Here is a 118559-nt window from a genome sequence, read left to right on the forward strand (position 1 = left end):
GGAACAAGTTGTGATAGCTTTATTTACCCTAGCAGGCAGTTACAGTCGGTGCTTTTTTCCTCTTCTGCTTGAGGGCTGTGTAGAGCAGTCAGAAACGTAGAGTGCACTTTCCTTAGTGTGACCCTGTTGGAAGTGTCTGTTTTTAAATCAATATTTAATATTTATATTGGTTGTCTGCAACATTTTTATATAAATCATGCTTCAAAATACTAAACGTATACTTCCACGTGTGTCACCGTCTTTGCTAACGTTATAAAAGCTCAATAGCTGATCGTAATTGTACACCTTTGTACGTTCACACGTAGTTTTTTTGTTTCTGCATTTAATTTAATTTCCAAAAGACGTTAAAGAGATTTCAGTGATGGAAGTGCTTAAATGGTTTTAATTAGGCTTTGATGTGCACAAATCATTAAAGCGAGTAGGATGAGGAGATAAGAGTCCACAGTTCTCTTGGTATAGTTTGGCTGCAGAGCAACTGAGGGAGTATTTTTCCTGTAGGGGAGGGTAAAATCAAACCAAAAAAAGCCACATCAAAACGGGAATTTAGTTTTTGTGTGATGTTATGTATTTTGTGGGCAGAGGAGTAACCAGAATTGCTGGAAAAAAAAATCCAAAATATGCCAATCTCATTTTCCAGTGTTCCATTACTATTAGCATAAGCATTTTCTTATTTAAAGGTAATTGAAAAATTGCTTGGGCAAAGTCCAAATCTGAAAAATGGAGCCATTAAGATGAAAATTTCAGAAAAATTTGGTATGGAGAAATGGGTTAAAAGGACTTAACGGAGGAACACATAAATTTAATTTAGCAAGTTGTACTGTGTTTTGGCATAAATAAGAATAGTAACCTAATGGAAGTTGTTGTGATTGAAAAATGAGGGATTTTACAAAGATGTCTTAATGTTATTTTATTCTTGTAACTTCAAGGGCCTTGAAGCATAAAGATTGGCCAAAATGAGATAAAATGGACTGATATTTTTCCGATCTCCTGTCTGTTTTTGATGTGCTGGGTGGTCCTGTATGGAAAAGAGCTTACCGATAGTTTTGTTGGTGTATTTCGAGTAGGTTTTTGTATATTGGGGGGGGGGGGGGGGGGGGGCGGGGGCTGGTGGTAGTGATGGGATTTCTGTTTGTTTGTTTGAGATTTACCATTAAACCTTCCAGTTCGCGTGAGGTTTGTGTGTTGGTAACTGGTGCTGGTATGTAGCTACTGAGATCCACGCGGGCTGGGGGCGGAAGGCAGTATGGCCACTGTACCTGCTTGAGATGATGTCTTAAATTGACGGTGAAGTTTTGGAACTGCTATATTTAATTTTGTCTTTATGATGCTGGTAGGATAAATTAGCATCAGATTAAAACGTTGATCTAACGTGGTGAAAACTATGGTGTAGATAGCCTTTAAAAGGTTTTTCCTGGAGCAGTGATTGCTTCTGCTGAAATATCTGCGCCAATTATATTTAATGAGGAAAAAAGCAAGAAGTTCGTACTGTGACACGTTCTTAGCCAGTAATTACCAGAAATATGTTTTACTAGGAGAGAGTTGTAACAAGTAGTCTTCAGCTTAAATTTCTTAATCACTAATAACCTAAAAAGGACTTTTCTTTCTTCATTTTTCTCCAACTTCTTCTTTTTTAAGAAAAATATTGTGTTCTTTTATGGCCACATGAATCAAGATCCATGCTGAATTGACATTTAAAGATGTTTTCAGGGTGTCCTCTTCATGTACCTAATTGGCGCAAATAGCTCGTGTTGATTTTTTTTGTTGTTTGTTTGGGGGTTTTTTGGATGAGTCCAACTGCCATTTGCTCTGCGGATGCGGAGAAGTGGGGCGGTGTGCGTGGGGGGCACGGGCACGGAGCGGGGAGCCCGGTGGCTGCGGGGACTGGGTGCACTGCGTGGCACTGCTCCCGCTCTCCATACACAGCACGCGCCAGCATGTATTTCTTCAGAGGAATGTTAAAATACATTCAGTCTGATTTACTGACAGACTCAAAAACTAAAGATGGTAAAAAATGGGTGTGGTTTAATCTTGGTTTCTATTTAAGAGACGGCAAGCACAAAATTTGGCTCTCGTTGGCTGGTGTAATGGGGTGATTTCTTGCTAGCAAGAGTGTACTTTGTATTTATACAATTTATTTTAATCCGTTATACAACTTAATATTTTTAAAATGATTTTGTGTAAGTACACAGTGAATCATACCTAAAAAAAATTAATCTTAGCTTGTACTTATTCAGTTAATTCAGCCAACCATGAGGACTTGCCGTCCGTGCCAGGTGCCTAAGAAAGGCAGCAAAACTGTTTAGTGGAAGCTGGTTTGTCCACCATATCCCTGGAAGCTTTAGCAACGGGAAGCATTTCTTGCCATGTAATTTTTGTAGCACTTGAAAGCAGTTTTATCTGTTAACAGAGTCGTTATCAGGTTTAAGCTTTGTAACAAACTGGGGCGCTGAAATTCTCTGTATGAACTGAACTGGCCTATTGCATGAAGTGTTTTGAAATTCAACTGAATTTTGACAAGGCTTTTGCAAGGTTGCTTGTGTTTTTCTTTAACTTCAAGGGGGAAAAAGCTTAACTTCTTTCTCTAGTGGCAAGATTCATTGAGTCTCACTGACTTTAAATTATGTATGTTGTTATGATTCTATGTTTTGCAGTTTCATGTCTGTCAAGTCTTTTAGCTTATTGTTAAGATACGTCAGGAACAGCAGTTCAAAACCAGCTTGCACAACGCCTTTGCTAGTTTATCAAATGCAGAAGTTAAGTTTTTGGTCAGGGTAGACCAGAAACTGTTTACATTTCTTCTGCGGAAGATACTTCATAATTATTATCATTCCTGATTATCCCATCTCTGGTGTGACTGCGCGGTCCTCGGATGACAGCGGGTTGCACACGAGCGGGGACGACCGCAAAGGCACCGTTTGCTTCCCGGCTGCCCTGCTTGGGACAGGGGATCCCTGCAGATGGGGAGCAGCGCAAGGCATGTTCTGTCCGCGGTCTCTCTGGCGGCTCAGTGTCTTTTTGGTGCTTAAGTCTGATAGACCTGTGAACAGCATGACTTTTGCTTTAAGACTACATCCAGAAAAGTGAGAAAAAGCTCTAAGAACTTTGGGGAAAAAACCCACCAACTTAACGTCATTAGGGGGGAAAAAAGGTAACATCCTTTTATTGAAAGGGTTTATATAGCTAAATTAATGTTTATCAATGGTTTTCTTGATGTAATTGATACTCTACTAAATGTCTTGATGCTCCGTGGCTGCTGAGATTTTAATGTTTTTCGCAGTCTGCTTACAGGGATTATATCATACAGGTGGCATTTCATAGGTGGGATGAAAGGTTAAAACTTTCCAACTTTTTTAACTAGTGTTTGCTTGGAAGCACTGCGCATCAAAGCTGTGGCTTTCCTGCTGAATTTCAGCTTACCTCTGTAGATAGTTCTGGTCCCTTCCTCTCGCTTCAAATTTTTTTTTTGCTTTGCCTGCAAATCTTAAATACTCCTCTAGTGGGTTTTTCCAAGTTTAACTAATTTGTGCTCTCATCATCTTACTGTACTTAAATTTAAAGAGAAAGTTTTAAGTTAATCAGAAAGTATCTCAGGTCTCAGAGCTGTCATGTCACTCACATATTAATTGCAGTTTTTAGACAGGTAGCAAATGGTGATGAATTTGGTAAGTGTTCTGCATACAAGTACGGGTTGAAAACTGGGAATCAGAATTAAAATTCTTACTCTCTCTTCTCTGGTATTCAAAATTGTGGATTTTAAGAAGTCTATGAACCCTTCCAGTTTTCAAAATGCAAAGCAATCCTGGAAATACCATAACTGCTGACGGCGACCATCGGTGCTATATGAGTTCAAGCTGTCACTTTTCAAAAGATATTTACATGCCGACATGCATGAACTCAGTTGGCTTTTTGATGCTTCCCCTCCACCCTCTGTGGTTGTTCTCATAACAGTCTAGAAACATAATTCACTGTTGTGCTACGCAGTCTTTCTGTAGCATACCTCAAGTGTTTTCCCGTGTTTCGGAAGAGAGTTAAATGACAAAATGGTGAAGCTCCTTAACACTGGCTAGTCTGCCAACATGCTCTCCAGCATCCTTCTGCTCTTGTTTCATCAGTCATAACCACACTGCTTGTCGACTGTTGCAAAGTCCACCCATGACACTGCGATGCAAAAAAAAAAAAAAGAGTCTTTTGTGGATTTTGGGGGGTGTGTGTGTTGTTTTTTAGGTTTTTTGTTGTTTTGTTTTAAACAGGTTGCTTATTCCTGCTCTCCAATGCTGATATGACTGTTTTGGGGGCCATGGAGCGTTCAAACTTATCTGTGCTTAAAAATAACCCTGCCCCCAAAATACCTATTTTGAACCTGCACAGATTTCCCTAATTCAGCTTAACCAGCTCCAATAAACGGCTGTGTCAGCACAACCAGGCGAGCAGTGCAGGGCAGGAGCGCGACACGGGGTGGGAGCTGCTTTGGGCGTCTGCCCTGGGCCAGGGACTTGGAACCACACCCGCACTATACGCTCAAATTTTAAAATGGCCTTTTGCTCTAAGTACCAAGTAAAGCTGGGCACAGGATGTATTAGTAGCCCCAAAATATTTTATTACTGACACTTGGGCTGCGAAGATGCATCAAATAAAAGCTGTGTTTAGAAAATAAGCTGTGCTTGGAAGAGCACGAGGAAGAGGGAGGGATGCTGTCAGTATTTATACAGCGTTGTCGTGTGGAAGAGACCTTACTCCTGCGAGCAGTTACAAAAGACCTAAGTGGTTTATACAGTGGCAGAATTTATTATCTCAAACCCTGATGTTCATTTCAGTGTGTTATGCAGCCGAATGCGTGAACCTTGGTTATGATAGGAAGTCCAAGATAAATGTCTTGTGAGACAGTGCAGACAGATGATCTTTCAATAAGGCTGGAGGAAATGGCAGGTAAGCCTGGGTAATGTATGTGATAAACTTCGTCTCTCCTTGCTTTTTCTGTATTTCTGCTAAGATGGGAGAAGGATGTGAACCTTGACATGAATTTTTCCCTTTTGTTTTTTCACTCTTTTAGTTTAGATGGCACCTCGTTAAAACGTTGTCTACTGTTTCAAATCTTATACAGAGCATATTTATCAGAGAATTTCTGTGAAGTGAATCCTTTCTTAATCCTAATGCCATAGAGTTCATAACACTCAAATGTAATGATGCCTTTTATGAAATTAAATTAATGTGAGGAAGTCAGAACTATAACAGCCAGGTTAATGTTGGATGTCTGAATAGCTATTGCTTAATAAAATTTAAACACCAATTGTCTCGGCTTCAAAGTTTAAACAGAAGAACATGTAGGCACAGGAATTCAGTTATTAAGTTTCTGCGCAATTAAACTGCAGAATATTGTTGGGAAACAGTTTTAGTCTATGCTTTGGTTAGCCTGTGTGGACATGAAAAGATTGCATGTAAAAATTTTGTGTTCATGATGCTCCGTCTTTGCACTGTGGAAATTACAGAATCTACCAGCGATGGAGAATTGAAAGGATGAGGAGAGTGTCGTTGTTTGAGTGTGAGATTGAACTGGGTTGAAGTTTGCTGAGTTGAGATTTGCATGAGAAACACATTTGTGTTGCCGGTGGATGGCAGAGCTCTGTTGCGTTCAGTCTGCACTGTAGGGCTTTTGGTTTTGTTATCTTCTGAACTGTAGGACGTCAGGGCTCGAGCTTCAGGTGGTGTTAAAAAGAGTATCGTTGCCTTGGTTAAGAAAGCCTCATATCCCTGCAAGTAGTTTTGGTATTGCAAGATGAAGTAAATAGAAATGCAAAAGCTTGGGAAGGCAACGTTGGAGATCTGCTTGGCTTCGCAGCAGAAATGATGTTTACTTCCCTCTTCTGGCTCATGCTTGGTTATTGACAACAGGAGTATGTTGAGGCTCCTCCGTCTTACCTGATTTGGTGTGGTGGTAGGTGCAGAAAATGACAATTTTAGTAGATTATGGCTTTGTTGTATCACAGCATTCAATCTTAGAGATAGTCTTTTCCTTTGAGAGTCAGTGATGCCACTGCTGGGTCATTCCCCTGTGGGATCTGTGCCATCCGCACATACCTTTGCTTTGTGGCGGATAGAGGGACAGTTGATGGAGGAATGAACCTTCCTCTGCCGTTTGCGTCCACCGAGAGAGGAGGAGAGGATTGTTCTGTTACTTCCTAGACTTCCCTATTTCTCTACCATTTCTGAAGAGACAGGACAAAAAGGAGGGACTGAAGTTGGTGTCCTGTGAGCAGCTCTGCTCTCGATGAAGAAAAAGAGCTGGGAACTTTGTTTCTGAGAGCCAGGCAGCTGTTGCCTCTTCCTGTCCATAAATGGGATAGAAAAAAGAAAAATAGCCTTGGGTCTGTTTATTTTCAGAGGAGATAGGGACTGTTTCTTTGGAACAGCTCTTTGGGTGGGAACTACCAGCCTTGCAGAAGAGTCTGGGTGGTGCAGTGTGGTCCCTTCGTGGGTTCCTGAACCAAGAATGATGTGCAATAGTGGCTGTATCATTAGAACTTGTCCTTGACAGTGACACAAAATAAAACTGACACCTGTGTAAGGTTCATCAGGGAGAAGGGGGGACCAGGCATTTTTCACTACCCTGTAATACTTTTGCGCAAAACTCTGACATTCTAAAGAACAGGTCAGTTTGGATCTCTTAAGATCCCTTGAGTAAATGACTTCAAACCAGTCTTGCAAATTCTTCCTCGTTGTAAACAATTTTAAGCTATTTTAATAGTATATTTTAGAAATGGACTTAAAACTTGGTTTTAAATGAGCTGTATTGCAGCTGAAGTTAGAAGTCTCCTCCTTAATTTGGCTTCTAAAATGCAGTTGCTGGGTGTTAACTTTTACCTTAATCAAAACGCAGTCCTTGCTTCTATGTGCTGAATCTCGCGTATGATGAATAATACAGCCATTTCTCATCTGAGCTTGTTTAATGAGACGTTACACTTACAGAGCCTCTTTAGTTCCAAAGGATCCCCAAGTCCTTTTTCAGTAGTTAGTGTTGAGTTACAAATCGTCACTCTAATTCTTAAATCCATCGTTGCGGTCTGGTGGCTTCTCAAGTAGAAGATGCTGGCTGATACTTGGGTAACCCGATCCAGCTTTGGGGAATGAAGGGGGCAATCTGGCAGATAAAACTGAAGAGCGGGATGCAATTACTTGCATCGTCACTTGACTGAGACACTGGAATTAACTACATGCTCTTACAAAAAGTGCTGTGAAATTTTTCTCAGCTAACGGTGATGAAGGATTTGTGCTCAGTTGTCTGAGGAGCAGCGGCAAGTCCAGGCGTATAGTGCTTTCTCGGGGATTTCTGCCGTGTTTTGGAGCTGAGTAGGAAGAAGTGCCTATAGCAAACTGCGAGCTCTGCCCTCGCTGCCAGTTCTCATCAAACATTAACCTGACCTAGGCCAACTTGGGTTTTTTATTATTTATTTTCTTTAGAGCTCTCCCACCCTCACAATACGTTCAAAGGTGTTCCTGTCCAGCTCATGCAGTACTTGATGATCGCGTTGTTGAACGTACAGGAGGAATTCCTGACACGAAGGGTGGGATAGAAACATTTATGTTTCTGTTACAGAAACGAGAAACATTTATTTTTATGTTAATGGTGAGTCACTGGTTTGTATTTGTAAAGAATTATTTTGTAAAAAATTGGAATACTTTGTCCTTTTGAAATGTTTTTTCCTATTTCTTGACACATACAAATATTATTTGAATTCTCTGTAAACTCTTGTTTTTAGTTTTGTTCCTTATTTCAGTGTTGTAAAACTCTGTGAAAACGATTTTGATGATTGTAGTGCGTCTGTGTTTGCGACATTGCGATTGTCCTTTAAACTGTATGTGGAGAAGCACACTATTTTGTGCAAAACTGTGTCATCTTAGTAGGAAATACTTTGTTTTTTTCCTGCAGGTTTTTTTTCTTTACCGTCACAGAAAGCTAGAAGTTAAGACTACGCACTCACTTTCATGTGATAAGTATTAAATAGTTCTCGGTGACACCGAAGTGGGTTCCCGCTTTGTGTGTTGGTGGGGTTTTGTTCATTTTGTTGTGGCGGGGCAGTTATTTTTTAATTTCTCCCTTTTTTAACACCTCTTATGTGAGTACATTTGTATTAAAAGCTGAGAGAGTAGCATTTTAGGATTGTGTACGTGATTTTAGTGACAGCATTAGTAGCAATGCCGTGCTTGACACACAAGTTGGGAGAAGCATGCCATGGCAGCTCCTTAGATGCTCCCTTCTGTTCATGGTACCAGTAAGGAAAACATTTGAAATAACTAACAGGTATCTTTGGGAAGGAGTGGGATGCAGCATTAAGGCCATTTCTGGTATTTTTAAATGCCTTCTGAAAACTTATCATTCCTTATTACAAGCAGGATTTCCAGCTTTTTTTTCCTCCTTCTTTTTTAAAAAAAAAAAAAAAAAGAAAAAAAGAAAAAAAAGAAAAAAAAAAAGTCTTTTGAGTTGTCTGGGCTTCGCGCAGCTGGGTGTGCCCTGCACGAAGCACTAGATACTGTGTGTTCTCTCTGAAGACAGTTTATCGTTCATGGCCAAATGTTGTCAAACAAAATTTGTGTTTCATCACAGTCAATTAACCAGCACTGGATAAATGAACTGTTTGATTTCTCTTGCTTATGAAACCAATTCAGATAGAAGAAAGCCCCTGAGTTAAATGAGGATGTCTTGAAGGAAGTCAAGGTGTTGTAAACATGCTTTGAAGATCCACTAATGCCTGGTTGAAAAGTGGTGGGTTTGGATCAGTTTTTGACGGCTGCGCGTGGTGGGTTCCTCGGGCGGACCTTCACCTTTGATGGTTTTGCCTTACGGTGTCTGGGAAGATGGAGCGATGCTGCTGCTGGTGAGGGTGCTGGTGACGCTGTGCAGGGACAGGCTCTGGATGCCTGATGCGGTTCAAGAGGAAGGTAGGCTGTTGGTCCTACGCCTGTACCCAGGGACTGGCCAAGGTCCTCTCTCCTTTAACAGCGTTGCCAATAAAACTTTGGCACTGTGGGTGTGTTGGGTTTGTTTTAAACCAAAAATGTACTCCCAAAGTACCGTCCCTGGGGTCTGCCCCGCTGCCCCGGAGCAGAGGGAGCGGGAGGTGGGAAGCGGGAGAAGGCTGCGGCAGGTGGGCAGGGCGGCAGCGGCGCTGCGATTCCGTACCGTGCCTTATAAAGTCCAAGATGGTGATTGCTTGAGTGAACCGTAGCCAAAGCCATGCCCCTTTTTGGATTAAGGATGAACAGAAATACCAAGCAGGATTTAGTAGGATGTTGGAATGAGAAATGAAGACTGTGTTTCTGGTATGGATGACTCAAATGACGCTCGACTAGTCCATGTGCTCGGTACATCTAGATCAGCAGTTAACAGTGGTTAAAGAATACGCGCAAGTGAATTTTGTGTCAGAAGTTTCTGTGAACTTCCTGCTGAATTTCCTTCTTTCTTTCAACTCTTCGTATTGAGCTGGAGGAGAGGCATGAGATATGAACAGTCAGTTGTGTAGTGAAATCAGGTACTAAATGGACTGTGCAGAGTACAGCGTGGCTAACTGTGCACAAATGATGACTCAAACCATATAGAATTAGTCTTTCGAAAAATGGAAATACTGTGCTGTGCTTTAATTTCTTTTAATTTTCAAACTTTTCTTTCCCCAGATGTGGAAATTAAGGTGACTTTGGTCCTTGCTGTGGGGGCATTAGTTTTGTCTCCCTTAGCCTGGCTCTGTTCCTCCTAGGCGTTCACACTTTCGCTCAGGCCTCCCGGGAAGAGGGAAAGGGAAATTATAGCAGGATCCTCTTGATAGCAGCAGGTACAAGTCAACAAGTTCTTCATCTTCCACTTCTAGGCCTGGTGTGCAGGGAGGGAGGAGCAGAGATGCTGTCCCCTTGCCCAGAGGGTAGGGTAGGGGTGCCAGGAGTGGCTGCACCAGCTGCTCCGGGCTCTTTTATCTTGTGGGAAAAGGCTTAAATCTGGGATGTGGGTGTGGATGTGGGAGATGGAGAAGCAGTTCTGCCTCCGTGCAGCTCTGACTCTGTCCGCAGCGGTGGTGGGAGCGGTGACGGGGCAGAGCTCCTTCCCACCAGTCAGCATCGAAACTGGGAGAGAGCGGAGCCTCTCATGCCGGCGTGAGACAGGGCTGGTGTCCGCTCTGACTTGGGGCGGAAAAAAACGAAGACCAGCAAATAGTACATCACTTTGATCACAGTGGTAGACTTTTGGATGGTGGATTTTAAAAGTTTGTTATAATTACAAGTGGTCTGAAAACTTAGTTTTGCAATTTCCGTTATGCTGAAGTTAATTGCTAGCAATGTTGATTTAGTAGGCATGCCTTAGTCTTCTGTCTTTCAAAGTACCTGTACTGCTTGCATTTCCTGAACACAGGCAAATTTATCTTCTGTTACATTTTGTGGCTGTGGAAGATAGGAATTTGACTGGCAAATTGTCTGAAGTACAGAGCTAAGGAAGCCCCACTAACTTAATTTATTTATACATTTATGCTAGTGTGATTTTAATAGCTTAGTACGCATTGTAGGCACTTAAACTGTCTCTGTGTAGACATTTAGAAGATTAGATAGAAACAAGTCTAACTTGGATCACACTCAAACTATCGACTCTAATAAAAAATTTAAAATAATTAAAAAAAACTAAACCCAATCCCCATACAGTCAAAATGACTACCCATGAAGATGTTTATCACTTACTATACCACAAAAGACTGGGGAGGAGTGGTAAAAAGTGTGATTAGCTGGTGTATTTCTGATGACTAATTCTGCATTGACCTGGCAGGTATAGCCAGATCAGCTCGGGTTTTGCTCCAACTCTGATCTCAAGTGGGTCTTTGCTATAATGTTCCTTTCATGTGACAGTGTTGGTACAAATGTTATTTCCTCAGTCCCAAGAGTTACAGTAAATGTTAATAAAATTTTGAAAGATGATGCTTGTCTCTGTAAAAAATAGTAAAGGTCTTTGTTAATATTTAACCCTCTATTTGTAAAATGTAGATGTAAAATTCTTAGTTAAGATTATAAACTTCTAAATATAAAGCTGTATCTAATTCACAATCTTAGTGCGTTGATGGGAATGAACTACTCAAAGATAGGGTACTCTTATTCCTTGCCTCACATTTTGCCTTTAATAGTAAAATGGCATCGATTCGAACTGTCCCAGCTGGCTTTAACCGATCAGTATCTATAATTAAATCTCATATTTGCCTCTGTTTAAATCCTACATGTATAAGAAATTGGGCTGCAGTCTGAAGACTAAGATCCTTAAGCCTCAAACTTCTACATCAAGTTTGCCATTAATGTCGAAATGCTCCAGGTAGTTTGCTTGCCGGGTTCCAGCGTACAGGTCCCTCACTCAGTAGGCAGCCTTGATGTTGGCTTGCAGTTACATGAGCTCAGCTGATGACAGGGTAACTGGAGACAAAAGTGACTTTTCACATACAGTGTAAAAGTTATCGTATTCGTAGGCTTGGTATCAGCATTGAGTTGGATTGTGCTAATGCTTTTACCTTGTTTACAATGCAAGTATTTCAGGGAAATGCAACAAACCCATCGCCTTAAAAAGCGTCAGGCATATTAACTTACACTGGGGGCTTATTCTGGTTTTGGCATCCTCTTAGATTTCACTATATTCAGAGTATCAGACAAAATGAAGCCAAATTAATAAGAAATTGCAGTAAGAGGCTAAAATGTTATTAAGGTGAAAAGACCAATATTTTAAAACCGGTGTGATAGGTTGAAGTCATCTTGTTTAGAATGGAATAGCTGGTTTTGCATAGCTTTCAAGTTAATGCTGTAGCAAATGTATTGTTTTAAACCATCAGGCAGCTGTCTAAAAACATGAAATAATGACTTTTCTAAGCAGACGACATTTTCATTTTAGACTGCAAATTATGTGGAAGAACATCTGTTTCTTTCCTGGGAGCACCTACCATACTCTTTGCAGATCAGTGAGGCACATTTATAAATCTCTTGATAGGAAGTATAGCACATGTTAAAAGAGTTAGTACCACCTTATTTATCATCTTATTTTGTATATTCCTCTAAGTCCCAGTGCTTTATCAAGCTCAAAGGGAATCTTTTCCAACATTTTCTTTTTTTGGTGGTGGTGGTGCAACGATTTGACGTATTGCTGTTAATTCAAGCAGCAAGACCAAACTTCAAATTAACCTTTGTAAGAGGGGGGATTTGCAGTTTTTTAATCTGCATTTTTGCAGTAGGAGAACACTGTATGGTCTAAGGAAGAAGGTGCAATATTGCCAGAACTTCACTGAAATTACTGCTTTGAGCAGAAGTGGCTTTGGGGAGTCAGGGAGGAAGGGAGACCTGGAAACAACATCAAAGCTCGAGGTTAGAGTATGTTGGAGAATGGGTACCAAGAAGGGTATGTCAGGAGCAAAAATAAAACCAAATCGACAGTAGAAGTCAGGCCCTGAACGGGTAGGGGGTAAGAGAGTAAAATTGCAGAACATTTGGAGGATGTTGAGGAGAAAAAGTATTTTAGAAATGAATGGGAGATGTGCAGCGTGGGTTGAAATAGCTAAATGATTCAAGCAGGTGAAATGGTTTAAATAGCTCTTTGCCTGAGGACTTTGTGAATTTTTTTCTTCTTTTTTTTTTATTCTGCATAAACTTTCCCTGTTAGAAGCTAGCTGCAGGGTGTGGGTTCTAGCTCTTCTAAGTGCGAGGTGTCTTAAATTGGACCAACGTCTTTTCAGCTTTGAGGAGTTACAGTCAGCAGCGGGTTCTTAACTGAGATCATTCTTCTGGCAGGACAGGTACAGGGGCTAACTGTGTGCGCCTGCCTCCCTCCTCGTTTCCTTCTGTGATCAGAAATTACTTTTTTATTCGTAGCAACATGAACCGTGAAGACCGGAATGTGCTGCGTATGAAAGAAAGGGAAAGGCGGAATCAAGAAATTCAACAGGGTGAAGAAGCCTTTCCACCTAACTCTCCTCTCTTTGCTGAACCATACAAAGTTGTGAGTTTGTGCATTTCTTACCAATGCAGTTTTTATAGCAGAAGTTGTATCCAAATTTGTAGTTTAGATTTATTTTTATCTGCATTCTTTTTAGATCCACAGCTCTTATGTCAACCAAGTATTTAAGCAGGGCTTGAAAATAAGGATGGACAGTTACTAACCAGCTCTACTGGCATATTTATAATAATGCTTACAAAGGAGGGGCTGCATTGCAGGGAGTGAGAAAAGGGATGATAAAACCATAAAATCTTTTGGCTTTCTTCAGCTTTTGCTACAGTGACTCAAAACAATGAAACTGTCCATTGTGTCATGCCAAATTGCTTTTTTTTGGGTGCTTTAGCCTGTTGCTAAACTTTTTAACCTTCAATCAATGTAATCCAGACCTGGGTAAGTTCAGAAAGAGAATGTTTAAATAGGAGGTTAATTTTAAATCTGAAATGCCATATATGATAGAAGTATCAGTTTTAACTAGTATGCTGATTGATTGTGTCTGATTTTTTAGTTTGTTTTGAAGGAGTTGACTCTGTTTATGATCTCGTACAGCTTTAAACCTGTGCTAGGTTTACTTCCAGGTTTGATTTGCTGAACAGAACTGGAAACATAACCTAATTCTGGGATAGCTAAAAAAGTACCATTTAGGAATTTCATTATGTAGCTCAAAACTTACTTTGAAAGCAAACGCATGCCCTTATCACAATTTCAGCTGGTTTGCAAGAAGTAAAACATTGTGACTGAAAACTGTCTTCCTTCAGGAGGAAAGTTGAGAAGTGGGGTTTTTTTATTCCTGTCCTCCCATCGCTTTACTGTGCTTGATAACCAAACCCCACATGTATGAAGTTAACTAAAGCTGTTTGGGATGCATGGGTAATGATACAAAATACCTGATTTGGAAAACAAACTCATTATATAAGAACGAACCCTTATAACTGTTGGCAACAAGAAATATGCCAGTATAAATACCGATTAAAAATTACATACAATGGTGAGGTTAAGCTGATTTTATTTTAATGTTAATTGAAACTTTTTAGGACTAATGCATTCTGTATTAGAGAAATAGTCTTTAAGGTGACAGTAGGCGTCTACAATTTTTAAACTGGCATCCTGCTCACTAATGCTTTATTTGAAGCACTGATTAGTGCTGTTTCAGCTGTTTCTGCTGCTGAAGTACCTCTTTTCCTTATGCTTTAGGGGGTTAAATTACTGCTTTAAGAACTAAAATTGGGAATTGGAAACAATGGCAGAGAAGACATGGATGCCAGTCATGATCTTAGCCCTGAAATGTAGATTAACTGCAACAGTTGTCAAGTCAATTAACTGAAAGTGAAGTTGTGATTTTTTTAAAGCATTATTTTTTAAAATTATTTTCACAGACCAGCAAAGAAGACAAATTGTCTAGTCGTATTCAGAGCATGCTTGGTAATTATGATGAAATGGAGGATCTTATAGGAGATAGATCGATACAAAAGCTTGTTGGATTTCCCAAACCAACTGTACCATCAACACAGGATGAAAAATCAAACCAAAGTTTCTTTGGTGATCAGAGACATAATACTAGCTCACATCAGAGCAGCAAATGGACTCCTGTAGGACCAGCACCTAGCACTTCCTCGCAATCCCAGAAACGGTCCTCGGGTTTACAGAGTGGACATAGTAGTCAGCGTGGCAGTGGCAATAACACTAGCAGTAGTGGCCAGAGGCATGACCGTGACTCGTACAGTAGCAGCAGCAGCAGCCGCAAAAAAAGCCAGCATGGGTCCGAACACTCCAAACCCCGTTCTTCCAGCCCTGGAAAACCATCTGCTGTTTCTTCATTGAGCTCCAGCCATTCGAGATCTCACGGAAATGATCACCATGGCAAAGAACATCAACGTTCAAAATCTCCCAGGGATCCTGATGCCAACTGGGACTCTCCCTCCCGTGTACCCTCATTTTCAAGTGGACAACACTCTAATCAGTCTTTTCCGCCTTCACTAATGTCCAAGTCCAGTTCAATGTTACAGAAACCCACTGCATACGTAAGGCCAATGGATGGACAGGAATCCATGGAACCAAAGTTATCCTCCGAACACTACAGTAGTCAGACTCACAGCAGCAGCGTGAATGAGCTGAAGCCTAGCAGCAAAGCACATCTAACCAAGCTGAAAATACCTTCTCAACCACTAGATGTAAGTTGCTGTCTGATTCCTGGCTTCTTAAATGTAAGTCCCTTTGGGCTGGGATTTTCCAGCTTCTTTAAAATCCCAATCTACATAACCAAAATTTAGTTTTTACTAAACACTGGGTTTTCTTGTTACACGAAGCATCTTAAACTTCCGCAGTGAAGACCTGTATTGTAAATGGAGAATGTACAAAAGTAATTACTTTTCCCTTCTGCTTCTTCCATGTGGATACTGTGATTTTTATTAAATTAAGGCTATGAGACATTCAGAAAGGCTAACTTAGCCCAGAGAGGCTAATTTTTGTAGAGTATTTCTGTAGTCAGAAGTTAGTGAAATAGTAGGATATTCACAAATATTTTGACAAGCTGGATACGTATATTGTCATTACTGGGAGCTGTGTTGTCTTAGACTAGTGATACTATCTGCGTATATCAGATTTTCTTTTGAAGTGTGTAGCAATTACTAGATGTGATTATTATACCGTCACCTAGGGAAAATAAGCTAACCCTAAAGCACATCAAACTGAACAGGGTTCAGAACTGGTATCAGGTATGCTGGATACAAAATACTGTTAAAAACTTTTAATAGTTTGGTAGTTCCTGAATCGTTAAGGCACAGACTCTGTCTACAGCTCACTTAAAAGGAGAGTGCCTTTCTTAATAATAAAATGTCATTGCATCTCCTACTTAACTGCTTGAACCGTGGTAGCTAGAGAAAAGCATTTGTTCCTGGAATTTCAACAAATAGCAAAATAAGATCCAGGGCACAGGTAAGGAAATTTGGAAATAGGTTATTTTCTTACTTGTGAAGACTTGACATGTCAATGCGGGTGCAGTGAATCGTATTGTAGTTCTGCTTCCTTTCTGCTTGTAGCGGTCAGGGATGCAGAAGATTTATAGTTTCATAATTATTGCTGTTCTAGATTCATGCTGTAATGTATGTTTTACTTTATACTGCAGTTTGTCCTTACTGTATATTCACGGTCATGCATTTGAATTCAGATATTATCCAGTGGCTTCTTCGAGGAAATGATTGAAAGCTACGCTTGTCTTTCCTCTCTCTCTAGAAGTTTTTGATATCACTGACTGCCTAAGATCGCTTTAACTGTCAAGTGAAAAGTAAGAGATTATTGTGGCAGTTTCATAGATGTCATGTATTTGCTTCTCATAACTGGATGTGACTCATACCATAAAAATATGGATCTATCTGATATTAAAATTAATGTTGCTGAAAAGAATTAGCAAGGTCTGTCTGTATCTATATAGAGTCCATATGAATCATGATAAGGATTGAAGTTTATTTTTAACTGTTTCTAGCCCCTGGGATCTTTTAGGGAAAATTTGCTTTAGGAAACATTAATCTTGAGTTTTGATTTGTAGGCATCAGCATCTGGTGATGTGAGCTGCGTGGATGAAATTCTAAAAGTAAGTTCTCTGTGCTTTTGTTCATAACTTATTTGTTGAAAATACAGACATTACTAAGGAGGTGGAAAGTACTCTGCGATTGATTAGTGCCTTTTAAATTGACTTGGCTGCAGGTCGTTACAGGAGGGCTCTTCAATTACTCCTCTAGTGCAGGTAGACGGGTGAAAATTGGAAGCAGAGCTGTGTGCAAGCTGGGCACTGGGCGTTGCTGGGTGTGCACATCATCTGCTGGATATCCTCAGTGCATTCCTGTTCTTCTAGGCCACCTCCCTGTTAACCTAACCAGAATTACCTGTATATTCCACCAAAATGCAGTCTTACATTCTGATATCTTTTTAGATCACAGTAATTTTTTGGCTAGCCCATGGCAGAACTTTCCCTTCTCTTCTACCTGGGTTATTTTCTCAAGTCTTTTTACCCCTCATGTGATCCCCTGGTCGTATGTCTACGGTCACAAAAGAGTCATCAGATTCCCCTTGAGCATTTCCATGGCTTACCGTTTGCTCTGACCGTCAGTACTCCATGGTCCTTGGAGAGATGGTCTGAGAGAATCCAAGGTACTTTCTTTCCAGCTTCAAGCATTTGATTTTCCCCTTTTTCCTCAAACTTGGTAGGCTTCCCTTTCCTAGGATTCTTCTTTCTACCTCTGTATCCTACATGTGCTCTTCACAGTTTGAATTGATCAGACTCTGACTTCTACTGCAGTTTATGTTCAGGCCAAGCAATTTAATTGATTTATGCCTTTCTGCTTGTTATTATGTCTTAACTATCTGTTCTCATGGGTAACAATTTAAGATTTAGGTTTATGTGTAAAATCTTTCTTACACATTTGGGAAATTAAGTTTTTAATATAAAGCTTAATGAAGTGTGGACAATGAACTGAAAATTGAGAGACAGGGTTACCATTTGAATCAAAATTGTAACTTGAAATCTTTGCTTTAATTTTGTTACTAGCTTTTCTTTTTTGTTCTTGTTATAGGAGATGACCCATTCTTGGCCTCCTCCACTGACTGCTATTCATACGCCGTGCAAAACTGAACCGTCAAAATTTCCTTTTCCAACAAAGGTCAGTCCTGTAGTCAAATACTGAATGCTGTTGAAAGAGTAACTCCTGTTAAAGATCAGGATTTTGGAACTCTCTTAAATTCAGTTCTGTATAGTTCTGGGTTTTTTTCAGTGCTTTGTAACTCTTTATCTTGCTTCACACCAACTTTTGTCAGCAGTAGCTTTATGAAGAATATCATCAGTTTTCCTCTGGTTTACACAGGTACAGCAGTCTGCAAAGATGTCTATAATATAGCTTTCCTTTTATTTTTTAATTTTTGTTTCATAAATTCAGACCTTCTTCAGGATACTTCTGAAGCTTGAAAATGCCATTGAGCCTTTTTCCCTATTAGGGAAATGCTTTGCACCATTTTGTGTAGAAGCAAGGGTTGTGTTTACCTCCATCTAGCAAAGCAGTGGAGACTGGCTGGTAAATGCTAAGAAATTTAAATGTAATTTTCTGCATAAACTGAATTTTCCTCATGATTTTGAAGTCCATTAATAGTTCTATTAGATCTTCTATTTTCAATTGCAAAAAAAGGTAAAAGGTTTTAAAATCAGATGTTTTGCTAAAGAAGTTTTGCAGATCACTTGTTCCAAAGATCTCCTCCTAACCTCCCATATACTTAATAACCACTGAAGTGTTTAAGCTATTACTTCTAAAGAGAAATCAGTCGCTCTTCGCTGCTGTTGACAGCACAGGGCACGTTTCCAGGAGACCCACTTGCGCGGACACCTCTGAGGAAGGAGTTCTCTTGCTCCCTCCCCTGGGGCTGGGTCTGGCAGCCCCAGCTGCAGCGTTTCAAGGCAGACCAGCACCGGTGATTGATTGCCTTGAAATACAGCTCTGCAATCTGCAGTATCTTGGAAGCTGATGGGTAGGCAGGGGAGAGATAGGCAGGGGAGATGGCTCTGGGTAGCAACTTTAGCAAGTACAGTTCAGCTTGCGGTAGCTGACTCATTCAAGAATTCATGTTTTGTTTCCTGTATCTACTGATTACCAGTAAAAGATGTAACTCGACAGTATAATTTTTCCCCAGACTCAACGTATCTCTGAAATGGATTGGGGTACTCCACCCCTAATTTGGCATAACTTCAGAGTGAGGAAATTATGCTGTTTGTCTTTTAAAAGTTACCTTCGTAATAATGAAGATGACACTTTTTCTGGCCAGACTGCTGTTCTAGAGCACCACTTACTGCTATCAGTTTCCTGTTTGATCCAAATTGCTCCCCAAAACAGAACAGTGAAGTATTTTAAGAAAATTTCCTCACGGAGGTCTCTGATGTAATCTGTCTAAACAGATTGTCTTGTGTGACTGCTTTGACACCACCTTTTTTGGCCTGAGGTTCCAGGTCCCACGTTGTAAGCACACATCCACAAAACTCTCGCAGACTGGTGCGAAGTTAAACAGTTCAGGTTCTCGTACTGGCTCGGTATCCCCGAGCTGTGGGCAGTTCTGTTGTCATCGCCCTCTGCGTTGCGTGTTCCTGTCTCACCGCGTCTTGCTTGCTTCTCTCCAGTGAGCTGAAAATGTACAACATACTATACAGTTCTCAGCTTTTCTTTTGAAGGCATATCTAGAAACAAATGTCATTGTCTAGTTTCTTAATATTATAATAATGACTTAGATCAATATTAATCTTGCCTATATTACCTTTAGTCAGCATTTATTTCCTATGTTATATAAAACTGTGAACTTGGAAATAATTCTTACCTTTTATAGTAAAGCAAGAAATTCCACACCTTTCCTCATCAACAAGGGTGCTTACTCCACTGCTTTGAATACTTATTCCTGAACCTTTGGGAGGTGTTTTCCCTTCACACACTTTGGAGCACACTTGATTGTGGGGTTGCTAGAACTGCTTGTTTCTGCATTTCTCTGGTATTTGACTCGGTCTGTGAAGAAAGGCGTGCAGAGAAATATGTGTCTTTCTGACACAGAGAGAAACTACATAAGATTGCACAGTCTTGTTGATGTTTGGACAAAAAAGGTAGGTTGTGGTTTTTTGAACCTATTGACCTGGATTGCATTTCTTCACCCAGTTTGCAAAAAAATTCCATTTATGGCTGCTCTGAGTCTTTTGACTTTTTGCCAGCTTTTTTATTTTGTGGCTGCACATCTTAGCCATGGAACTTTGTCAACTTCTCTCTCCACATCCAAAGCCTATAATTTCCTCTGCCTTCTCCCCTCTGTCATTCTTGGCAGCAGGTTCTTCTCAGAATTCCTGTGAGTTAGCGAGCCATAGGCTTGTGCAGTCTGGACCCAGAGCAGAATTCAGGAAAAAAAACAAAACAGTGGTTTACTTTAATCAAGCAGTACTGTTCGAGGAGAGCTTGTCCTCTTTAATACTGTGCTGAATTTGTTTACAAGTAATATGCTGCAGTGTTTCACAACATTCCTCTTGTGTGCAGAAGTTTGGGGTTTTTTTCCTGTGCACATGAAATTAAGCTCCCTTTGGTGGACCAGTCAATTTTATTTGTAAGACTGTTGGGATAAGATGATTTTCCCTCTGTGTAGATAGTGAGTAGCTTGAAGGGACCCAGACTCCTGACCGGGGCCTCTCTGTGTTGCTATAAATATATGTAATAATTATCCGGAAGTCTTTGAATTGAAAGATAAAACTTCATGAAAATAGGTCAGGGAAAGTTTTATGGATGCTATGAAAAAAATGCAGATTCCTGAGCCTTGATAAAAAATGTTATCCAATAGCCTAACACTATAATTTTATCCTATGTAACTCTTTTTAACCCATCGGCTCACAGCCAAAAACTCCAAAAATACTGGCATGTTTCTAAAACGTATTAAAAAACCCAGCTGTCTCTTAGAGGGTGGAAGTTTTTCGTTTCAAAGCAACGTGAGAGCATTGGCAGGTTTTGTACCCACGTACCTGTGCGGTGACCTCGAGGCAGCTCTGAAGAGGTGGATTCTGCCTCCAGGTTTGTTCAGTGTCTGCCCAGTGCCGGAGTTACCAAGAAGGCCAGCGGTCAGGTCCCTGGATCCGCTGTAATACAGAAACTTGCTTCCGAGAAATAAAAATGAGATCTGACCTGAGATTTCAAACATTAAATGGAAATGGGTCCCATTCACCACAACCGGGACTACAGCCAAGCTGGTAACCTACAAATGAGAATTCGGTACCCGACTGCCGTGCTGTCCAGCTGGCGAGTGTTTTTCTCCCCAGCTGTTGTGTTTGAGTACAAGCTGCAATTTGTTTCCTCCTTAAGTGTCTTCACTATCTAACCTCAGCAGTCTATTATACTTTGGTTAAAAGGGTTTCCTTCCTTTAAGTTGTTTTTAATTTCTTCTTTCTGAAGTAGACCTTTAGAAGATACTGTAATAAATAACTTTGGAGTTGACAGTATAGCTTTTTTTTTTTAATCTCTGAGTTTTTTAAAGAAATGTGTATTTAAAGACAAAATAGATGGCAAGAGAGTTGGAAAAAGTTGCACATTTAAACATAACACCTCGTTAAAGTGCACTTAACTGAAAGACTGCACTGTGCCTTAGAAATAGGAAGTTGACTAAAGTGAGCGATTAGGCAGGTGCTTTCTGCAGAATTTGCGATCCCTGCATTGGTAAGAACGAGTACCAGTTCCTCATCTTGTGCTCGCCCCAGCAGAGTTGCTCTGTCGATGTGGTGTTTGATTACTGTGTGGTCTTTACTTCTTTTTTGACTTATAGTTTGTCAACTTGTGTAAGCTGACAGTGGAAAAAGGCAATCAGGGAATCACGCTTGCACTCCTAGTATGTACGTAAAAGATAAAAATCCGTTTTTATTTTGAAGGAAGTGTAACTGTTGCTTTTTGTTGAAGTCACAAGGCTTCTCTCCAACTTCATCTTCACTTTACACTTTCAACATAGGTCAATTTTCCTTTCTTTCAATTACTAACAATTAGAGGCATTTGAAAACACCTTAGAAGGAAAGTTCCCTATCAGTTTCCCTATCAGCAAAATATTTGTTCAGTGCATTATTGCAACTGCTTTCACTTTTGAAATAAAAAATTAAGGGAAATTAGAAATATCTTGTGTGCTTTGCTGTGTAAAGCTTTTGCGTGTTTTAAAAATTAAATTTTATAAATTGCGTGTATAACTGTGGCATGTCACTGATTTGGCTGTTTGGGAAAACTGGTTCACAGGTATACCAAAAAAACTGGAATCCCTTCTTGAATTCTGGTTTGCCATTGCCAGAGCATTTAAGCAAAATGCGTGTATATAACTTTAGGAATTGAGTAAAATATTTCCAATTTTTATTTACGAGGCCAGCATTTGTCCTCATTTTTAAAATGAGGTCAGGAAGGTCCTATTTTAAAATGGCACTCTAGCCTAGAAGTAGGTTTTCAGTAATTCGGTAGCCTCTGCATATTTGTTTGTTAAAACAATATTTTAGGGTTTCAAAAAAAATCATAATCTACTATGTCTCGGGACATACATAAAACAAAGCTTTTTTGTGTATAAGGAAGATAAAGAAAAACGTACTTAACAGTTCCTCTCCATGTTAAACATATATGAAGATGGGATTTGTGGAAGTTACGTAGGGATTTTGGAGTTTCAGCTATCACATAGTACAACTGCACATGGACCTTCTTAAAACCAGCAAGTGGGAGAGCTGAGCTAAGGAAGAGGAGGGTGAAGCACGCCTTCCCGGTGCTGGCTGTGCCGTTGCGGCTGGTGAGAGGGGTTGCGGCCCGGATAAAGAATCACTCTTTCTGTTTTGCTGTTAGGTTTTTCCTTTTTTTAGCGGTTAGGTGCCATCCTTTAAGTGGAAAGAATATCTTGGTGACAGCATGGGTTTTGATATGTTAAAATTCCCAGTGAAAAAAAGACTTGTGATCTTTTATTCCCTTAGGAGTCTCAGCAGTCCAATTTTGGCACTGGAGAACAGAGTAAGTATATTAAACTTCCTGTAATGTGTTTAATGATATTGCTGTGATTCAGTATTCTTAGTATGTCATGCTTTTTAGAGAATGAGATTTTCCAGACTGGTCATACGATGGAGTCAAAGTTAAGATTTTCTGTACTTTCTTAAGTTTTAACCTATAAAACAATTGCCTGACTTTCTTTCACATCTCTTGTTGAGGTCCAGAAAGTTAGGACGGAGTTGCAAGGTTGTAACTGTCCCCTAGAAAAAAAATAATGTATATTTAATTTGTCATGTTTCTGATTCTTGAAAAAATGCCTCCTTTGTTGATCTAATTGAAAATAGCTGAGTACTAAAACAAAACACCCTTTAAAAAATGCAAATCCCTGCTGGGGGAAATACTAGAAACCAAAATAGTGCTTATGTTTATATTTCAATAGAAAAAGCACACTGCAATTTCACTGTTAGTTTTCACTTTGTCATTTTAAAATCAAGAGAGAGAACTGATCAGGAAGTCCTATAGTAATATGCTTAGCAATATCCTTGGATTTCTTGTCCCAGAATGCATTTTCAGATTTTAGACAAAACCAGCTCTTACTTCTCTTTAACTGTATTGTTTTTTTGAATATTACTGAAATTAATGATTTAACACAGGTAACATACCAGGTCGAATTGAATTAGATTTGTGCTGTTACCTTCCAAAAGTCTTTTCACTCCCTCTTGAAGTGATTAAACTGATGAAATAGTAAAAGAAGAATGGTTTATTCTTAGATATTCACAAGCAGCTTAATCGAAACACCGGATAGAAGGGGGAATTAAGGAAACAAATTAAAACTTAATTCCATAATGCTAAACTGTAGACTTACGTTATAGGAGCAACTGATCTTTAGGTGTGTAAATGGAGAGGCAAGGTTAGTCAAAACACAGAACCAGTTTTTAACTCCTGTTTGAATTTTCTGGGAAGCTTTTAACAGCTTCAGTTCTTGTTTCTGTGGAACTACGCAATTTGCCAGAATTAAAGGGAAGGAAACACACCCCAAACTGAAAAGCAGATTATATCAGTATGTATTCCTATTGTAAGAATTGGTTTCTGAGTTTGATTTCTGGATCTAAAGATTGCTCATCCACTAAAAAGCTAAGTAGGGATGCTGAAACAAGTCAGAGCTTGACAGGCTGATCTGTAGCCTATATCCTGCATGTAGAAAGCAATGGATTAATCTTGATAGAAGCAAAACAGTTTTTCACACCATTAATAACAAATTAAGTGTGTATTGGTTTAGACAGCAATGATTTAAATAATTTTCTAGATGTTCTTCATTAAATTATTTGCTGTATTTAGTATTTTGTCTCTGCATCAACTTCTTCAGTCTGTGGGAGATTGTACCTGGTGTCAGCTAGTTATTACTTTCTCCTGTCTGCTCAGCCGTTCTTGGTTTATCTAAGGCTGTGTACTTCTGGCAGCTTGGGAGTGACTTATGTTGCTGGCTGAGTTTTCAACTGTGCATTTCTTTTTTTCTTCTTCTAGAACGATATAATCCTTCATCAAAAACATCCAATGGTCATCAGTCCAAATCGTAAGTGGCTGTTGAGAAAACATTTCTCAAACAACAGTCTAATTTTAAGAGATCTGGAAAATAGCTGTTTCTTGTATTAGAGTGTGTCAGTTTTTGCACAGACTCTTTAGCATACTTCTCCTTGACGGGCAGAAAAAGGGGATCATTTTTAAGCAGCCATTTTCTGGGACAGTAGACCAAATATGGCACATTGGAGTGAATAACAAATAACTCTGCGCCGCCTTTCCATTCCCCTGTTTTCTTGTCAGTTGTCAGGATAGGTGTGCAAGATTTGGGACCTCAGAATTGGCTTGTGAACCAGAAAGGTATCAGCAGATAAGAGTGGGCAGGTTGGGACGGGACTTATCAAACGTGTGCCTTGCAGAGCTGTCAGCTGGAAGCAGCTTGTAGCGGTTGCAGAAATAAACAGGATGGGGAACTGTTCTCTATTAGGGGAGATAGCAAACTATGTTTGGGATCTAGTTAAGTTTGTTCTGCTCAGCCTCTTAACTGACTGGCAAACATTTCTATTAGTTACACACACAGACCCAACATTTTACTTTGCCAGTCATGCAACTGGGAGAAAAATACAAAGCAAGTGGAGTATCCTAGATGGCTGTAGTCCACCTTTCTCATACCTGAAAATTGATTATATGCTGTTCAGAGATTGTTTCCAAACAAACGTGTCCATGAAAATAAAGGTTTACCAGCTGATTGTATGTTTAATGGAAGTGCTTGTAGATTCTGAAAACTTGGTATTCTAAGTTAACATTTGTTGTGATGCAATCATAAAATGAAGTCTAGTTCTTCTGCTTGTCTGTGCACATTACAGTATTAGCAAGATTAAACAGCACATGACCTATGGGAAGAGAATAAAACAAAAAGGAACCCCCCTCAATTATTATGGACTTACAATCAGTTTCCTAAAACCTGTAGTTTAAGATGATGCTTATATGCAGCCAGTTCAATGAGTGATAGAAATCCAAGTTCACCATTTGGCTTTGCTTTCGTCATAGCAGTATAGACCTCTAAGAAGGAACTGTGCTATTTCCAAAGCTGGGGAACGTGAGAACATCTAAGAACAAGAGGTAGCATTGGACATTTGTTGAACTGGGATGCATAGGAAGAAAGTTGAGATGATGTTTACTGTGACAATACAGTTTTAAATGAAAAAAAAAAGTTATTACGATCTGGTTCAAAAACTTTAAAAATGAGATAAATGCATCTCTTAGAAAAGGATAACAATGAAAAATACTTTGGAAACTAGATCCTAGAGGTTGGTGTTTCTTTTCAGATTATCAGTAGAACAGCTATGCTGTGAAACTCAGAAGTATTAGACTTTTAATCCTTTCTCATTTTCTTTCTCCAGATGTGAATCGAACCAGACAGAGTAAGATGTTTTATTTTTGTAATCAAGGGTGTTTTTCAATAAGCACAAAGGCCCTGTACCCTGCTATATGTTTTCAGTGTGTTCACGTATTTTCAGTATTGTGAAAGAGTGTGTGTGTATGACTACCATAAATAATTATGGCTTTGGATAATAATAAAATAATTATTGCTTAGAACAGTTGCGCTGTTGCCACGAGACAGGAAACAGCCACTAGCGTTAGCTTTCTTGATTCTATTTACAACAGTATTCTTGGCCATTATGTACAAGAAGTTGAACATACACAAGTTAGCTCCTCCCGCATTAGTAAATTGTGTCAAATTTCCTTTCTAAATTTAACAGAATGGTCTAAGGAGTCAAGAGTACTAGAATCCTTATTCTTCTCTAAAGAATGACTCAACTCCCCATTCTTAACCATTAAATGTTAGAACGGTATCTTGTGGATTTCACCCACGCAGCCTACTCCATAGTATAAACAATAGCATGTTGAAATGTAGAAGAATGCTTTCAAAGTAATTAAAGTACGTGGAAAAACTTGTCTCACTTTCTCCCTTTTACTTAGTATGTTGAAAGATGACTTAAAACTTAGCAGTAGTGAAGACAGCGATGGAGAGCAGGTATGTTCATTAAATCAGAGTTTGAGAAAAACATAGCAAATGCAGTGACGGTTCAGTACTTCAGCAGTGTTCGATATTCCAACAGCAAACTGAGCAGCTTGAGAGGAGATTTATGATTAAGAAACAAAAATTAAATGGCATGTTTTTAGACAAACCTCAGGTATTCCTAAATGTAAACTTGGGGAAAATTATCTGTTGTGAAAACAGTACGCTTTCATCTAAAAAATCTGGTTTTACTGATTTCAGATGGGCTTTCTCTGAACATAAAATGGCAATAGTGTATCTTAAAAAATATGTAATGGCCCGCCATTTCAAGATTGAACCCTTCATGTACTGACATTTAGTAGCTTGGGACTGTGTTTGGGATGATGAGGGATACTGTACCTGTAATTGGGAGTATAGCAGCACCTTTATTTTTATTGAAAAGTCTCTTTTTTCCTCTTTGTCAGTATTAACTTTGTGCAGCTTCTGCCAGAAATGGCATTTAGCAGGCTAAGTTAAAAATACCTGTACGGTCTGTGCTACCCAGCAGTAATCCACACTCCTCTCCTTTCTTTTCTTCCTGTTCCCAGTTCTAGTACTTTATTTTCTTCATGTGGGAAACTTTGAGATAGTAGATTTAGTTGGTTAACTTGTAGTAAGTACTCTGGGCATCTCAGGAATGGCGTTGTAAAATGTTGAATCATCTGATTCAAAAAGATGAAAACATGGTATTAGTGCATGGTGGAAATAGGAACTCTTAGAACTGTAGTCAGAATATGTAGGGCTCTGAGACAATAGGTTTGTGGTGAAAACCTGGAGAAAACTCTGATTTATTTTCCTTTCTGTATAAGGAAAATGCAGACAAATTTAAACTGCTGCAAGTACTGAATTAAGATGCTATTCAGGCTAAATAATTTTAAAAATGTAAAGGCTTTAAATTGATGCCCTTGCAATTTAATTGTATATACAATCCTAAAGTAACTTCTAGAAGCTTCATGCTCTTTTTCTTAATTGCAGGACTGCGATAAGACAGTGCCAAGGAGCACGCCTGGAAGGTAGGCATTCCTGGTAGATTGCAGCATAGAAAGTAGAGTGGTGATATTTGGGCCAGTCAGCACTCTTGACTTGATCTCATTTCTAAAATTCATGTTTGTCTTTTGTCTCGTGCTAAAGCAAAAGGCGATGAGAATTTAATCAGTGATTAAATAGTGTATATCCTGCAAATTACACTAACCACTTTGGGAAGGGGGAAAAAAACAAAGGCTGTTGTTTGCTTCCAAGGTGAACTGTGTTCAGTTATGTTGAATTTTCTAGTAAATGTTAATTAAAATATTCCATTTTATTCTTTCTAATGAAAGGACTTCTAGGATATATTTGTGCCTTGGGTAGTGTTTGTTTATTTTTCCTCATTTTTGTTTTCAGTAATTCTGAACCTTCACAGCATAACAGTGAAGGAGCAGATAATTCAAGGGATGACTCGAGCAGCCATAGTGGATCTGAAAGCAGTTCAGGATCTGACTCTGAAAGTGAAAGCAGTTCCAGTGATAGTGAAGCTAATGAACCATCACAGAGTGCATCCCCCGAGGTAGGATTTGACATGTATTCGGGCTGTCTTCATTAGCTTGGCATTAATCCTGAGTTTTAAAAGCAGAAGAAAATTAATAAATTTTCAAACTGTTTAAAAAAAAAAAAGTTAGACTTACAAACGTGGGATCGCTTTCAAGATGCAATATTCTTTTGCTGAAGTACCTGTAATTGTGTATGGTAACGACTCTTTATGTAAGCACACATTTGATGTTTGACTTTGAGGTGATTTTTACCACCAGTTATCTATTGGAGTGCAGAAATCAGATATAGTCACAGTAGCTTAAAAAACTGCGGGCTTTTACTCTGGAAAGCTATGGCAGCAATATTGCCTGTTGATAGCAGCTGCTCCAGATGAAGGAAAAAAGAGAGCTGTTACTTGTTACCTATATTCACCAACCTGTATTTCATTCGTTAGTGAGCTCAGGTTTTTTGGTGTGCCTCTTGCCTGGGCATGCAGCATAGTACAGCTGTCCCATGGAAAAGATGGAAGCAATGTGAAATACGTTATCTAACGCTGTTTTTTAATTTTTTTTTTAGCCAGAGCCACCACCAACAAACAAGTGGCAACTGGATAACTGGTTGAACAAAGTTAATTCACATAAAGTGTCACCAGCTTCTTCCGTGGACAGCAATATCCCGTCCTCCCAAGGCTACAAAAAAGAGGGACGGGATCAGGGGACAGGGAGTGGGTACACTGATCAAAGCGGATCCAAGGATTCGATTTCTTCTACACCGGGGCGAGATTCCAAACCCACCCAAAAGGGCTCGGAGAGCAGTCGCGGCAGGCAGAAGTCACCTGCCCAGAGTGACAGCTCAACACAGAGGAGGACTGTAGGTAAAAAGCAGCCCAAGAAAGCAGAAAAGACATCTGTTGAAGAGCCTAGAGGAGGTCTTAAAATAGAAAGTGAAACCCCAGTAGACATGGCAACAAATATACCTTCAAACAGGCATAAGGCAGCCACAAAAGGCTCCAGAAAACCCAATATAAAGAAAGAGCCCAAATCTTCCCCTCGGCCTACCACAGAGAAAAAGAAATACAAGGCTTCAAGCAAATCTGCCCAGAAATCCAGGGAATTCATAGAAACAGATACCTCATCTTCTGATTCAGATGAAAATGAGAGCCTGCCTCCTTCATCACAAACACCCAAATACTCTGAGAGCAATAGGACTCCTGTTAAATCTTCCATGGAGGAGGATGACAGCTTTTTTCGGCAAAGAATGTTCTCTCCTATGGAAGAGAAAGAGCTTCTTTCACCACTCAGTGATCCTGATGAAAGGTACCCACTTATTGTGAAGATTGACCTGAGCCTCTTATCAAGAATACCAGGGAAGCCTTACAAGGATGCTGACGCACCCAAAGCGGAAAAGAAAAATGTGCCAGAGAAGCACGCGAGAGAATCCCAGAAGCAGCCGTCTGACAAAAGTTCTACAAAAGGCAAAAGGAAACATAAGCAGGTGATAATTCTGTAAAGAGAGATTTACCTGTTATCTCAACCCCTTAGTGGATTGCTACTGGTGTGACGCGTGTAGCCCGGATCATACCTCGATGTAGTGACTCTGAGCGATTTAGGAGATGACTTTGGCTAGCTATTTTGTGTAGAACACATTGATCATCCCTGTGCTGTTACAGTAGGGACTATTGGGGTTTTCTTTTGGAGTGGAGAGGGGAAGGGAGAAGGTTGCACGTGTAGGAGTGTTAGCACTGTAGCTAGAGCTCATGGAGGTGGCACAGCTTCTGCACCTCTGAGCACTGCATCCTGCCCTCTCATGCCTCCACTTGGTCTGGCACCAGCCCCTGTTGCACTGCCGGCCAGCTCAGGCAGCTGATCCGATGGAAAATTCATCTGGCCAAAAAAAAAGCAGTTTTCAGCTGGATCAGCTCCTTCAACCAGTGAATCATGCAATTGCATGTTGCCAGGACAAGGGATGGGGCAGAAATGGGCCTGGGGTATGGCAGCAGCAGAAACCATCATCTCAGGGGTGCTGCTTTACTGGGAGCAGAGGGATCTCTCCCTAATGATATTTAATCTTTTCCAAAAAAGCATTTTATCTTTTCAACTATAAACAAAAAGCAGGAATGCCTAGGGGCAGTAAAATGGACAGGAATCAATGGGGGAGCTGAATAGAAGTAATACTCTTGGAGGGGGAAATGATAAGAAGTAGTTGGTGGTGCTTTTAGAAACCTCAGAACATAGACAGTCTATATAAAGAGCAAACCTGTGACTGTAAGATGGACTCAGTGGTCCAAAGAGTTTTTATAGATTGCAGGTTTCCATGAAGTTAGGACTGTGAAGCCCTGGTTCAGGGATTCAAAAAAGCCATGCTACTCTGGAGTTCGTTCTGAAAAATTTCATTTTGACAGGGGTTTGGCAGTGGTTGTAAGACTTCGTTGACATGTGGAATTGAAGAATTATATGATACCATTCAGAGAGTCATTTGACTCTCCAGAGGAGATAGATAATTTCAGTTAAACCAGTTTTCCTACTGAGCAACCTAAGTAAACTTCATCACTTACTGAAATTAGTGTCATCTAGGAGACTTGACATGTAACTGCCAACAGAGGTTTCTCCTGTACTGTTCCTAAGATTCCTGTTTTCTCTGGATAAGGAAATTAAGTGAGAAAGTATGAGCTTTTTTTGTAAAATTGGAATAACTCTGACCAGTACAGTGACTAATTATTTTTTGCAAGTGTTAACTGTATAGTTCCTAATGTTCATGGGAATGCACTCACATGCTCCAGTGGCTCTGAATACACTGACTTCTGTTTCTGTGACCAGCTATGCCCTTCAGTCCACATTTGGAGTTACAGCATTAAAGATCTGTGCTCTTACATCTAAACCAGAAAGCTTTGGTAAGACCAATTACATTTAGGCGTTATCCCAGCAAATAGTCTGGTTGTGAATTGGTTTGAATCCTCAGATTACCCCGATGCTTACTGGTACCTACCAGAGAAGATGCAAGCCTGTTTGAGGCAACTACAGAAAAACCCACCCTTTCCCCAACCCCTAGCGTGTTTAGGTTTGTGAGTGCTCTCTACGCAACTGTTACTATTTGATTTCTACACATTATTTGCTCGTGTGCTTCCTTGATCACAAGGCTCAGGGTTGCAGCGTTGGTGTAACAAAAATGAAACCTTTTGGGTTTGAGTCTGGGTTATGTTGCCAGATGACTTATTCTGTGAGGCCCTATTTTCCATTTTATTCACTGTATTTGATACTTCCAGTGCTTGCTGAAGGCAGCTTAGAAACTTCCCTTCAAGACCCTTTGACTTTAGGATTAAATTGATACAAAAGTACAGTCTTCAACGTCTCTGAGCTTACTTTAATAGACTGCAAGACTTTTACCTTTTTCTGGCATTCATAAGACAGCTCTGTTAGGCTCCACAACATAAAATCTGTCTCCTGATCTCTTATTGAAGCCCTTGGCAGATTTTTCTGGTATTTCATGGTGGTAATATCTTTGTGCTAAAATGAACAACTTAGCTGCTACTACTTTCATGCAGGTTGGTAATTTAGAAGCCAGAATTTGTTTTTCATTATGTTCCAATATCAGGGTCTGGTCAAATATTTGATATGGACTAGATGCTGTAGGGCATGTTTTTGTGGTCTGTACATGTCTTATTCTGTACACTGCAAAACGCCTGCTAAATTAAGTCTATTGATGTGAAACATTGCCACTCCCAATGAAGCTGTAAATGTGGACGTTTGCCTGGATGTATTTCTTGTTTGCTTTATTCAGAATGAGGACGAAAACAGAGCCAGTGAAAGCAAGAAAACGAAACTGGAAGAAAAAGCTCCATCAGGACACAAGACTTCTAGCAATAGGGAGTGAGTATCTTGGCTATGTTTTCGACATTGAAGGCTCAGGGGTGATCGAGGAGAAGATGGGAGCCCATCTTCCCCCCTCTTCTCCCCACCCACAAAAGTGTTTCCTCATTATTAATCAATGGGTAAAATCTCATTGTTTCTTACCCTTCAGACAGATTTACTTCAGAGTTTCTACTAGTAGTTGGTGGAAATTAATTTCCATAACAAAAGCATTGGCCAAGGACAATTGCTTTACTTAACAGAAGTAAGGTAATGGCTCATGTGAAGGGTTGGTGTGTTATGCAACATATGCTGCCTGGTTTTTCTCTAATACACAGTGGGGTTTGGTTTTGTTTTAGAAATCAGCTGTGCATCTAGCTTTTCGATCTTGCAAAATCTGTGCTTTTAAATTAACCCAAACTGGTGATGCTCCATTTAGCAAGTTTGTAAACTGTGAATAAATCACTTAACTGGCATTGTCTGGGAAGCTGATGGCATTGAGATTTGCATCCATGGATTTAGCCTCACATTTGCTTGATAGATAAGCTAAAGAAAAGTGTGAGTGACACAAAAGCAAAGTAATACAGAATCAGCAAATCAATCACATTGATAAATACTGTTTTACTTGTATGTTATTTCTGTAATTTTCCATGCTTTTTGTAATAGCTATTATGCTTTTATTTCATTTATTTCTTGGTCAGTGTTGATCCACAGGAAAGAGTAAGGTTTTTTCCACTACCTTTTAAAACTCTGCTATTTCAGATCAAGCAACTGAAAACTGGTGTGATTATGTCATGGAAAATATTTCTGTGTAGTGAGTAATTGCCAGATTACAAGTGTGTGAGAAGCGGCAGCCTGTGAGATCTAGAAATCTTGTTTGCCCTTTCTGAATTAAACAGTGTCTTACTATTTGTTAGGGAACAGATGTAGAACAAACAGATGCATTTCTGTCTTGATTATGCTTTTTCACCTATTATTTCTGTAGCCAACAGTAGCCCTCAGCAGCCAAGGTGAGAGTGTACTGAAAGGCTGTGCTGAGAAAGCTTTCCAGTTTCCTGGGTTCCAGAGAGCATTTATCTGGATCATCTCTTTTCCGAGCTGGTAGGCTGACTAGCCTGCAACAGACAGGCTGGCGCTAACGTTGGCATTAATTTCTTACATTGTAAGTGTTTAGGGTGTTTTTTTAAGAACTGTTGTAGGGATGTGGTTTTATGGTTAGAACTTGTCTACTGTGTTTTCAGGTCAGAACAAATAAAATGGTGAAAACGAGTTCAATCTGGCTTCATAGAAACCTAGGCACCAAGATGATTGTTCTCTTTCTTTTCCTCCATATCTGGTTTGCTAGGTCTAACAACAAAAATCTTGTTTGTTTAAAAAAAAAAAAGAGGTTTTTTTAATCCAAAATTTAAAAAAAAGTTTTGTGGTGTTGGGTTTTTTGCATTTTGTTTGTTTGGTTTGGGGTTTTTAAGGAAAAAAAACCCAAAACCTGAATTTGTTCGTTTTGCGCAGGTCTTCAAAGCCAAGTGCTGTTAAAGAGAAGGATTTACTGCCGTCTCCTGCTGCCCCAGTCCTGCAGAAGGATTCCAAGCAAGAACATGGGTCCCGGAAGAGGACGGTCAGTCAGTCGTCGTCCTTAAAGTCCAGCAGCAACCTTAGCAAGGAGAGTGGCAGCAGCAGTAAGAGCAGCTCGTCTTCTAAACAGAAGAAGACGGAGGGGAAGGGTTCCAGCAGTGCTAAAGAAACCAAGGTAAAGGGCTTGTTCTGTAAATGCCTGAAGCCTGTTTCTTTGCTTTGCAGTTTGACATGCTCAGTGTGATCTAAACAATAATTTGCAGTTCAAGTTAAAATGTAGTTAGTTTTAGATAGGCATTGTTTCATGTCGTAGTGTGTAAGTGCCTTGGAAGTCTATAAATTAGAAAATAATTCGGGAGAGATTGTGGAATGCTAATGCTTATTCCTACCAAATTCTTGTGTTAATTAGTGAAATGTGTTTAGTCGTCGTCTGATGACAGATGCTGCTTATTTATTTTATAATTTGTTAATGGGAAATATCACTAGAAAGCTGTTTACACAACAGTAAATGGAACAATGAGGTTACTCCTGTCTCATCAGAGCAGATACAGATCTTGCCCTGATTTTTTTAAGGAGAGCAGGAGCTCGGTCCATGCTCAGCACTAGCATGCGAAGCTATAGCTCTCATTTTAAGACGTTGTGGGACCCCAGAAAGATTATTTTAACTCCAGCTCAGGAATGTACAGCACTCTTCGTGGTTGGAGTGGAGAGAACATGGTTATAAAGATGGTGCAGAAAATGGTTTCTAAGAGATTTAGGTTAGGAAGATATTTAGATGGTGGAATTTATTAATAGGAAGATGATACTCTTAGGTCACTAAATTGTAACGTGATTTTTCATTAGTATATAAATGTGCATTACTGGACTGGAATTAGGCTGTGATGACATCTGAGAGTGTATTGTGGAATACCTGTGATGAGCAGTTTCTATTGTATCGGCAGTTGTTGAGCAGAGTATGTTTAACTGGGAGGGATTTCACCTTTGTCTTTGCGATTCCAGCGTGCGCTGCGGTGCCGGTGCGGCAGGCTCCAAGCGCTCTGCAGCAAAGCCCCAAAGCCTCCAACAGCCTGTGGAAACTCCAGTAGTTTAAGCAGCTGCTAAACCTCTGTAGTTGGATTTGCGGTCTCTGAAAAGCTTCAAAGCAAAGTCTGAAGATGTTCAGGAAGGATAATGGATTTGGGGAGGAGTAAAGCAGCAAACAGACATTAGCAATGGCAGAAAGTAGCTTAGTCATCAGGGCGTGGAGTTCATGAATATCTGAACTGGGAGACACGCTGTATTACTTCAGATGCCAATAGCATGAGATTTTAGAAGTCTGGCAGGGTTGCGTCTATCGGTGGCTGTGTAAGACACTTCCAGGAACTGTGGATAGTGAATTTACCTTACTGACTGAGGCTCTGCCCTTTCTTTGTTTGTCAGCATAGAAATGTACCTAAGCCAGTTATTAATTTGTGAGATGTTTATCGTTTTGTACTTCAGATATGCTTAGTCATGCCTTTCTTAAAGTGCTATATACTCCTCCTGCATTGCACTGCATGTTTTGTTACTGTTTCTACGTTACAATGGTAGGTAGTACATTGCTGTGCAAATCTGGTGCCTTGCAACTCCAGGACCCTTCTGATTAGCAATAATGTGATAAATGTAGGTTGTGAAATACATCGGTATAGATGGCCTTTGGTCATGATAAATCAAGAGAGCAGAAAACACATACAAAGCTGGGGAATTGTTTTACACTGTTTAGCTGCTAAAAATGGATTCACTTAGGATTCACCGAATGTTTCTAGTGTCTGCTCTTTAGCCTGAAGTGTCATGTTGAGCTGTGTATAATTTAGGGAAGCAAGGACAGTGTGTTGTGAAGACAGCTAACTTTTCTCCCTGAAGGTGACGCTTATCCTTCCGAAATATTTTTTTTTCAAGGCAAAGACATTCAGCAGAGTGTGTCGTTGATAGAAATGAGAAATCATAAAAATATTCATCACCTCTTTGTTAGAGTGGAAGAACAGGACTTAAAAACAGGGACATGGGAGATTCAGGGAGGGATTTCCTGGACCCAGGTGTGTCTAGAAAGCCTCGGCTGCATTCTTTCCTCTAATGGAGATCTCCGGGTGTATTAGAGTGAGGAGCTTGATTATAGCCGCTGTGTCTACCTCTGTGCCAGCATTAGGTGAAAGCCTCATGGAAGCTGCGTTACTGTCTATGGTGAATGGCAGCTAAAGCAGGTGCAAAACTGACCTTATTGCATATAACGCCTGAAGTCAAGGGAGAAATTTATGCAACAAATGCTTTTCTTGAATACAGAAAAGATTTAACTGTTCTTTAAGTTTATTATTTGGGAACAACTTTCCTTTCAGGAAAAGATTCTGAACAATTCATCAAACTGCCCTCCTGCCTCTGCTCAGTCTACGGAAAGTTCAAAGTCCAGAAGAGCAAAACTTGTTTTTGATGATAGGTAAGAACAGCAAAAGATGCCTTTCCCTTTGTGGGGCTGTGAGTCTCGGAGCATAGCCAGCACCCCGCAGAGAAGAGTTGTCGTTTTTGCTTCACACAAGATGTTAAGTACAAGCTCACCCTCTGGAGAGCTGCACGTTGTTCCTGCAGGGATGTGCTTGTCTGACTGCTCCCGGGGCCATTTACTTGGCAGACACGCAGTCCTTGAGAAGGAACTGTAGCCTGCCCTGTACATTCCTGCCGAGCATAAAAGGACCACGCAGTAGACTGAAATAGCTCAGGGTTGTTCTGTTTTTAAATGCTGATGAGTCCTTTTCACCTTACCAGGACACTGCTGCTACCTGTCTGCCTGTTCTCTTCTCGACAGAGCCTGTGTCCTCTAGAGTCAGGAGTTGTGGTCATTGATAGTAGAGAGGAGCCTTCATTTTTTGAAATTCCAGATCCACAAGAGCGGGATTGGGCCTTAATCCTGTGGGGTTGAAGAAAATGCCTTGAAAAGAAAAGAAAACAAATATATTACCATCTTGTGCAGACTTTAGGTTTCACCTGTACCAATTCAAATCTCAGCACAATGCTTGCTCTTAAAGCATTTCTCTTTGTTGTTCTTTAAAGTCACTTTACAAATAAAATAACGTAACGAGTAATGCCAGTCCTGGAGGCGCTGGATTAATTTGTCCTCAGATTTTGCATTTTTTTCCTTCCCCTGCCCCTGGTCAAGTGTTTGGTTTGCTTGACTATCAAATGCAATAAATTTAACCAAATTGTGTGTTCTAATCAACTTGCTTGAAATATTGTTTTGAATTACCCAAAACTAGAGAACTTTAAACTATTTTTGACAACTTCATCGTACTGTAACTAATCATACTAGTTAACTGTTTTAACAACTTTTTTAACAGTTTTATCATAATGTGGCTCCTGTAACTTGAGTTAGAGAGAAAAAATAAGAAATTTGGCAACACTAAGAAACTCCAGTCATAAAAGGAAATGCAATATGAGTGGGGCTGAGTCCATAAATTTGTGTCCTCTGTTGCAGGACTTACTCAGCTGATCATTATTTACAAGAAGCAAAGAAGTTAAAACATAATGCAGATGCATTGGTAAGTAAATCTCCAACACTTACCCAGTGTTTGCACGTTATACTGGGGTTTGTTTACTGCTTTTGACATTTTGCTGCCCTTCTGTGCTGGAGCTTTCTTGTACTTCCTCTCTGATTTTTGTCCTTAAAAGTTTTTTCCCATCTCCTCAGTCTGACAGGTTTGAGAAGGCTGTGTACTACCTAGACGCTGTCGTGTCGTTCATTGAGTGTGGGAATGCATTGGAGAAAAATGCTCAGGAATCCAAGTCCCCGTTCCCTATGTATTCAGAAACTGTGGAATTAATCAAGTAAGTGTTGCAAAGCATATGCACAAGTCAAGTGGGTGGGAAGGAGGTCTGGCAATCAGAGCTTCTAGGTTCACTGAAGTTTTGCTACCAACTTTTGAGACCTCTTATCATTCTCCAATAAAACTGGATCACTTATTCGTTCCAGTTGCTGAGGCTTAAAGTGGTTTCATGAAGGTTGAGATGCTTTCTGCTAAGGCTCTTGAAGTCTCTCTACAATGCGTAACACACGAGAAGCAAAATTACTCCCATTACTAGCTAGTCAGCATTTTGTTTAGGGTCTGAGAGAAGTTCCTGAAATGGTGAACAGTTGAAACTAGAAATTCATAAGAAAGTCAGTGTTTTGTGATTAATAAATGATACTGTAATCTTTATTTTGTTGTTTACTTGATGTCTTTGTTTGTAGATACACTATGAAACTGAAGAATTACTTGGCACCGGATGCTACAGCTGCAGATAAAAGGCTAGCAGTGCTTTGGTATGTGTATTCTGAACTTGCTACAGTGCACTGACTAATTTCAAACGTTTTATCTACATGAAATGCTGTGTTACACTGAGTTCGCAGGTGTTCCTGAACCAAATATATGAGTTTTCCACTTGGCTTTACGTGAAGATTAATGCTGTATATCTGATTACTGTAAATTGGGGCAGGGAGGATGCTGACAACGAGGGCCAAGTCTTTGAAATATTAAGGAGTAACAGCAGAAAGGATGGGGGTCCTTCCTATGTGCTGAGCCAGTGAGAAGTCCAGATTTGGCCTGGCTGTAAAGAATTGTCACTAGCCTCCTAGATCGATGGAATGGCTGCAGCAGGGGTAGAGGACCAGAACCGACTGGTGTCAGCTGGAAAAGAAAGGGGAGGCCATGGCAGAACGCATTAGACTCACTATGACCTGACACGAGGAAAAAGAAATGAAACCCTTGTCTAGGAAGTAACTTAGTGTGGTCTCCTAAGCTCAGAACTAGAAACTGGTTGTATCAGCAAGATCACTGAAAATTACAGTTTCAGCTTAAGGCACATAGAGCTGGTTTTATTTCCTTGAGAATTTAAAGGTGGTTATGGATTTTTTGGCTGAGTTACAACTTGAGAGCTGGCTCGTCAGAGTTGGCAGAGAAAACTTTAAAAACACAGCACTAGATTTTTGAAATTCACTGAGTTGTGATAAACTTGACTTTAACTGTAAATGTTTTGTTGTTCTGTCTTTGGTCAGTCTTCGGTGTCAATCTCTACTATACCTAAGGCTTTTCAAACTGAAAAAGGAAAGTGCATTGAAATATTCTAAAACTCTGACTGAACATCTGAAGGTAATTGTGTTATGTATTTTCTTAGAATATTAAAACCTATTCAAATTAAAGCTCTACATCACTTAAAATTCCTGAATTAAATTTTCAGACTGCTACATGTGAACTTGGAATATACCCTATTTAGAACTGGACCTTGAAAATATATTAGGGTTGAGTAGTTTAAAGCTGGGAAGAGGCAGCGTGGCTGTCATAACCCTCCTGGTCCTAGCGTGATAGCTCCCTATTAATAGTTTAATCTAGCTTTCGTCTTCTTTAATAAACTTAGTGGGCTTCAAGGAGAATTTAAAAACGTTTTTCTTGCTGCAGGTGTAACAAGCTGAAACTTCTCTTTCATGTGTAAGCTTAAGGGAATCCAGGATCTGGGGGTATATTACATGGGCTGCAGCTATTCAGCCTTTGCAAAAGCTGACACCAGAGCCAATTTAATTCAAAACCAAATTGGTCGTTCTGTATTTTTGTTGTTTGCAGTGGGCTGTTTGATATTTGTTTTTATTTATTCCCCCTCAGTGAATTTATCTAAATTCCTGTGCAAATGATTTAAAAGTCCTGTCAGGGAAAGGAGATCGAGAGATGTCCTTTGAATTAATTTATTTGAATCAAGATGTTGCAGATGAGAAAAACAGTTACGATACTTCTGTTGCGTTACTCAGTCCCTAATCTAGACTGAGGCTTTCAAAGGAACACTTGGGGGTGTGTAGCTAATGTCATTGGGGTTCTCTGAAACTTCCAGCTATCAATACTGAAAGCAAACAGGCTTGCCACGTGCCTGACTTCTCAGAGTTTTTGAGACATCTTTAGTTGGTCAATGCCAGTAATAACGGATTACTTCCTATTTACGAGCTGAAAAACCCAACATGTTCCCCTAAGAGGCAATGGGATCTAATGGTTAGAACAGAGGATTGCTCCAATCTTATATGTATTTAGTGGCCTTCTTTGTGTTGCTAAAATAATCCCTTAATTTGCGTCTTAGTCATCAGTAACAAAGGATATTTTCCTAAATTTGAATTTGCTTTGCTATTATTCAGAATTCCAGTTACTGCTTAAAAGAAAAACGACAAAAATGCATTTTTTCAAAAATAACCAATTGAATAACCAGCAAAAGTATAACTAGTTAAAGTATAAACATAAATCAGGTGACAAATTTATTTTTCCCCAAACAGAATTCCTATAATAATTCTCAAGCACCATCGCCTGGTATGGGAAGGTAAGTAGTAAAAGCTGTTGCCTGTATTTCTCAACTTCTAGCTAGTTTTCTACATAAACTGTGTGCCTGCGGTGCTCAAAGAGTAGCTTTTCACACTTTAAGGTGTTGGGGTGATTGTTCTAAGGGTGTAGATTTTGATTCGGTTGTTTGCGTCATTGTGATACAAGGTGTGGGAGACTGCTGCTTGTCATAGTGCCCTGCAGAGAGTTTGTCGGGCAATTTCTCATTGCACAAACAAAGGGTCAGTGTGTCACGAACACCCGAGTTATTTATCTCGGTGAGTTTTGTGGTTTTATTTAATGCTTTTTCCCTCAAAACAGTAGTTTTATTAATGCTGCAAGCCCAGATGGTTACAAGTACTTTCAGGGTTGTCTGTTCCATGGTATAGCAATTTATGTTACCGTCTTTAAAACCTAACATCAGACCTTTGCTAGATTACTCTATGAGTTTTAGGAGGGCATTTCAGATTTGTATCGTGTTACCTGAAAGTGTAATATTATGGCAGTATAGTTACCATGTAGTTGTAATGTTTTCGTTATTATTCTTCAAGGTTCAATTTATTTAAACAATGAATTCAAGATTTTATTGCGTTAAGAGATGATGAGGTTTGGTAATTAGGTTTTGGCTGTGAAGCTAAAACATAAGAGTTGGCGGATCCTCAGCAGCGGTTACCAGCTCACGCATTTCATTTGTTGTAAGGCAAATCCTGATGTGTAAAGCAGGAGTGCTTTAGCATCTCGCACCCTGAGACGTGGGAAGAGAGGTCTTAGTATTAATCTTACAGCATGATATGACTGAAGTACATATGTTTGCATTTTACAATTTAATATTTTCCTTTGGATAAGCAGCAAGCCTGTCGGTATGCCATCTCCAGTCTCTCCAAAGCTGTCTCCAGGGAATTCAGGAAATTACTCTTCCGGGGCAGCCAACCCTTCAGGGAGCGGGTCTTCGGTGACGATCCCCCAGAGGATCCATCAGATGGCAGCCAGCTACGTCCAAGTTACGTCCAACTTCCTCTATGCCACTGAAATTTGGGACCAAGCCGAACAGCTGTCTAAAGAACAGAAAGGTACGAGCTGGCACAGGTGGATTATAACATCCGATGTACTGGATTATGCTGAAACCAGATTATGAAATTCATAGGCTTTGAATTCTGGAGTTGCACTTTGTGGTGCAGAGGATGCTTAGCCAGGTCCTCTGCAAAAGTGAGATGGCAAGTTAGACCTTCCATTACGGTGATGCCCCGGGCCGGTTGTCTTGGTCGTCAGGGTGCTGCTGGAGACCTAATGTTTCCTACCAGCTACGTGTTTAAAAAAAGTAAAAATCCTTGTCGCATTTCCTGTAAAATGTTAGGTGTAGGAAGAGGAACTTCGTACATTTCCTGAAATTCTTAAGTGAAATGCACATTTGAGGGGGAAGGCCAAGAAAGTTTTACAACAGTGTAACCATACTCTAATTACTCTTATCAGCCAGTCTTCTGCAAAAGAGTAAAGAAATTGACTGGAGAGGACCTTTTTCCTTAATTTTTATTGTTCCATCATTCAGCCATCTTTCTTTTATCTATCTTAATCTGAAAGATTCATGCTGAAAAGATGGGGGGAGCTTGGGTGTAATACTTCCCATCTAAAAATATGTGCATAGTTTAACTTGTGTTTCTGTTGTTTTAGAGTTCTTTGCTGAACTGGATAAAGTTATGGGCCCTCTGATTTTTAATTCAAGCATCATGACAGACCTAGTGCGTTACACCCGTCAGGGATTACATTGGTTGCGCCTGGATGCCAAGTGAACTGAAGGAATGGAAAATCGAACACGTTTTTCTCGCTGCCTCTGATTTATCTCCACAACACTGTGTCATGTCAATAAGGAAGACTGCCATAACACATTGCTTAGTTGACACTAAGAGCAAGGAATGCTTTCACATGTCTCCCATCCTCATTTGTGTTCTGTGTTTTAACCCCAAATCATCTGGTTAATGGACTTCTTCAGTATTCCAGTTTTAAGTTATTTAAATATTTTAAAATTTGATACATATAAAGGTGTAGTTTTGCTGGTCTATCATGGATAGATCATTGGAATTCCAGTCATGATACATAAATAGTCAGTTTAAATCCTATTTATTTTAATTTTTTAATTTTAATTTTGAAAAAGCCCAGTTTGGGGCAGTTTTTAGCTATTTCTTCCCTAAATTTACCCTTTCGAGTACTTAGAAGAAATTAAACATAGACACTTTATTTAAGTACTTTGTGAGCTTTGTTACTCTGTAATGTCTTGTGGTGGTAGAGCCTGTAAAAGGAACTAGGGTTGATAGGTTCTAACGTGTAGGGACACCGTACTTTTCATGCCTAATGCCTATGAGTCAACTAATAAATGACAACTACAGATTTATTATTGCAGAATTTGTACTAAATAGAAAAGTTCCAGATATTCTTCTACGTATTAAGATACTTCATTTAAATGAATTATAAAGAAATTTTTATGGAAAAGTATTTAGCTGGATCTGACTTGGATTGTTTTCAAGGCAGTTTCAAAACGTCGATTAACACTATAACAATCACAAAACATTGCAGTAATACGCATTTAATGTAATGTCGAAGTAATGGTGTAGGAATGAACTTCAGTCCGATAGGTGCGATGCATACAGGAAAGGTTTCTGAAATGGACAATCTTGTGCTTTTTTGCATCTCTTCATTTAAAATACGTTTTGTTTCCTTGCTTGTCATTTTTTGACACTTACAAAATCGGTGAACTTTGTGGTGAAAAAACCCAACGATAGTTAAATACCTACCAGAACTGTCATTTGCATCTTTTCCATTGACTGAGAAACCAGGAATCTTAAGTAGAAATCGAGGTCCATTTTTTCCTTTTAGGGTCTGATAGGTGATGGACACTACAGGATGACAGTGCAACAGCCATCGTGGGGTGGGAGCACGCCTGCTATTACAGGGAAATTGTCTGACTGTTTGGATGCAGAATGGATTTAAAACTTGTATTTACCCTGTGTCAATGAAGGTCCTGTTAATGTTTGATGGAGCATAATATTCTCTTGCGAGGGAGCGGCTTGGTGCAACAGAAGTGGGTCGTGGAGTTGCAATCGACTGCCCTCAAAAAGTGTAAACCAAAGTACCTTTCCGCATAAGGTGCTTGTCTGAGTAAAAGGTTTAAAATGCTACTGCTTTCAGTATTGCTTAGTGCCCCTAACATGTCTGGTGTGCCTTATGCCTTACTTTTAGATGAAGATTTTATGAACTGTTTACAAGATGTTTTACAGCAGGACCAGGTATACTGTATGCAGTGGTCTTCTGCAGTACTTTGGTAAAATTCCATTTCCTTTTTAAAAGTACTAGTGTCTGTCACACACGCCGACTTCTCATTGCAGTGGTCTCCTTTTGAATCAAGAGTCAAACTCTGAATACTTTGGAGTGAGATTGTGGAATGCTGCTTTGTTTTCTCTCCCATTTAACCCTTTATTCTCTACCAGATATGAACGTGCATGTTCAGGAAAATTATTGCACTAAATTTTTTGTGTAGTTATAGTTAAGTGCCAAAATCACGGCAACCTCGAGAGAAGGAATAGAATTCTACGCTACTTAGTACTGCAGTATGTCCTATGGGCTTTAAGAGTTTAGAAGTTTTGCAAATTAGTAACCTACTAAAAGGTAGCTGCATATTCGTAGAGCTTCCTTTGCGTTCCAGCGTGTTTTGTACTTCCAGAAAAGCTTTGCTACGTACGAATTGATACACGGTTAACAGACCTGTGACTTTTTCCATGATAGCTGAAATTACTCTTCAGGTCTGTTGGAGCATCCTTTTTATTGAATCACTGTGCAAGGTCACGTTTCTGTTAGTGTTTGCTGTTCGAGACAGAACTCTCTACCCTCAAACTCCGCATCTTGGTTAATGGGACACTGTTGTCTATTGTTCCTTTAATACTCTAAAGTGCCTAGCACACTTTTGACGCTATATAAAAAATACCTTCGTAGAAGTTGCATTCGTAGTTTATTTTTTGTGTAGTGCTGCACTAGCCAGCATGGCTGTTTTTTGGCTTGCTCCTTTGTGCACAGTTACCATTACTGTTAGCAGGAATGGTCTCATCTCTGGGAATTTTTTTCCCATAACTAGAGTCCCACAAATACCTTTTGGTGTCACGCTAAATTGGTCTCTTAAAAATGTATCGCTTATCCCCAGATCAGTGGACCTTGAAAAACTGTCTTCAAACAACCAGAAGACGTTTTACGTCGTGTCAAAATGTGGACCTGAACTGGTTGAAAGTGTCCCACCTAAACAGTATACTTCGTAGGAAAATACCCTCTTGAGTGCTGTCCCAGGTCTTCTGTCTGTACGGGAGATACGCAGTGGTCTTGTTAATTGAAAAGAAATGCCTTACGCATCTGTGGCTATTTCAAACAGATAAATTTAAACTTCGCAATTCCAAAAGCATATCTTTATTTGGGACTTACCATTGTTTCCAAGAGAAAAGTTATGTACTTTGTCAGATTTCGTAGCTAAAAAAAATGCAAGTACGTAATAGGCTTCCATCCCTCTGTCAAAGTGCAGGCGAACGGTCTGAACCTGTCCTTCCGTACCTCTACCCAACAGCAGTGGAAGTGCGTGTCACTTCGCTGCTAATGCACGTCGCACCAGTGACTCACGGTGAGGGAATCCCTAACTCCTGGCTTCCTAAATGGCTCCCTAGACTATTGTATCGGAAATACATATCAACGCCGTAATTTTAAGTCCCTCACTGAACGCGGTCCCAGTTGGTGAATCTTAAAAATGGCTTAATCAGACTAGGCTTGCTCAGATATCAAGACTATTTGAATTTGCTGTCAGACTTGCAGGTTCCTAGGTGGTAAGATGCAACCATTTATAATTACAAACAAATCTTCAGGACACCAGAGTAAAACAGCCCGAGACTTTTATTTTGATTTGAAACTATTAGCCATAAAGCAGAGCATATGGATGGCTCTTCTTGGCTTTTGATGGCAGTATGCAATTTGTATTGTATGTGTCTTTTAATATATATGTATATATATATGAACTCAGTCTGTCCAAAGTATATGTTATACTTGTTTTTAGATTATGGTGCAACTGACTATATTGATATATTATTTATTGAGTGCTGAATCACCATCTTATTGGTGATAAATCTTGCATATTATACAGGAGTGCAATGTATATTCCTTTAGATTGCTGAGGCTTGATTGCTGTGATAACAAAAAAATGCCCTGAAATGTATTTATGAACGGCCCCAACATACAGAGAGTCAGTACTTTATGGAAATAATGTAGCGCTTGCCTGGGGCAAGTAAAATAAAGCCGTAGGCAGATAATTATGTAGTTTGCCAAAATGGCAAACTACTGGAAAGAGAGACTACCTTTGCTGTATTTAATATTTCATTTACCTAACAGATATTTGCTGTCACTGCAGTGTTTATATTAAGGCAGATACAAAAGGGCCTGAGCAAGTCAAGTTTGAATTACCCATTGGGGAGTAAGCGACTTCCAAATTCTTAAATTTCTGACAAATACTTTGGTCAGGGTTTAAATTACTCCATCGGACGAATCAGTGTTACGGAAAACCCTGTGTTTCCAAGCAACAAAGTTAATGCTAGACATCTTTAAGTCTAAAGAGTAGCCAAAGCTTTTGCTAGCCAACTCAGACAAATCCAGGAGACAAATTCCCGAAGTAGGAAAGTTACGTAAACTCGAACAATCAGGGAATCGTGATGTGTGTCCAGCTCCATTACTTTTTGAGGAATTGGTCTCTGCTGCCGTGATGCCGGTTGAAAAGAGCAGTGTTGGGGCGGGGAGAGGCCGGGAGGGGAGGGTCAGCTGCGCAGGCAATAAATTCTTCTCTCGGTATGAGCGTGGCAGAGCGGCAGCTCTGCTCTGTGCGAGGCTGCCTTTCAGGCAGCGTTGGCTCTCTGCTCTGCCGATACTCAGCCGAGTTTCACTCAAATACGCTATACGGAGCAATCTGAAATGCTGTGGTACAACGTAGAGTTTAGGTAGGTGATCTTTATGTGAACGCTTCACCGGGTTTAATTTCGTCTGGAAACTTAACGGAAGTGTATCCGCTCCTGGTGTAACTCTCCACATGTGCTCACGGGGCTGATACGGGCAAATTGGAATGCAGCGTTCCCTGGCTTCGGTTTTTATTTGCCACCCTAACAGTTGGTGTAGTTGGGTGCACAGTACTTCCGCAGCGTTTGTGTGTGGCTGCGTTGGCATTACACATCTGAAAACTCAACTCTAAGGACCAGGCATGACTTTTGCAAGCACAGTTCCTGACATTTGTATCTGGTCCCCCTTTTAAATTGTTTTAAGAAATTTTGTATATGGAGGATAAAGTGCTTATATATTTATTAAAAATCCTTTATCTTATTTGAAATTATTATTTGGTGAAGAAGGGTTTTTCTTTTGGGGGAGGGCGTGTGGGTGGGGGAAGGTAACTTTTAACCTGTCACTTATAAACTAAGCCCTTATTACTCACGCAGAAAGGTACTGTTCGTAACTAATGGGATGTCTCTGTTTTATGCTTTGTACATGACAAGTCCATGTGTTACATTTTGTTTCTATCAAAATATTTAGGCATCTGTCTTCAACCAAAACCTAAAAAAAAAACAAACTGTGATTTTATTTGTTGCAATACATTTGAAATTTCAAAGGGTACTTTGGGGCTCAAAATTAGGATTTCTAAGTCAGTATGTGCATTTCACGTAATAAAGCTGTTAATGGTGAGCAAAGTATTATATACTAACTAGATTTTTTCCACATCTGTATAGTATATTCTATGTATTTTGTGGTATTGAGATTATAGAAAGTTTAGTGTCTGAAACATGCGTTTAATGTGTATTTTTAAACAAATTTATGGCAATTAAAATATTTGGAGAAAAGGGTATCACATTTCAATTTGTAAAGATCTTTTTAACTACTGTGTCATTAAAATGCTTTGTACAATGCAAAACTGTAACTGGAGAAACTAAGTTTAATAAATATCAAATAGATTTTCTGTATTAAACTTCAAAAAAACTGTGCTCGTATCTCTTGCATGGGCTTTCTCCTCCCTGGTGTTGCATTTTTAAGCAGGGTTCTCTTTTTTTTGGTCCTAGTGCTCTATGTAGAACAAAAGGAAAATAGCATTCGGTGTTTGTGTCCTAGACTTGCTGGGATTTGTCTAATCGAAAGTGGCTTTGTTTCTCTCAGCCCTCCTGAGTTAACGTGCATCTGGTCAAAATTGGATTTTGATCAGTTTATTTTAAAATAGGAGATAACTTCAGTGGCAAAAGTGAGTCTAGGGCAGTTACTTAAGTAAATTTGATTAGATGTAATTAAAAGTAAATACTTTGCCTTCCAGTTATCACTGGATAGATTTGGGATATTGAAAATGCTATCAGTGTTATCAGTTTGTTTGCTCCCTCTTTCTAACAGGCCTTTATCTGAAGTACTGATAAGAGTTCAGCTGCGGAGACTGAAATGAGATGGAAGCATGATCTACTTCATCCACTTGCCAGGTTGAAAGATAAATGTCTAAAGTCCAGTTTGAAATAAGCACTCCTACTTGAAACGCCTGATGTGCACTCCTGTACACTTTGCTCACTGGATACAAGGAAAACCAAGGTGGTTTGCTGAATATAAATTTTTAATTCACACCTTAAAAAAAAAAACACAAACCAACAACAAATGAACCATTACAAAAAACCCAAAACGAACACGAGATGCAGAGTCCTTTTATTGAGCTTGGCCAGAGAGTCATCCTGAAGCGTGTGTTGCAGAGCCACAGCCCTGGTTAGGAAATGCTCTCAAGCTCTTTGAAGTCCTTTTATCAGCTCTTAGGACAGAAACGTTAAATACGCTTATTGCTCGATTCACTGTCCTAGCTTTTGAACGGTCAATAAATATTTCACAAGGAGAGTGGAGCATTGTTAGCAGTAACAGTGATGGGTGTTCTTCGTGCCAGCTCACTCCGAGGCTGTTCTGAGGAAACAGCGGTTCTTCCTGGAAAGCAAAAGAAGGTCAGGCGCTGACAGCTCGGACTGCCGGCTGCGGAGGGCTCGGACATCCGCAGATACCTCTTGGCAGTGCTCCTCTTACCCGCCTGTTACAACACTGCTCGCATTCAGCTCGGGCAGCCGTGCAATTGTGTTCACCTCTTTAACTCTATTCAGTTCATCTTGATTCATTTTATGTTCTTTGCTTTGCGGGACAACTCCAAAACGCGTGTTACCCAGGGCTATATGGTCAGGCTGCGGTGTCGAAATCGCACACAACAGAAATCCCTTTCTGTCTATATCTTCCTGCAGCTGCTGTTACGCTTCACCTATGTTAATCAGTAGAACCAAATGATGCATTTCAAATGCATGCAAAATAGCAGCCCGACTGCTGTGTCATATTTTCATATAGCAGAAAATGGATATATTCTACCCTGTCTCTCTTCGCTTTCTGGTATGTGTACAGTAGGTGCCACACAAAATCAGCTTTCAGGCACTAACTAGTAATTTTCACTAACCGATTTAACTATATGCAGTTGGACAATTTGCTCATGTCTAGTGTTCATGAGAACTAAATGGCTTTTGCTATTTTAGTTGTCTTTTAAACTATGAGCTTAAGTAATCACCTTAAAGTAATTAATTTAAGGTATGATGCTGCTTCTTAATTAATATATGCTTTAAAGTGAACAGTATGGGCTTTAAGGAGGATTAATTTTAAGGTGTCTAAGTGATTACCTAAAAGCTGTCTAGAACCCTATGTTCTTTTTTGAAAAGACAGGTTATTTAGGGTTGCAATGAAAGGACTAAGGCTTGTCATCAAGGGCACTTGGACTCTGCTCTGTTTGCATTGCTTACAAAAGACGTCTAAATCTATTGCCCCATCCCTATTCCTGGTATCTTTTTTTTAATGCACAGAATTAACTCCATACCTCCTTTGGGTGAGAATAGCTGGGAACTTCCTCTACATAATATCGTATCAAGTGTCACTGAGCCTGAACGTTGATCAGGATTAGTTACCTGCACAGCATTGTAATGCATTCACTGTTATCCCTGCACGAGGCTCCGATGGGTCTCAGCGAGACTCCTCTCCAGAACGGCGTCATCCGCCTCTGTCTCGATAGCTGAGGCTGCCGGTGGTGCAAGGAAGCACAGCGTGTCTGAAACAGAGGCGTAGCACGACTGTCAGGAACACGCAGCAGCTGTAGGTGCTTGGTCATTCTGATGCGGAGGTCAACAGTCTTAAGTGGGGAACTTGAAATCTTACTCGTTTTCAGATCATAGCATGCTCTGTTAAAGTATAATTGCTTGTATCCTCACCCCAAAGAAGCAAGAAGTAGAAAAAATAACTTAGGGTTTTTAATCATCTTGGGAGGGAAGGCAGAATTACTTGTCTAAGTTGTGTCTCAGAGTAACCCAGCATTTACTAGGCAGCTACTCTACTTTTTTATGATGTTGAATCGTCTAAAAGAGCTCTACTGCCACCTCTAACTCCTGCCAGTTATTCTTATTCATGCAAATTGTAACAGTTTTTGTTAACAGCCTGACCATTTAATTAGTGCTTTAAGTAGTTATTTACCTGGCTGAGCAGCAGTGAGCAGAGCAGAAAGACTGCCATCATTTTCCAAGAGTGCATCTTCACGGTATGAGCTGTCACTTCGACTGTGGGACCAGCCTTGGGCGGAGGAGGTAGGAAGAGCCCCAAATAGAACTTCCCAAGCTTCAGCTGGATTTTTATAGACTTCATTCTCTTATCGTTGCATCAGCTGTCAGTCATTACAGGAACAAAGTTCGTTGCGGAGCAAGAGGGAATTACTAAGTTAGCATCTGCTGAAGTGATCTGGTTCAAGGCCTGTCTGCCTGGCTAATGATTTACTCTCCTTCCACTTGTACTTTGTCTGGTCAGCTTACCAGTTGTGCCAACTGTTCCTTTTTTTAAAACCTACCTAACGCGTTACCAGAACTCCATGGTGTATTTGCAAGCAAAAGGGTGGTTGGCCCAAAGTATTATGGTAAAGATCAAAAGCCATAACCTTATTTAACTTCTGTGACACTCGCAGCGCCTGCACCTTTGAGTTTGTCAGCTGGGGGTAAGTATTGTCTTATCAAGCTTATTTGGAGCAGAGAATCATGCTTTTGGTTCTACTTCTCATTCTCGGTACATGAAAGAATCATGAGGAAGTTACTTAACCTTCCTTTCCACGCACACAGTACTCAAAAAGCAAATGTAATACTTCTCAGATGGGTTTGGGAATGTAAAAAGTATGTTACGTGTGATAAATAAGAGACCTCTTCTTCCAGGGATCCCAATGTGTAAAGATAATCATCTGTAGATAGCTAATCCCAAAAGTGGCAGGGGCTGCTGCATGGGTTTTCTGGAGCCGAGTTGCTGCCTCTGTACCTCACCCTGTGCCTCATGTTTAGTCTTCTAAAAGGCACCAGCAGCTCCCACTGCTGTGGATGGGCAGTTTGTAATTAAGAGAAATCTTGATTTTTTCCATTGTGAAATGAGATTGCAACAGCCTAGAGAAAAGAGTGTTTAAGAAGAGCTATCAGTTACCTCTCATCTTCTCTCAGCTTACAAACGTTGGGAGAAGCATACGTCTAAGATGACCAGGCTGGAAATGACCTTGCTGGTATTCGCCCCTCCCCTCATCTGTGGTATCTTGTGCATCTGGCTCCTACATCTGTCCCTCGTACGCCGCATCTGTCAGGTACAAGATTTTTGAGGTTGCAGAGTAACGTAAAGAGAATACCAACTCATTCATGTCAAGTATTTGTAGGTTTTGGAGCACGCTATGTTTTAAGTTACTTCGAGCAGGAAGATACTGTATAAAATAGTGAACTATGTTTTAGGTAATTGTAAATACAAATCTGGATGTAATAGGCTGCTGTTTTCTGTGATTGCTTAATATGGAGGCATAAGTGCCAGCATGGAAGGCAAGTTACTTCGATTAAGATAATGCCATGTTGTCAGGTTCCCATGTACAGATGATTACCCCTTCGCCCAAACTTCACTGGGATTAAATAAAAACCCGTCCCAGCATATTGTCCACAACCACTGTTGGAAAATCTGTTCCTTTCCTTGGTTCTTCTTATGCTCTTTCCTCTGCCCTGTTTGCCTTGCTTCCCTGGGAGGAGGAGTCAAAACCCTTCATTATTTCACCTTCCTGGGTCTTATGAAGGGAGGGAAGTGGGGCAGTAAATCATGGCACATCAAACAGCTGAACTTAAAAGTTTTTTTACATTTGGCTGTGAATTTCTCAGTTGGTTTTCCCCATGAAGTCCTGTCTTTACACACATCCTGTCTGAGTTCTAATTTCTGCTGTTTCCACTAAGCACTAGTATAGAACGGAGAAAGGAAAACAAGAGGCAGCAGCAGTAGTCTTGGCTCCATCTGCGGAGCACAGGGCTTGAAATGACAGCTCTTTCAACGCCGACAGCAGTGCCCTCTGTCAGTCGTCGTTTCTCAGCTTTTTTGGCTAAGTAAGAGTAGTACTTTGTGATATGTCAAAATTGTTGTGTGTCCTTCTGGGTTACCTAATAGCGTCAGCATATCCCTTTCAGGCAGTAATCCATTTACTCTGTGTCAGAAACTGAGGAAAAGGAAAAAAAAAAAATTGAACCAATTGTTTCCACGTACGCAAGTCCAGCACACCAGTAAAACGCCACAGCAAAGATGCAGCTTATAACAAGAAAAAAAAAAAAAGGCCACAAAACATTGCTACTTCTAACATCTAGCAAAGGGAGAACAGAAATTAGATGACTGAGAAATTTTCAAACACCTTGTTCAGATTCTGAACTCCCGAACGCCACGTGTCCCGTGGGAGCCATCCCTGCTGGCAACAGGTTCTGCGTCTGGCTCTCTGCCCAGTCTGGCTGAGCGCACGGGCACTGGAGGCGGAGGGCGGCTCGGCGGGGCTGCGACAGGCGCCGGCAGTGGAGCACCGGGTGAGAAGGCCCAGCCTGCCTGTTGCCAGCATTGCGGCAGGGCTGTGCCGCTGCCCAAGCCCTCGCTGGGCTGTGGTGCCTTGGGTAACGGGTCACTGGCTGAGGTGAAGGTGCCACACTGTTCACAGTAGTCTAGCAGCTGGTTCTGACACAGTTCAGCTGTCTGTGGATGGGGGCAGAGACCTCGTGAGACCGAGATGAGCTGTTCACCTTCAGCAGAGTTGCCAAGATGAAACACATTGAAAAACAAGCATTTACTGAAGCTACCAACATAAGAGTTCACACATGCCATCATTTAGGCCACCCACCAGCTGCTGTGGGTGCTCTTGGAGGCTAAATAAGTAGGACACAAGCAAAGTTTTGAACAAAGTCTGCCTCTAGACATCTTTGCCAGCTCTCCCAATCGTAGTAGCCAGTTCATTGCTCCCTGCTTGCTTAAGCTGCCTAGAAAATACTAACCGAAACGCAGAGTTAAATTTAAGCACAGAGTATTTTTGGCACAATTGCAGCACTGGCTGACTTGTATTACTCCCGTTTATGCCAACCTCAGACTGTATTTGGAGTAACACAAGAGCAGCAGGAACAGCCCTAAGACTGAGCTTAGTCTCGTGTGCTTTTTAAACCTATGTTAAGAGCCCCAAAAGAAAAAAGCATTCAGCTATAAAAATTGCATAACCCCCAACTTCTTGAAGTGAGAGACTGGCAACTTTGTCTTCCAGACAGCCCAGCCCTGAGCACACCGAGAAACTAACACAGGGAAACGTCACTCTCACACTGCGGATAAGATAAACTCTCGGTACCAGCTACAGGAATATCACAACAGGGGAGGTAAATGTGTTGCTTTGCATGGGGCATGAGCTTGAGACAGGCAGCTGAGGACTGAGAGGAAAAAAAAGGACAAAGGAACCAGCCAGATGTTCTGGACTTCGAACAGTGAAGCGTGTTTATATACTTAGAGCCTCAGAGTGTATTTCTTTGTCATATAGCTAAGCAACTTTACCACTCGCATTTGTTTTTAAATCACCTTCAGGTATTAAACAGTCTTCTTTCTCCTAGTTGTTTCCAAGAAGCTTCTAATCCAGCCTGTTAATACTAATCAGATATCAGAATAGCAGTTAATCATCCAATTAACATTAATTAACTAGGTAATTAGAATCACAGAACAGCCCAGGATGGAAGGGACCTTGACAGATCATCTGGTCCAACCTTCCGTGGGAAGGGAGCTCTGATGAGGTTATCAGGCACCCTCTCCAGTCACAGCCTGGAAATCCCCAGGTGGGGACTCCACCACATCCCTGGGGAGCTTCTTCCAGCCAGTGACTGTTCTCACTCTAAAAACTTCCTGTCTTACAGCGCAATGAAACGTCTCCCAGAGCAGCTTGTACCCGTTTCCCCTTGTTTTCTGCACGGGGCTCCTTGTGAAGGGAGAGCCTCTGGACAGAGGTCAAGGTCCACAGTCAATCCTGAGCCACCAGCCAGCTCATGCAATTTTGGTCAATACCAAATCAGGTGGCCTATTTGTTTTTCACAGATCTCAAGGTTAAAGGAAAAAGCAGTGGCCAGTGATGGAAAGGCAAAGGGAGCAGTGAGCCGTTACTTCAAACCAGCTCCAGCTGGAGGCAGCCCTTGCTACACTAGTTATACTGAGAAACATTTCAAAGAAGCAAGACTCAAAAAGGCTGGAAGTGCTCTAACATAAAAACATCTGAGCATACAGAACTTTAGCCCGATTATCTCCCTGTACAGAGTGAGCCAGACAGAGATTTGGTGCTACTCACCTTAAACATCTCAAGACACAGATTTCACACAAAGTCATGGGGCAAAGTTAAAGTTTATTAGACAAGACTTATCTCCCTCTTAATACCCTTCTAGTCATGTGAACAAGCTTAGCAACACCAAGTTGATAATACAGGGAGGTAACAATCTCCTCGTTAACTCGATTACTGGTCGTTCTCATAGTCAGCGGGGTTCTTCCTCTTCAGTCTCTCGAACTCTTGCGTCCCCCAGGAGTAAAGGAGATAGGCTCCCAGAAAGGCTGGAAGGGAAAGGGGACACTCACAAGTCGCACTGCGATAAGGACAGCACAGAGCGGCCTGAACCACCGCTGTGAGAAGCGAGCGCGTTACAGAAGGCCACCGGTACACAGACGCCTGCCCCGGCCTCCCCCATCCCCAAAATGCCGACGCTGAGGGGGGAAAAACACCCGAGGGGCTCGGGCCCTCAGGCCGCGCCTGAGGCAGCTCCCACCGTACTCACGGGGCACCACCTTGAAGACCTGGGAGCTGAAACGCCGCCAGGCGTTGGGCAGCCCGTGCGAGAAGACGTTGGGGAAGGCGCGCTGCTCGAAGGGCGAGAGGCTGTAGGTGATGACATGGCGAACCCGCGCCAGGTTACCGAAGTGAAGGCCCATAGCGCCGCGGTGTCACCTTCCCCACAGAGGCCGCGGCCGCCGTCCGCCCCGGAAGCGGAAGCGGCATCGGAGATGCCGCTTCCGCTTCCGGGGCGGGCGGCGGCCCTTCCGTCAGCCACTCCCTCAGGGCTTTGCGGCTCCTCTCACTGAACACTCACAGTTTATCTACTGCAACTGTAATAATTTAATCCCTGTAAATTTCCCCCGAGTTGATGTGTGTGTGTGTGTTTAAAGGCGAGTCAGTACCCCTTTGTTTAGGGGGAGAAACACCTCACGCACTTAAAAATCCTCTCATGAATACCAAACATAACCTCATCAAAAAAGAGGCCTCCTTTTTGGAGCGATGATGGTTTCCTACCTCTACAACAAGAGGTCTTGACTATTACAATTATTATTAGAACGAGTATCACTGCAGGCTGAAAACGGTGCGGCAACATAAATCCGCCCTGGAGAACGTGGCCTCAACCTTTAATCCATTGCTAAGGTTAGGTTTTCGGAAGCTGCTTGTAGCTGGCCCAAAAATGCAGTTTCCTCCGCTTGATGTCAGCACTTTGTCTTAAGTATTGTTTGTCTTAAGTCGCACCAGGGGAGGTTCAGGCTGGATATTAGGAAAAATGTCTTTCCTGAGGGAGCGGTGAAGCACTGGCAGAGGCTGCCCAGGGAGGTGGTGGAGTCACCATCCCTGGAGGTGTTCAAGGAACATGTGGACATGGCACTGTGGGACATGGTTTAGTGGGCATGGTGGGGTTGGGGTGGTGGTTGGACTTGATGGTCTTACAGGTCTTTTCCAGTCTTAATGATTCTGTGAAATAGGCATTTCTGTTTGTGTCAGAGACAGAATTAACTTTATTTTCCTCCTTGGCGGTTCAGTGAAGCTGCATTCCCACTGTTTGCAAGGGATTAGTGGCGGTGATGCAATTTGATTTAAACCAAGTAAATGTAGTGTTGACCATGGGCTGGGATTTTTTTTTTTTGTTTGACATCAAGATACTCAAAGCCTTGAGCTTGTGGTATTTATTTCAAACAAACCTTCAATTAGAGCCTAAGCGAGCACTATTTTTAGTTCAACAGTTCCAGGCTAATGCAATCTTCAGTTAGGGACTGCATTTTGATAGAAGTGATATGACTGTTAGCCAGATCACATTGCACCTCCACAGAGTCCTTTAGACTCAGAGACATATCATACCAACGTCAACTAGCTCTCAGTGACGAGGTGAGCCACTGTCACCGTCATGTGAAACCACACCCGGTCCCCTGGGGTTCAGTCCGTCCCCTGCCGGGCTGAACTCCGAGGCCCAGCCCTGGGGAATGGCACAGGTCAGGATCTAAGGTTAGGGTCTGGTTAGGTCACTTTCTGTAGAAAGTTAAGGCATTTATGTGTCAACATAAGTCATAATTTTAAAGGTTATCCTTAACAAGCTTTGAAAAGACAGTGCTGCTTCACATCCTTTTATTAAAAAAAAAAAAACCCTACCAAAGCTGGATTTTTGTGTGTGAGCCCCATCTAAAGCTTGGGTTTCCAGCCCGAAAGCAGCATTTTTGACAAAATTCTTAAAACTAGAAAAGTCTAGGAGAAAGTAAATCAATTGTAGTAAAAATTCAGTTTGAAAGCCTACAATTTTATTGTGAGAGGAAACAAGGCTGTGGCCCTACATTTTCAGGCTACTAAACCAATTTAACAGCATTTAAATAATCAATTTAATAGGCTTCTAAAAGCACCCACCCCCCAAGCTGACAATATTGACCATTTCTTTGTAATTCAAAAGCAAGTGGCAGTGTGGTTCCACATGTAGAATCCTGTGCCCTCACCCCATGAACAGCTTGTGCTTTGTTCTTGAACTAGATCAAGCCTTTCTGTTTTTAACAGCTCACCAGTAAGCTGGTGCTGGGTCTTACTCAAATAGTTCAGTGATTTAAGTTTTCACAAGTTACCACACAGCTGTCCTTAAATTCTTACTACCTATTGTTGAGAAAGCCTGAAGAGTGCTACAGAAGAAAAGCAAGAAACAACCTTGTAACTTTTTACAGAACTGTAAGGAAGAGTTGTCTTCTTGCTTGGGGTACTGGAAACATGGTAGGGAAAAAAAAATGAAAAACTGAGAAAGTAATTTTAACATTAAAGACTTTCCTCTCTTCCTAGAGACTTGCTGGAGATGTCACACAAAAGATTTCTTTATGTAGGGGAAGACTAGGAGGCACTGAATGTAAGTGGTATGCATGATAGGCATTTATTTCTTTTTTTAAATCTGTAACAAAACAGCTTAAAATAGATGTCTGGTAGTTGAAACCCTTTCCACATTTTAAATGCAAAATTATTCCAATAAAAAGATATTATTTACATTTAATTTCACATTCTAGAAAGGCTGAATGGCTACAAAAATAAGTGCTATGGTGTAAACACCTTCTACTAACTCCATGCTAGATCCTAACTGGTTTTATATAGCTGTTAGAATTACACAAATGCTATTCAGTTAATTATAGCTACAGATACTTTGAGAATGCAAAAATACCCAAACCCGGAGTAAAACCCACTACCGACAAGTGCACTTGGTAGCTATCATGTCTTCATACTCCTTGTAGACGATGGAGCCATCGGGCTCAATGGTTAGGACGCTCAGTGGGCTGTATTCGGCCGGAACACAGGAGGGCTTTGGAACAGATGAGTCCAGTTTCTCATATATTATGTTCTGTACCATTGTGTGTACTGGAGAGCCATAACGATGCCCAACGGCCCGTGGGCAGTCGCCTTTGCAATACTGAGGGCTGTACCTGTGTGGTGCTATTATCCATTTGTCCCATTTTAGCTGGCTAAAACTTAGGCGGAAGTTGTGAAGCTCACACTCATTCTGAGGGAACAGAAATTGTTTAAAATACTCGCTCAAATTATAAGGTGGAGTTGCTGGCGCTTCTTTCAGGTTATCATCTCTTCGCCATCGAGAGGCCCTTTTACCCTGTGAGTTCTCTTTTCCTTTGTCACCCATGGGATCAACAAGCAGACTGTTCCTTTGCCTGGGCCGCACTGGGTTTTTCCTTCTGTGTCTGAGTGAGTTCCACCTGTGATAAGCTTGCTCACTTGTATCGTTCAGATAAAGAAGCAGAGAAGGGGGAACCAGTGCCATATTAATGGGATTTTCCAGTTTAGTGTTCTGTTGTGGATCACCCATCAGACAAGTGAAGTTCACAGCCATATGAATATTCCTCCTGTTAGTAGCAATTAGAGGCTGGAGAAATGAAGTCACATCAATCTCAACCCACTTGCGTTTTCTGACTTCAAAGTGCAGGCTAAAAGCTATAGAGTGTGAAACGCTGGGACATACTTGGCTAGAAAAATCATGCTCCTTAACAGATAAATGGCACGTGCATGTAATGGAAGAAGAAATGGGAACTGATGTGTCAAAGGAATAAAGCAAGACAGACTTGAGTAAGTGCTCTAAAGCAGTAACACGATCCAGGTTGAAGAGTAAATCCACCGAGTGAACGTCTCCTGAGAAGGGAAACAAAATCTTGTAGAGTTAGTGCATCTTAATTTTCTACCTAGACATAAATACTATCATGTAGCAGATAAGTAGAAATAATTCAGCAGTAGAAGAAACCAATTTAGATGCCCTCCCTTATTTTTGTTAGATGGAATTTCTACTTTGGTCAGGGACATAAGATTTAAAAGTAAAGACAAGACACCAAAACCAAGAAAACCCAAGCTTTTAAGAGGTATTAGAATTCATTTCATTTAAAAAAAAACAATACAGGAGGAAGTTAGCAGTTGTCTTTTCAGTGTTGATATGGGGAAGCAGGAACTAGACACTCCAGATTATACAAGCCATGAAATGAAATAGCTGAAGTTTTAAAGTAAATGCTTTCAGAGCTTTTTAGCATTAACTCTCGTTATTCTTCCTACTCGTATATTTTCTCCTATTTAAATCTCTTGACCAGCAGCTGCCAGCAAGTCTGAGTAATAGCAAGGCAGAAATTTATTCATTAGCACTACTTAAAATTATCATTCTTTCACAAATGTCACTTTGCTTTTCTTTAATGAAACAGAACTAGAGCTTCCAAGTTATTCTGAATGCACCTTTTGTCTCATTCACCCCTACTGTAAGATACACTACTCTTATCTTTTTCCCTGATGTTAAGAATTTTTCTGGCATTCTTTGCATTTGCTCCAATTTCCATCTTATTTTGAGATTGATGAACCCATTTCCTGGCCTGTTTTCCAATGCGGACCTAGCATATATTTAACATATTGGATTTTTCACTACTCACTACCGTATTTTTTTCTGTAAATTAGAAATTGTTCATTTTTGACCACACAAATGCATTAAGTGATCTCTTCAAACTTACATAGGCCAAATAATAAGAAATCAGATGAGGGCTCTGTAGACCTTAATAAACTTGTATTTCCTATAGTAATGAGTTTTTCCAAAATCTTGAATTTGAATAGCCTCAATAATTGTAGGAAGTTGGTTCAGATTCAGGCTGCTAATTTATATATATCCTAAATGTATTAATAACTAATCATGAGATTAACTGTTAATTGTGAGTATATTTCTGAATCAGTAGATTATACTATATCAGGAAATTTTAGTCAAACTTTTTAGTTTTATTTTTCCATAGTGAATGCTTCTTCACTGAACCTCAATCTCAAAGTGCTGTTCCTGTGCACAAGTATGATGTTTGTGTTTAAGGTTATCTGTCTCTCATAAGTGAACAAATCCAAGTCAGGAGAACTCAGATCACTTGTCAGCAGACACATAAGTACAATTAAAGGCCACGGATTTCCAGCTGCTGTTGCTGTGACCAGCCCACATTTGAGAAAACCGTGAAAGCATGGAAAGTTACAAAGTGCCTAGCCATCCTAGTTTTTCAGTCCTGAGCCGGATTAACAAGTAGTTTTACTCTTCCCTTCAGGATATTCACGCATTTGGGACGTGATTCTTCACTAGCAAACATACAAGGCAAGGAGGAAAGTCACCTTGCAATGGGATTCTGGCGGTTTGTTACAAGTCTCATTACAGTGCTCTGTTTTTATGGCCTTGAAAAAAAGCAGAACCGAGATAGGCAGTAGAAGGAAATGTGATGCCCATTATGCCTAACCATTTTTTCCACTTTTCTTACTTTACTTAGAACTGATTGTAGGGTTTTCTCTAACTCATAATGAGTCAGCCTGAAACATCAGTATGATCTCAAACATAATACTATTTGTGTGGCATTTCCCAAACTGTGGGGAAGTCTATGTCTAATGCCATTCAAGGAGAGGTAGGTTACAAAAAACTCCCCCGCTTTCAGAGAAGAACCGTCAGGATTAAAATAGCAACAACTCTAAAGAAATAAGATATCTTTATATTATGCCGCAAGCACAGAACACATGGAAAACCCCCATTTAACCTTTGCAACTGAGGTCATCCCACACCTACCTTTCATTAGGTCCCTGTGGCGGTGCTTGCATTCAGAACATGGAGTGAAAAGTCGGACAGTGTTATAGAGGTGGCTTTTGTTAGCCTTTGGTATTCCCTCCTTGGTAGCAGATGTCTTATACAGCCTCTTCATGTACCGCAGGGCTCTGGAGTCTGGCTGTAGCCTGGGGGCCCCACTTTCCCAGTTCTGGTGTCCCCGGTCAGACAGCACCTTGAGAAGGGGAGGCAGGAGGGCATATCCACGTCTCACACCTTTTGGCAGCCACAGCAATGGATTTAGCTCGCTAGCAGTGTCCTCAGGAGCTACCAATAGCCCAGAGGTCTTGTCAGAGACTACACGACCCCTGGAGTGGGGGGAACACTGGATGCTAGAAGAAAGCCAATGAAGACAGCAATAGAAACAAACACAAATTCGCCAAGTACTCTCCATGCTCTTCAGGGTTGCAGCCAAAAAAACCACCTCCCCCAGATATTCAAGGAAAAAAAGAGTACCTGAGCCCGATCCCTTATATATGTTGCAGCTGCGGACTGGGAGGGAGGTTTCTTTCTGATTAGAAACCAAAGAGGAGGATCTGCAGCTGGCTAATGAAAGCACATGCTTGTTTGCATTTAGGCTAGAGCCTCTGCCCATGAAAGCATATTATAAACAAACTCCTCTTCCTGGAGTTAACCTTTTTCACATGGTAAATTACAAAACGAGAGGGAGTGCCAGCCTCCAGAGGGAGCTGGGGAGACGAGTTAGTATTGGCGAGTCTAACTAAATCCATGTTTATTTGCAGAAATAGCTATAAAGCTAAATATTCTTGCTCTTTGCAATAATAAGCTAAAAAGAAAGAAAGAAACTGTTTTTCATTTTCTGTTAATTATTTCTCACATTTCACTTCGCTGTAGACAGTAATATCCACTGGAGAGAGAGGTAACTGTCATGATAGTACCATCAGATTCATTTTCATTCCAGCAGACAGCACATATTTACCTCCAGTCTGAGGTAAGGCATCCAAAAAGCAGAGTGCTTTTTCAGTCAGTATCAGTCATCTATGGACTGTGCTCCAAAAGACTCCAAATGGAGTAATACTGATTGCATCAGAAATATTCAGAAACTCTTGTAGCTGAACATGACTAAAGGGATGGGGTTTAGTTTTAATTAGGAAAATACAGGGAAAAAATCTGTTTTCGTGAATGGCAGTTGTTTTTAATTAGAGCTATGTTATCAATAATTTAGTGGAATGTCACCCATAATCTAACTTCCACATCTTAAGGCTTCTGAGTAAGGATTGCTTGTTCAGAGGGTGTTTAATTAACTTACAAAAATGTCAGTCTGGCATTCTTTGATTTGGAGTGGAAGGTTAATTCAGATAACAATCTATAATATGAAAAAATATAACCTTTTCTGCTAGAATTCTTAAAGCTGATTTGATTATGGTAAGAGGGGGACACTGTCACTTCTAAGGTCAGCTATGTTTAAACTGTTTTGAATAAGGTGATCTGTACTTTGATTCATCTTAAAAATATATCCTTCAGTCAGGTGTGCTTGCACCAAACAAGCTCATCTGCTCCCTCCCTTGGGGCTTTGAATTAGTCCCACTTTACATTAGTTTCAAACAAATGTAACTACAGTTTCTGCTGTTCCATGACAATTTAAGCTGCCCTTTAACCCTACCCTCTTCCACAAACCAAACGTGCATTCCTGCTCTCTCCTTTACACTGATTTTTGGTGTTATCAGATCTTGTGGTGGGTCCAGTCAGGGAGCTGAAATGATAGGAAAATAATCCAACAAAACGTGAATGTTTGCTTTACCTCCCTGAGATCACTGGACAAGCTGAGAACAATTAAGCCTATCTTGAATAATTCAGGGCTCAACAGGACATGAGTGGTACTTCTGGATACTAAAGGCATAGCAAATCCTTAACTATTATTCTGTATGGTGAGTGCCAAAGTAATCTTACATATTTTTATATATACACTGCATTGAAGAGGGTATTCTTAAACATGTAGCTTTTGAAAATTTTACTTCAGTAGACTGAAAAGTTCATGAAACAGGTGAAAGGACATGGAGATTTTTAACTGTAGATTTAAACCTAGCCCTGACCAGATACATTCTGCTCTTTTGCATAGTCTAGTGGCCTAATCGTAAAACTCTTCCACATTTATTAGCTCTCTTGCTGGAAATCTAAGCAGAGAAGTCAAAGTCCAAATATATCCAACCTGAACCGATGTATCAGGCACCTTCACTGAGTGTAAGGACAGGGAGAAACCTAAAGCAAACTGCCTCGTGCTCTGTTGGCCAAGGCTGGGAGCTGCTGTAGTGATGGCTGGAGGGCCATCAACACAACTGCTTCTCATCTCGTGGTCAAGCATAATGCTGCTTAGCATCCTGTGATGCTTTGAGGTAGAAGAAGGTTAGATCTTGTTTATTTTCCTTCATCCCAGTGCCTGACTGGGTTAGATGCTGTGGAGGCTTTCAAAGGATCTTAGGGCTAAGTTCTCACATTTTTAGTAACTGGTTGGTCTAGACCTGTGGAAATGTTTAACAGGTCAGTTGATTTGACTCTGGCGTGTTGACTGCTCGACCCTTTGGAAAATGTGATCATTTTCAGTGCATGAATAGGAGCTGAAATGCTCTGAGACTGGCTATAGGAATGCAGGGATTCTTAACGTTACTGAAGCCTTAGAGTCTTCCCATGACTGTATTTATAACTTTAGACAGTTCTTGAGCAGCTTCTAATAAACTAGACTTCCTTTGCTCTGCAGTAGCCTATAATAAAGAGGGAGAAAACTGGAGTTTATGTTGCCGTTGATTTTTTCCTCTGAAACCCAGTTCCTCTGAGCAGATTACTGATCTGGCACAGTCACAACAATCCCTACGTGCAGAACTGAAGCCTAGCGACTTGCAGGGGAGTCAGGAGCTGGGGGAGGGAATGAAGGGGGAAGGGGAGAGCCCTGTAAGCCACACTCGCTGCCAAAGCCAGTTTATCATCCAAACTGTGACTTTCTACTGGACTTCAGGTTTCTCAGCGCTTGGACACATTTGCTGAAGAGTTATAAATTGCAGCTATATTTGAATGAAGATTCGGGCATACCTACACTTGTAGGTAGTTGCAAATACATGTGCCCAAGCATTTAAGATGTTAAAGACCTGTTTAGTAAAACACAATGTCCAAGGAGATGAGTTTCATCATATCTCTTTAAAATCCAGACCATTATTAGATTGTTTGATAGTCTCATGTTTTATGTATCTTAATTATTTATTCTATTATTACTCTTTAGAGTGTTGCAGCAGAAACTATATTTTCCTTTTTTTCCCTGGGCAACACTGAGTGAGTACCCAGTCTGTACTACCACAAACTAATAATAATTTTTAAATTCCTGTAAAACAGAGCTGAAGAATGTGCAGCTTTGCCCTGTAGGTAGATAATGACGTTTGTTCGTTTCCACAAGGGAGCAAAAGCATTAATCACAGGTATAGCTGTTATGCCCCCATAAACAAAGTGTTTTCATTTTGGCTCACTGAGCTGATTCAGTGGACTTTGAAATACAAGAAGTATCAGGTGCTCTCTGCAGGGTCCATTAATAATGTTGCAGAAACTTAGCTAACTGCCCATGCAGAGTAACAGCTGAGTTACGTGTCTGCTATACAGATGTGAGCTGTAGCGATATCTAACAATTCAAAAAGAAGAAATGTTTCCTGTTACTTCTAATAGCTTATTCCTGCCATAAACCAAAAGGATGAAAGAAATTATTTTAAAGAACCAATGCATATATACGTATGTCATTGTTTGACAAGGCGGAATCAGAGCTAAAAAAACTACGTACCACTGATTTTACGACTACGGTGTAAAACAGATTCTTTTTTATCACTGATGATAGCAGCCTATGCTCAAGTCAGCCCATTTTTATCTCCTTGGTGATAACATCAGCAATCCCTTAAACTGATGATAGCCAGAAGACTGGGCTCCATTTGCCTCTCTGTTCCTAACTGCCGCCTTGTACCTGATCGTTACAGCAGTCTCCATAGTCTGTGTAGTCACAGCTGCCATTTGAGCTGTTTTTCACAGACACAGTGGATGAGATTTTTCCCATTCTTTATCATATTTGTAATTGTCCCATAGAAGACTTATTTTCCTAGCTGAAAGGTCAGCCATCGTGAAGATCTTGGAAAAGAACTGAAACGTCCTAGGCATAGACATAAGCTGTGGTGCTGAGGGAGAGTTTATGAATTCCTTTATTTCTTACAGACTACTTCTCCTACTATGCAGCTTTGCATGTATCACTTGTTTTCTTTATGTTTTAATTTACCGTCACTTTATTATCATTATTTATAGAACCTAGAAATTTCCCTAATGAACCGTGAGTCCATTTTCCCATGTGCTACATAAATATGGACTAAACTGCCCAGAGAGTTTGTAATCTAAATATAGGACAAGAGAAGGAACTTAGCATACAAACAGTTATCTTGTATTTATTGGCATCATAGAAGAGTGGAGTTTTAGGGATTTAAAGGAAATTATAAGAGAGCATTGCTGCTGTTTGCATCAGGGGCAGCATGAAGATTTGGTTGAAAATGTAATGGGTGAACAATGGAAGCTGGTCGGAGTCGGCAGAGTACACTGGTATGTCCCTTACCTTATAGGGGTGCTCTGAGGATGTGCGTATTAAACATTATGAACCATTCGAGCACTAGGATAATGATAGTTTTGTAAGTACCTGAAATAAATAGACATACAGACCTAGGCACACAGCCACGATCGTGACTGCATCTCAAGTATTGGTTGGTGTCTGCAGGATGTTGCTGTAATAGGTAGATAAGAAGCCAGCAGCAGTGATGATGTACTTTGAGAGATGGTGAAAGACTGTGGTTTTTCCACAGTAATCAGGTTTTGGAACCTAAAATAATGCAAAATTTACAAATTATAATTGTCTCAGTTCCTCAGGCAAGGGAAAAAACTGCATGAGGAGGATATGCCCAAGAGGGCCTCTTTCTTTGTTTACATGCCCACCGAGGTCCTGAAAGCATCAGGATGAGGTAAGATCATTCCCTGGTGGTTGACTCCAGTGAGGAAGGTGAGAAGGGGAAGAAGATGAGCTTTGCGGTGTACCTGGCAGCAAGGAGCGCTCAGAAGAGAAATACCCCTCCTGCTTTCTCTGTACCTGAAGACACCTGGACTTTGAACTGCGCCCTGTGTCGTGGTGTCGGCTGTGGCAAAGGCAGTGGCTGGCTGGCTCAGGGGGCTGGGGCAAGGCAGGCCACCCACCCCTTTGTTTTCGTAATTGCCACCTGTGACCTCTTTCTGCCTTAGCTAAAAAGACTGCCTTCTACTGTATCCTTGTAGAGCTAAGGGGACCAGGCGTATGCTATGGATTTATCCAGTGGCATAATAATAACATGTTTTATTCTCCTGTCAAGGGCACAGCAGTGAGTCAACCAAAAAGAAAAAACCACATTGGCTCTGCCTCTGAGTGCTTCACTAAGGCGTCCATGTCTAAAGTACTGGATTCCCACTTTACAAAAATTATATTATAATGGTGCCTGAAGTTAGTGTATATAATTGCTGCACTTCCGTTGTTCACAATAGGTATCTATTCTTTGTTGCTAAAAGATCCATCTATAGTTGATCCAATAGCCAGTTTAGTTCTTCTATGCAGAGTTTCTAGATTTATGAAAATAAATTCTAGATTTATGGAAGTATCATTTTACTAAACATTTTAATATCTTGTACATTCTGTATTGGATTAGGATATTCTGACCAAAAGTGAAACTCATCTCTGGTTTATTGTACTATTTATATGTCAAGAAAAATAAGTAACTCTTTCAAGTGTTACAAAGCATTAGCTGATAGATGAAATGGCTTGGTCTGAGTATGGAGTTCGCTGCACAAAGATACAGCGATAAAGATAAACGTGATGGCTTCTTAGAGGATGGATAGGAAGGTGGTGCCACGCTGGAATCGTGGTACACTTCAGAGCTCCTGCTGCCGTTCCTTTGGGCATGTTGCCTTCCTGTCATCTTACGTGGCATTGCTGTAAACTGACCATGGAACAACACTGAGGACAAGTGACCTTGGGGACACTTTGTACAACTAGAATTAATAAATGTTCTTGACAGAGTAATCAGTTAGTTGGTTCATTTAGTACATGAGTTTAGTGGCTTAACAGGCAGCAGTGTGAGAAAGGTTTTGCTTTAGCCTGTTGTGAAAAAAAGTTATTAGCAAAGAGCAGCCTGAGAGCCTCACTCACTCGGCCGCTGAGAATGAGCCCGTGAGAATGAGCCCCTTTTTTTCTTTGCTGCTAGGCTGCCGGTGGCCATTTGGATATTGGTGTGGTATCTTTCTCAAACCTCTTCAGTTTCACTGACGGGAGGGTACATGCTTCTGGAGTGCTTTCTTAGAGCTCTTCTGTATCAAGAGTTTGGTTTACAACTCATTCACACTTTACTTACCACACATGTGATGGTTGGGGAAGAACGTAGATATTCAGTGCTAAAGTATGGCACTCACACTTTTACCAGCTAAGCAAATATCACATGGAAAACTAGTACGTTTCTCCTTGTTGTAATCAGATATTTTTTAAAGAAATAAAGAGAGCTTTTTCTCTGAAAAGAAACAACGGCTGCAGAAACCAGCTACCAAAGGTAGCCAAGAGAGGTTCCTGGAGGGGCCCTTCAAGAGAGGGACACCACTGTTTACCTTATTTCTAGGCTTCATAGCATCTAATAGGCGTACAGCGAAAACAGAAGAGTTAAGGTTTTGGTATGCGCTATCTGCAGAGAGTGAAATCTGTGACATTGACTTACTTAATGTAGGTCTTTGAAAAGCTGTTATAGGGACAGTTTTGTGCACACTTACAATCTGTCTGCCCACGTGGAACCTGGATGAGATAGTCCTTTAATACAGCTAAATTTTCATTGAAATAAAACTTCTGAAGTCAATGAACAGAGCTGTCATTTGCTTGCACGTGCTATTTCTGTTACAGGGAGGTGCTATGGAGGTGCATCCATAAAACGGGGCTTTAAGGTCAAGTTTCAGAATACGTTTAATCCCCTCTGAGGGCTACTGCTATCAGGATGAGGGCTGCCTCTTCCTCCTTGCCTTCTGGCCTTTTCCCTCGTGTTGGTGGAATAGTTTTCACCTGGTCTGTGGGCTGGATCCCTCATTCCCCAGCTGCACGCTCACTATAAAGTTGCGGGGCAGGAAGGGATGTGCTTTTTGTTAAGGAAGGAGGGTGGGGACAGTGACCTGCTGCTTTTGAGAGCATCTTGTAGTTAGCTTAATTTAGGTATAATGTGATGTTATGCAATACTATAGTCAGGTAGATTTTTAGATACTGTAGATACCTAGATTCAGTGAAAAACCATAAATGAGTAGGTAGAACTTAGTTAGGTTTTTTGTTTGGTTTTTTTTCCTTTTCCTTTTCAGAAATGTGCAGGCAGGATTGCAGGAGTTACCTCCCTCCCCTTTTTTCAGAAGGGAGAAGGAAAATATTTGAAACAAACTGCATTAAAAACTAGGAAACTGGGGTCTTATATTGGATATTCTTCCTCTTGCCTTGGTGTGCTGGTGTGGAAAGCTGAATTTCCTAAGCTTGCTATTACCACTTCCAGCTTTCCTGGTGTATTTCCCAGCCTGGCAAGCTCTCATGTACAAGCTGGAGAGCAAAGCAAGCCCTGAAGAGTGAAGAATGGAGAGCCTGCTGCTGTTACCTCAAACCTCGCCTGAGACAGCGTACAGGGCAGGTAAACTGCTGTATACCAGATGGGATTTTTTCATTTTTTCAGGAATGTTTTTATTGCTCCTAAATAAAATAGCCGTTCTGGGCATTCTTGCAGCATCTCCGCCATAGGGTTCAGTTGCGGTTGTAAGGTAGGAATGGGGAAACTGTTTTACGTTTTGTTGGGGCCTTGTTTGTTTTACACTACTGTCAGATAGGGGTAAGATGCAAGTCCTAATGTGACCCTTAGTGAGGAAAACGCTAAACTGTAATTTAGCTTCTTCAGACTGTGGGAAAATAAATACCAGAGTGATACTCTTCCCCAGTCTCGCGCGTGATAGGCGATACGCTGCTGGCGCGCAGCTGTGAGTTAGGTTTGCGGTTGGACCCGACGACCTTCAGGGTCTGTTCCAACCCACCGGTGCTGTGGCTCTGCCCGGCGCCGCGCGGAGCCCGGCTGGCGGGGAACCCGGCCGCGCTGCCTCCTGCCCCGGGAAGCGCCTCTCCCCCGCGCTCGTTACCCTGACCCCACCTCCGTTGCCTCCCCCTGGGCAGGGCCCTGCCCGCTGCCTTCCCCGGCCGCCAGCAGCTCCGGCGGTCAGCCCGAGCCCGGAGCCGCCTCCTGCCGCCGGTGCGGGCAGCGCTGCCCGCCGGGGTCCAGGTGAGCCGGGGCGGGGGGTGCTCGGGGGCGGCTTTGGCCCTGCGCAGCGGGCGGGGGAAGCCGCAGCCTGGCGTGCGGAGCGCTGGCGGCGATGATCCACGCTGTATCAGTTACGCTGATTGCTTCTAATTACTGCGCCCCTGCGCACCCACCCGGGGGCGATTCGCCTTTGGGAAGGGGGGTGGGAGTGGCGCGGAGCGGGGGCTGCCGCAAAGTTCAGCGACCCCCCCGGGGGCTTTGGGAACCGGACAGAGCGGCGCTTTCCCGCACCGCGGTACGCGAATTACCACGAGGCGCTCGCGTGGCCGCTGCAGCGCAGCCCCGGCGCCCGCGGGAGGCAGTCACGGGTGGGAGGGGGCTTCGGGGGTGGGCTGCCCCGCGGGGCCGGGCCGGGAGGGCACGCTGCTGCTGCTGCTCCTGCTGCTGCTCCTGCTGCTCCTGCTGCTCCTCCTGCTCCTGCTGCTGCTCCTCCTGCCGCTGCTGCGAGAGCAGAGGCGTTTTCAAAACCGACTCTACTAACCTGGTACTCCTTCAGTGGTCAAAAGCACTCTTTCATCGTTTAGAATGTGGGGAACTGCAGCAGTAAAACAGTTGTGATGTGTAACAGTGTGGCTTATTTATGCTGTCTGCAGCAGGAGGGTTTTTAATCTTCCTATTAATTGAAAGACCTGAGCTACATAATTATTTCCTGCAAAAATCACTGGGGCAGTAATTGCCCAGACCCTTCTTTTCCTGGTGTGCAGAGACCTGTTAATAGGATTCTTCTCTCAGAAAGCAAGGTCTCCTTAGCAGCATTTAATGTCAAGAACGAAGCAGTCTCAGGTAGAAACTGAATGTATTTCAATGAAGAAGTGTCTTCTAAAGAATTCCGAACTTAACTCTAGAGTGTTCAGTCTTCTGCAAAATATTCTTGAAGTCGTGTATTTAAAAAGCAGAAGCATCTCCAAACAGTATGCAGTTAAGTGTGAAAATTAACGAGAAAATATGGAGTTGAAAACCAATTTGAGTGTGTATTTAGAAAATAGAAATCCAGCTTGAATACATAGGGGAGGTGACAGAAAGAAAAGTATTTTTAGGTGTGCGTGTGAGGGAATCGCCTAAGATTTTCCAGCCATTTGCAAATGCTGAGAGAATATGCAAAGGTATTTATTTATGAATTTGCCTGAGAGGGTTTTTGTATGCTCTGACACTGTCTCTTGTTTGGCCTTATTTAGTGCAAAGGGGCAAGTCCAACAATGCCAAGGGCCAGATTCATACTAAGGGGGCTACTCCAGCTGCCGGGGGTCCCGCTGGCTGCGTGCGCGGTCAGGGCGAGCTACGGAAACTGGAAACCACATCCAAGCATCCAGAGAAAGGAACTTTAGCGTGCGGGCTGAGCGGGGCCGGGGCTCGGGCTGCTGAGCTCCCCTGCCGGGGCAGCCCAGGTGGGGGGCAGCCCTGCGAGCGTACCTGCCCTCGGCCCAGGCGCAGCCTCTCGGCCTTCAGTCCGGGCTCGAAGCTGAAGGATGAATGACGGGAGCTATACGTGCTACCAGGGGTTCGGTACTTCCAATTGTAACACGCTCATCTCCTCGTTCTGACTTTGCCAGTGTTTTTCGTCTGAGAATTTGCATTCTGGTTGTCTGCTTTGCCCAGAATTTTGGGATGATGTGGACAAAATGAATCCTGTTTTTCCAAGAACAAGCTTAGGGAGAGAAATGATGTCTTGCCTATCTTCAATACTTCTGACCTCTCACTGAACAACTTTTTTTCCCACGCTTTGAAGAAGGGAACTAAATTTTGTTTTGCATGAATTTGCATCAGGGTTGTGCTTTTCGTTGCTCCCTCTGAAAATCTTCCCAAGTCTGGCCAGTTAATAAGTCTCTGAAAAATGCACATGCTTTGATTTTTTAAAATTTTATTTTAGTAACTTAAATGTCTGAAGATTGTCCTCAACATACTGGAATCTCCAAGGGCTGACTCTGGGCCAGTCCCAAAGCATAAATGAAGATGCTGCCTTTGACTTGCAGCTTCAGATGACAAACCAGATTAACACCATCGTGGTTGGTTCCAGTTGGCCTTGGCCAGTTTGGAGCTAAGAGCTGGCGCTGGCTGAGCCTGCTGTGGTGACTTGACGGGAGCCGGCTGAATATGAGCCGGCAGTGTGCCCAGGTGGCCAAGAAGGCCAACGGCATCCTGGCCTGTATCAGAAATGGTGTGGCCAGCGGGAGCAGGGAGGGGATCGTGCCCCTGTACTCGGCGCTGGTGAGGCCGCACCTCGAATGCTGTGTTCAGTTTTGGGCCCCTCACTCCAAGAAGGACACTGAGGTGCTGGAGCGTGTCCAGAGAAGGGCGACGGAGCTGGTGAGGGGTCTGGAGCACAAGTCTGATGAGGAGCGGCTGAGGGAGCTGGGGTTGTTCCGTCTGGAGAAGAGGAGGTGAGGGGAGACCTCATCGCTCTCTACAACTGCCTGAAAGGGGGTTGTGGGGAGGTGGGTGTTGGTCTCTTCTCCCAAGTGACAAGTGACAGGACAAGAGGAAACGGCCTCAAGTTGTGCCAGGGGAGGTTCAGGCTGGATATGAGGAAAAATGTCTTTGCTGAGAGAGCGGTGAAGCACTGGCAGAGGCTGCCCAGGGAGGTGGTGGAGTCACCATCCCTGGAGGCTTGTAAAAGCCGTGTGGATGAGGCTCTGAGAGACATGGTTCAGTGGTGGACGTGGCAGGGTTGGGTTTATGGTTGGACTTGATGATCTTAAAGATCTTTTCCAACCTAAATGATTCTATGATTGTATAAAGCAGTGAAAATGGATTTGTAAAATAATTGAAGGGTGGGGCAGACACAAAGTGGGATAGGAGTTCTATGGGTGTTCTTTTAACATAATTTTATATGTCTAGAATTTTAATACAGAGTGAACAAAAAGCAAAGGGGAGAGGAGGAAAAAACCTAATTATGGTTAGTTCCTCTTTGTTTATAATGCTTTCCTAATCTTAGTTATTAAAATGAAGTTTTAATTCCTTTAGAAGTTACTTGCAAAGGAAAAACTGTGTCAGAAATATAATTGATGTAAAATTTTAATATATCTCACAAACTTTATTCTTTGGAAAATTCCCTCTAATTTCTATTACCTGGGTTTTCATCTTCTTGGTGTTGTGATATCAGCCCACTGTTTCTGCAGGTATCAAGCAGCATATTCTGGAGATCCAGATTTCCAGTGCTTGTGCTGGAGGTGTTGGCCAAGCGCGCGGCACTGCTGATTTCAGTGTCTAGAGCTGATGCCGGTAGCGGTGTGCTCCCAGCTGAGGCACCCTGCGCTCCCCGGCTACCGCCCTGCTGCCTTTCAGCAGGGCTTTGTGCTCTTCTTTTTTCAGTGTACCATTTGCACACTCAAACAAGAGAGCGCAAATGTAAACTTCCGTTAAACAAGGGATGTATTTATTTCAAGGGTATGCAAAAGATAAATTGCTTTGGATATTTCCTGCCCATTTGCTTGGGTCTGGTTTAGCTCCGATTCAAAACGGTAAAAGCAATGTAAAGGTGCCATTTACTTCAGTGGGCGTTGAAAAAAAGCTTTTTGAAGGATAGCAACAGAACTTAACGTTACGTCGAATTACGTACATCTTTAAGAGTGAATAAATGTACTTAAATATTCCATAAGTCATCTGACAAGTGCATTTTCTGGTGACCTAGAAGATCCTTCACTATCAGGAGGATGATGGTTTTATGGCTCGGTGTTTTTAGTTTTTGGCATTGAATAATGCCGAGTGCTAAGGTGCGAGACTGAACATCTGACAGTGTGACCTGGAAGTGAAATCGGTTACATCAATACTGAGGATGATGCTCCTGCTGATTCAGGAGGCTTCCTGTTCCTATGGTTGTACAATGCACATCAAGCCAGAATGGGAACCAGACATTTAGAAATTATGCCCAAATACAGTCCTCTGCATGATTGCAAGTGACACAGAATTTACATTTTTTTGCTCTGTGTGCGTGTATGGGTGTAGACTGTATGTCTCAGAATGAGACCTGTAATTTTTTCACATGCAAATTAACAGAGTGCCTGTACTTGCTCTCATAGATATGCATCGCTCTGTGAATACAAGCGTGGCCTGCCTTCCTGTCAGGACAGCGTGAGTTCAGGGAGGTATCGGGTACAGGGTAAAACAAGTGCTTCTTGTGCCTCGTGTCTGTGACCTGCGTGCTGGCTAGGTTAGCGTGGGGATCTGCCATGAGCCTTTTGCTGTCCCCAGAGACCTCTTGCATCTGACGCTGGAAGCACTCACAGAATAATGAGCAATGACAGAAGGTGGTCCAAGAATACATATTCCTATATAGTAGTTTGAAAGCGAAGTGTTTGAGCTTGGAAAATCGTCATGCAATGAATGACGTGCAGAAAATGTGTGAAGTGAATGAATGTAAATAATCAAATGAACGGATCATAAGCAACTGTAAGTTAACAGGCTATTTAAAAACACGGACTTGTCAACAACAGACAAGGTCGAATCAAAGTTAAGCCAACCAGATGCTTTCTCTCTCCTTCCTCTCTATTCTTTCCAGCTCGCACTCTTTTGACAGGTATTTTATTTGCTTTTTTCCCTGTCTTCTGTGATGTGACCAGCTTCCATCAGCCCTCAGAGATAAACAGTAACAGTCCTGAGGCTGCTTTAGCCAGGCCTTTAAGTATCCTGGAGTGAAGTCTATCAGACTCGCATGATCTGAGGACCTGTAATTTATTCCGCTTTCTAAGCTGGACTTTCCCTGTTCCAGGGTGAGCTCTTGCACTGTGGTGGTTTTCATTAAGGACCAGAACGAGCAGCTTGTTTTTTGGCTTTTTTTGAACAAAGACTCTAGCCTACTTAGCAAGAATGCTCTTCCTTCTTACTGAGTCAAGTATACTTAATATTCCCTTGTTTTTATTAGTTTAATTTTATTTTGTATCTTGGGCTTTGAGATTTTGTCCATTTCTCTTTTTGCCCCAACAGCCCCTGTTCTGCTGGCTCTCGCTGCATCTGCCTGGGCTGCAGCTCTTCCTTGTCACTCTCGTACTTCTAAGCCCCAATCTCTTTGCCAAACAAGTCCAAACTCCTCTACTTTCCCATCTGATCTCTGTCTTCCTCTTCTTCCTCCTCCAAATTGGCATTTCTGGGGGTTTTTTTAGGTTTTTTGGTGCCCCCCTATTAATTTCCTTTTCCGGCTCCTATTTCAAGCCTCCTTGCTAGGACAACCTTATCCATCATTTTCCCCCCTGGCCTACCAGTCCTGCCTCCACCCACTTTTACTCTACTGTATTCCACCTGATTCTAACTCTTCTCTGAATTGGCGATTCCTTTGCTCCACCTGACTGCGATCCAAGGAGCACAGCTGAGAGGTGCTCTGTTTCACTAGCTGTGGATGATGCTGGGCTCCCAAAAGAAGTTCCAAGAATAGCCTTGTAAGCTGTGGATTGACTGCATGGAAACTTTAATACGTCAAGTCGCTGCTGAATTTATGCAAAGTGATTGTTCAGGGATTTAAATTCAGTCCCAAATTTAGATTATGTAGATTTCACAGATAAATCAAAACCAAGTACTTGGTGCAGTAGCTGTTCCTTGCCAGATTTTCAGTCTGAACTCTAAAGGACAGGAGCTACTGTTTCATAAATGATTGTCGGAATTTTTTTAACCTTGAGAAGACAGTGTATTATCCTGAGACTTGTTCTTAAACAGCTGGAACACTTTATCTGACACTTCAAAAAAAGAACACCCAAACCCCCTGAACATGCCTCCAGCTGGAATATTCCGGTCAAAGGGATAAACACTTGTCATAGTAAGTACCTATAGCAGGAAACGTGAAGAAACGCTCATACGCATAGGACCTTTCCAGAATACACAAACCTGTCTACTTCCACCCCAAATATGAAATGACATCTCTCCTCTTTGGGAGTTTATTCTTGGTGCAGCATTCTGTGCATGGAGCTATATAAGATTATTTCTTGGATCATGGACTTCTCTGCACCTGTCCCTGTTACTATAAAGGCTTCAAGAACAGGGAGGGGCTATGGTCAGAACTTGAAAAGAATATCTTTTTGCTATTCATCTGTCCAGGAGTAATTATGCATTGGGCCGTCCACCGAGCCTGTATCTGATAAAATTTCAATCCTGGTTTGAAGCAAATGTTTCTTGTTAATTATTTTTATGATAATAAATATAAATCAGCAAGGGTTTTTTAGCTTTTCTGAGAAAAGTTACTAATATAAAATTACAAATACGTATTTATTTTAAAATTGTCAACAAACTTCCCATCAGTTGTAAAATGAATTATTTAGATAGTAAACATACTCTTTGAGCTGAGTTTTGTGGTAATTGTAGAGCCTGTAAAATGTAAAGGTTTGACCCAAGGGTTTGTCGTACTCTTGTGACTAATCACCGTAAAGCTGATCTCTGGGTTTTACAGTTCTGTCTTTGAAATGGTCACATCATATTGCATATTTATTGCTAAGGTTGACTTTTCTGGTGTCTAAAATATCACAAGCCATTTTTACAGGACCGTTTGTAGAAGACTCAAGAATGACTTGACTTCGTATCATATATTGCAGAAAACCCAGCGTTAGCGATGTAATGCTGCTTGTTTGTTACTCACACTATCAAAATTGTCCTGAGAAATGACCAGTGTCTCAGTTCTGCAAACTTCCCCCTTCAGCTCTTCACCCAATCAAACCTTTTAAGGGAACAATATTCCCAGTGCCACGAGGTTTGATTTAGGAGATCTATACAAGTCCTAGAACGTGGTGCACACCCCGCTTCAGCATGCTCAAAACAGCAGCGATGTGATGCCCCAGGATCTCGGCGAGCTGAAATTCTCTGCTCCCTCGAATGCTGAGTGTGAATCTCGAGCAGCAGCAGCTTGGCTGGTGTCAGGAATGTTTGGCGGAGGCTGAAAGGAGGTCATCTGCGCTGACTCCCCACGACGGCCGTACGCACATATTCCGCGTTGCTGAGGGATTTATATATTCAAGGGTCCTTGTGGCTTAAGATCAGATGAGCTCGTGCGATTTGTATTTTTGTCTAATCCAGGCATAGTGTGGTCTTTCTGCTTGCGGCAAGTGTGCGGTTGGCACCTGTCTCTGCCTCCCTCCCTTTATTCCTTCACCCGTCCCTGCTGCTGAAGACCATTAGTAGAAGAAGCTCTAAGACAATTCAGTTGTAAGGTTGTAGGAGTACGAGTGCTGTCCTCGCCGTGTCCGCTGCTTTAGCTACCTGCAGTGCTGCTCGGAGACCTCGGTAGGAGTTAACTGCCCAAGAAAGTGTCCCGCTTTCAGGTGCGTTTTGCAGCCCTTGCCAGGTTACGCGCTGTTCGGTAACACTGCTGACCGTGCCCACGGTTTTGTGGTTCTCTGATGGTTTTGCATGTCCTAAATACCTCGGGTTGAAATGTTTAATGGAATGGTGGAATTGGAACACTTTATTTGGCACAAAAGAAGAACTTCTACTTTTAAGGTTTTTTTGTAGAAAAGCTGAAAAAGTGATTTTGATATGAACTGAAGCAATTCTTACTTAACTGATTCAGTTGTCAAACTGAAAATATCTGTGATGAGCCAATGCCAGAAAGTTGTTCCTGGCAGATCTCAGCTGGCAAGGTTCATGTCTCTGACACTTCCACCGGTGTGAAAGTTTGAGTTTCCAGTCCCAATCTCATGCAAATTCCCTGCAAACCCTTGACTGAAAGAAGTTGTTTAACTGGAGAATATGACTTTCTCTAAGCAGCATCTGTTCCTCGGGAAGCTCAGCTACTGTTTCCTGCCATGTGGCGTTTTCCAGCGAGGGCTGAGGAGCCCCAGGTATCGGACAGATGCAGAACCATAACCAAACTTAGAATTACGCGGGTGAGAGCGACTGTGGGACGTGTCGGTACCTCCCTGCCCCTCCTTTTGCACCAGCTGCTCTCCTTTTCCCCATGGCAGAGCTCATGCAGTAGCGTAGAGGAGACACTTAAATCCATATTGAGGCCCGTGGTAAGCGGCATGGTTTTTAGGATTGTGTCCATGGTGTTTCAGAAGGGTCAGTAGAACCTCTTCTAACATACTAGTGGAATATGAGCTTGCACATGTACTCTTGGGTCTCTTGGGCTTAAGGATCTGAGACCATAACCTGAACTGACCCCTGAAAATGCACCCACACAGCTTGCCTGTTGCCTGATTATCTAATGCAGGAAATCTGGTCTAGTCAATAGAGCAGGGAATTGGACAGTGGACTTGTTCTCTTGCCACTTTTGGCGTTAACTTACTGCACGCATGTGGCTAAATCGCTGTATAGCCCCAAATCTGTGCATTGAATAGCTTCCGTCAGCTCTACGTCTGAGAAGTGTTGTGTTCAAAGCACCTTTATATATGCTTATATATATTTATATATATACTGCAAGTAATTTTGCCTGAATTATATAACACAGACTGGTAAAACAAGAAGGATTTGCTCATATTAAATAAAAAAGAAACCCTTTCCACATTTGTGGGCTTTGTTAGCAAATTGTCAGTCATTAGATGAGACTAATAGAATTTCACATTGTGTATCTAGGAAAATTGCTTCTTTTAATATATAAAATCAAATTTAAAAAGTGGAGATCAGTTGTAGCATCTTGTATATCCACTTATAGGACTTTCCAGAACAGACACCTTCTGTGCTTCCTGTTTGCTGTTAATAACTTCTTGCAACTTTAGCACATGAAAAACTCCTCCAAACATGTTCCTGAGTTTTTTCCATAGTGAAAACTCTCACAAAAGCTGTTGTGAAATTTCCATGGTGCATAGCTTGCAGAATAAGGTCCTTATTAGCAGAAAAAGTTCACAGAAAAGAAAATGTATGCTTCCTAAAATATTAATCTTAACTGTAAAATGGCTTTGTGTATTAGTCTGTCATCCCAATGCCTTCTGAAGTTCAGGGAGACTCCAGAATTTAAATGATTAACTGGCATTTCCAGACTGCTGGCTAAATGAATGCTCACCAAATGTCAAGTTATGTGACTGATGAGCCAGGTTTGCTTGGAGACCGCTGAAACTCTTTTTAGTGTTTGGTAATTAGAATAATATTGCTTTTACTTGTGAAAATGTGTGTGCTCAAGTTGCGTGTGAGACAGATTTTTGCAAAAGCTACATTCAAGAGACACTAGTTCAGATCCTGCTGGTTTTCTACATTTATAAGCTCCACAGCAGAAAACAAAAGCATATGAGAAAGAAATACCTGTTATCAGTCGTTATTCTGAACTGAACCGTACCTAACGCCCAGACCTTCTGTTCTGTATCGCTGCTGACCCTGTCTAATTTTTGCCTTTAAAAAAGGCACACTGCTGGAGCAAGCTGCTGGCAGAGCCCGCGGCATCCTTCGCTCTGCGTTGGTTTATCTGGGAGCGTGGCAGAGCTGCCCCGCTCTGTGTCTGGAACTTAATCACGTAGTGCTCCTTTTCTTTATGACTTCTAATGGCTACGTTATTTATTTAGCCTCCTCGTAACAAAGACGCTATTGTACTCGAGTGTTGAGAGAAAGCAGAGAGCCTGCCTCTGCCGTGTAACTGGATCGACATACCAGCAGAAGCCCTTGTTATTTATTTATTTTTCGAAGTGTGGGACGAGAGGAGCACATACCTGATGACAAAAGCAGGCAGCAGCTGGCATCTCTGCTCTTCAACCGGACCCTTGTCCCAGGGGAACCATAATGTCCCTCTCTTCTTACTTCTCTCACATTTTACAACACTTAAAAGATAAACAAATAGATCACCATTTCCTTGGGAGTTGTTTATTAGCATCCTGCACTGCTCTTTAATACTTAAATACAAGTATGACTCCTAAACAAATTTTTTAAATGTAGTGACAAGTCTCATTTAAATTCTAGTTTTATAGTTTTCTCTGAAAAAAGCGTCCAACTTCTGACACATTGCTGAAACAGAATGCCCTAGTTCTTTTTTGAACGCCCTTTCATTTAGCCAATATAACAAAAGAGTTTTGCCATTGATTTGAGCGGAATCAGTATCAGACTCAAAGCGGATTTCTGGTAAGCCTCTGTTTGCTGGCTCAGTGCTGGATGCACGTTCGTATCTCGGGTACCGCACCACCGAGGGTCCACCCTCTGCCATGAGCTTGGGTGATCACAGATCGGAGGGACGAGCCCTACTGCGATTTGCACCCAGGCTCCCTTTTATACGGAAGGAAGCTCGGCACAGCACTAACGCTGTGAGCGTGAACTGGCTTGGGATGAATTTCTGTGTTACAGCACGAGCTGCTGGGATGGCTCGGGGCTGCTGAAACGCGGCTGGTGCTCCGCTCCTCTCCCCTGGCATTGACTCCCCATTCACCCAGTTCCTCTGTGAACTCTTCCAGCTCAATAAACCAGCAGAAAACAAAATAAAACCCCTGAACAGCTTCGGCCAGATTAGCAAACTGAATCAACTCGGCAGAGTCCAACAAGCACTCGAGCTGCAGCAAGGGCAGTGTCGGGGATAGGACAGAAAAAACGGGAGGAGCGGGGTGAAGGCAATCTCTCCTCTTTCAGCAGCAACTTTGACTCAGCTGTGTTTCCATTTAAATGGTTTGAGCAGGTTCTGCTCTGAGGCCCGAGGATTGCTGGTAATCTATGAGCCGTACAAAAAGAAGTTCAGCTGGTTTGAGACACAATATTAAACAGTAAAATTAAATCCACTTATCCAGGCTGGTACAGCCCCTTGATTCCGAAACTAAGAGGTCCCGGTGTTGTGTGAGATGGTATTTTCTAAAGATTTTTCTGTGGGTTCAAAGAGCTCAGGCACTGGTGGTGTAGCATTTCAGTGTGCTTACAACGTGGTTTCAGCTGGAAATCTTGTTCGGCTAAATGTTGTTTTACTTTTCTAATGAGGTTTTCAAATATGATTTGATCTCACCCAAAGATCTACCGTTACGTATTTTACCAGGGACAAGTCCTGCAACCTTCCTCAGTCAAAGCTCCCAGTGAAGATTCACCTGGCTGAAAGCGTGGCTGTGCTGTTTGGCAGCGATACCAATTTCGGGTAATTCGGGTGCTTTCCCCAGCGCACAGCTGCTTGTTCCTGCCCCGCACGGCAGCAGAAAGCCCTACTCCTTGCGGCTCTCCGTTGGGAAACCAGCCTTAAAAGGAGCCTGAGCAAAGGCAACTTCTGTAAGTTGCTTTGGCTGCAGAACATTCTGTATCAAGTCAGGGACTGAGGGAACACGGGGACCTGCCTTCGATCCGCGGTACATCAGTATGACTTAGAACAATGGTAGTGGCTTTGTGTTACCTTTCTTCTATAAACTGTTATCAAACAACTAAATAACAGGAAATGCTAAAAAATATTGATTGTTTGCTGTAATGCTATGGAGAAGGATTAACTCCTGTAGGAATTATTGGATTCTAGTGAAAAAATAACGAGCATGTATCTATAATAACACTGTCTCAGTCCTCTGCCCTGCTAGCTGGTGTGCTTACTAGGTAGGGCAGCCACATCTGTGAAGTCTGGGATTGATGAGATCTCTCAGGGATATTATTTTGTCCATGAGGCTGCTGTTACTTGGATGCTTTTGGAGGGTAAAACCCAGGATTTTTATTTTTACTTCCTATCTGTGCCACCATTGACCTAGTTTTTGAAGCCAGCAACTCCGAGCAGCCATCTGTATCCCAGCTGATGCCAAGTAATGAAAATAACATTGAAAGGTAATAGCCCGCTGGGCGAGCGGAGGTTTTTATGGGTAGCATTTGCTGTTTGTGTTGCTTCCCCTTTGGATTTCACTTTCCAACACCTAGTAAAAAAGGCTGGGAAGGCAGATGCGCAGGGAGCAGCGCTGCGGGGCGAGGGGGCTCCGATCAGCCCCAACTCTTCACCTGCCCGAGACAGCCGAGGGAGCACCGAGGTAGCTCTGGTTTTTACTTTATGCTGCTGCCTTAAGGGCTCACCTTAGTAACCAGTGAGTAATTTGATGTGTTTGGAGCTGTAGGAAAGAAGACTGTCACAGCCACAAGAAGTTATTTTAATATTATGCTTATCTGATACCTCTAAGCGTTTGTGAACATTTTTGTGATGTTGGTCCTGTGCAATCAGTATTAAATGAGCAGTGGCAGAAGGCGAGATGCCGATGAACGGTGAGCAGATGTCTCCCTTGGTCGTTGCTGATCACGGAAATTTTCTGCTTTTTATCCAGAGTTACAGGTCCTTGCCTTCAGGAGCTGCGCACAAGTGCAGAACACATCCTAGCGATCTGCAGGTTAAGCAGAAGATCTGTAAAGTAGCATTAAGAGGCAAGTTTTGGCCCATAATCCTAATTACCGCTTTTTTATTTCCAAGCAATTTTGTGCAGTGACTGTGGCAGCGTTCAGAAATGAAAGGCATACTGATGGCAACCACTGACATCCTTATCATGAGTCTCACGAGATTTTATGCATCTCTGAAAGCATTAGCTGTAAAAATTCAAGGATTCCCTGAAAGCCTTGGCTCTCAATTAAGAAATCCACTGTGTATGTCAATATTTATGGTTGTGAAGAAGAGTTTGAAAACATAATGTAAATGTACTCTAAACATTTAGGAACCCAAGGACAGATAAAATGAACCTCAGCTCTGTTGTTTTTACAAAATCCTTTGACTGTTTTTACTCTTGGCCCTGTTTATTATTGTTAGCATGTAAGTTTATAGATAACAAACCTAAGCATGCTTTTCCATGACTTGTAGATCCCCCGAGAATACTTTTGTTATTTCCTAGTGGTGATGAATGACTGGCTGGTGTGCTCGTGTCTGAACGACACGAGAGTAAGGTTTCTGCCTTGGCTCTATCATATTCTCAGATTCTAATGTATTGTAGTGCTTTTAATTGCCAAGAGCAGCTGCAAATTCTCTCTTTGGGGGTCTCTCTGTCACATCTCATTCAACCGTTATTAGTCATTAAGCGTATTATCGCAGTGAAGTCGGGGCAGGGCTGTGGTTAACCCCCTCTCTCAGCCGTGCGTTCTTGCTGCCGCTCCTGCGCAGCTGTGCTGCTCTGGGCTTCAGTCTGAGGATAGGGCGAAGGGCGCTCGTTCAGCCCAAATCTACGGCAAAGGCAGTGGGAAGGTTTAATTGTTCGTACTTGTAAAACAGGGATTTGCTGGGGCACTTGGGGCCCGAAAGGAGCTCTAGCCCTGCTCCCGTTAGCTCTGCCCAGTGCTTCGCATGCTTGCGGTTTCAGGGGGCGAGCGTGGCTGCACAGTCCTCCCGATGGTAACGCGGCTGAATGCAGCCTCCGAACAATTTGCCGTTGTGAGACACAAGTCATCAGCGCTGCGGGCTGCATATAATATTTAATAAGTTCTTTACAAGGCAACTGGTTTATAATTTAGGAGGAGCGTTTGGAGGCATGTGATTTGTGTTTTGAAATAATTTTATAATTAGTGAATGCTGTTATTGTATGCATAGTACCGTGTATTATTGCAAGTTCCTAGTAAAACTTCTGGTTTAGAGCTCCAGGTTACATGATACTGTGCCGACAGGGCCGTTTTCCTGAGGCTTTGCACTGTTTTGCAGAGTTTCAAGTGATTCGCTCCGAGCTGTTGCTGAGACTTTCCACCCCGCCGAGGCTTTCAGCACCCGCGGGTTAGGAGGGAAGTTGTGTTTGTTTCGGAGAGTCTCACAGTTTTTAATGGATTTATCCTGACAACAGTGTCTCAAGAAGAGTGTTGTTTATCCCCCATTTACTAACAAGAGACAGTTCATTTAAGGGCCCTTGAACTTCAATGTCTGCGCAGTTCTTGTCCAGAGCGGTCAGGAGACAGCAGTCGGGCGCTGTGCTGTGTCTGGAAAAGACTGGACAATTTTGATGTGTTCAAATGTCTTAAAAAAATCTCATTCTAATATAAGGGCCAAAGCTTACAAAGATCCGTGGCAAATCCGGGAGCTAAACCAAACTCTTCAAACTTAATACCTCGCTGCTGAATTCGGCTATCCCCGCTGTGCCCGGGAGAGGCAGGAGTCGGTGCATTAACCCTCTGAGGCGTAGGGTAGAAAAATGATGACTTTGGCTTTCTGTATTTTCTCATGTGGTATGTTTAAACCTTTATTATTCATGCAGGACTAAGGTCGGATTTGTCTGCAGCACTTTAACAAATCAGTCGTCCCTGACAGACCTGCACAAAACTTACTGTTCCAAGGGAAATGCACAAACCCTCCTGCGCAGAGAAGGCACGAGCAGCGTCGCCAGCTCTGCCCAAACACAAGCTTTGCTCGTGAGCCGGCAGGAGAAGTTGCTCAGGTTTGGCTTTTTCCTTCCAAGCTGGCGTCACGCAGTGCGAGATTTTTTCTTCTCATTTCTTGGACCACTGGAAACGGTCCCCTCGCCTCCTGTCGCAGAACACTTGACTCGATCAGATACCAAAGCACTGCTTTGTGGAAACAGTATTTAATGCAATGACTAAACACCGAGTTAGTTACTGAGTAACTTCCTGGGAGCCCTTCTCCATACTCTGGGAGTTACTGATCACATTATGTGCTGGTGGAAAAAAAAAAAAGAGGGATGGCCTATTTGAGTACAGGATTCTGAAGAGGAGCCTGGATGCTGGCTCGCAGAAAAAACCTCAAACGTGGGTTAAATGCGTCATCAGTGAGCTGTATTCCAGAGGCTCCTGTATTCTCCTCATGCACAGGAGATGCGCAGTTGAGATTTTTCCCAACAAAACGATCCCCGTCCTCTCCTGCTTCTGCTGTGCAGTAAACCAGGGACGGATTCTGAACTCTCTGTGGGGGCTTCGGCACCGCCTGGCTGGAGAGCGTGCTGAAGCCAGGCAAAAACCAAAGGCTGAATCTACATCCCACTGGAGAACAGTTTGCTCCTTGCCACCGTGTGAAAACTGAACGTAGCCACAAGCGAGCGGGTTATTTTTGTAGGAAATGTGAAAGGAATCCCCACTTTTCCCTTGAGAGACGATGCATAAGAACAAATCGGAGAGCTCTTGCTTGCGTGGCATTATCCAGTTGGCAGCTTAGTTTGAGGAAAAAAATAGTGGCATAAAATCGGATTATTTTTTAAGCCCATCTGGAAACTAGCGGGAATTCATCTCACCAGATAAGGACGTTATAAAACGTTAGTATCAGGCTCCATCGCGTGTATTTGGAGGCAGGAAAGAATTTATTGCAGAGGCTTGAGTGGATTCAGAGTCGCACAAAATAGATGAAAGCCTCAATCTGCGTGCCTTCTGTGCTGTTTTATGAACAAGACGCCTTTAAAAACCCAAACCAAAACCATTTTAAAAAACCGACGAGAAAGCCTGCAGCATATAAAACACAGCTTCAGTGTTTCCTTGAACTGTATTAACTTTTACTGTACAACCATCTTTCTCTCCCCCTCTGAGACTAGTGCATAATTTTTTAAGAAAATCAAATCTAACTACTTTGTTGGATTAAATCTAACTACTTTCAGTTGGATTTAATTAGCTTTTGTCTAGTGGTGCTTCTCGGCTGCCCCAGCACAAGGGCCCTTGGCCAGTGCGATACGACCCCGGGCTGGGGACAGCCAAGGACAAGGTGCGGCGGAGTGAAGGATGCTCTTCTGGTGATGCCGTCCCGCTGGGATGCACGGCAGGGGAGTGCGTTGGGTCCCAGGGGGGCGAGGGCCTCGCCTGCGCTCCCCGCTGTGGCCTCGGCAGCATCTTCATGGAATTTTTCAGTTGTGCCCACGCAGGAGTCGTGGCTGCTGCCCAGCGCTGGGCAGAAAAAGCACTGTCGTTAATAATTGACTGGTGAGATAATGAAATAGCCGAGCCCGCTGTTTGCTTTTCCTCCTTTTCCACTGCCACTGTAATGCTACGTGCGGCGGAATGTAAACCAAAGGGCAGTTTCCACCGGTGAGGCAGAGGGTTTGTATATGAAAGTCACTTGAGCCTCTTTAATGCCCGTGCTGTGCGTGGAGCCGCCCGCTGCCTCCGAGACATCCCGGTCGCGTGGCGGGGACAGGAGAGAGATTGGGGAAATCGCCTCCGACACGGAACAAATTGTATTGAAAACGCTTCACGTTCTGATGTTTACAATTTCTTTTCCCCTGACTTTCAGATCTTTTCTGTGGACGTAGCCGGAATGTGGACCCAAAGCGTTAGCTTTTTTTTGAAGGAGAAAATTGGAGGTAGAAAACTTGTGCTAGCTATACTTACCGTGAACATGCCTTCAGACCTCTAGAGGTAACTTAGCCAAACGTCATTTCGGGGTGAGTGTATATTTTAGATGGCTGTACCTGGTATGTATTGTCTCTCTGTAATTCAACAGTTGCTGTGATGCCTATCTGTATATTTACTTTATGCAAGCAAAGAATGAAAATAACGGTCTGGTTACTCTGTGTTGCTCCTATCTTGTTTGCTGTAAATCTGGTAGGAACAGACCCAGGCGTGAGCCCCTGGAGGTGGCAGGAGAAGAAAGAGTAATGTTGGAAAACGAAGTGTCGTGTTTTCTGTTGATCCTTTCTCCCCACCAAGGACTAACTCGGCTCTCGGGTTCTTCCAGAGCATCTGCTGCCAAAGTCCATCTGCTCCCATCCAGAGGAACCCTTCTGTAACAGTCAGCAGGAAAACAGAGGACGGAGCAGGATATATCTTGGAAAATATTAAAACCACACTTTGAAATGTTTAACCCAGGGTTGAAAGCAGCCTTAGGTACCTGCGGTTACACAAGGCAGCCTGGACTTCAGGGCTTATCCTCCGTACCTCTGCGTGTGCAAGATGACGTTTTTCACAGGGAAAGGCGTGAATGTAACCGAATAAGTGAATAAGGGCCGAACTTAATTTATACCAGAGAATTTATCTTTAAAATGCTAGAATTATTAGGGTGTTATAATGTGTAAGGGACCAATCTCACACCTGTTTTGGACGTGGACAGTCTCGTCTGTCGCCTCTGCTATGACCATCAGTCCACACAAGCAGAGGAGCTCTGCTCTGTCCTGGGGCGTGCGGATTATGTATTTTTTTGCAGAATAAAGAAAATCTAGATCCATGTTAAATAGATGAGGTAAGAGGCCTGGCAGTTAGACACCTTTACACAGAAAATAGTTACCTTGGTACAAATGCACGTAATGATCCTCCGGCACAGGCAGTGTTTGAGTGGCGAGGCTGATGATGAAATGCAGGTTATAGATGACCGATTTGGGAACTTGAAGGGGCAATTTCTGTAGAACAGATTAACTGTCGAAAGCCATAGCTGAAAAAAACCTCACACCTTTCTATTTGGTTGGGGACTAATTGGTATGAAGTGTTACAGACAGGGAATCCCTCGGTCTCTCGTTTATGTGCTAACCCGGCGATCCTCTAAATGAAACTTCCACTTCTCTCTCAATTACTCGCCTGTTGTCAGAGGTGGAGTAACTGCCCTGGCGTTAGCTGCTTTGTTAAAGTCTCTCTCGGTATTGCTCTAGGCACTGCCTTTTCCCAGAATGAAATAAATTTATGCTTTCCCCAGTCGTCTTCCTCCGACATCTCCTGTCAGTTTTGCAGCATGTCGGAATACCGTTTGCAGACCAGGTGTTTCATTTCTGCCCGTGATTCTGAGCAACTTGCACCCCACCATTAAACCTGTACTAACATAACTAATAGCTATTTCCAGATTATTTTTAACTACTAACACAGTTTCTCATTGTTTGCTATGGAAACCGGTGATAATAATGTTTAGTGAGATTAAGAATAAATGCTCATGAATTCTGCCCAAATGAAAGCTATGGGAAAATACTCGAATGCAATAGTTGCCAGAGGAATGGACCAGTCTAATATATTATGTCTTGTGTATATTTGGTGTTTTTCTCTTATTCCAGTGGAATGCTCTGCAGTAACTGGATATTACATTACTGTCTCCCTCAGCCCAAAGACAGGCGCAAGTGTGTTTAACATCCGGATGAATTAGACTGAAAACAGACATCCTCTGGAAAGGAATCGTTTCTGCTGCTTATGTCAAAATAAGAAGGTTAAAGAGCTAATGGCTTTTTTAATACCAAATTAATTAATATTAATTCATATTCCTTAATTTGTATAGAAGAAAATGGAAGTGCTAATATTGTTTGCTAATTACGTTTTGGACTGGCAGTGTGCTATGAAAGAACAGAAAAGTTACACGCTTTATTGAGGGTAGTAAGTTATTAAAAAAATTAATTTGTAGTTCGGGGACGTGCTTAGGAGGTGAGAGTGCTGGGTTTTGTTCCCATTGTAGGACTCTCAAACGATTTTGTGGTAAGGCTAATAGTCCTACTGGTATTCACAGTATATGATTAAAGTTTGTAAGATAAACTCTGAGGTACAAGGAGATTGTTTAGTGAGATGAAGCTCCATGCCACATCTCTGCTTTCTTTCTCTGTTTTTCTCACGTGCTCGGTCTCCTCCTCACCTGTGTTCGCTGTTACGAAGTTTTCCAGTTAGCACGAGCTGATTACTGTGCTCCTGGTCTCTGGGAGAGCTGGGTGAGCCAGCTTGGCCGTGCCGTCCCTCTGCTCCGGGAAGATCTGGCAGGATCCTCTGTCCAGCGTTTTACGTGTAGGCAATGCCTAGATGGGAATATAGTGAAGGGAGTGGGAGTGTTCCTGAACCATTCATGAAGTTCATAGTACACGGTCTAAAGCTTGTGAAGTTCAGCAGAAATCTTCTCATTACATCTAAGGAGCAGAGAATAAATTGTTTAATCCATCTTTATTACATCTAAAGGCCATAATCTAAATACATATACACACATGATACATATAATCCCACTTGATTAGGTGGGAACTGGACGCTGCCCCTTACCTGGCCCGGTGCCTCTGGATCCATCTGGTCTGAAGCCGGAGCCGCAGCAGCAATGTTCTCATGGCAGTTTTGTCTGTGGAAAACATAATTACAGCACAGAGAAATTGGAGTCTGCAGTCTCTTTCTGTCTGGGCCTCTTGGACTGTAATGACCAAGCCATCCGTTAAGCTTCTGAGCATAGTTTTATTGTAACAGAAGAAAGCATATATAGCTGTCAGAAAACCACTATTCGTCAAAAGATAAGATGACTTTATGGCATTTCCCAGCCAGCCAACTCTCGCTCATAAGTTTGAGTGAGAGTTAGCCCTCCCAGAGCTCTAATAAAGCCCGGGAAAGGCAAATGCTGATCCACGCAGTGCTGTGAATACATTTGGTTTGGGATGTGTGGCAGCTGCTGGAGCTGCCTGTTATAATCACTTGGATTTTTCTAATCACAGGCTGTTAATAACGGACATATTTTTAAAAGTCTGTTTGGCATGGAGTACTGGCCAACTCTTGCTGTTAGTTATTCTGGACTCAAACCACACATCCGTGGAAGGAGATGTTGTACTGGATTTCGCCTATTTAGGGGCTGGTTTCTTCTCTTGTGGGCTTGACTTGGTGCCTAAGCTGTGGGAAGCTCGGTGCAGTTGGTAGTAGGTCAGGACGACTGTGAGAATTTCTTTTTCTCTGGTATTTCTTGGACAGCCTTGCTGGCAAGCAGTCAGCGAGGTAGAAGTGAGAAAACATCTTCCGAGGCTGCTCCGGCCACTGATCTAGGAGCATGTGCTCATGTTGCAGCTTACCCTGTTCCTGGAAATCAAAGCTCTTTTTCCTTGCTATCTGTTAAAATACGACGGCTTAGCCACCAGGGAGAAAGCAGTCCTCTGAATGTGTGCTGATCGATTTGAGGTTCCTTGTCTCTCTATTTGTACTGAGTCAGGTCGGGGGGTGGAAAGTAGTTTTCTGCCCTTAAAGAGCAGCCTTCATCCTAAACCTGTTGGGAGAGGAAGGAGACTAATGAAGGCTTTTTACTTTGAATTTTCTTCTATGTTCTCTAGGATACTGAAGAATATACTAATTCTAAAGGCATATGTCTAAAAATCAGCAGTGTCATTAGGTTTTTTCTCTTTCTGAAAATTTGACTTCTTTAGAGTCCATAATTCTTTAATGCTCTTGAATATTTTTGAGTCTGTTCTTGTAGCTTGTAAAAGCAGTATGGATGGTAAATTTATGGCATCAAATAAACTGGTTAGATATAAAAAAGAAAGAGGGAAAATTGTGATGAAGTAGGAAGAGATGAAATGGAAACGATTGGAAAGAAATGCGTACATTTAGGATGAAGCTGTGATTTCTGCAAAAGCATTTTTTGAGAAGTGCTTTCAGAGGCAGAAACAAAAAAAAGTGTTTGGTGTTTAGTAGATAGGGAGTAATGGTGATGGAAGCCAAGGGAAATTTTTGAGGCTGAACAAGGAAAGTCAGGGAATTCAAGGACAATGGCGAAGTATGTGGCGGGTGACTGCTCTAATTAAAAGGTCAGACTCTGCTGGGTGCTCAGAAAAGGTCTCTCACAGGGCTGCGAAGAATTGCCGAACCTGATCTTCCTCATTAATTCCTTGGCCAGAGATTGGACCATGGTTCTCTGGTCTAAAAACATCTTATTTGGGCCACAGCTTTTCATCAGCCAAGTGTGCATGTTATTGAAATGCCAAACGTTCACGTCCAGCAGCGAGATGTCATCACTCTATGGGAAATGACTCCAGGGAAGGTGTGGGATGGACCAGTTCTGGCATCGTGGCTCAAGCAAAGCTCCCATGCCTGGTCAGTAGGAATCTCTTCCTTCTGTAGAGAGCTAGGCGTTGCTGGGCGAGGAAGTTTAGGAGGATTTATCTCCCCCCCAAAAAAAGAGGATGTTGGGATGCATTGTTATTATTTTCATTGTCCTCTAAATTACTCAAGACACTTTCATAGCTCGAAAGCCTTAAACCTGTATCTGTGGTTTTTACTGGAAACGTTTACATTCCTCAAACTGTGGTGAAATTTACTTCTGTGCACAGAAGGCATAAACCTCATCTAAATCCCATTTAGGCTCTGTTTTGAGAATGTCTGACACTTTGACTTTCCCTGGCTCTCAGCACCAGGGTAAGTTTCCCACTGGGCCTGTGTAAGCCAAACTTGAAAGTTTGTCCTTGGGTTTTGATGTATGATATCCTTGGCAACTGTTAGCTACCTGCATGGTAGTTCTGGAAACTGTACTAAAGGAGCAATCTGGTTTTTAGAGTCTTCGGAAATCTTTGCGAGAAAAATACAGATTAGCAGAATGTGTGCTTTCCAGTCATCTAAAGGGGATGTCATCTGATATGTTTGCCTTCCTGTTTGAAACCTAAAGCTGAAAGTCCTGGGGGATAAAATTGTTGATTGTAGGCTAGAAAAAAAAGCCAATAAAGGGAACGTATCTATTTAAAAAAAAAAAAAAGAAGCTGAGAGAGAAGCAGTGACTTTCAGAGATGCTGGGCACAAAGATGATCAGACAGCCACACTGTCCTGGGTGTGGTATCCTTCCATTTCTCTCACCCTTTCAACGATCATGTGAAAGTGATGGAATCTGAAGACTTCAGACATTTGTCTGGAATTTCTGGATGTTTCACAGTCTGGTCAAAGGAGCAGCTCTTATTTCCAGACATCTCATGTCTCAGAGATACAGCCCCTGAGAATGCATCCGTGTTGTGCATGTGCATAGATTTCTGTCCAGGAGGACCCGGATGGAGATCTGGGAACCCGTGCTAGATCATCAACCGACGACCTTCCGAAGGTGTCTGTGATACCAGAGGCTCTGTACTCGCCTTCCCCGGGATTTCAGACTCTCTAGGCTTCCCTGGGACAGCCAGTAAGATTGCCTGCTGAAGGAAGAGTCTCTCAGATGATATTTTGGTAGCAATTAGATCTCATGGTCTGTGAAGCAGATGGGTCAGGTGCTGCAGACTGTGCAACTGAATGGAATCTGAAGAATTTTGGCTAATATTTACATCAGGTGTTTATCCTTTGATAAGAAACGGGTCATTCTGTGATTCACAAACATGTACATGACATAATATTGGTAGGTTGGTCACGGTGTTTGCTTTGCATTTCACACACATCGTTCTCGTTGCTTGGAGAACAGTTGCATATTGTAGTTTACGGATTAATAGCTTTATTTCCATGGGGCCATTTGTTTAAAAAGGGCAGTTTTACAGGAATAAATCTATGAAGTTTTCCACATGCCAACATGTTAGCAGGGTGTTGCCTTCGTCTCTGGAGTGTTTTGGAGGAGAAATCCTGTTTGGTTTTCCAAAATTACAGTTTCTCACCCATAACCACCAATAGCCTAGTCTCAAAAGAAGGTTTGAACTCTGCTTACGTTTATTACCGAAAATGCTCATTCTTGCTTCTCTGATGGAAAGGCTGTGTTGGTAAACTCGAAGGGAACTGCACCAGTATGCAGACGTACTGCGTGGCTGCGTTCAGTGCCAGGGGCTGTTTTTCCTGGGGTGTTGAGGATAAATCAGAGGCTTGATAAAGAAAACACCTGTGTTTCAGATGGGTGACACTTTGGGCAAGCATGGTATGTAAGGGCAGGTGAGTTACGGATTAATTAGCAGCAACTAATATGATCTAAATAAGGTCAAACAAGAACAAACTGTAAGTAGAAGAAAGCTTGCCCTTAAAAGACAGGTAACTTGTTAATTGACTGCAGTCTAGAGTCACTGATTTTTCTCTGCATAGAGTTAATTTGCCAGAGACATGAGGCTTTGACCTACTAAGTTGGTTGCAAGGAATTCAAGATTGTGCAATACAAACCACCTTTCCCTAGAATTAAGAGGTTGAGGTGGTGGCGGGTGTTTTGACGGCGGTCTGTGAGGGACTGGAGACTTCAGCAAGACTCAAACCTGCACTGAACGCTCGGGGACTGGATTTGATAAATGTTTGGGTGAAGAAGTTTTAATGCAAGCGCTGGTACCTGAGCTGAGAAAATGGGCAGCACGGGCAGTAACAATGTGAATTTCCTGGCACTGCCTTGCCACTACTATTCTTTTCTATTATTATTATGGTGGAAACTTGGAACAAATCTTGTTTTGAGACATAAGACATCATTACCTTAGCCCAGAGGCAGCCCAGCCTCATGTACACAGCGTCCTGTGTCATCTGGGTTTTGTTCTTCCTCGGCCGTCAGCCTGCTGGGCAGCATTGGACAAGTCCCATTCCCTACGGAGACCCTGTTTCTCTTCCACACTTTTGTTCATCTCATCTATCTAGTTTGTCAGATCTATAGAGCGAAGAGTCCATGTTTTATATTTGCAAACTGCTCTGCATAGAGGGCTGTGCCCTGTGTAGGGTTTCCTAGGTAGTACTGGAGTAAATATAATAAATCAGTGGATGGAAGTCAAGCTAGCCTTTTTTTTTCTTTTTTCTTTTTAAAAAAAAAAAAAAACACAAACAAAAAAACAACACCAAAACACAAACTCCAAAGCTTTGGATCTTGATAGGTTGTGTTAGTGGCTTTATTTCTTCCTTGGGCACAGAGTGACACACTGTTAATTCGCTTCCCTTCATCTTCCAGTGTTCCCGGTTCTGATATACTTTTAATCTAACGTTTTTCTTTTTGCTTACAGAGGTTTGCAATGAAAATACTGCAAGCCTGTCTGGAATGTGCGTGTTGTATTACAGCCTTGCCAGGGCATTTCTAAGACCCAGAGACAGTGTAGTCCATGAGGGTGCTCTACCACCTACCAGCTGAGGAGAACAATAGCATCGTTGTTAATGTCAGTTGAGTTTTAAGTATGTTAATGTTTTTCTTTTCCATGTGAAAGAGAAGGCAGTTTTCACACAGTTCTTTAAACACGTTGAGATCACCGCTTCTGCTTCCAGGGTTTAGGAAACATCTTCCCCAAAAGAAGTATGACAGGTTTTCCCTAAGATGTGTTTCCGTATCGTATTATTTAAATTTTAGCAGCGACTTCTGGAGAACAGTATATTACTTCAGTTCTTACAATTTTTCGGTCACTTCAAGGATGTGAAATTGCAAACTTGGCCTTAAGCAAAACAGATTGGCAAAACGCGAGCCATGGCGAGAGTGGGAGCAGAGGGCATCCAATGTGGGGGGAACTCCTCTTGCTTATCTGGCACTTCATGGGGCAGAAGGAAAGGCTGCGGGTAGCTTCAGACAGGCCACGGGAGAGACGGCACGAGAGGAGCGGACAGAGGAGGGAATGGAATGTCCTAGGAGCCACAGTGTCCTCCTCTACCTGCTGCCAACGGGGACTCAGCGCTTGCTGCTGCTGTTTCCAAGCAGTTCTTATCTCGGTCATCTAAGATACTGAAATTGTATTTCCTGTTATTTCTGGTATCATCCTAAAAACCTGAGACAAAAATTCTGCCCTCTGTTGCCGACCTCACTGTAAATCACGAACAGGTAGCTTGAAATAATGGGGGAAAAGAGATCTTGGGAAACACTGGTATAGGAAACCAAGAGAGTACTTTCATGGATATACATAAGCCAAAGCACAACTGTTATTTAAATTCTACACATAGCTGTGAAAAGTTAGAGCCAAATTCTCATTGTAAATCAGGGTAGCTCTATTAACTTCTGTGGAACAGTGCCAGCACAGCCCAGACAAAGACTTGGCTCGGTCTATTAATAGCAACAGGCGGGTAATGGAGCTGCTTGGAGAAGTTCCACTGGAACAAAATTTTGATTAAAAAACCAGAGATAAGTATGACAGAGGAATCTGCCTTCTGGTGCTCTCGTGGAGTGTGGCTCCCACGGGGTTTGATCCTGCACACCTCCCAGCACCTCCAGATACCACCGAGCTCGCACAGCTCAGCGAGACCCGGCAGTCACTGCGGTGGTCCAGGTTTTCAGGTGCAGTCTGTTCATCTAGATAATGTAACAGCAGTGTGATAGCAACTGTGGTACAGTCTGAGTCTGCATTTAGTGTCGATGCAATCATTCTCTCAGCTGCCTTTCTTTCTCTGTAGCTTCAGAAAATCCAAGGTTTTCCTTTCACCAGATATATCAGGTTTTTATTTCTTTAAATTCTTCAATACACCATGGTGAAAAGGATGGGGAATGTCATCATCAGCCATTGATGCTTTGTATTTCCTATGTGACCCTATTATTCAGGGACAGACAATTACATTTCACGGCTGCATTTTAGATCATCTCTAAAGAGAGAGGTAACTTCTCCAGGTGTCCTTGAGTTGGTTTCTTACTAAAATTTAAAAAAAAGCCCAGCAGAAATTCCCACTCTGTGGTGTTACGCTGTTTTCATTTCTCAGAAACTAGTTAATTTATTTATTGTGCCCCACCAGTCCAAGTTCCCTTTATAGATTAACTTGTGTATTTTGGCTCCTATCCATCTCTTCCTTTGGCTCAAAATGAATGATACCAGGACTGTCTTTGAAACAAGGCAGGAATGGGAAGTTTTTTGATTAAACAGCAACACCACCCCTGAAACCTCTCTCTCTGCCAGCTTTATGAGGCCCCACTGCAGAAGTACTGTGTTGGGAATGGCAGATTAAAGGTCTGGTGAGTTCAGCCTTTTTGAAGAAAACAGACGTGTAATATCCTGGTAGGATTTGGAAACAGTTTGCGTCTCGTCAGAAGATGTGTCACATGGAGCAGCTTGTCACCAAAGGTTTTCAGGACTGTTTGTTTCTTGCTTTCTTTTAATAACTAATCAGTCTTCAGAACTGATTTAAATGAGAATTCCTAAACGGGGTCACTGGCTAGTGCCTGTCTGGCTTGTGAGGTTCAGCCTTTTATTAAGGGTTTCGTATTTACCTGTGAGGGTGTCGGAGGGGTTTGAAGCTGGTAGAGGCGGTTGAGGGGGTCACACTGGTAGAGTGTGACCACCTCCTGCCTGTCTTCTGTTGGCCTATTAAGCGGGCTGCTTGTAGAGACCTCGTTTGTTAAACTGAACCTGCATGCATCATGTATAACAATCAGAGTAAATGTCAAGTGCTGCTAATAAGCACAGGCTGTTTTCTAGACTCTGCAAAAATCATGTATTTGTTGTACATGAACTCTAAGCTGGTGCTTTTTCTAGTACATTTGCTATGTTTGCAGGGGACTTCTTAGCATGAGCCATAAAAATATGTGTCTGTCTTTTAAAATCTGTGATTTGTTACTGACAGCAGAATCTCTCATCGAGATGCTCTATCAATCTCTCATCAAGCCACTTTCTATAAGCCTCTGGGAAAGGTTTTCCTAGATGTGTGTTTTTGAGCATGGATGGAAATGGCATGGAAGGTCACTTAAACAATGAACCATTTTCATCATGTTCATGAAATAAAGTACGATTTGGTTCTTGCTTCTCTGAGAAACAATGGAAGCCTTTAAGGAGGGGGGAGAAGGCTGATAAGACTGATTATAATCATTGTTTCTTCCTATTTGATAATTCTTCTGGGTTAATCTGTGCACTGCTTGTTCGCTACAGTTGTCCATGGGGCACTGAGATGTCCAACTAGCTGTCCATGTGTTCGTACGTCTGCTTGAGATTTTCTAAAAGGAAGCGTGGAGGCACTGGTGGGGTTTGGGGCACACTTTGTGTAATGTCATTGCAGTCACGTAGTTACAAACCTACAAACCCCCATGCTGTTCAGATCAGGGCTGCATCCATCTGAATGAGAGCTGGGCACCGACCCACGGTTGGAAGCACAACTCTCAGTCACTTTGAAACTGCAACCAGCCAGGTGCATGTTGTATGTAAGCACCTCCAAGATTAGGCAGCATCTGAGCTGGGGTTTTCAACCTCTCAGATTTATTTCTGGGCAGATTCAGAAACTAGTCTTGATTCTGACCCTTGATATTTTGCAATCATAATGAGCGGGCACCTTCTAATTGTATGTATGGTCTTTTAGATTTAATGAAGATCTGGAGAACTCTTGTTATTAAAGACTTAGTTGCTCTGTTTGTGATAGAGGAAATGATCGTTCCAAGATCCTAATAATTACTGAAGCCAGAAATTTACTTTGAGCCTACTCTAAATGCTATTTTCAAGTTCTCACCTTGAGCATGTGTGCGATGCTCACTGCCTGATCTCCCCAACTGCAGTCAGAATCGTCCCTCTGAGTCTTTTTCACGTGTTTCTCTTTCTTTTTAGGATCCTCTAGATACTATTGGAATGTGATGACAGAGAAAAATGTGCTCTTCTAACAACTCGGTTGTGGACATTTAATCAGATTTTGATTTCTGGAAATGCTGCAACATGGCTTCATCAGGGAATGAGATAGAAAGATGGACTCACAGGCAAGATGGCAGAATTGGAGAGCCAGTAGTGCCTGTGACCTCTCCTGAAAATGGTAATCATCTTTCACCAGTGAAGTCGATCGGCACTGTAGATCATCTCTTGCACCTCCCTGGAAGAGTGGACTCTGCGTACAGCTCTTTCTCAGGGGGATCGAATATTCCAGAGTATCCCACCCCATCGTGCTATGGTGAAAACTGCTGTTTGCCTCCCGAGCAGGTACCATACATGGACTCCGAATATGTAAGAGGTATTTATAATCTCAGTGCAGCAAACTCTGACCTCAGATGCCTGCATCCGTACAAGGCACCAGACCTGAGCATCCGTAATAACTCTCACAGCACCAGTCTTGCTGAACATTGTGGAAGCACTCCTACCCAAGGGACTTCAAATCAGGGATCGCTGCCTCTGGCTGCACCTCCACCTTCTCCTCCCACGCGTCTCGATAGCTATAAAATCACTAGACACCTTGAAAACTCAAGAGGGAGACGCAACTCTGGAAGTCGCAGTGAGTGTAGTGTGCGGCCAGCTCCTTGTGTGCAGGACAATCGCCTAGCAGATAGGGATGTACCATGGAGTCAACACAGGCATGAAATTACTGAGCAAGATATAGTGGCTGCTAGGAGGAAGACTCTGGAAGACAAGGCCCTTTCTTCTTCTGAGTCTACAAATGAGGTGTCTATATCAAAAATTCAAGGGTTAAAGATGGAGGAGAATGGAGAGTGGAGCCCATCCCGACAACCTATAAAGAGAAGCAATCCACACATTTTCAGCAGACCTTCTTCATTCATTTTTCAGGAATATTTAAAGACTGACTCTGTGGCTAATGTCCCTAAAATACTTTCTCCTTATAATTCAGTTCATGCTTATAAACTTCTTGAAGAGATGAACTCCAGGTCCTATCACCCCGTGCATACCAACCGTAGCACTGTTAATGATACACAAGAAGACAAACAGTACCCCTGCAGTGTACGTAAGCCAACTTTCAGAGAAGCAGATCTGCAAAGCGTGGTGCCAGAACCCAGCCAACAGTGCCCGCTCCGTGCCGAGTTGCATTCAGACTTGGATCAAGATGTGTTTGAGGACAGTTGTGACTTAATATATATGGAGAATGCTCTTCTAATTAAAAATGCTTCCAGGAAGCTGAACAGTTGTACAGACGAAAATCAGTGCTATGACTCTGAAGGAAAAATTGGGAGTGATGTTAGGGAACCACTCCTGAATCAGCAAGCCAAAACGCAGAGATCATCGCTGTCCTGCAGCTGTGATACTGTCGAAGCAGAGTACCCTCGCTGTGAGGAGTGGGATCAGGGAAATAAGCAATGCTATGATAATACTAACCAAACGTCTTTTTTCAGACCAAAGGAAGATTCCGTATCTCAGTTTTTACATGAAGTCAAGAAAGAAAAACAGGCTAATAACTGCGGTCCTGACCCTAGCACGTGTCTAGAAGAAAAGGAACCTCCTGTTCAGAAGTATCAGCCTGAAATTGAGAACCAGCCCTTAAGACAGCTTCGGGATGATCTTGCTGGCGAACATATAACCAGGCAGACAACTCCCATGCTTTACTATCTTTCAGGGGGGAAAACCACCAACATCCTGCACCACAACAAGCTCGCCCAATGTCAAGAGGACTCAAGGAGCTCACCAAAGGAATTTCCAGCAAGCAGCCACTCTGCCTCAGCACGGTGCCTAGAGGTACAAAGGGAGAGCAATCGGCTTCAAAGGACCAACCACCCCCATCAGTGCAGTGCTGATGATCTCCTGCTCGAGACTGAAGATCTCATTCTCGGGAGTCCTGCTTCATCCACGGATGAGAGTTTCAAGAACGACTATAGAGAGAAACTTAAAGTGGCTCAGAAGAAGGTTCTGAGAGAAACCTCCTTTAAAAGAAAAGACTTACAGATGAGTCTGCCTGTTAGACTGAGACAGAAGCCCTCTAAAAGGCCATCAATTGAACACCTTAGGTCTTTCTCGTTATCCAGTGCAAGCGAGGATGCCAAACCTGTTCCTTGTTCCCCTTCTCATCTAGAATCCTTGGAAAGTTTCAATAGAGATGAAGAAATTAAGAGGCCACAAACAGGTCGAATAGGGGGAAGGAAAAGGGTAACAAAGGAGCAAAAGAAACTGTGTTATTCTGAACCTGAGAAACTCGATCAGCTGGCAGATAAGGAAGTATCGTGGAGTCAAGTCAGGGATGAAATCGCGGAGCAAGATACAGTGGCAGCTAGGAGAAAGACTCTGGAGAACAGAGGGAGGGCACTTTCCAGTTCAAGTATCTCCAGGACAGAGCTAAAACAAATCCAGCACACTGCACTTATCGAATACATGGAACGAAAGATTAATCAAAGACCAGGTAGTTCACAACACCTCCCGCTGCATAAGCCGCCCCTGCAGAAGAGGCTATCGCATCCCAGATGGCCTCCTGGCAAGGTTTCCAATCCAAACGGGAGCAGGAAGGTGCAAAACAATGAGGTTTTCTGCCAAGTTTTCTCTAAAGAAAAATCGCCAGATGTTTTTCCTCCTTTGGCTTTTGTTCCCCCGCCGAGCGTGAGCAGCAGTCGCGATCCCAGCTCTGCTGCTGCTGGTGCAGCGACCTTGGAGCACGACCCCTCTCCCAACGAAGCAGACGGGAGTTGCACTGGCAAGTGTGCGCCAGCTGAAAGTCTCCCACAGGCAGATGCTCCTGCATCTGGGAGAGCTCGTGAGAGATCAAAATCAACTCCTCTTTCCACACAGGTAAGAAAGATATTAAGATAGTAATTATTGTTTGACTCCAGCTTATGACTATCTACCTGTTTTAGAGAACTGTGGGACTATTCACATGAAAAACTGCTGAACATCACGAATGAGGAATTAAGACCTGATTTATTTATTTTTTAGCATGCAGTAGAGAGATGATAGATGTGGAGGAGAAGCCACATTTGTTTCATCTATAGAAAACGCCGTGTAGCTGTTTGAAAGCAAAATGCATGCTCTGCTTTGCAGTGTGCAGGAGAAATAATTTGGGGGGATTCTGAGAGAAGTGCTACCAACTTTAACGTGTTATGAATTTGACTGATGTAACAATTCATTGTTCTTGAAAGTATTTTGTAAGAAAGTATTGAAGACAAACAAGGTGTTCTTTAATGTGAGAATCTGCAAGAGAATTGCCTAAGGGTGGAAACTTGGTAACAGCTGACTGAAATGCATACTCAGTCTGGGCAGAGCCATTTGTTACCGTTCAGCAAGTGGAGAGGTAAAGGCAGGGAAGATGAGGAGTGTCTGTGTCAAGGGACGCGCCGTGCAAGTGCCGTAGGCTCCGCTCGAGGGCCGGACAACGCCGGGCTCGTCCGGGTCCCTTCCAGAGCTGCAGCGGGGGGTGCGGGGGTCTCACACTCAGGAGACGTGTTTGCAGAGCGCATGCGCTGTATGCCGGGTGACGCTGTTTGTGTTTCGGCAGTTGCTGTTGTTAACTACAGCAACTTCATTAGAGCACTATCCCAGAAAAGGTTATTATAGAGAGATTTTTTATAAATGACCAACCTGTTTGGCTCCTGAACTTGAAAGACTGTAACTGTCAAAATTGTTGTCAAGGAGAATAAAGAAGATGAAAGGGTCAGAAAACAAATAATCTAATATATTACTAAAATTACCGAACTGAAGAGGCAGACAAACTTCCACCAATGCTGCCTACTTTCTGAATTGTTATGAGAGTAGAAGATATGCTTTGTTGCCAGCTGTTCTTTGGTTTTCTAGGAAAAAAAAGATGGATGCTACCTAGGAAGAGCATAATAGCAATTTCATTACTAAAAAGAGGTAGACAAACTCAAAAATAAAAACCTTGGTGAGCCTACTCAGACATCTACTGTTGGCTTCTATATTTGGGGATAACAAACACGGGAGTGAAATCAAACCGCTGTGTAGTCTGAAAATGCTGGTTGTCCCAGTGTGCTGTTTTCATTTCCAGGACGCTTACAGATGTGCCGGTGGTGCGGCGGCACCGTCTCAGCGTTGCGAGAGCTGTCTCGGCCCCCCCAGGTAAGGCTGCGAAGGCTGTGCCCAGGTAGAGCCTGTGTCCAAGGTGTGTGAACTCCAACGGCAGCCGTGCTTGTCTGCTTCTGTCCTTGTGCCGTGGGATCCTTCGTTGTCCATGTGGGAATATTCATCCGCTATTTGTTTCATTTTGGGACAGTCTTGAAAATCATTTCCACTGCGTGGAGCAAAAGTGGGAAATGCAGCGCGTACCTGAGCTGCTCTCCCTGCGGCAGCCGCTCTCCTCCAGATCTCTGAGATCGCAGCTCCCTCGTCTGAGCTCCGGCGAAAACAGCGCCTGCAGCAGCTCGGATATGCCTGGTCTTGAAAAAAATGTGTGCTCACAAAGTGGTGTAGTAGGGGCTTTTGGTGTGGTTTTTTTAGAGGAAAAAAAATATTGTGCCGTTTACACATAGCTAACTAGAAAGTTTGTATGTTAACTCTCGATATTTGTTTTGCTTGTTTGAGGAGCATCAGGGGAGAAAAAGATCTGAACTTTATCTCAACAAGGCGGTGATTCTGATACTTGTGTCGTAATAGAACTTCCACTGTTTCAGTCATTCAGAAAGATCCCAATGGTGTCTGGAGGCTTGATTATCTTAGAAAAAAGTTTGTATTTCTATGAAGATTTTGAAGTTTTTCTTAAATTTTCTAGTTTAGCTAGGAGGCTTCGCAGGTCAGCATGAATGTCGCTGGACGTTCTGGACAGATCAGTAACATCAGAAACATATTTGATCATAGCTCTGTAATGTGTACTAAGTAATGAAAAGATGAGAAACCCAGAACTGGTTTCGTTAGTAATTGATTTAGATGATCATTTTGGGAAATAGCTGTAAGTACAGGTTTCATTCTGTTACAGCTGTATCTCATTTTTTCTCTTTGTTTTCCTCCCCAAGAAAGTGCTGCTGGGCTGTGGTAGAAAATCCAGACTGGACTGGGCATGTTTGCAGTATTAATTACTCAAATAAAAGTTCCAGTTGGGACCAGCAGGAAGAGCAAGCTGTGAGCATTACCCACACCAATAGTGTCCGTGGGTTAGTGAAAAAAAGCTTGAGGACATCCTTAGGCATATTTTGCATCCATTCAATTGCACAATACAATTTTGAGGTAGTTTCCACTGCTATTATCCATTCTCCATGACAACTGCTGCAGACGGTTTGTTTAGCCTGCAAGCTGGTCCTACCCCTGCCACTGCAATGAGGCTGAGAATGAGTAAGAATAAGGCCCGGCAACATTTGCAGTGATTTTTCTTAGGTGTCTCTGTATCTCTTTTCTTCATCTATCTCTCCATAAACATTTGTCAATCCATGATCACAATATTGCATCATCATCACATTCATTTAGGTATGACAGTACAGCATCACACTGTGATGCTGTGGTGTTTTGCAGGGGGTATTTTTAGCACCTTTTTGATGGAAAGGCTTTTCCAGCATTAAGGGCATCACTAAATCACCAGAACCAGGTGGTTCAAGTCAAGGTCAAATGAGGTTTTTATTTTTTTAATGGCAGTGAAAAGGTGCACATAATAGCTATCTCTAAGTGACATTGTTAGTCATTATCTAGTAGGAACTATGACTAAATTTCCCTTTGTCAAGCTGACTTCACTTTTTTGATGAGAAGCTAAAAAGGCTGTGTTAAAGCTGACACGTAGAGTGTCTGCAGACCTGGAAGAAGGGAAGCTGTGGGAGAAGATGGAATTTCAGAAGTAGTGAGACTTTCACTGCTGAGCCACAGCACCGCTTGGTTTGGCCACATGAAAAGCTTTGTATCTCGCCAGTGCCTGCTTGAGCCGGGTAAACACAGCTCGGCTGCAAACCATCCACGCTCGCCACAGAGCCCCGCAGCTGCGTCAGGAAACCTGCCCAGACAGGCAAGGGCTGGAGATGGTGTGGGGCTGGCGGGATTGAATACAGTAGTCCAAGGACATGGAAGCTTTCCTAGCACAACAAAATCTGCTGGTATTTTCTTACACACACAGAGTAGTTTCTAGATTTATCTTCACCGGGGGTACTGCAGTCTCCACTCTTAGGCACTAAGTCTCTTCATTGCTCTCCACTGCCCTGGTCTCCTTCAGGAAAAGAAAATGCCTACCTTCATATCTCCACATGTGGCTTAGGAAAGATTCACACCACCCATAGAGACAGGGTTAACTAGTACCTTTAGGGGAGGGAAGGACCGATGGCTGCGTTGCTTTTATATGTGACCTTAGAGAAAGAGCTAAACAAAGATGGACAAAACCTCTGTGTCTGTTTTGAGGGAGAAAATTTTTGCCTTGTGCCTACAACTTCAGAGCTCATATGTCAGGTTAACATAGTTAAATCAAGGCTTATAAATCTTCTTTCCATCTAATCCCTCTCAATTTCCTCTCTACTGTCACCTCATAATGCGGTTAGGTTATGAAAAAATTTGCTAGAGGAAAAAATAGGTTTGTTCATTCAGTCATGATTAATCCAATAGTATTTATATATACAGATGCACTGACTATTTTCACAAGCAGTTACATGATGTATACATGAACATCTGTGACTGCAGAAGATGGTATACGCATACTCCAATCATCTTGTGTTCAACAGTGTTCCTACATTCTTGCAAATTCTGGTCCAAAGTTTATTTTTAAATTACATATAGCTACTTATTCTGTCATCACAAATGTAATTATTTATGCCTGGCAGACAGTAGCTTTTTCCATCAAAGTTTCTTCTGTAGTGTTGCATCAGAAAACTCAAAGCACTGGGTCAGACATGCGTTGGCCAACTCAAAAGTATAAGTTTGATCTCAAAATGGTTCACTGAAAGGATTTAATAAAATTTTTGCTTAAGTCTAATGGCCATTTCAAAACAGAAGCCTCAGATGAACAGTGTTTCCTCTGTGTTGGTATTCAGTTTGCCTAAAGAGAAGGAAGCATTAGATGTCTTCTCTAAGAAGGACTGAGAAGTGATGCACAGGAGACAGTGACGGCATAAACCGGTTCTCACTCTTGGGCTGAAACATTCTCACTGTAGAAATAAGAAGGCGTAAGGAACAAGACAGTAAAGGTTTGCCCTCTTGTGATACAGTCGCTGTGTTACAAGAGAGCTGGTGGAGGAAAACGCAGAGTGCAGATCGTCCTCCTGTTACTGCCGGGCAGTGCCCAGATATGGCCTGAGAAAGTAAAGGTCCCGGCAAGCCCCAGTCCCCGCGAGTGTCTCGTCCTGTCGGCAGCGTGCTCACCAAGGCGGGTGGGATGGCTGCGCGCTTTTCATCCACTTGTCAAACAGCATCGGTGTGATGTTTTTCAGGACTTTTGGGGTTTATTTCAGAAAACATGTATGTTGGTCATAATGAGAAAATGAGAAATTTAATGGGGATTCAAACAATGTGGAGTGGTGCAGCTAGACATTTTACATACTCCCTTTTTTCCCCAGCAAAATTAATAGGTATTATGGAATCTGAATTTTAATAAAAAGAGGAAGCTGGAAAGATAATGACAATTAATGTAGCTGCTTAAGCAGTCTGCAAAAGTATCTGTGGTAGAGGAAGTGTCTGAAACAAAAGGAAGTGTCTTCTTTCTTATAGTTTTCATGATCCAGAGAAAGATGGATGTAAGAATCATGAATGTGAAGACAATGACATAATTGGCCGTGCGCATTGTCAGGATACTAAGGAGCTGACTCCTGAGACCTCTATTCCTATCCCAAGAAGCAGAAGCAAGGAAGATGCTCAGGTGGAGGAGGACTGCAGAAGTAACTCTCTGGATGGCAACGCTTTAATAAAGTGTCCAGAGCAGCAGCCTGCAGCTCCTCAGGAGCAAGTAGCGTACTGCCGCACAGCGTTAGCTCAGCCTCGCCCAGGAGACAAAGATACAGCCAAAGGTTTGATTGCAAAGGACACATCCGTGCACAGTAGCCAAGACGATGTTCTCCCCGAGAGAGAGACAGATCTGCCCAAAAGGAGACTGCAGTCTCCTGAAGACCAGAGATACGAAGAACTTGCTATGGAGATCATTGCCAAAGACAATTCTCTGGTTGATATTCTCATGCCTCATCCTGTTAGAAAAACTGCTCTAGACCTGATGGAGGGTCTTTTTCCTGTTAACATTTCCATGCTGGATAAATCACACAGAAAAAAGGGAGACGTACAGCATGCGCAGGAGAATGAGTAAGTAGACAAAACCAATTACCGAATATTTTAAGCTATTCTAGTGTATGAATATCACATATATACTAGTGGTAAGATGACTTGAGCATATTGTTTTATTTTTGTTTCATTAGCAAAATATTTTAGCTTTCTGATATACATATCAAGAAATATCTGAGGCTATGGATATATGATGAAGTGCGGTTCAATGATACCTTTTTAAAAGGAACCGTGACAAACCTAGACTGCAAATCTTTTCCTCAGTATCTTTTAAAAAATTAGAAAAACTGCTGCGGTAAGAAGAGAGGAGAGTGATTCTGAAGTCAAGATGGATAAAACCATGAACACAATGTTTGAGAACAAAACTCTAAGCGTTTGCCATGGGTATTTATTTTCTGTTCCAAAGCAGGAAAAGTAGTAGAGGTGCAACGGAAGAATGTCCTGAATCTGAACACGATGCCAAGCAAAGGAGCGAAGATCCTACCTCTAAGGGAAACCAAGTCCTGAGTAGGAGCAGAGACAGCACAAATGACCTAGATGACATCACGTCTAAGAAAGTAGGTAGATGACCATCAGAGGAACCGTGGCTTCTTCACCACGACAAAGAAGTTATTAATGTCACATATTACTGTGGATATTTTTATTCATTATTTTTATCCCAATAGTAATGTTTCGCAGATAACTTTGAATCCATTTTTGCTAATAGGTAAAGTCCTGGCAAATTGGCATATTGATCATAAATGGTGGTATTTAAATCCTGCCTGGTTTGGTTCAGATCTCTCCCCCACATACTTCTCTTCAGCAGGTCATCAGGGATGGGTTGTACCTGGAAGAAGCACGCAGGGCTGCTTATAGATTTCTTTGCAAGGCCAGCTCCTGTGCAGCAGCTGACTCAGAATTTAACACTCAAATCTGGTCTCAAAATCTGTAAAATTCTTTACAGCTGGCAGCCTAAATGAGAAATATTTTTTACTCTGAGAGAACTGGCAGCAGTTTCTGTGCACTACAGTGCCCTATTAATCTCCATACGTGCAGGGAGTAGAGGTAGCTTGGACGTAGCTGGACTACGATAGAAATACGGCAGCTTGGAAGGGCAACGTGTAGCTTTGAAGAATTAGACCTTTTTTTTCCCCTGTAGAAACCTGGCCATGCTCCATCCCAGGTAATGCCAATCTGCCTTCCTGAAACTTCTGCTGTGCACATGGTGATATTTTTCGGTAACTGCTGCTCCTGTTCACGGTGGCATTGGCTGATTTCCAAAAAAGCTGATAGGGTTCTTCTCCCGCTCCAGCCTTGGGGCCTTTTTCCGTATCAACATTTTCGTATCAAACAGCCTCCTCCGCTTGCTTCGCTACCCAGGCACTGTGGCTTGCTTGAATCACCCGCGGAACTGACTTTTTCTGTGTGTGTTACGAATGAAATTGCAGTGAGCTCTTGCAAAGCTTGGTAATAGAGCTGTGACTTCATGCTCATGTCTCAGAACATAACCGTGTGTAATCATGTTGTAATCTTTATTGTCCTTCACTTCTGACTGATAGGAAGCTCTCTGAGCTAGGGATTATATCACCAGTTAAGGCGATTACTAGTAATTCGCTTTTCAGAGTTAGAGAATGAAGTACAGCTTAGGAAATATTTTTTTTCTTTTTCTTTCCCAGAGCTTAAAATTATTTTAAAAGTCCAAAATTTGGCAAAGACGATGTGAGGAAAATCTATTCTCTAGAAATTATATGGATTCTCTTTGGCAATACAGCTTTCTATGATTTTTTCCCTTTGCAGCTGGAACTCATCTCCAGCCTCCGGTCAAAGCTGCAGACCCTGTGGGAGGAAAGGGAGCTCGTCCTCTCCGAAGCCAGGGAGTGCGCCGGGCGGGGCGAGGAGCTGGAGGCAACGGTGCGGGACGTCTGCAAGCCCAATGAGTTTGAGCGCTACATGATGTTCATCGGTGACCTGGAGAAGGTTGTGAGCCTCTTGCTCTGCCTGTCCAGCCGCCTTGCCCGAGTCCAAAATGCCATGAGGAGGATTGACGGCAATACAGATGCTGAGGAGAAGGTGAGTGACAAGCGAGCAGGGTATTTAATTTGTTTTGTTCGCTTCTTTCCAGGTGGGGCTGTGCTCGCCTCGTTTGTCTGACAGCTCTAAACAGAAGTTCTAAATTAGACATGAATCCCAACCAGCCGTTGCTCAGGCAGTGTTCAGTGCCGCCTTACGGGCTGCGTCTCCACGGCCGAGGCAGAGCGGACCTCTGGTGCGGACCACAGGTTCAGTGCGGAGAACAGAAGTGCAGCGTGAGCGCTGCAGCTGGGTGCTGAGGCGGCAGCAGCGGCAAAGCCCTGAGAGGGTCCGAGCCAGAGGGGTGGCCTTTGAGCCCTCGGGCTGCTGCCTGTGGAGTAGCTCCAAACCTGTGCTTCAGGGGGGTTTTGTTGGGTTTGGGGTTTTTTTCACTGGTAATTTCAATGCGGTAAATACTGCCTTTGAAATCGTATTTCACTTAATGGGTTTGTCTTAACTATAGTGAGCAGGAAGAAGATGTGGTCGTAACTTGAGATAAAGTTCCCTGTAGTTTAACTCAACTAGCCAGTTTTGCTGGAAAATTAGGAATTGTCTCATGTCACCAGGAAATCTTTTCAAGTCTGAACTACACTTTTTTGCTAGCGAAGACAAGCCAAATTTATCCCAGGAATGATGCTTTCCTGCTGTCCTTATTGCTTTTAGACATGTTTTTATCAATACAATACCTGCTGTTGGTTCTCATTTGGAAATTAGAAAAGCACAGAGTTGGAAAAACTGGGATTTCCTGGAGCTGTGCTGCTGCCAACCGTAGCTCTAGGGGTTTGTCGTAGTTCACACGCAGAATGGCACTAAAAGAGTCCTGCCATGCGGTGTGATACAGAGAATCAGGATGTGCTCACTCCAAAATGTCAGCTGTGCTACCATTAATAATTTTGAGCAATATTTCACACTGACTTTAGCTTTGTGGTTGGCAGGGGGACTGCTGTTACTTTAGTGTTATGTTTGTACCCTTCATAGTAAATACATTAAAATAATTTATTCAAGAATTTGAATAACATGCTCAAAAAAGACTTGGTTACATGCCAGCATTTTTACAACCATCTCCCAGTCGCTGCAATTGCCCCAATGTTAGCAAAACCAGCAGTCTCGATCTTTGACTCCATTTTTAGGGCGTCGATGGTGACTGTTGCTCTGTGGTATATTTATGGACACAGTCCCGAAACTGGACATTTTTCCAGCAGTGCTATCCCTGTGAAAATCGTTACAGCTGAAAGAGAATTAGCTAAAATGCGAAAGGTATTAAAACCCTGTAGAACAGGCAAGCCTTGATCCTCGTGGGTTTGTTAAAAAGAAACCTTTGAACAGGAAGTGTTCACCATCAAAGTTACTTTATTGCATTGCACACTATCTTTTTAATATGACATTGGCACTCTGGCCACACACAGCTCACAAAATACAAAGATATGTGCCTTAAAGAGCTTCTAATTGAATGAAGACAGATACGGGATACTCTAAAATTGCCGGAATGTTAAGTATATTGACTTTTTTTCCTGAGGGCAGCATGGAAAGTGAGCCTTGAATGGGTTTACTGGGTGTCTTTACCTTACAAGCCACAAGAATGAGTAATTCAATCGAGAAAAAACTCATGTGGAACACAAAGCCCACAAGAGGAAGTAATTAAACTAAACCGACTGTGGCTTCCAAATGAAGATCTACAGTCTGCCAGGGATGATGAGTTTTCATAGTGTGCTTGCTTTGTTTTTTCATCCTATTAGCAATCGCTGAACGAACGGCACAAGCTCTTGTCTAGACAGCGGGAAGACGCAAAAGACCTGAAAGAGAATCTAGATCGGAGGGAGCGAGTGGTCTCTGGTATCCTTGCCAAATACCTGACTGAGCAGCAGCTCCAGGACTACCGACGCTTTGTTCAAGTCAAGACCTCCTTGCTGATTGAACAGAAGGACCTCGAAGAGCAGATTAAATTTTTTGAAGAACAATTAGAAAATCTTGAGAAAAGCATCCCCCTCTAATACCCACCAACAGAGCACCGTTTTCACACATCGTCATTTGTGACGTTTCCCTGGAAATCCCCGCGCACCCGGTTTGGTGAATTCTTGCAATCCTGTTAGTGCCGCGGTACTGACAAGCGCTTAGATGATCTGGGGATGCTCTAGGCACACGCTGGACGTGCCTTCCCCTCTGGACAGGCCAGCTGGCAGCATCTTCCAGTATGTAGCAGGCTGCCTTTTGGAAATGACTGATAGGATGTGTGGCTCCTATTAACTTGGCATGTATTTCCCCTTCTTGTTGTCTGTCCATCTGTTTCCAGATTGACATAATCTCAATAAAAGAACGATACAAATATTTTCCTCTTGTGGGTGGGTTGAGTGTTTGAAATGAAAAATGATGTGGGTGTTCAAATTTGAATTGCAGATTGCACAAAGCCAGAGGAAATGTTACGGACCATTTCAGTGAAACTCCTGCACTCGTTTCTACTGTTTATATGTATGACACAGTAAAAATACACTGTAATGGGAGAAAATAATTATTTCCTTTCTTGGCAGTTGCCATCCATGAGTCTTTCCTGGCTCTGCGTAATCCCGGTAGGCTGATTGGTGGGGGGTCTTACGAGGGCAGAAAAAAGGGTGGTCCGCGTTGGCATAGGCTAGCAAAAAGAGACAACTGGTGATGAAGACTTACACGAACACTTTTGGGAACGATAAACTCGGAGCTTATTCCTGCAGTTGTCTGCAAAGTCCTTGCTGGGCTTTCGAAGTGTTTATTTTTCAAGCAGCACCTCCAGGGGTTTGGTTTTAGGTAGCTTTCAAGTGTCAGCATGCAGAAGAAGTGCTGAACGTGGGGGAAAGCTCTGCTGCAGAGTGAGGTAGGTGGGATGAGTGGAGGAAATTACTCGGTTTCAATGAGGCTTTATATAAATCCCTTGGCAAAAATCTTTTAAACTAATGTTGTGTGTTGAGTCAAACCAGTGATGTTGCTGTATTTAAGATCTGAGTGTGTTTTGTTTGTTTTTAAGTATTCAGTGAGAGGAATATTCTGTCCGAGCTGCATACCTAGACCATGAATAAGGCAGCTAGTAATCAGACACGGGTTTCTTCCACAGGCAAAATAGATGTTCGTTGTTCCATGATGGTAGGCTATACGAGGAAATGTTTTACTAGTGGTGTGTATCCTGACTACAGTAAGTCTCACCACTGAGAGAAGCTGTCCTGTTCCTGAGGCATCTTCTCCTTTGGGATTGCATGAGCTTCCAATAAACGCACAACCACCCAGGATGGGGAAACAACATGGGTTTAAATTGGTGGTTTGGGTTCATTTTACCTCAGATCACATTCTTCATCTGAGTTTACCCACCGGGCAACATGAATGAACCGATCAAGAAATGACAGCGTACGAAAAGGAGACCGCTGTACGCGTTCTGCATGAGCGATGTTTGTTAAGGATAACTTGCTAACACTCCTGCCTGCAGAAAGAGGGCACCGAAGAGGGTACAGTGTGCTGCACTCGCCCATGAGCAAATTGAGGAGTGGCCTGGGAGTTACACGGCGGTGCGATAAAGCACAAATAGCTTGCCAGGCACCAAGGTTGTCAGCTGCTCCGTGTTTGTCTTCAGAATAAAGGAGCGTATCATCAGGTGCTGTCCAGACTCCAACAGAGCAGCACTGTTCTGTTCTAAGTTTGCATATTATGCAGAAGTACTCCTATCTATAGCCCTGCTCACATGGCAGGAGGAACAACGTAGCACCCTGAGTAAGGCTGCAAAGGCTTGGCATCAGAACTCGGTTTTATGATGCGTACCAACTGTCAGTAAATATATTTGAAACAAAGTGTGCGAGTGGATGGTATATAGCAAAGAGTAGTTTTGTAAATATTAACGTTTTGTCCCAGTGATCTGAACAAAACAGATTGTGCATAATGCTGAAAACACTGTTTCATGGACACAGGTGAGTGCAGCGACCAAGCTGCCGTGTGCTGCGGTTATTGCCTCAATACGTGGGGGAAAACAGACAGACACCATACATCCTGTGAGCACATCTGCTCACCAGTTCTCAGAAGGCCGTGAATACAGGCTTTTAATACGTAAATAGGAAAGCTGCCTTTTGAAAATGGTCGTTAAAATAACAGAAGTGATGCTAACAGAATCAATGGGGAATTTAAAATATATAAGCTATGTTAAATGAGCTGTTTGCATTATTTGAGAAGCCTGAATTGAAGGTGCACTCTGTTGTTACTATTCCTAGTTGAGGAAAACCCACCTGACTGGAAATAAATGTTTGATAATTGAAGCCAATGCTTGCCTTGAAGGGAAAGAATGGGTCTGCCCTGTTTAGTTTCTCTTATCTTTTTGGTCTTTTGTGTCATGGGGAGGATAACTGCTGCTTCTCCCACACTGGCGTTCACAGGTGTGCTTCGAAGAGCAACAATTAGACTAACTTTTACTCAGTTTTCAAAAAAGTCACATATCTGTACTCCTTGTTACTTTGTTAGAACTGTGAATTTCAGGCAAAGTGAAAAATGGCTACAGCGATGACATCGAAACCTCTTTGCTGGCAAGCAGAAACCCCCTTCCCAGGAAGGAAGCACCAGCAGGTCTGGATCGTCAGGTGGGTCTCGATTTTCATACTGGTCATTTGTTATCAATTTATTGCCAGGAGCAAGCCCAAGGTAATGCTGGTAGTTCACACTAGACCTACGTCACGTGCAGCATTCCTGGCACACCGACATACTAAGATGTGGCCTTTTAAAATCAACAGTCTAATGTGCAAATGTAAATAATGATTTAATCTGATCCCACCTTAAGAGCTTCACAGAGGGTCTTTTTTAATAGCTAGGAGCAGCCTGGGTACCTCTGAGACTGGTGGAAGGCGCTTTGGTTGCTCAAAACCGCAGCCATTACCTGCAGGAGAAAGGGATGCTCTCGGTTCTCGGAGATGGGCTCGCATCTGCTTTTGGCCGCGCAGAGTGGCACTGAGGTGGCATGTGCTGGCCAAGAACTCCCTCTAGAGAGGCCAATGCTCGTTCCTTCTTGGCTGCTGGGAGAGGACCGCAGCAGGCAGCTGGTGTCCACATCCTCCGGGTGATCTTCTTGTCTTCACATCAGTTTAAATTATTCGCTTAAAATTTTTTTGCCAAAGTAGAGCTTGCAAACTGAGCTGGATTGTGGGGCTTGAGGACGCTGTCCCAGTGAGACCTTGAATCATTCTGCGGCTCAGCCAGTTTTACATATGGTAAGCGTCGCTCTCCGCTCCGGTCAGCTGTAGCCTTTAGAAGTACAAACAGAAGTCAAGAAATGGTTTGAGCACCTGCTTTTGAATCCTATTTGGGGAAAAAAGAGGGATTGCCTTTTTCCAAAGGTTTAGTATTTAAAGCACTAATTACATCCCCATCCCAATAACCATTGCTTATGTGGCAACTTCAAGTCATGCAGTTTAGCTGATATTCCCTTAACTTTATTCTGGGGAATAACAGGAGAAGACTTCATATTCCAGCCTAAGCTGCCTGAAGAGTTCTATAAACAGATTTCCTACAGCCTTCCCAGGTTCTCCCTCCCCAGCCGTGGTGCCTCCTTCCCCAGGTTCCTGCTGCAACAGTGAGAACAAAACCCCAAGTACCTGGATGCATCCAGCATCGCTGCAGCGCGGAGGCAGCCGACCCCGGCCTCAGCTGGCACCGCTGCTGTTGAGTTCACGCCGCTCCCGCTGTTCCTTCCACCTTCCTTTGCTCCCTCTTGGAGCGCGGAAGCCAAGATGGCCAAGCGCGCAGAGCACCTTCTTTTTACAACACAGTGATCCCAGGCTGCTCCGGACAGGTTTTTCTGACCGTATACAGGCAGAAGACAAATTTAACACCTGAGCTGTAAATAGTGGTGACTGGTGCTGGTCTTAGGGAGGCAAATCTTGCAAGTGTAAGGATTACGGAGCTGAAACCCTGTGCAGTGCTTGTACGTTATTACCGTCAGTATCACTACTCACTAGCCTTCCATTTGTGACTTCTCCCGCAGCAATAACCGAGTTGCCTCTGCCCAGCGTGTGTTAGAGCAGGGAAGCCTTAACGCTCTGCTGCTCTTCCCAGCTGCTGCCCAGAGCCCTGGAACGCTGTTGGCTTCCAGGGGCTTCAGGGCCTTGGCAATTCCCCAGTGCCCAGACCTGCTGAGCTGCTTCTTACGCAAACAGAGTCGGGTGCGTGTGTTGGGGGAATGTAAGGAATGAAGGAGCTGCCTGCTACCTGACCCTCTGGGGAGAGCAGGCAGGAAATCCCCGCTGCTGCCCAGCCGCAGGCAGCGAACGCTTGGGAGTCTCCTGTTGCAGCCTGCAAACCTAATATTTCTTAACAACCCAGGTAGAAGGTAATGTGATCCCACCGCCACGAGAGGACCGACATCAGGGACCTGCGGTGAGCTGTCTGTGTGAATTAATTACAGCTACATCCAGGAGAACGCAAAACAGTAGTGCCGAGGAGAAGGAAGAAGGTGAAATAGGCAAAACACGAGAGCCTGGATCTCCCCCGTGGGGTGCCGGCTGCGGGGAGGCTGGTGGGATTCCAGGAACCACCTCTCTAACTCATTTGGCCATCCACGCACAAGCAGTGTGGGGGAAGAAACTGCAGTAGCTTATGTTCCGCTAAGAAAAAGCAGGTGGGCCTGATTTCAGGATAAAAACATACCTCCTATTGCCGAGAGCCAGAGATGAGCAAGCGCTACAGGTGTGGGACAGAGCAAGCGGTCAGCAGAAGCAGACAGTGCGCTGTGCCTGTCTGACAGCGTCTTGGCAGCAACCGCGGGGACTTCAGAAGTAGCAGCTCATTTAGAATTTGATTTAACACCCACTGCAATGTGTGGGAGTCACTGCTGGATCAGGAGCTGCTGTTTCACCCTCTCGGGCACTAAATTGAAGGATTTATTTTTTTTTATTTTTTTTTTTTAACCCAGGCCTTGTTTTCTTCTTTGGGGCATTCTGCTGTGGGGCTTTTGCATGTGGAGCTAATTAAGGAATGGAGGGGTCCAGGGGTTAATGTAAATGTAGTCTGCAAAAGATCTATTTGGTGCTTGTGAGAGCTGTGTTTAATAAGTAGAAGGATGTTCTCTCTGCTTTGGGAATTCATGGCAACCATCTGAATAAAATTTTAAAAATAAACTCAGAGCAGCATTGCAAAGCTAATCTTCTACGCCTGAAGGGAGCCCACGTAGACATTAAAGAATCATCAGGCTGTAGGAATCGTGCAACCTCTGGGTTTCACAAAATGCACTCAAGAAGCAGCACATGAATTTCACTGCTAAACGAAGAGAGGCATTAAAGGTTATCAGAGAGACTCTCAAATGTCACGGGAGCCTTGAAGCTGAGTCATCTCATAGATGAATCCACGGAGAGAAAATATGGGCTGAACTGATAGTCTTGGTTTAGAGAACAAGAGACACTTCTAAAAATGTGCATAAACAGGCAGGTGTCTTTCTGATGGCCTTCAGCCCATGACGGAAGAACAAGAACATCCCAAACTACCTCAAGAAGGAACCACTACTTGTGAAACAATCCCTCCTGAGATCCCTGCCCCGTACAGCTCCGGATGGGATGGCTCGTGGCTCCAGCAGCCCTTTCTGGGGTCCAGCTGCTCCCTCCTGAGCACGAGGTCAGTGTCACCCAATGTCACAGCGGGAAGCACGAGCTGGTGGTAGGAGAAAAAGAGGTCTGAGTGATTCTCACTGATGGGCAAAAGTCTCTAACAGAGAGCAGAGGTGGATGGGCAGATGCCTGCTTGGAGAGGAGCGAGCTGGTCCAGCCCTGAGCTGATCCGAGCCCGGAGCAGAGCTGTCATGCTTTGCTGCAAGGGGAAACAACTGCAGGAGAGTGGTGGAAGAAAATACAACACACAAAACACGGTGAGAAAGTCTGTTGGTACTACTGCAGTGTGTCATTGTGACTGTATTGGTGGATCTTACTGGTGTGGCCGTGCTGAGACCATTGGCCGCACAGAGGAGAGATCGGCCAGCAGTGCTGCTGATTACAGAGGACAGCACACCGCGCAGTGCACGGGTGACGCGTCACCACCGCCGCGCTCCGCCTGAGCCCCACGGGACCCTAAACGCCTCGGCATTTCTCTGCCATGGAGTGTGTTTTCCATGTGTCCCCCTCCTCATCCGCGCACTCTTTAAAAATGCTATTTATGGGGCAAAAGCTCATGGACTGCGGTCTCTGCGAGAGCGTTTCTGGCAGTCGGGGCTGCAGAAGCCCCCCATTCCCTGGAGCGCCCTGGTGTCAGGATGCTTTTGGCAGTGGGTGAGGACAACTGTGGTGCCTGGAGTGATGCTGGGGAGTGAGGGCCTGGCACCCCAACACCACAACCTCGTGTCAAGGGCTTGTGCATTTGGGCGTTGCGTTTTATTCGGTGAAAATGAAGGTTATTTGGTTCATGTCAGCAGTAAGCCCGCAGTGCTTGCTGCGCTTCTCAGCTGGGGTATCCTACCTCGTCGGGAGGGTCTCAAGGTGATGGGGATGGAGGTGGAGAAAGGAAACAGGGCAGGATAAAAGAAATTCCTTTTGGGAAGTGGTGGTTTGGCTTCGGCTGGAAACTTGTGCTCTCAGATGAAGAAAAAGAATAATGCTCTACCTGGGGCAAGGACAGAGCAGAAGCCCTACCTAGGAAGGGAAACCTGAACACTGCCAGCACCATTTTTGTTGTGCACATCCATAGTTTTTTCTTCACAGAAAGGGAAGAAGACATACTAAAGCTGTGCTAATATTAACAGTATGGATCTATTTTGCCTGGGCTCAGAGGCAGATTATTGTTTTCATTTAAGATTAGAGCTTTTTTTATCACAGTAATAATTAAAAAAATCCCTGAATGTACTGAGCAGAAAGGATTCGGATTTGCAGCACTGTGCGACTGCCGAGCAAACCCTGCGCGGACAGAAGCAGCACAGCTTTGCCTGCGGACGGTGGCTGTAGCGAGACTGGAGCTTTCCCAGCCCGGCTGTGGTGCTGGTCCTGCTGAGGATCGCGACACAAACAAGCACGCTTTCAGCACACAGAGTGCAACATCGCGGGGAGGGTCCAAGCGCAGCGTTATCACCACCACGGACCCTTCACATCTGTGCTTTCTTTCAAGCCTGATAAGGCACAGCCACGCGAACTCCTGGCTGTGGCTGTCTCAGGTCAGCTAGCAAAAGGAAGGACACTGCAGCGGCCAATTCCAACAGGATGATGAGACTGTGTAAAACGATGGGTGCGTGGTGAGACGTGAGGTGGGGGCTCGGGAGAGAAGCGGTTGGGTGCAGCTCTGGCTGCACGTCCTGTGTGTTCTCAGAGAAGTCGCTGAGGCTTGGGTTAGCTTAGGGGGTGTTACCGGCAGAGCTGCTGCAGTAAATCCTGACCCAGCCCCTGTGTTGGGTAGATAAGCTCAGATTGGCCAGAAAATCTTATTTGCTGGTATGTTTTATTCCACTTGAGGAATGGTGCGAGTTCTACACAGAGAAACAGTCTTTCCCTTGTATAATCTGCATTTCTACTAGAAGCGTTTGTTGATACATATTTACCCAAAAATGCTTTGTGGTGCAATTGGCATTTTTCTTTTTTTTTTTTTTTTTTTTTTTTTTTTTTTTTTAAGTCCCTCTCAGGGGCAGCGAGTAGGACCGGACTGCTTCCGATGGGGGCTGCACCATGTGCTTCTACAGCAGGTCTGTTAGAAATCTTTGTAGGTGTAATGGTGTTGATCAGTGGAATGAGTTTGGTGAGAGCAGTTTATGTCTCTCTATATGCTTTTTTTGAACTAGTCTAGGCTATTTGGCAAGGACTCTCTTACTGCAGGCAGCTGCATCACCATTCGATGCGTCTCCTGATGGGACTTTTCTGGCAGTTCACTGCGGAAGGGCCAGCAGGTGACCAGCCACCATCGTTCAACGACCAGCAGTTGGTGGTGGGTCGGGTCGGGGTTGCACAGGCAGTATAAGGGCTAGATGTGCTTAATGACTTGCTTTGTCTTATAAATTAGTGAAATAAACCTTGGAGCTGGAATAGAAAATGAATGTTCCTCATTACGATGCAGAGCTTTTGATCTGTGTCGTCCCGCTCTGTCCCTGTTCTCCCGCTGCAACAAACAAACCCCGTGCTGTTCGTGCCCATGCTACGTGCCGGCCGAGTCCCTGTTAACAACCTCTTAATTTGAGGGGGTCCCACATTAGTACAAGTCACTGGAAAGAGCAAAAACTGCCATGTTGTCATTTTACTCAGATTAATATGCAAATCAGGAGGCAAATGCGTCCAAGGAATGTAGGTCGCAGTGGAAACGTACAGAGCGGGAGGAGAAGGGATGAGCAATGGAGTCAGGGGACTGTCTGGAAAGGCCTCCTCTACCTTCAGCTGGTGGTTGCAATTCCCGTTGGGTCTGTTGGAGTTATTCAGCGACTCTTCTGCTGGACCTTGGTTTTGTGATGAAGCCGAAATCTTGTAAAGACTCCTTTGCAGTGCAGGAGAGGCGTTTCCTGGGGCTTTCGTAGAGTGGTGTTTCTCTGCGGCACTCACGAGGGAATGGAGACGGCCAAAAATCTATTTCAGCCTGACCACGACCATGCTGCCTCATGCTGCTCAAACAGACGCATCCGGGAGGACAAAGTCTGTCCCTTTGTATGGGAACACGGCTTGAAGCTTGTTTGCAAACCCCTTCAGTGCAGGTTTTTGAGCTGATATGCCTCAGAACAAAATGTGCTGAGGAATGGACGAACCGAGTTATCTTTAGAAAGGCAAACTAAGCCAGGGTCAGACAAACATTAGCTTTGCTGATCTCTGATGCTGCTAAACTAAAATCTGAGCCAGTTTTATTTGCGTAGGCGCTCCACTGAATGTGCAGCATTCACAGGTTGCAGTTGACGCTGCTCGTGCTGCCTACAGGTCTAAAAAAAATTAGCTCGATTTTGAATTGAAATATCAGTACTAGCTGTGTGCTTTAAAGAAGTGACCAAGGTCATTATCTCCATTTTATAGCAGGAAGACTGAGACGTGGCAAGTAGGCAGGCAAAATACAACCCCGAGCTCCCAAATCCCAGTCCTGTGCCTTATCTGTACCTCCCATCTCCAGCCTTCCGCAGCTGCCAGCCTTCCCCCACCACGTAAGATGGGGCAGGAGCAGAGCCCAGGGGGCTAGAGTTTTTGGGTTTTATCCTCTCCTGCAATCAGCTTTGATGGTGCGGAAGGCAGCTCCCGGCTCTGGGCTGGGCCAGTTGTTCAAAAGGCTGCTTGCCCAGCCCTATGGCGCACGCCGCTGCACAGCCTCTGCCCCAGGCCAGAGCACTGACGGGAGCTGCAGTCCTCCTCTCGGCTCTGTCACTTGTGAAAGCATCCTGGCTAACCTTCACAGCTCTCATTCATTCACATGAAAATCCTACTGCATTCAGCCAAGATTTGGGCTTGACACAGTGAAATTAAGGAGAATCGATCAAGCTGAGGGATTCACAAAACAGTCCCAGCCTCAGTCTCCACCAGGAAAACACTCCCATGATTGTCCTGTAGTGCCCCTTCCAGAGCGTAAATGGTAACATATGAAACCAAAACCCGGAAAGGCCGACGGACTGGTTTTACTTCAAACTAAAGGCAATACATATTTTTGTAAGATTACAGCAGCGTCTTCTCAATACCTCTCAGTGTTTGTTTGCACCTGAAGTCAGTACGGCACTGGGTATACTAATCACAGCCTGCCTAAATACTATCTTTTCCTTCATCTGCTCAACAAGGAGGAGGAATGAGCTGAGTCACCGCACAAACTTGTTGGCAGAGCCTGGCCCACCCCACCCGCAGCACCCGACCTGGCGAGCTCCCCACCTTTGTGTTGCAACCTTCCTACTGCGCCTCCGAGCACCTCCCCGGGGAACGCTGTAAGGACGAGGGCTCTGCTGTTGTTGCTGGGCATTTTTCTATCAGACTAGCTCATCGCTGTGATGCCTCCGAGGAAGGACTAGTGCAGAATTTCCTTGATGACACATGTTGCAACGAAGTTGTATCTCAGCCGTGACTTCTTGCTTTTCCTTTGACACAACAATACAGGAGCAATGAAACCTTCTCCCTACTTTCCTGATGGTGAAGTCACAACCATGCCTTACAGGTTGGTCAGTTGGTTTCTTTTAAACAGAAAACACTCAATCCTGGTACCTTGCCTCTGACTCAAGTAGGTTTTACTCAGTATTAGCGCTAAAAATTCAGCTATGTGATTTGAACAGGTATCAAGCATGCATCCATAACTAACAAATGAACTTCCCAATCAGGCTGAGTCGAACTGGAGAGTGTTTCCAATTCACACAGAAACAGAACGCTTTTACCAGGCAATGTCAGTCCTGCCAGCGCCTCAGACGCAACACGAACGGACACGCATGCTTCTGTGGTTTCAGAAAATACAGAAAAAAGTGTTTAATGTCAATAAACTTGGAAAGACTTTTTAAAACAGAGCAGCAGACGTTTTTCTCCTGGAACTCTGCAAGCTGACACAGTGCAGCACAAATCAAGGTTTCAAATGACCACGCTGGTCAATGGTCACACCAACAGCTATGGAGCAAATAGGATTTTATTTTTTTTTTAAACCCTACTCCAGATATAGAAGTCATGAGGTGCTTGATCATTAACATTTGCTTAACAACTTAATTAGTTCAATACGGAAGCAGACTGGTGTGGAATAATCCACTCTCTTCTGAGAGCAGGTGGATCAGACCCCTCTGCAATCGCTGATTACACTCGCAACCAACGTCACCGACTCCAGGGAGAACGTTTTAAAGTAAAAGAGGGCAGTGCCTCCACCTTCAGCACAGTCCTACAGCATTCCTTGCCGAGCGTTTGGGAGAAGCCAATTAGAAGTACTAGGCTTAATTTGAGGCTGAAAAAAAACCCCATTCCTGAGGTCACTGACTTGGAAAGAAAGGCAAAGCATGCAAACAAGTGTTTCAGAGTACAGAAACTGAAACACATGACGGGGCCGAAAAGCAGAGCAAGCGCAGTATTGCCATCACCTTTGTCACCTCTGAATTATACAGGTTTTTTAGTTATATTTTTGAAGAAAACGTGACTGTTTAGCAGACTGGCCCCAGGAGTCGGACAGTTCCTGTTCTTAGCTCTGCCTCTTCACATTAACTTTAACCAAATAGTAATTAAAAAAATAATAACCTTACTGCAAATGTATTACTTAACCTGCAGTTAGCATGCTTTTTGGAGCTACGTGTAGTTCTATATATAGAACAATTATGTTTATATTATAAAAGAAGAGTTAGTTTTAGGTCAATGATTCATGCTGTTGAGATAAACGTTGCTTTAAGAGGTCATGCAGACATTCTATCATGAAACACCTAACATAACAAAAAGCCCAATTTTTATAAATATTTATTGTAAATAGGTCAAAATCAAAGGCCAAGTTTTAAATAAAAAGAATCAGACATAGAAGCCTAACTTTGTTTCCAGTTGGCTACTCAGAAACTCTGGAGGATCCGATTCCCAGTTTTTCAGTTCAGTTTTTCACTATCAAATATCAACAAAGGTTTTATTCAGATTAAGCGACGGAACTATAGTCAAGTTTAAATGTTCACAGTATCATCAAGACATGGGGTTAGTACCACCTGGTCCAAAAGTCTTTCAGAAAGAGAACAAAAACGTTAAAAATGCTAACCTAGCTTTCCAACTGAGGTAGACAGGTCACGGTGACTTGAGTGCTGCGGGTTGGTTTTTTTAAAGTTGTACATCTAATAAAATGCTTTAGGCAACAATTGACATTGTTATGTTAGTATGTCTGATAGTGAGAAACTTTGTTTTGAAAAAGTACACTTTTTTTTTTAAATAGAAATATTCCTCTTCTGTTACCAAAATAATCAGAAACATCATAGAAAACTATGCATCTTTCCTCTAATAATTTAAGCCTGCTATAATAACAAGCCATGTTAAAGTAGCCAGCTGCCAGCTTGCTGTTCACAGTGTAGAATATGCAATTCTTTACCTTACTTTTGCTCTCCAGCTGAGGAACACAGATCAA

The 118559-nt window shown here is 42.7% G+C and overlaps 4 protein-coding genes across 5 annotated transcripts; 1 reads left to right on the top strand and 3 right to left on the bottom strand.

Moving 5' to 3' along the window:
- The first annotated feature begins 12874 nt into the window (after positions 1 to 12874).
- Positions 12875 to 41298, top strand: AFF4 (ALF transcription elongation factor 4). Of its 2 annotated transcripts, XM_059825666.1 has the most exons (21): positions 12875 to 12997; positions 14368 to 15162; positions 16536 to 16580; positions 17560 to 17646; positions 22473 to 22509; positions 24010 to 24058; positions 25407 to 25427; positions 25987 to 26041; positions 27041 to 27078; positions 27446 to 27608; positions 28148 to 29065; positions 31349 to 31437; positions 32926 to 33163; positions 35340 to 35437; positions 36470 to 36533; positions 36683 to 36819; positions 37223 to 37294; positions 38027 to 38120; positions 39281 to 39324; positions 40173 to 40393; positions 40992 to 41298. In XM_059825666.1, exons 1-21 carry the CDS (start codon positions 12875 to 12877, stop codon positions 41108 to 41110), a joined length of 3507 nt encoding a protein of 1168 aa, XP_059681649.1. In that variant the 3' UTR covers positions 41111 to 41298. The 2 variants fall into 2 exon arrangements, with proteins under 2 accessions (XP_059681649.1, XP_009814465.1); XM_009816163.2 differs by lacking the exon at positions 25407 to 25427.
- Positions 41299 to 47261: 5963 nt separating this feature from the next.
- On the bottom strand, positions 47262 to 48956 carry LEAP2 (liver enriched antimicrobial peptide 2). Its single transcript, XM_009816164.2, has 3 exons — positions 48891 to 48956; positions 48332 to 48471; positions 47262 to 47321 (listed from the first exon to the last, which is right to left on the bottom strand). The coding sequence occupies exons 1-3, from the start codon at positions 48945 to 48947 to the stop codon at positions 47285 to 47287; spliced, it is 234 nt and encodes a 77-aa protein (XP_009814466.1). The 5' UTR covers positions 48948 to 48956; the 3' UTR covers positions 47262 to 47284.
- A 4118-nt stretch (positions 48957 to 53074) lies between these two features.
- Positions 53075 to 53727, bottom strand: LOC104260446 (cytochrome b-c1 complex subunit 8). The gene is made up of 2 exons (XM_059825477.1): positions 53519 to 53727; positions 53075 to 53297 (listed from the first exon to the last, which is right to left on the bottom strand). The coding sequence occupies exons 1-2, from the start codon at positions 53670 to 53672 to the stop codon at positions 53203 to 53205; spliced, it is 249 nt and encodes an 82-aa protein (XP_059681460.1). The 5' UTR covers positions 53673 to 53727; the 3' UTR covers positions 53075 to 53202.
- Positions 53728 to 56203: 2476 nt separating this feature from the next.
- GDF9 (growth differentiation factor 9) lies at positions 56204 to 59513 on the bottom strand. Its single transcript, XM_009809517.2, has 2 exons — positions 59084 to 59513; positions 56204 to 57156 (listed from the first exon to the last, which is right to left on the bottom strand). Exons 1-2 carry the CDS (start codon positions 59511 to 59513, stop codon positions 56204 to 56206), a joined length of 1383 nt encoding a protein of 460 aa, XP_009807819.1.
- Positions 59514 to 118559: the final 59046 nt, after the last annotated feature.

Source organism: Gavia stellata, chromosome 16 (assembly GCF_030936135.1).
Source record: "Gavia stellata isolate bGavSte3 chromosome 16, bGavSte3.hap2, whole genome shotgun sequence".
Lineage (NCBI taxonomy): Eukaryota > Metazoa > Chordata > Aves > Gaviiformes > Gaviidae > Gavia > Gavia stellata.

Coding starts and splice junctions, on each gene's coding strand:
- AFF4 (XM_059825666.1), top strand. CDS start 12,875: ATGAACCGTGAAGACCGGAATGTGCTGCGTATGAAAGAAAGGGAAAGG. Junction 25,428..25,986: donor TGTGAATCGAACCAGACAGA/GTAAGATGTTTT, acceptor CCTTTTACTTAG/TATGTTGAAAGATGACTTAA. Junction 26,042..27,040: donor AAGACAGCGATGGAGAGCAG/GTATGTTCATTA, acceptor TCTTAATTGCAG/GACTGCGATAAGACAGTGCC.
- LEAP2 (XM_009816164.2), bottom strand. CDS start 48,947: ATGCACTCTTGGAAAATGATGGCAGTCTTTCTGCTCTGCTCACTGCTG. Junction 48,472..48,890: donor GCTCACTGCTGCTCAGCCAG/GTAAATAACTAC, acceptor CCTCTGTTTCAG/ACACGCTGTGCTTCCTTGCA. Junction 47,322..48,331: donor TGCATTACAATGCTGTGCAG/GTAACTAATCCT, acceptor TTTGCTTTCCAG/GAAGAACCGCTGTTTCCTCA.
- LOC104260446 (XM_059825477.1), bottom strand. CDS start 53,672: ATGGGCCTTCACTTCGGTAACCTGGCGCGGGTTCGCCATGTCATCACC. Junction 53,298..53,518: donor GGTCTTCAAGGTGGTGCCCC/GTGAGTACGGTG, acceptor TTTCCCTTCCAG/CCTTTCTGGGAGCCTATCTC.
- GDF9 (XM_009809517.2), bottom strand. CDS start 59,513: ATGGAGAGTACTTGGCGAATTTGTGTTTGTTTCTATTGCTGTCTTCAT. Junction 57,157..59,083: donor CCACAGGGACCTAATGAAAG/GTAGGTGTGGGA, acceptor TTCCCTTCTCAG/GAGACGTTCACTCGGTGGAT.